The following is a 144179-nucleotide window of genomic DNA, read 5'->3' as shown; positions in this document are numbered from 1 at the left end:
TCTGTAGAAATCTGTGTCAGATACATAACTTGAAATAAAGATTTTAAGGGAGAGAAAAGTTCCATTCTTATTATGTTACAAAAATATTTTTCGTCTTCGCGGTACGTGTTTATTCAGAGTAAAATGAACTTCATCTTATTATGAAATGAGAATTATGTGAATCATAAATATGAGGAAACTTGAAGAAGGCTAGCAATATTAAATGCTTCGATAATTTTTAATGATGCCAAGTAAATTTGACCTCTTTGACATTCTCAAGGTTGCTTTTGACACAAAAAAAATTGCTGCAAACTGCCCGTAAAAACCGAAAAGAACTTTGAATAACTCTGTAAATTCCTGAAAGTTTGTAAAAAAATGGCATTAAACAAATTAAGTATCGACGCGCTCAACTTGTCTGGAAAACGTGTGTTAATGCGGTAAGATATATAAAGGAAACTTTAATAAATTGCTCTAAGAGTAATATACTTAAAATTTACCATATTTGCCTGATTTTAGAGTGGACTTCAACGTTCCGTTGAAAGAGGGCGTGATAACAAACAATCAACGCATTGTTGCGGCATTAGATTCCGTCAAGTATGCCCTTGACAAAGGTGCAAAGTCGGTGGTGCTCATGTCCCATTTGGGAAGACCAGACGGTCAAGCCAACCTGAAATATACACTAAAGCCAGTTGCCGAAGAATTAAAAAAACTCTTGAATAGGTAAGGAAATGTTAACGACATATTCCATGAGAAATTTTAAGTGTTATTAATTATTTCAAATATCATTTTTTCTAACTTATAGTTTCAAATCAAATGCCACTTTATTTCCACATGGATTATTACTAAGCATAAAATTATTTTATATCGTACTTTATTACTATAGTAATAGTTACTGGTATTAACTGCAATAGTTGCTACTTAATTATATACTGGTTTTCACCCACTAGTCATAATACAATTGCAATTCATAAATATGTTTTTTTTCACTCTTATATGTTATGTCTCTATATATTATGTTAATTGTGACAAATCTCACACTCCTCAGTGTGCACAATGTACTTAAAAATGTGTACAAAGATTTTTCTTCACATATTGTATAGATTTTTAAAAAAAATTATTAAAACCAAACCTCTTTTTTTCAGAGACATAACTTTCCTCCCAGACTGTGTAGATGCTGAAGTTGAAGCGGCATGTGCTGACCCTCCTGTAGGCTCTGTTATTCTGCTGGAGAACCTGCGTTTCCATGTCGAAGAAGAAGGCAAGGGTGTTGACGCCAGTGGCGCTAAAGTTAAGGCTGATCCAGAAAAAGTCAAAGCCTTCAGGGCCAGTCTGAGGAAATTGGGTGATGTGTACATTAATGATGCATTTGGTAAGTTCTTAAAAAATGTAAAATAAAATATATTACCTGATCATGGTATATGTAACACATTGGGTGCCGTATTGCTTTGCTAGAACATTAGATTTAGTTTAGTTCAACCTACATAATGTCCTTGGTATATCATTATCATATAAGTCATACAATACACCAATCACTATACTCAGTAAATATTATTATATCATGAATTAGGCTAATTTCACTAACATGTTGATTTTGGATACAGGCACAGCGCACAGAGCTCACAGCTCTATGATGGGTGAAGGGTTTGAGCAAAGGGCCAGTGGGTTCCTGCTCAAAAAGGAACTGCAGTACTTTGCCAAAGCTCTCCATGAACCAGAAAGGTATGTAGATTTATCTTATATGCTTTACACATATAAAAATATATGTCCGATTATCATTATAGTTATGTAAGTTTACAATGTGATTGCTGTTTTAAGCAATTGTGATTGCTTTTTCAGTAAGTTTTTTGACAAAATATGGAATGGGATTCAAACTTAAATGATGATGATATTGTCATATTGCATTAATATTTTAGGCCATTCCTTGCTATCCTTGGTGGAGCTAAAGTTGCAGACAAAATCTTACTGATTGAAAACTTGCTGGACAAGGTCAACGAGATGATCATTGGTGGTGGAATGGCTTATACATTCCTCAAGGAAACCAAGGGCATGCCTGTAAGTAAATATTTTAATAGTTATATAAGATCTCTCTAGTATATTTTGATCTTTTAGGTAAACTGTGTATTATCAAATGTTCTCTGCCGTCAAAATTATCTGCTCATATTGCATTCCATATAACAGATTGGTAACTCCCTGTATGACGCTGAAGGTGCGAAAATTGTTGCTAAGCTGTTGGAGAAGGCTGCTAAGAACAATGTGCAAGTCCATCTGCCTGTCGACTTTGTTACTGCTGACAAGTTTGATGAAAATGCTCAGGTAATTATTTCATTAGATTTAGCGTTACAGTTTTTTCTGTGTTAAAATCCTCCTTTTTGGATAAGTATTAAGTAATTATTGAATTATTTTTTTTTAAGTCTTAATGCCAAATTTCATGCAATTCCATTTTAGGCAGTTGCACACTTTTTTAACATACATCCAAACATTTGCACAAATCTTTGAATTTATATATTTTTCTTTTCGGTATTAACTACAATCTATAACCATTGAGATATTTAAATATATGTAGGACTTTAATTGGCTTGTTGGGGATCTGACTATTGTGATATCACATATCCTTAAATTTATTTTTATCTGGATCACATGTTGAATAAGTTTAAGAGTATTCTGCATCTAAAGCAGTAAATAAAATATTGTTCATCAGAATCTGATCTAGAGCATTAGGATGCTTTGTTAAAAAGATTGGTAATTATAAAACTGTTCACATTGCAGGTTGGTGCAGCCAGTGTAGAATCGGGCATCCCTGATGGCTGGATGGGCCTTGATGTAGGACCCAAATCGAGGGAACTGTTCGCCGAGCCTATTGCGAGGGCAAAGGTTATCGTTTGGAATGGGTGTGTACACTTTATCAAATATATTTTTTTGGTGTATGACAATTACATTGTGATAATTTTATTAAAATAGAAACTTATCATTACTTGAATAAGTAAATTTACGACAAATGTTTTCTTATACCAGCAATATAGAGTGTAGAAGAAAATTATATTAAATTTTTTTTGACCTCGACAAAACAAGGTTAAACTACAACATATAAATTCTGAATACATATAGAAAATGTATTATGTGTATTTCTAAATATTCTTCATTATCAGGCCCGCAGGTGTGTTCGAGTTTGAGAAGTTTGCGGGCGGCACTCGCGCGCTCATGGACGGCGTCGTGAAAGCCACTGCAAATGGAACAGTCACTATTATCGGTGAGTGATCTGGAACATTGTTATTATCACAGTCCTAACCAATCATGGAACTCTGATAGACTTAAGGCACATATACAGCTAATATTTCATGCTAAAGCCAGATTTACATCTGACTTTGTTATCTACATATTTTGGTATATTATACTAAGATTATACACAGACAATAATGATATATAATAATAATATTTATGCCGAGGCGTCATATAAAAAACATATGATATGTACTGTTATAATAATTCTTAATAAAAGTTTAATTATATGTTTATACCATGTTATTGTTATGCAGGCGGCGGCGACACGGCCACATGCTGCGCCAAGTGGGGAACGGAAGACAAAGTGTCTCATGTATCCACGGGTGGCGGCGCCTCTTTAGAACTCTTGGAGGGTGAGTACAACTATATTGGGCTAGTTTTAGTCTATACGAGATTCGAGAAAACGAAATTTTTAAAATTAAGAACCTCGAATATTCATAAATGCAATAAAATAAAAGGATTTTTTTTTGTTGTTGTAAATACTACTAAAATTGTGTTAATAACTGGCAACATTGAAGAGGACTGTCTGATGATCGCTATACAGGAAGTAAATTATTTATTCATAAAATTATCTTTTATATTTTTCCTAAACAGTAGGCTATTCCTAAACTGTGCAGTGATCAGCTTTAATAGAAATAGAGGACAGTTGCCATCCCTAAACGGCTAGAATAGGATACTTTTCGTATTACATTCGATTTTGTACATTATTTTATATGTAAAAATAACAATCATCATGAAAATTGGTTGAAAAATAAAGCAGTTATTTATAATATAATAATTATTATAAGCGAAATCGCAATCTCTTAGGTATACATGTCATTATGGCTGGCGACAATCGGTGACGTCACAGATTGCCCTTTTTGTTATTCGACAGCTACACTTTCCACAAAATTACAAACTTTTATTATTGTGTGAATCTTGAATTTTTCCGGTACATTTTCATGAAAACCTTTTTTTATAAATGTATTAAAAAAATAGTCAATTACCCGATTCCGTTTAAAAATATACCAAAACTGTATTACTTATAATTAATACTAGAGCCGGCCGTATAAAATAGAGCTTCGTATCCAATAGTTTTGCTTAGGTATTTGTTTGTATGGTGCCACTAAATGTAATTTTTATTTATAGGTAAAGTCCTTCCTGGTGTGGCTGCTCTCTCCGACGCTTGAGGTTTTAAGGCTAAGATATATATTTAATGGCTTTTTTAGAAGAATAATGTGAGAATAAATCAAGAAAAACTGATTTAGTTTTAAGTGAAAATGTACAACACCTTATATCTACGTTTAGGTATAAATGTTTCGTATAGAATTTTATTTGATGCAAATATAATTATGTTGATTTATATTGTCTTTCTTTAATTAAATACCATAATTTGTCCATAAGCATTTTTATGCTTTTTGATATTATTAGACATCGGAATATGTGCCCCATCGAAATGCCAAAATATGCACTATAAGGAGTCAAATATTATGCACAATGAAAATAATAGCTATTATTATTACCTTTAATATCACAATAACTTATTTTTATGACATGCAATTAAATATTTTTCTAGCCCAAAGTTGTGAAGTTTGTCAATATTAATTTGTAAACTGAAAATGATCTGAGTCAAATAACTAGACAAGTTTTTAAATTCGGCGGAATTTAAAACCTCATCAGGCAGAGTTAGACCAATGTTGTATGAAAATACGTTAACATCTTTATTAAATCATGGTCCGGGTTTTCATATTGAGAAGCATTTAATTTGGCACTGTTTCGCCATTTTGTTGCTCTGTTAAATATTTTTTTACATCTCATCTAACACATACACCTACAAAAATATTAATTATCAATGAAAAAGTACCGAAATATGAATAACAATATAAAAATTGCGTTTTTTGCAATGGCCGGTTCCAACAGGCCGGCATAATTGTGTCGACTGCCAAGGGGTAATCATCTCTTGTCAATCGACATGCTAGTAGACCCCGCTCCACTTACCATCAGGTGCAGTGGGTTCATTTTTCCGCGCACGTATTAAAAGAAATTGCATACCTAATTATAAAATTCTGGCGTATACCATTTTGTGACGCAAAAATATTTTATTAAATTGTACCATTCTGAAACGTGATCAATGGTTGAACCCTTTACAAGATAGAATAAGAATAATTCAATACTTATTGAAACAAACGTTATGTTTCCGTAATTTAATTACAAAAAAATATAAATTTATTCCTGTTCAGATGAAGCGTCTCGTGAGATGAGACTGTGCTCTTTAGCAATATTTGTGGGGCTTTTGTTCCCCAACTCTGCGCTTAAAGCAATGGCTGCCTTCAGAGAAGAATATGGTGGAAATATGGTGGATCGGATGATGCGAACTATGTTATGGGATTTTTATTGTTTGCGTAACCGAGAGAAAAGCTACTTAATAACTTGCCATCGGTTCTCAAAGTTTTTTTAGGTGGAGTCTATTTTGTTTATCCATTATTTTCTAGCACTCCTGATTTTTTTTTTAAATATACCTATTGTGTCATGAGTATCCTTATATCCTTTTCTGAGTTTAAACTTACATCTTTATTAATATTATAAATGTGAAAATATATTTGTTTGATTATTAGGTACGCTTTCACAACTGAACTATATCCCCCAAATTTCTATTACACCCTTTTATCGCCCTCCAAAAAACCTCCAGCGCCCGCGAGGGAGCCACTTTGGAAACCTTACTTCGCCCACTTTGAGAAAGACAGCTTTAAGTCAAATAATAAATGCATTCATAGATTGCAAGCGAATCTATAGGTGAGCTTGTTGTAGCTAATAATAATTGTAGTTCTTATGTTCGGTAGCATAGCGACTACTGTTTAAAATGGTGCAACATCTATTATAGTGATTGCGTGTGGACTTTGGCCGCAGTATGTATTCCTAATACTTTGTAGGCTCCGAGCTAGTTCACATCAAAATACCTATTGCATAATTTTACTAATATAACAAATATGAAAAGTTGTGAAATTTTTTGGAAGTTTATTAGAAGTAAACGCAGAAACTGCTGAACGCATTTAAAAGCACATAGGTTGACCACCTATTTGATATAACTACGCTACTTTTTATCCTGGGATAGTCCTTATTAGTGGTAGGTTTCTCGTGTATAAAGACCATCTGGGTAGGTATCACCGCAATGACTTCTACATCAGCCGTGTACATTCACTCTTGTGTTCCCATTTGAAGGATATAGTAGCCACCGTAATTACTGGGCATTATGAGACTTCTTATATCTCAGGATGTTGAACGTAGTGGAGCGACACGCAGTAACTACTTTGTATTTAAAAGTTCGTATAGCGTTGCTACTGTTTATGTGCGGTCGTATCACTTACTATCAGGCGAACAGCATGCTCGTCTCGTTATTTAACTGCAATATAGAAGTCACATTTAGAACCTCTAGCAACACCTTGTTCGAGAACACAAAACTAGAGAAGATATTTCGAACTTTATCGATCCTTTAAAGGTAGTCACCCATAAATTTTATTTATCTATTGCTCTTCGTACTCCACAAGTATTCGATCGGCAAAGTGAATTGGCCGTACCGTAACTCAATCATAAAGCTATAAGGCCTCCGTCGTTTATAATAAAATGAAGGTAAAGAAGTTAAGAAAATGAAAATTGTAAAAGGAATTTTCCGAAGATGAAAAATAGAAGTCAGTCTGTTTTTTATTTTTTTTTATATATTTCATTGACATCATTTTTTACTTTGTACCTATTTACCATCAAGTGACCTCTAGGTCACCTAATTGTTCGCCCTCTCTTTAATAAAAACATTATCAGGGTAGTTATTTTGCAAACTGGAGGAGCAATCTACAAACATAGGCTCAGTTACACTCCTTCAAAAAACCAATACCTCAATCTACAGCCTTAGAGTTATTTGTTACTTGGCTTTTGAGTAACCAATTTGTTCCAATGACTTCTTAATTATATTTTTATATACAAAATATTTAAATAAAAGTCTACACATTATTTAATAGTACAAGGTTAGCAAACGAGCAATGCCTTAGCATATATTCGTTCTCTAGTTTTATGTGAATTTATCCATTCTTGCCATTTTATTCCTGAATTTCATAAAAAAAATTATCCTTAACTTCACATATTCAAATGCTAGTCCACGCAATATTTAATGATCATCTCCATTATGGAAATGCAGGCGAAGTAATTTGCATTTCTAACAAGCTCACGATGGTACGGAGAGCATTATGAGATGATAAAGTGGTACTTTAGATGCGCTCAATGTGCGAAAATGTAATATACACGAAGAATGTACTGATATCAACTTTTAGGACTTAATCCTGATGATGAAACCCGGGGGAAAACTGCCAGATTTAGGCCTCGACAGGAAATATTATGTAGATGTAAAGATTTATATTATAAAATACTTTTCTATATGTACCTACTTACCTATTTATTTAAGTTCGTAACTTTAAAAGATTCAAGAGCTTTTGGCATTTTATACGGTAATTAATGAGGTCTAATGCAATAACATGACAACTGATAAGATTATGTACCTTAGTTAGATCTCTTAGCGAAATCAGAACCTGATGAAGGTACACGAGAACCTAAATTATAACAGATAAGCGGCGCTCTCTATCTTCTCAAGTGTGTAATGATCATACTACAAAATCCTCACAAAGAGCACGTCATTGTTGAATCTTCAAGTCGTAATTAATAAACATGCTGTGACACATTGCCAACGGGTCAATTCCCGCAGCGCGATATACGTATTCGACCTGTAACTACCGGCGATCGATAAAGTTGTTCCAGGGCTGGATTTATTGTGTCTGATGTTCATGACTTTCGTTTATTAGTAAATCCCTCATGAATTGATAGTAAATGCCTAAGATATATTATGGCTTATATTATCTGCTGGATAGAGGTCGCTTCTGACAGGTTGGTCTGGAAATATTTAGAAGAGACCTATGTTTAGCAGTGGAAGTCCACTCATAGGAAGTCCTCTGGCTGTTGATTATGATAATAATATAGCAGTATAAGTATTATAAGTACCTATAGTTACAGTTCTAATTGGAATTCATATGCCAAATAAATTTTGTAGCATTACGAAACAAAATCCAATTAAACCTTCACGAATCTATTCATTATACATAAGATAGCTTCGTATAAATATAGATGTCCATTCGTTTCAATCAGCCGGTAGGCGATGGATCCGAACGTGAAAGTAATTCTGTAGCGAGCGTTTCGCTGAACGCTTGCGGATTTTTAATGCTTCAATTTCCTCAAAATACTTGATAGTCATTTCATTCTACTTACATGTGTGTCCGGATTGGAATAACTTTGTGAATAATTTCCTTAGCCCTAGTGGTTGCGATTGATTTTTATAATTTACTATACTATATATAAATGTATCTAATTTATTTTTTTTCTTTTCCAGCGTGTCCGTCTGTGTATAAGTCCGATCTCGGGATAAAAAGTACCCAACTAACATCTGAAGACGATATATCTTCCTAATGACCAAATATATACGCAAGTAGTTTCAGGATTTGCGTGTTCAAACGAAACAAAACAATATCTATAAATGTTGTTAATTTTAGATATACATAGTTGACTAATTTATTTTGGACTTAATCTATCATTAAATATTCTTGATAAGCACACAAGGTACGCACACTATACAATAAGACACAAATCATCCCGTTTATATAGATGAAGAAAACTTTTTAAGTTGTTTTGTTTCTTCGCATATTTACAGCAATTGACAATAATTTTAGACTCTCAATCTTGATTTAGAATTTTATTTATGGATCCTTAATGCTGGGCACTTTTAAGATGCATTTACAAATTTAGAAAATACAGGTTAAAATATACTTCAGTACTGTTATTGAATTGGAAAAATTGTATGTAGGTTGAAGGTCGCCCACGGAACATCTAAGTATAGAGTTCTCTTACATGAGATAGATGGATGACTATTGACTGTATCGTTATGTTAGATAAAACTTTGACTTGATGTAGCTTGCCATTTAGAAGATAATATATACAACCTTATCTATCTATACATTTAACGTTATTCGACCGGCATGGCTTAATTATGCCAATAAACGTCGCTATGATAATAATAATAATAATTCTTTGGGATGTATTGTGCAAATATTTGATTAAGATGAGCAAATGTAAATTATATTCTGTTTGCAAACGCTTCTTATTACAAGGTTGGGTTTGAGCATCGTGTGGGCTTGGTACAAACATTTTCACGTAGTAACTAAATTACATTGTATGAAATATAACTCAGTTTACAAATAAAATCCAAATATATTTTTATTATATAATTTTATATTAAAATCTACTCTCACATCTCGTAGAAAATCTTTGAAACACCAATCACGTATCGTATTATCCTTATTGCAATAAGATTCGAACGAGGTCGAACAGCCATCAACATTCATTTTTATATGCAACGTATGAGACGTGACACGTGCTTTGCAAATGCTTGTGGAGCCTTGATCTTCTCTAAGATACCTGTTACCATGATGCTGTGAGACTCTACCCCGAACAATTTATGAGATGGCATCATCATTTCAGTATTATATATACTTAATTATTTAAATTATCATCAATAACTTACTCCTTGCACATAATTATGTATTCATATAATATCTATTGGCATTGTTGTGATCTAACAAACGATAATAATTTAATGGAATATTGCAATGTGCTAGTCGAACTATTACTTGAGCATCAAAAGAGGAAAATGTTGCCGTTCAGTTTTCACCAGTGACCAATAAATAGACAGTAAATGTCATAGTCTACTGTAAATACCAGCAACTGTTTGTAGTGTAGCAAAACCAATCTGAACTTTATTGACATTTATCTGCCGGGTAAACAATTTGTTTTGCTTTCATGAATGAACTTTTGCCATGTTATAAATTGGTGTATTCTATATCACACCCTCAGACCTTTCCTGAAGATTGGTATTTGTTTGCCTCATGCATAGTGGTTAGACCTACCTCATACCTGTGGAAAAAACACAGCGGTCTATTGATCGGAACGGCGCGCAGGCGTCCAGTATCGTAGGTGGAATACAAATTTCTAACTGATATTAATAAATTAGAATAAAATTCGAAACATAATGGGCTCCTTTTGTATGGGAAAGTTGGTATATACTGAGATCGAAGGGAAAGAAAATGTACTCAGACAATAATCGAGGAAATTGCAAAACAAAAGCGAGCTCCCTTACAATGCGTGTTTCTTTGAACCTGTGCTCACCAATACGTGAACTTTGGTCCAATTGGCGAGGGTTCGCGCATGCCCATTGAAAGTTCTAGATGTTTAATCAAAAATAATAATTTCTCTGCAAATTGTCAGTGATGTAAAGGACGGTGGACGCTGCCGGTATGCCGGCTGGCGAGGCAATGTTATTTAACTTTATCTCAGTAATCTCACTCAAAGACTAAATGCATACGATTAGTTAAGCTCGATGTTTTAATGTCAATTGTTCTAGTGTGTATCGATTGTAAGATTGTAGAATAATTCGTTGTCTAAAGGTGAGTCTGTTTGCATTGCATCTCAGCAGGTGAGTGTGGTGGCATTTTAAGTATAAACTGTTATTGTTTAGATTCAATTTTGTTTTTCACTTCATATTTATTTGCAAAATAAAATCGGGTTGCAAAGTGATGATAGATTAGTGCATGCCAATACTGTAAAATATGTTCGGCGTATAGCTTTCCATAAAAACTTTAATACGTAGCAACAATTAATGGAAATTGTAGTTTTCATTTCAACAGTATGATATGAAAAGTTTATTTATTAAATAATAACAAATTAAAAACCCGCTGGACCGCCACCGTTACTTTTAGTGAAAAAAAATATTTACATTTATATATATAACTGATAACTTCAATAATACTATATTTTCATATTCAAAAGCTTTTTGAATATGAATATCTTGTTTAAGATACGTAACCGCGCACTGGGATAGAAATATATTTCAAAATTTTCCACATGCGTTCTAACTTCCACCTCAATCGATCTTGATTCCCGAGCATCGAATCCCAAGGGACAGTATTCGATTACTGTTCGAGCCTTCAGTTACTACCTATGTACTTAAATAATTCTTATCGAATACTAGATAATGTAATGGTATTCTCAATAATTAATTTTCATTAATAATAATTCATTGTTGAAACTGGAAATTCTGTATCTGATGAAATTTATTTTATAATATTTGTTAAATGTATAAAAAGAACTAGCTTTTGCTTGCAGTTTTCCCAGTCTAAGAGTCCCGCTATATATTTTCCCGGGGTAAATGGAGCCTATATTTTAAGGTAGACAAGTAGAAATACAACAGTGAAAACGGCATTCAATTCCATGCAGTGGTTTTTGTTTGATGTGTGTATGCAACAAATACAAACATACATACAGACAGAGAGACAAGAATTCATGAATATATTTTGGCTTCTGTTGCTTTTAAAGCATGTTTATAACTAGGGGTCCTTATTAGGGGCCCTTATATTATAATAGTTTTCTTTAATGTCTATAATATACAGACATTGACCTGTTACTATTTTATAATATTATGTATCGGTATAAGAGATGTAACACTGTGGAATTATTCAATAACTTGCAACAAAATAATTTATTGGCACACCTTTATTAGTCGAGTAAATTAATGTAGCTAAATTATAACAGAGCAAATCCTTCGTAAGCAATAATTCATCCAATACTGTAATAACGTTGGGTATATCGGGTTAGAAAAAATATGGCTACATATATTACCGAATATCGTAAATTTGAGTTGTTGTTTGGCCTATGTCCAGCACTGGACAAAGATATAGGCTGATGATGATGATGATGATGAGTTGATGTTTTACAAATCCAAATTTTATCCATTTCAAATACATAAAAAATGGGTTATAAAAAAGACCAAAATAGTAGTTTTGTAGACCATTATACTGGCACAGTAAACTTTAATGCTCTTATGTGCAATATTTATGCAATCATCTCAAAATCAATTATAATAACATACATTCACATTTAGATTGCAATTTTTTTGCTGTTAAATAAAAGAAATGAGCATTTACCAACATTTCCCAATTGTTTTTGTTTTTGCTAAATAAAGATTGTTGTAGGACCAATGCCTTGAATCAACATTAGCTCAGCGTAAAATCTTGTAAATAGTTTTACACAAAATGTTTCAAGGCCCATAACTTACAAACGTGGAAGCAAACTAATTAAGCATTTTGTATTTAACATGTTTACTATGCCGAATGGAATTGTAAAGCCTCTAAACATTGTATACCTGACTCCCTCCTCTGCAATATTTGTTTTTACTGGGTCTTGATTTTAGCAGGGACGACAAGCGAGAAATTTCGTATTTGAGTAGTATTTCTAACAAAATGGAAACAAATAAGTAATTATTATGAAATAGTTCCTTATTATAATTGCTATCGAGTTTTTTCATTGTGCTTCACTTTATCATTAAATTCCTGTTGCAACAGTTATAGCTTAGACTTAAAGGCATTTTTGCCCTTTTCTAATTCTTGTCTTTATAGCTTTTTTATTTTCTATTCAGTACCCATATTTTTATCATTTTCGCGCAATCCCAAGGGTGTAATACAGGTCGCTTTTATCTGCCTGGGCTTGGCGCTGTAACTAATTCTCGCTTTGACTGTATTTACAACCGGAGTTTATGTAACAGGCAAAGCAACATTTTAGACTCTATGTTGAATTTTTCTATGGATATTCATGTCTAACAAAAATTTATCTTCATAACTTAAATGTTCTATACAAAATTTTCTTAACTTATTACCTCCTCGAAATGTTTGATATTGAATCCCGATAGTCGCATATTATTCATTCTCACCGATTCACCACTTCCTCCTCCAGACCAATTTTACATTAAAGCATGAAATCTTACATGAAGGCATAATTTAGTAATTTTTTCACAGATTTAAAAATGCCAGACTGGACGTGGTTGCTCTTCGCCGCTCTTTTCGGAGCAATATCTGCTCTAGCTATACCATTAGTCATACTTTTATATTTCATACGGCCGTTCGAGAAGAAGCCACCGATCCAAGATGATCTTTACTATCCAGTTACGTTACCACCAGTAAGTAAAGCTTTATTTTGTAAAATACGTTGCACTAATGATTTCACTTGATACACTTTTCTAAAAAACAGAATTTAAAAAGATTACAGGTCCTACTATAGTAAATATTCACTAAATAATATAGTTCCGTAAAATGTATATAAAATTCGAACAATCGACATCGATAATAAATCTTAAAGCTTTGTGATGAACCACAAAACTATCTACAAACAATGGGAGATAGAAATAAAGAACACGGCAATACCTCCTCCTTTGTGGTATCAAAATATAGCATAAATTGTTTCAAGCTACACATCTTTGTATTCACGCGTAAGTTTATTCATATACTCGTATATGTATAAATAATTAATGTAACTGAACCAATTTTACATTTCGCTTAAAAAGGTATTGAGAGAATTATGCCAACAATGACGTCAGATGTGAGCAGGTCTTAGACCAAAGTGTATATGGAAATATTATTTACTTTTTACATAAAAATCTTTGTTTTCTTGTAAAAAATAACGAATTCAATTATTTTAAATTACATTATTTTGTTTAACTGTGTTCTCAAAAATGTTTTGGTCAATTTAGTTAGGTATATTTTACGAGCTAATTCATTTGGATTACATTTATATGACTTCTCCCAAGAGATGGTCGTCTCGTCGAAATAGGAAGTCGCGTTACTTAATTAAGTAATCAAGGTTTTAGTTGATTAAATGATTGTTTCTGAACCCCCAACGCTTTCAACACCGAAACAGAGTTCAGGGTGGATTACTCTCTAGAGATTTTTCTGTTAGCCAAAATTCAGAAACGGTTTTAATTTGATTGTATAAAATGAGTAAACGGTCATGTTACTTCAGCCGACAACTGTAAATTATTGTAGAATTACCATCCTAAGTAGTAAGTACCAACTTTAAAAACATATTTGGAGAGGGGACATACTCAGAGTAAGCTTCAGGAAAAAACAGGTAAAGTTGAAAGAATATTCAATCTGATCATTTTCTGGCTGTTACGTCGCGTCGATATTGAATTTTTATTGCGTTGTAAAGTACAAGAACATAATTAAAATATTCATTTATTCTGTGATATTTTGCATAAACCCAGACCCTGTAATTCAATTATTAGCGTTGGAAAGTATACAATGTATACTTTTAAAAGAACCTAGATCAAATTGGTGCGTTTATTTACGTCACTGCTGTCGGGCGCCACATTGTTATTTTCATACACAATTGACAATCTGTGCTGTGTTGTTCAATCAAGCTCTATACAAAATACTATAGAATTGTATATTCTGTAACGTATATTCGTTATAAATTTGGAGGACCGTAACTAAGATTTATGACTACATCCTTAACACCACAAAAATCATGTAAACGAAATTTGATATTTATATTTATAAACATCTGTATAACACAGATATAAACTAAATATTATTGTGACTGTCTTAGGTTATTTATTATTTTACAAGGTAACTCATATCGTTTTAATAAAACGCGCATATGTTTAAAACAATAAAAAAAGGTTTGTAATTATATTTTTATCGATAACTCATGCTCATTTTTATTAATGTTTTCGTAATCGACTTATTTTACGTCACTCTCATTTTTATAATATTTCCTTTCCTTTACCAAATAACAATTCCAACTTAAAATATATCGTAATATTTGTTGTTGGCTGGAAAAAACTGAGCACTCTCCTTTAGCACATTTACGACTCCAATGGCAATTGCTCTGTATATGTAATAGCAATGTAAAGAGTTTCTTCAACAGCACCACTAGGAACATGACATATTAATTGTCCAAAACTTGCCTAAAATGGTTATCTAAATAACTCATGGTAATATGTAACTTTACATAATATTACACACATATCTTTTCCTTTAATAAAAATATATGTACCTACTATAACACGGCTGAAAAAAGTAACACAAATTACGTGTTACTCTGTTCACAACGTGTAATGTTCCTTTAACCGATGCACGTAAAAGCGTTTATTTCGGCCGGCTACCATCGTTAACGACCACCGACCTGCCCTAAATAAAGCCCTTTAATTACGCGTGTAGTCCCCGGTTCCGTCAAATAATTAAATATAACAAATAAAACAGAGGATGTTCTTTGAAAGTTGATACTTGTGTGTAAGAGCACGAGATCTCTAATTTTGTTTTCAGTGAAAAAAAAATGTAATTAAATTCAATATCATATTTCTTATCGCATGAGTTTTCAAAAGTTCCATCTCGAAGTTTTGATGAATCATAATTATGTTTGCTTTAATCCTAAAGATTAATTTTATTTTCATCAAACTCCAGATAATCTGCTTCTAAGTTTGACAAGCAATAATCTCGGGGCTCAAAATTTGTCAGAGACGTACGTGTCTTGAACTTGCTGTTGCGTTAATTATCGTGAAGGTTCCACAGGGCGACACGTGTTCTTACAAGGTCGTCAGCGAATTTCAATGATTCTTTTCGTATATTTTGACATATTGTGGGTATTTATGCGTGGAGAGAAAAAAAATCCTCAGTAGACACAAGCGAGGTAAACTGCCTGGTTTTATTACAAAAAAAATCACATTCCGTTTTCGCATTCGATAGGAAATCCTTACGGAACTAACACGCGGGGCCGGCAGTACTCCGGAAGGCGCATTGAACGCAATGTTGCAGTTCATATTCCAGCAAAGCACGGCAGACACGCGCTGGCTGCGTCGTCGCATGGCCAATGAACTGGCCGAGCTGCTCACCAAGACATCCTCGGGGAAGATATTTGAATCTCTTACAGTAAGTAACAAAAGGATATTCTTAGACATACTAGTTTCGTCATCACAAAGAATGCGATTTCTCTTCTTATCTCAAACCATTGAATCTCAAAAACCAGAACAAGACGTAGAGCTGGTGTACCTTTGTTTATATATTGACCGAAAATCAAATAAAATACATATAACGTAATGTATCATCAAATAATACAATACCAGGTAGCAAAACTATTGTAAAAACTAGTTTTACATTTTAGACCATAATATCGTAGGAAAAAAAACTTCAATTACTTCCATGGAACATTTAAATAATGACGGCATGTACTTAAAACAAGTAACAATTTGATGGGGGTGTTACTACCCCCTTTCACCCCAACCTCCATGTTGACTAACATTCAGCGGTTAACCACAACGCCAATCCTTGTAGTATGTGGGTGTTAATTAACCGTAACAGCAGTTTGGTAATAGCTAATTATATTTGTGTTTCTAGCTATACATATATACGTATTGTAAATTTTTATACCACCGTAGGTTAAATACATGATTATGGACATACAATGGTAAATAATGTCACTTTAAGCATCGAAAACTGAATAACTTGAAGTATCCTGGATCATAATGAATACTTAAAGTTATTTACTATGCCGCGCAATCACATTTTAAACCGCTATTAACATAAAGAAGGCATAATATTGTCACTTCTTATAGATCTACATTTATAACATCATTTACATCGTTCAAAATATAGATTGAATATGTCGAAAGCATCATAATTACTCAGCAAAAAGTAGAACTCAACACTACAAACTTTATGCACAATGCATATACTAGTAATCCATCGACCATATGAATAAATAATAAAAAAAAACATATTTATATTCAAGTGAGGTTTGGCGTTCATACATTTTAAAAATAAGGGTGAACTTCTCCGATACACCCTCTACACGTAAACAGCATGTTATGAAAACGGTAATCAATTAAATCTATTCAACGAATATGTAGGTCAACAGAGGTTTGCGCTATTTTCATTTCAGTGAGGTTATTTTTTGATTGAAGTTAATAGTGATGTAAATTTAATTAATAATCATTTTTGATGTATTAAATTTGCGCTGAAACTAATTAGATTTACTAGTTGCCTGGTCTTTGAGTGGAAGCATCGTAATGTAGCTCTCAGAAATAATAGCATTCGTTATGTAGTTCTTAGAATAGCATCTCAGAAAATGTTATTTTTTATATACAACAATCGAAATCAATAAAACGTAATTTGCTGTAAATAAGTTTATTGATGATCATGATAAAATCAAATTTATTGGTATGCTATAGACATTATGTGTTCCTTGCGAAGTATTTGCCTATATTTCAAAAGAAAGTTTTAAACTCAAGGTTCGTGTAAAACTTGTTTAACTAACACCGGATCGAAGTTATCCAGACAATTTGAAAACTTTTTAAATAAGTTTTATTGACGCTGGTCCTCGGGGGAATAATAAAAGTTGGACTAACGCTTGAATTTTTATTTTCTGTTTTCAGCTCCGTTCCTTAGAAGTGGGTACTGAGTTCCCGAGTATCACGAACCTTCGACTTTTATGTGGTGAATTGGAAGATGGCGGGGCTAGACTCCGGTCTCTCGACTTGAAATTCGACTTGGCGTACGATGGCAACTTCAGAATCGACGTTGATGCCGTGATGCTTCTCGGCAAGATTGCTAATATTTCCATTACAGGTGCTTTATTTAAACTATAATGTAAAAGCACTACTAGGAAATTCGGAAAATTAACTGTTTCGTGATGATGCTGATTAGTAAAACTGAGCGTAAAAATTAATAACAAACAAATACATACTTATATAATATTTTTTTAGTGGAAAGTATAAGCGGAATCGTTCGACTCATGTTTCGACGGACCCCATACACTCATTGGGCGTTGGCTTTTGAATCACCACCGAAGTTGGAGCTCCGCGTCCGCGGTCGATTCCAAGGAAGGCAACTGAAACCAAGACTAGCCTCCTTGGTGGCTGCTCATATTAGGAGAGCTGTTGCACAAAGGCATACTTTGCCAAATTATAAAATACGGTACGTGAAAATATAATGAAAAATTAGTAATATAAAAACAAAATATACCAACTGAACCTTAGAGAATTAATCTTATCTAGAAGGGCTCAATACGAGAAGTAATTCTATTTATGAAAAAAAAAAATACGAAATCTGACCAGTGAAATTAATATTCCTTTTTATTTACAAATTTTGGTGCAGTTACAAGCCATTCTTCCCGAAGTCAGAGCCAGGAAGCGGGGAAGGTGAAGACGGGCCTACACCACACGGTCGACTCACCGTGCGACTCGTAGAAGTAACGCGGTTGCAGTGGTTGGGTGGATCGGGTACAGTAAGAGCAGCCTTAGCCGTTGATTCACACGCCTGGGTAAATTTCGCCTTTAATAATGTTAAATTAGCCAATTTCATGACCAGGAAAAGCGATTTTAAATAATAGAATTCTGTGTAATTATGAAATTTTAAGACATCGACTTTAATACTAACCGCGGTTCTATAAACTATTTTATAAGACAAATTTACCTTGATAAGCTAATGAGTAACGACTTATTTCCCCAGAATAGCTAGGTAAATAATTACCTACGGCGTAACCTAAAGGATAAACTAATTTGTTCAATTGAGTCATAGCATATTTAATATAAAATGGTAAAAACTAGAAAATATCCCCCTAGATATTTCCAAAATGTATTTTTATAACCTTTTACATCAAACCCACCGTTATTCAGGTTTCGCTCCGTCGAGGTGTGCTGGTGCTTGACGTAGTGTTACCAGCTGTCTCAGGCCCCCTCGGTCTCGTGTGCTGTCAGGGCGTAGGTGCGGTGCTGGTGGACACCGTAGTGCCGATGTCGCCAGCCTACCGAGCTGATTTGAGGAGGGATGACGTTGTATTGGCTATAGACAACAAACCTATCAACAATGTTGCTCAGGTAAGCTACGTTTTTTTATGTTCAAGGGGCATATTGCACCTGGTGGTAAGTGTAATTAAAATCTTTTTTTGCCCAATTGCAGACATTATGTTGGTAACGGTAGCCAAAATGATGCTGTCTTGTCTTAGTTAATGCATGGTTGGGACGCAAATCATTCAAAGGGTTATTTACTGTAGATAATTTTTTAGGATGTTTCCAATAATAGCTATTCACACACACACACACACACACACACACAAAATCACGCATTTTATCCCCGAAGGGGTATGCAGAGGCGCAACCATGGCACCCACTTTTCGCCAAGTATGTTCCGTCCCATGATGTGATAGGGGGCGAGCCTATCGCCATATCGGGCACAAATTCCAGACTCCGGGCTGATACTGAGCAGAAAAACCCAAATATCACTTTGCCCGACCCGGGATTCGAACCCAGGACCTCAGAGCGCTGCCGTACCGCGCATGCAGTACAACTACGCCACTGAGGCGTATAGAAAATATATGTACTCTAATATATATTCTAATATAATAGCTATTAGTATAGAAAATATACTCTTTAGATACCTTCCCACCACATAGTTGATAACAAATTCACGAACTGTGATAACATTTGTTTCCTAAAAACAACCAACAGGGTTCTGGTGCCCAGTACGCACATTGTGCATTGTTTTATATAAATTTTTAGGTAGGGAAACTTCTGCGATCAGTGGAACGTCGCGCAGTAACGGTGCGCGTGCGACGCGGTGGTGGATACGGCACTGTCAGGAGAGATGACGCCTCAGGCGAGCCTAAGAGGATGAAGCCTAACTTCTCCTTCAGAAGAGTATCTGAGGTAATGGAGGGAGTGCGACTACAGAGTATGAGAGGTGTCGCAACCAAAAGCAATGTACAGGTAATATCGTAAAACGACAAAATTGTATTACAATAATATAAAATGATAAAACTCAATGTTTTTCTATATTGCGAAAACTATAATACATTATGTGAATATTCAAAACCATGTTGTTGTATTTAAAGGAATCAGAATCTCCAACAAAGACGTCAGAATCACAAAATGAAACAGAAGCACAAACTAAACCTAAAAGTGAACCAGTTCGTCAACTATCAAAGACCAGTCTGACTGAACCTGCGTGTCCTGGCACTAACTTTGGTCTACGCAAGAGACGTTGCTCTGTCGAAAACAAGTCTTCCGACAGCTCGGCCGGCAGCACACCCCCCGCCTCCGGCGCGAGCACTCCCCTTCGACAGTCCACGGCCGTCAATAAAATCGTTAAACACCCAGAAATACCAATCATCAAAATGGACTCCTCTGAATGCAAGGTCTCTGAGAAAGTCGACAACATTTTAGACGAAGAAGAACAATTATTTGAAACAGGAGGTCCACGACAAACCGAGCATGTGGAAATATGCCAGATGTTCTGGACTAAAAGTATTCAACTGAAGCCAATAATACCTTTCGATGAAGAAACTGAGTTCAAATTGAATGAAAATCATAAATATCTGAATATTAATGTGTGGGCGACTGTGCCTGGCGAGAAAGATGAAGTGTTGCTCGGTTACTTGAACATTCCGTTAGCGGCACTACTTAGCGAATGTCAGGACTCGACGGTGCCGCATCATATGAAAAGATACCAGTTCTTGCCGCCCGATGTCGATATTAAGTTCAGGTGATTGATTATTACAAATCTTTATCCTCATATGACTCATGAAACTAGTTTCAAACAGTTTTAAAAGTTGGTAAATGATGACAAATACACCAAAAATAATTGTTAATTTGTAAAATATTCCGGATACCACTTACAACATCCATGCTCTCATATACGAGAGGTCTACCAGCTAGTATAAGAGAATAACACATATTGGTTTGAGAAAGAAATAACGACTTGGCTTAGTAGTTGTAGAGCATCAGTTCTATCAGTCAGATATGTATGAAGGTTTATCGCTGATTTGCTGTTACTCTTTCCAGAGAAATTGTTATAGCAACATTTACTTCCAAGTACTTTTGTAACTAGTTTTAGTATACACCTTCTTCCATTACTTCTGGCATGACCCTTAGCTTGACTGGGAGAGCATGCCTTTGGCATTAAGTCCACCCTTATACCTTTTATATACTGTGCAATAAATTATCAAAAAAATACATAAATATGTACTCATTAACCTAAATCTAACCACTTATATTCCAGTAAAAGCCACAAGCTATCGTCGCACGCCGGTTTCGAGCCGTGTCTCTGTTTCGGCGATGCGTTAGTGTGGTGGGAGTGGGAGGGTGCTGGTACAGCCCGGTCTGTCCCGCGCCCAAATAGGGACTCGGTGCCACCTCGACTGCCTAAACCCACCAGAGCGACTCATGATTTCGTGCGGACACACTTCCATAGGTCAACTCAATGCGACTTCTGTAATAAAAAGGTCAGAAATTTTGAATTTCGAATTATTTATATATTTTATTGAATTAGTTAGAAAATTAAAGACACGTTAGTAATAAAATTAGCTTCCTAGAAGACATTATCTTTTTTATCTTTTCGCCTTCAAACAAGAGCGAGAAGAGCATTCACATTATAATTTTTATAGTTTTCTGGACAAATTTAGATTTGAGTAGATATAATAATGATGACAACTTTATTAATGAGGTTTTATTCTTTCAAAATTACATTTTAATAATCACAGATATGGTTGAAAGACGCCATGCAGTGCCGCAATTGTGGCCTGTGCTGTCACAAGAAGTGCGTTACAAAGTGCCAAGAGACGTCACCATGTATACCTAAACAGGACCGAGGTAAACTTATCTTATTTACTTATACGGTATACAATTATATAAGTTACGTAAGTTTAATCTTCACCGTGGGATTATTTAAATATGACTTTAACGAATTATTACAATGCACAAGTTGCGTTTCTGCCTAGCTGCTCAGAAATAAAGACGTGGACTGATTTTTTTATTATTTTGAGGTTATATTACAAAATATACAAATATTACTACTTAATAATAAAATACATAGTCGCTAACACAGAATAAAAATAAACTACCGTCATATTTAATGTGACAAGTTTCTGTATAATTAATGTTATGATTTATGAATTCGTGAACTAAAAGCCGACTTCGGTCGGTCATTCGTCTTCTGTTAATTACTCCACATTCGCCAAAACATGCACATTGAGACTGCATTTTCTCAAACAGGATAAAGTCATAACATGACCTCACTACAAATCTTGTTTCTACTCCAGCGTCCCTATAACGGTAGTCTCCTTGGTGATTCATGCCAAATGGCCAATTTTAAACAAGTTTAAAACAATGCAATTATACGAGTCATCTCTGACTTGCCCCGCAAGGTTATCATATATACATACACACACACAACTTCACACATTTATCGTATTAGGCACAAATTCCAGACTGCGGGCTGATACTGAGTAGAAAAACCCAAATATCACTTTGCCGACTCGGGATTCGAACCCAAGGACTCGCTGACTGCGCTGCCGTACCGCGCATGCAGTACAACTATGCCACCGAGGCAGTCTATACATACATACAATGTGTTATAACTATTATTCAGAAAACATAACTAATAACGAATTATTAGAGAATATTCAGGTACATAATAGTATCAAGAGGATCATAATAATTCTTTTATTTTAAATGTTCTCCGTTAATAAGTACGCAATTGTATTATTAAATCTTAATAATTAATATTTTGCTGATTTCGTACCACAAGATCTTCGGTGCGCAATCCAGTATAAATTTTAATCTGGGAAGATAAATTTAGCTTCTTCCAACAAACATATCGAAAAAACAAAACACTTTACGGCGGAAAAAAACTCATCAAACACAACGTGTATTTTTGAAGCGCGCTGAATTCCTTCTGTGTCTGAATTATTTATTTTATACTGCAAAAGGAGAGTAAGAATTTGCTTCTTTCTTAATGTTTGAAATCAAGCCAAATATATCGTCAATGTGCTTCAAAATGTGTCAATGACCAATACGGTCACCAACCTTGAAAATATTCTTGGGTGTAGGAAATATTATGTAGAAAAATATTCCAAGAAATGGTGATTGACTATCTTACAGAACGCTTTGTTCAAATTCCTTAATAACTCGCTGTTCATAAATAAGTCTAATGTAGTTGAACTAAAGAACAAGTGCGTGTTTACGTGATACATCATATATACGTCATCGAATGCTCGTACTATGATCATATGATTTTAGCACGCGATCACACACATTATTAAATATCTACACATGATTATGTTAGTCACGACTAATGCACCTTCTTTACTGTGCATTATTAGAACGGTATTATGTAATATTGAGACTATTGAATCCAAAGGCAAAAAAAATATTTAAAAGATTATACATATTTCTATATTAGTCATACGGTGATTATCCCACTTCAGCCTAAAGTTCCGAAGTTGGATGATTCATATTAAGGAAAATTCCTTTGCAAAGCGAAAGTAAAAAAAGGCGCCGAGCTATTCTACTCGAGTTAACGCAATGCAATAGTTTTCAAGTACGTAATAAAAATACAGAAACGCATGTGTACAGTACTCGGGGAACATTCCGACAATGCGGCAACTATAAAATTTAGAGGCTATTGCGTGCTCACTGTTATTGCTAATAGTGACGCGGAAGAATATGACTGCTCCACTTTGATACGGTCTTATAAACCTCACTATGTCCCGACTCTCAATGACTTCAAAAGCAATTATTTCTATAGATATATTTCTGTTACAATACGGAAGAATATCTTGACTATTAGAAGCATCATGCACAAGGCAAAATAAAATAAAAATATATTTTGCTATTCAAAGAATAAGAATCTTATGAACTGATGTAATGGAGGCCGTCGCGAATTATTGAAGACATTTTCAAATCTTGCTATTTTAGTAAATATTCATAGTAAAGTGGAATAGTATCAAAAACGAAGCTACATTTTTTTTTTAATTCACTCGGTATATAAACGACGTATTGTCGTTTATTAAACACAGGATGAAACGCTTAGGTAATCAACCTCCCTGTCTGTGGTATACCTTATTAGAAACGAAACTTTAGTCGGCTATATTATGTCGCCCCAGACCATTAATCAAAAGAAAAAAATATTTACTACCCCACCCTAGCCCTCTATTTGACTGATTTCAATGCGGATTAGACTAATTAGAGCTACCAGAGACTCGCTTAGCTTCACCGCTCAGTGTAATAAAATGCGTGCTACTGCCGATCCTGGCTAATAGGAATTGCAATAGTGGGGGTGAGGGCTACATAGTCTCTTAATTTATAATGAATCATGAGAAACACAAAAATCCAGAAAAGAAAACATTAATATAAAATCAACCGGGACTAATTCATAATCGATAAACGTAATAATTTAATGCCAGCTCTATCATTAATAGTTTATTATGAAGTAAACTGAGGAAATAAAATTGCACCTAAATAAGGACAAAACATGGCGACGGAATATTAGTACCTATATTAATAAAAGAATAAGCAGCAGTTACGGAAGTCCTTACTTCTTTACGTTGTCAATAATATTAGGAAGTAAGTTTATTTGCCTGTGTTCCTGTGGGTACAATGTATGTAAATAAGAATTTACGCTTAGGGTTTACGGTAGACAGCCTGCGCGGCTGGTTTTATAAAATGACGTCAAATCGTTTTTCATACATACGTAAAAATATGTGCCGCATGGTAATAAATGAAAAAAAAATAAAGTGCACCTTCATAAAATGAACGTTCTATAAACCTTTCAATGTATAAGACTTTAACTTGATTTATTTAAAAATGTGATCACCATTAGGAGAGTATTTTTTGGCTTCGGAATGTATTTTTATAATAAGAAATTTTATGTTGGAACACGTATTTTTAGTTCATTTTAAATGTATTCGATATCGGAATATGTTTTAGACACATCAACTGGTTTGACTTGTCCACCACCGGAGCTAATCATGACCGAGGCTGACGCCATCGCGGACCCGGATTCGGACGAAGAGACAGAAAGGAAAGATTCCCTTGATGTCCACGAAGAGGGTAAGCTAACCACAGGTAAAAAGGACTATGTTATTGTACTTTATCAAATAGGACGGACGATCCTATTTGATAAAGTATCGATAAAGATTCGATCGACGACGAAGGACGATCTAGTGTCAAGGTAAATTTCCAGTAGAGTAATGAAAAAATCGTTTTAGTTCAAATTTATTTTATTGCTGTATTCATACATAAGACATATGCAATATTTATTTATTATAATAGACGCATTGCAATCAACATTTATTATTATATTCATTATATTTTGGCGGTCATACACATCTTGGCGTCATAATGCATTTTTTTAAAGGATTCTCTTACAGTTTTACAATATGTACTTTTATTATTTGAATGTATTGCACATAATATTATTGTTTTATTATTTTTTATTTTGTTTGCACAGACGAATTACTAGAGTGCTGACGATCGAAGAGCTTTACGGTATATTAACACATCTGGACCCATCTCGATCCCACACAAATAATAACAGGTTCAATATATCTATATTTACACTATCTGTGTCATATACTATGTTGTTTGTCCCTGTAACTGTCTCTCCACACACTCATATTTTCCCATCGAAACATAAACCTTAGATTTATTTATTTATTTTTTATTTATTTAAATTTAAATTTACACAAATAGTTTAAAATTACACAAAATAAAATTACAAGAAGAGTAATTCAAAACCTAGAGATAAGCAGGGGTTCCCAAACTAGGCTAGGCCTGTATCTTGGGAAACCAACAATAGAATTAAACCATAAAAAGACAGATTAGGTGTAGAGATTATACAAATATTGACAAAAATAAAAAACAATAAACAATTGAATATTCAGCACGTGCCGATTAATGTAATTGGAGAGCTTATAATACTTTCCGTAGTATCATAATCAATACTTAGCAACCAACTCGTGAGTTTTTTCGAGCAAGCATACACTGAGCAATTCTTAATATCACATAATTTATTAACTTTGTTGTAAATTGAGCGGAATGCAAAGAATTTGAACTTCTTCACGAAATTCGATTTGGTAGATGGAAGTGAAAGGTTGAAGACCCTTTTAGTTAACAGTGCCTTGTGTTCATCAGAATTAATTATAGATTTATGTGTTGAAAGACAAGCTTTGTGTATATATAATTGACGAACTCTTAAAACACATGCTTCTTTATATAAAGAATCTGTGGAGAACCTAAAGTCTTTACGCATCATGACCTTCAATACTGCACGCTGTGCTCGTTCAAGGGGTAGCATAAAAGTTTTCCCAGCTCCTCCCCAAACACCAATGCAATAGGAAAGTAGTGATTGACAGATAGCAAAATACACTAATTTAAGAATGTGAATACTAGCGGAATTACGTAAAACTTTGATGATACCGATTACCTTTCGTATCCTACCAGCAAGAGTTTGTATGTGTGATGCAAAGTTCAGCTGTTCATCTAGAATCAGTCCCAAGTATTTTATTTCCTTGGTTCTTTGAATCTGATTACATTGGCATGTTGAGGATAGTGTGGAGTTGCATGTATGAATCCTGAGATCTGGCAAAGGTGGAGGCTGGGATTTTGCTGTCTTGTGGAAGCATAAATATTTAGTTTTTTCTGTGTTCAGAGTTAAGAGATTATTTTGAAGCCAATTATAGACTGATTGTATCCCTTTTTCTGCAACCTGCCTAGCGACATCCCAGTTTTGGCCATGAAACACAATTGCTGTGTCATCCGCATAACACACTATTTCAGCTGACTCCAGTTGAAGGTCATGTATGTCATTCATGTATATAATGAATAACAGTGGGCCCAGAATACTGCCTTGAGGAACTCCATAATACGTAGGTATCGTGGTACTCTTCCTACTTTCAATCCTCACTAGTTGGTCTCGTTTAGCTAGATAACTTTGAAACCAGTTAAGGGCAGTACCCCGGATACCCATCCGTTCTAGTTTTCTAAGTAGAATAGGTATAGACACTGTGTCGAAGGCTTTTGCAAGGTCAAGAAAAACTCCGAAACAGTGCCATCCTTTATCCAACTGGGTAGCTACGTGGGTAACGAGTTTGTGAACAGCATCTTCGGTTGACTTTAGTCTTCGGAAGCCGTACTGGTTTTCAGATAGTAAACCATTACTATCTAAGAAACTTGTCAAGCGTTTGTTGATTAGTTTTTCGAGCAGTTTAGAGAATACACTAAGAAGGGAAATAGGTCTGTAATTATTTGGAATGTTTTTCGGACCACCTTTATGGACAGGCGTTATTGAAGCAATTTTCCAGGCTTCAGGGAAAATGCCTACACTAAAACTGAGGTTAAAAATATGAGTTAATGGTGAAACTATGTATTTTTTGGCCATTTTTACAAAATTATTAGTAAAACCGTCTAATCCAGGGGCACTGTTGTTTTTTAAACTGGATATCAAGCTATCTACTTCAATTGAGTCAGTAGGAGAGAGAAAAAAAGAGTTAATTGGCCCATTAGCAATGTTCACCTCGGATGCTAGATTTTCTTCAGTTCCTTTAGTTTCAGTTAGAATTTTGTCGGCCAGATTCCTCCCTACAGATGCAAAGAAATCATTACAGATATGAAGAGACTCAGAGGAGTTTTCAGAGATTGTCAATAATTCTGTTGGTGGATCATGTTTTTGCTTGAAGTGACAGATTTCTTTTATTGTATTCCATAAAGCTTTTGTATTATTATGGTTTTTTTCAAGTTCATTACTCTCGTATTCAGATTTGAGCTTTCGCAACAAATCGTTACAGAAATTTCTGTATCTAGAATAGGATGTAGTAATTATCTTGTTTTTTGGCTGTTTTCTGGCTAATATGTGTAAACGATCTCGCTGACGAATACATCTAAGCAAGCCAAGTGTGATCCAGGGTTCGATGACTGCTTTAGACCTGCTGATTTTTACTTCTCGAGTGTGTTTCAGAAGTATGGAAGACAAAATATTTAAAAAGGAATTAGTAGCTTCATTTACTCCTTTTTCTTCTAATACAGATGTCCAATCCACTTCCTTCAATTCCTTCATGGCTTCCTCAATATTTATTTTGGTTTTTAGTCTCAGAGGTTTTTTTTGTTTATTTTATTTGCTAGGCCTAAAAGCACCATTTTGTGATCTGTAATATCCGTTTCACCTACTGCACTAATAGCCTGCAGGTTAGATTTAAGGAATATGTGATCTAGGCAAGAATCACGCCTGGTTGGGAGGGTGATAGCTGGAAGAAGACCGTGAGCAGCAGTTAGACATAAATATTCAGAAGGATCTAACTTTCTACAGTCTGTATTTAGTGTGTCTATATTAATGTCGCCGGCAAGAATAATATTAGATTTACTTTTTATTTAGATGTAAGAATATATTGTAACTTCTCTTTACATACCTTTACATATATAGCGGATTAGGTAATAAATAGCAAGTACGGTTGTAAACTGTTTATATTTGCATAAAACTGCAGATCTCCCGTTGGGATAATTTTTGATTTATTCATAAGCTCTCATTGTTATATGTTCCCAAAACGATTACCTTGATCTTAGTACATGTAATATATTTCTATGTATATAATTTAATGGAGGTTCATCATAATATTTTTATTAATTCTGTTTTGCAATTTCCTAATGTTTTTTCCACACACTAGAATTTTTCTTGCAACGAAGTCATTAAAACTTTATTAACACATTTGCTAATTAGTAGGCCAGTGAATGTAGGCTGAATGTTTCGGTTACATTTCTTCTTTCCTAGTAAAGAAACTTGCGGCCTTTAACGCTCTGTTTGTCATTATTTCCAAGGACCACAAATGCTGGTTCAATCCATTCCAAAAACAATTGCAATACGACACATCTCATTAAAATTTACAGCAATCATCATTATCTCATTAATTATTCAGAATTCATTATAATAAATGGTAAATTACCTTCTAATGCAACATGTCTGTCATAATTTACCTATTTGGATTTATAAAGATAATTATCTAGGTACCAGCGCTGTTTTTTTATGAGAATAATTCATTTATTACAGCAATATTTTCGAAATATTAAAGTATCTCTGAAAAAAAGCAAAAATGTCATGTTTTCCATATTTTTCATCAACCTCAATAATTGTTATAAATTCAATATACTTAAATATCCACAATCTGTTGAAAGTTTACATCTTTCCCTTTACAAAACCAATCCTCATCTAAATACGACACACCGACCTTTCTACTCCGCACTAATCTGTTTTATTTTAACGCTATAATTTATAAACTACTTGTGATTATTACCCCGACCATAACTTCATTCCCCGGTCATAGTGGCATGATGGTAGGGTATACATTATAATTAAGTATGGTACTATCAGGCGGAGGTGCAATGAGCGCTCTGGTGGCAGGGTTGCGGCGAGCGGGCTCCGCGCACTCGTTGGCGGCGCCACGGACCTGTGCCTCCTCGAGGTCCCTGCCGCCTTCCCCGAGCCACACGCCCAGGTATTATAAACCATACATATACTCTTAATATTGGAACAATTCGATGGTAAAACGATCATATTTATAATCGCACCAAGTTTATTCGATAGCATAAAATATTTAGAGAGATTTTTAGCATAGTCATTTGTTCAGGTGCCATAAAACTTAAAGTAGAAAATAGAAGAAAGTAGACGCACATTATATGATTCCATTGACATAGACTGCTCATCCTATTAATGGATGGGATGGATTATATTGAGTTCAAGAAGTTTTTAAAATTACATTACAATAGTTTACATTACCTTACATACATCTGAATGCCTAATGAGTAATGACGTGGATCTCATGGAATGAGATCCAAAAATACCATTTTATAACTTATTTAATTTATCAAAATCATGAAGAAATCTCAGCAAAACGAGGTAAATATCTTAAACGCATGCTTCAATGTCATTTTCAATTCTTAATGAAGTAGAAACTTGGTTAACTTTTCGAATATCATCTTAAATCGAAGCAATAATAGATACGATAGATAAACTACCAGTAACACACCTCCTACACAAAAATTATCTTAAGCACAAACTTCTTTTTATCAACCTAATGACCACATGAATGCGTAAACCTTTTAATATCTGACAATTTTTACCAAAGACACTAACAGCCTTAGACCACAAAAACCCCAGAACATAAAATAACTTCACCTCCAATTACTTATATGACTCGTGAAGTTTAGAACCTTCAAAATTGTAAAGCCGCATTAAAAATAAATACCTAATGCAATATAATTTGCCCTATTACTCTTTCAGGACAAATCGTTAGGTTTTAACGCTTCGTTTTTTATAAATACTTTATAAAACAATTCTGAACATTTGACATAATTTCTCCTTTATTAATGTAAGATTATTTTTTGTGAATAGTTTTCGTACATTAAATATTGAGTTGCACGGTAGATGTCTTTTATTGTTAACTAGCAATAGACGTATGCTCGACGCATGTCTTTAATTTATATTTTTTTTTGCAACTAACGTCGCGCCCGTATTCTACCAAAATTTGGTCTGAACTCAGGAAAGATGAACACCAATTGGCATCATTGGACAAATCAAAATATGCGCGCGTCGTGCGAAACAAGGGGCAGTAGCATTTTTCACGATAAGCTCTTGTGATGAAAAGGAAACAGTCTTTGGAGGCGGCGGGCAACCCGTTCGGCGGGTGCGGCGCGACGTGGCTGCAGAAGGGCGGCGTGAGCGCCATGCTGGCGCCGGCGCTACGCAGCGCGCTGCCGCCGGACGCGCTGCTCGCGGCCGCCAGGGACTCCGCGCCTGAACTCGCCGCTAAGCTCTCCGCGCAGCAGATACACGAAATGGTAATTTAGATTGATACAGCTCTTTTACTAAGAGAAAAGAAATCCGTATATTTGTATCTCTAATATCGTTGTTCATAAAACGTCGCTACAAAATTGCATAGCTACTATCTATATCTGATACTAGACAGCGCGACGCGGTATAAATCTAACATTATAAGACGCTATTAAGATAGTATAGGGATCAATATCCCTTCAAGAAACTAAAATTGATCTCAGGCTGATATTGGCATGAAAAATAACTGCCAGTAATTATAATCAACCTTTTTTTGAACGTTTCATTCCTTTGTTAGCCTGACAATGGTCGCCTTATACAAACGCACCGGAGTTTCGGTTGAGCGCTATAGGCCCTCGCAACTCTTTGAATTAAGTGAACATGCTGAGGGCAACCTATTAACTTATTACGAATCTCGGCTCAGGGCGGCCACCGGGAGAGGATGGAAACATTAACTATTATGGTATGAAACGAACTATATATCCGCTACCGTTCTTCGTCGGCACGCGGATGAGAACTATTAGAAGGGTCTGGAGGACGGGAATGCAGCAAGATCCTCGTTGGCGAGAATGGATCTGAGGTCTTGTGCAGTGTTAGAGTTTTAACAACTCGTTTATACAGCAAATAGCCAGGGTGATATCGACCTCTGGGTCAGTTTAAATTGAAAACGGCCGTCTCCATTTAGCACGGTAGAATGAAGCGATAATCAACATCCCTGTTGTCAGTTACTGGCAGTGCGCGAGGAGTTATCAGCGGAGGACGCGAGCGCGGCGGGCGACGCGGGAGGCGAGGGCCGCGCGTACGCCCTCACGGCGCTCATGCTGCACTGCTGCGCCGCCGCACAACTAGCCCAGCAGCGGACCGAACCCACGCCCACTTGATATTATAACAATCATTGTTCATTGTAACACGTCTTTTAATTTTCTACCCCTTTTGAGAATTAGTTACTTTACAGTGGTCATGATACCTATTTAATAATCTACAATTTTTAAGGATTATAACTAAGTAAGGCATTTAGCCTAGTTGGTTGTGAAACGGACTGCCAAGACGAATGTCCGAAGGTTCAAATCCCAAGGGCATACACATCTGACTTTTCTAAAAAATTATGTGTGTATTCTTTGCGAATTATCGCTTGCTTTAACGGTAAAGGAAAACATCGAGAGAAACTCTCTATAGGAATTTTCGAGGGTGTGTGAAGTCTACCAATCCGCACTAGGCCAGCGTGGTGAACTAAGGCCTAATCCCTCCCAGTAGTAGAGGAGGCCCGTGCCCAACTGTGGGACAGTATATAATACAGTGCTGATATTATTATATTATTAAGGCATTTAGTAGAAATCAATAGTCGAAACAAATGCTGCGTAATACAAAAAAAAACAGACGAAAAAAACTGTTATTCTAAATCAGAACAATAACAAGATTTCTATAAGTACAATCAAACCATCAAATATATAAATATTTAAACAACTAAAAATATTTATCTATGTCTTTACATTTGTCTAAGAAGGATTACAGAATATTATATTTACGCATTAAAAAAATATTTTCGATTTCTCAGAACATTATAAAAAGAACTTGTTTACATCGGATATTGCGTACAGAATGGCGACACATAACGATCAGGGAATACCCATGGTTATAGTGAAATAAGATTACATGCAATAAAATGCATCGATAATTTCGAGTATAAAGATAAAGAAAGGAAAATGACTCACAATTTCAATCATCCGTGCTACCTTACATTTACTAATATGTAACAGAAAATAATTAAGTAGGTAATTCGCGTACCTAGATTTGCATCTGCAAATCGTAATTTCACGGACATGGCGGGTTATATATCTACATAATTGGAAACATTTATTTTCTGTAACTATTTCTATTTTTATATGTAACTATATTAAGTATACATTATTTTCTATTCTGTACTTGTTTGTAATTGAACTTTAACAGTTTATATTTATTTCATACTTGCTGTATTTTCACCTTAGCTTAGTAATTAAAACAAAGAAACAAAATGGACTGGACACGAAAAATTGTAAACGCACAAAATGTCTACCAAATTTTAAGCTTTATCATGATGGATTACGAACGAATTTATTTTGAAAGGATACGAGGATCAAAGCACCAAAACACGCATGTATAACTGCGTCGAATATTCAGTCGCAACCTGGCTCGTGTCCAGCTTTTCCTGAAATAGCACAAAGGACCGACCTCTACTTTCACGGTGAAAAAAACTTCTGCGAAATGTCAGCGGTCGCCGCGCCGCGCCGCGTGGCGGAAAATTTGGTGCGTCATCGACCGCGTGGCGCATGCAACACGGCGCGGCGCGTGCGCATCGACCCGCTACCCACAATGAGGATACTATTTACACAGTGATATACTTATGTTTTTATTACGGTTTCTATTTAACGAACAGTTTGACCTTTTATAAAATATCTTGTTGCAACTTGTAATTCGGAGGCAGATGAGATTGATTTTGCTAATGTATACCTAGCTATATGTGGATATATTTGTATATTTTTTTACACACACACACATGTTTTTTTTTCAGCTAATCATCGAATCTTAAGTTCAATAATCATTGAAAATTTGTCTTAGAGATATCTTTTAGCATAATAGAACCGTATATTTAAATGGAAAAGTAAAAAGTGTAGGTACCTATATCAACGAAAAGTGTGTGACATAGGAACTAACAAAAAGTAGAACGAGGATTGTTGTTAATTATGGAAAAATCTGGATCGCTTTACTGCACCAAAAATCTCCAAATTAATAGCAATTAAACTTTGTAGGTCAATGTCAGCCTGCGACACGCATGTGATACACTTCCGGTGGTATTAATCACATTGTTTACTGCAAACGAATGACCAGTAATTGTGGAAATCATTGATCATAGACCATTATTGGACACAGAACTTCCTAGAATATACGAACTTTAACCATAAGATAGTTTGAACCACTCGCTTTCAAAATTTTTACGCCGATGTAGAATTTAACTTTAAGAAGAGTAGGTAAAACTGGATATTGGGGTAATATCAAAAACTATTGCTCTAATAGTGAAAATTCTTTCAATATACGCGGCTACATTCTGAATGGCTTTAGCTACTTTTAAAACCTGAACGGATTTTACTCTTACTAGTGTGATATAAAATACTCAAAACAGGAGCTGAGATAAAGCTGCTCAAGTCAATTATACCAATAAACTAGTCTTTGATTTCTGCAACCTTGAGATCAAAACTGGCTAACAGGTTAATGACCTGCACTCAGTCACATCATGATCGAATATTTGTATAAACAGAAATGGGTCAATTAACAGGGCTCTTCGTCATCAAGAACATCTTGAAGAAAGTTCATTACTTCATTGTCCATTTTTAACTCTGAATAAACTTGTTTTTGAGTTACAATCTTTGTTCCTTTGTATGAATCAGGGAATGGAGGGAACTGTAAACGCAACGCATAGTCATTTCATCAGTTTGGAAATTATTTACTCACATTCGGGGAAAAAGTAGGTGAACAAGAAATTTTCCGTTCTACACTAGTTTGTTATAGTAATAAATTACCTAACATACGCAGATGTTCTCAAAACCAGGTCATGATTCGAGAGGGAAATCGTAGACACGAGGCCGCCGAATTAAAATTAGCGAACATTAATTTAATAGCACATAAGTGTTCGATAAGTAACATGATTTTTTTGTGTTGAGAAATGTATATATAAAAGTCTTTCAAACTTTTATAACTTTTATTTTCAAAGCATAGATTATAATACGGCCAGCCGCACCCTCAGAGTCACACCTGTAATAACTAGATATCCTGAATTCATTACAGAATTCAAATTAAGTATCGATTCTGACAAAAACTACGTTGGACTTCCGCACACGCAAGGGTTGGACCAGTAAAGATGAGTATAGACGAGCATTTACTTGCAACAAAATGTCGAACATGGTTGTTTTTAAATTTTAACGACGCGCACTTCGAACACAACATTTAATGTTTTGTGACAACCTGATTTTAAAAACCAACAAGCGTAGTTGTGTAACAATTTAATAAGTAAACCACCGAGCACAGCTGACGCGGAGTGAGGTGAACTGTTATAGGTTAATGCGACTCGCCTTAACCATTACGTCAAATGTAGTAGACGTTCTAGTCTGTACTCACCTTAACAAATATATGGACATCACACCATAATTATATGGTTTAACTAGTTTCAGTGGTTGCAGCAAAAATGGCACCCTAATAAAAAGAAAAACAAAATATTATTCTTTAACTTCTCAATAATTTACCTAATAATATTTGGTCACAGAACTGATAATTATGGTCTCAATGTTTGTAAACAGACATTTACTATTTATACAAAACATCGCAATCGCATGATTGAATTTACTTCCTTACTAGTAAATAGCCGAAAGTTTGTAAAAAAAACATTGTTACGATGCTATTTTTCACGAATTTATATACTTTTGTACAAGAACTGTGAAACAAATTAGAACATTTCCCTTTCATTCTTTCAAATCCTATTGCTATACAATGTTTATAGTTTGTAGTGATTGCGAATTGATCTTGGAGTTCCTTGTTTATTTTCTCAAAATAAACATTTTGGTGCAAATATTAATCGGAGCACGGCGGGAAATATAGTTTTGGCATTCGTTCAAGGTTGTTATTTGTGATGAAAATTTGCGTCTCTCTTTGGCCAAAACAGCGGGCTAGTGCGTTGAACACAAGACATTCGCACGTCCAATTGACGCAATTTAGTTATGTAAAAAAACTACGTATATGTTATTTCAATTGTGTGTCGTAATATGGACTAATTACTGGGAGAAACCCATGTTTTAAGTTAAGTTTAAATCAGTTACAGTAAGCTTCAACAGTGTCGAACGTTATTATTGGGCGAATTTTTACAAATTAAGACAAGAATTAATTTTGAATATTAAATATTACGAATTAACTGATACTATTTACCTCATATAAATAATGAATACAGAACTTCGCAAGTAAACAAATACAAGTAGAGAATTTTAGGTGTATAAGACAACTCCGTCAGTTGTGCATAAGGAAATCCACTGAACCTTGAACTTTCCGTAACTAATTAATTATATCCATCTTAAACTTTCATGTCTCTTAGTTTCTTGAATCACGACCGTTAACGGTTTTGTACCAAGGCCATTATGAAACAACAGTATTATAGATATCAAGATTACAATTAAAAACGTTTGCAAAAGGTCGTAGTTACATCACAAAATAACTATTTTAACTAATAATGCCGGCTTTGTGTTACAAATGCCCGCATTACGTTACAACATGTGCGAATTGTGATGGCACATTGTGAATTAGGCTGGAAAATCGTGCTCGACCGCCAACTATCCGACCAAGCCTTTCACATTCAGCTGATTGCTGTTCAATACACATGTATTCAACTGGCAATTAAGTATGTAAAGACGAACAAAGCCAGTCTGATAACGAACTTCCGAACATCACAATGCCCATCTGAATCATAAGGCCACCACATAGGCAGTCAAGCAAAAACGGAATATCTGAATTGTTTATTGTATCATGGAAGTTATTAATTAGTTTGCGACAGGATCCATGACTGGTCTGTCTTTATATCCAACAATATTTTCCGCGTGTTTCCGCTGGCGGCCAACTTGCGTCAACTGCGCAGCAGACAGTGCGAGCGAGACGGACAATTGTTGTTGTTGCCGCCCCGCTCGCTCACCACGCTTCTTTGTTGTGCCAACGATATAAAGGCTGGCTGCGGACGCGGCGCTCGAATTTTACCAGAGTGCTGCCGTGGACCCAGGCGCATTGCGTTTAGCTGCGGTGGCAGATGATACGCGATTCTTTCCCGTGAAAGATTATTGTTAGCAGTGACCTCTAGGACTGAGGAGTTGTGCAGTGACTATTGATAATCAAGTGCAGTGATGAGGCCCCCTGCGGAATACGATGGTGGTGCGCGCCTGCCGGCTGAGGCCGAGGAGCATGATCCTCGGGCGCCGGCGATGATGATCTGCGCGCGGTTGGCTGGCCGGGCCATTATCAGGGTCGTGGGACGCTGTGAAGACGCGCAAGAGAACAGTCAACTCGGTACGTCTACATAATCACAAATTTGTTAATTATATTTCAAAACACAGTATCATCACAATTCGCGAGCAATAAAAGTAATTAATCACATTTGCAACGCAAATTTAAATGTTAAGCAGCTCCTACAATCTTTATCATTAATTAATATTCGCCTTTTAACTCATATAACACAAATTAAATCTAATAACTGGGTATCGTACAAAAAATGCATGAGTAATATTTTATTGACCTATACCAAAAACCTAATTGCATTCGCAAAGCTAATAGTATTCTAAACACTATAATTACTTCGCAGATACACGAACAACAGGTTTGTTTTTAATCTTATCATCGATATTGCGTTGTTTTGATAAAATAACAAGACAGTAGGTGAACTTTAAACAAAACTAGATCATCTATCAGATTAAAATGAGGATGTATTTATTTAATTGTAATAATTAAATAAACGATAAAGGACAGTATTATGTATTGTAAAGTCCTTGACCTACCTTTAGAGTAACTGCTATAATTTATAATGACAATAAACTACAGCTTCCGCAAATGGGACTGCTCGAACATTTTTCCGGTGACGGTTATCGAACCCGCAACCCCTTATTTCTCAAACAGCTGCTTGACCTATTATTACTTGGAACATAACGCTATTTGGTTGAGATTTAACACAATAAATAATTTTATATACATTCCCAGTACAATATGTGTGTAAACTTGCACAACCACAGTAGTTGAGTCATGTAGAGTTCGCTCTACATAAAATAAATAAACGTATATAATTATAAATGACTCGTATATTTTTCATAATAACTTCTTTACATTTTATTTTTAATTTCAACACTTCAACATCGAAACTAATATATTTCTTTGTTGTAGAGATTATATTTACCGTCCTTTACAAATAGGTATAAGAAAATACGTTTTATAAAATTCTTTGTCAATATACAACAAAATGAAGGGTATTATAAAACCATACCTTCCTAAGGCCATTTGGAAGAGGTCGCTACTCGTACTATATCATAATACTTTATAAATGCCGTAAAATAACTTACATCTATGTAAGAACAAACAGGATTTAAAAAAATCTTAAGTATCTTAGTTAAAAAATATTATATTATAATTTTTTCATACCATGGAATATTTTATTATTATACGATTGTTTTATATGTTATACGGATATAATATATTTCAGCCATAATTTGGTTCTAAACACTTTCAATTAAGATGAATGTGGAGCCTAGAGATATTTGATTTGTCAATGAACGTACGATGGCCGTGACCAATAAACGAGTTTGGTAATGCTGACCTACAGACTGATGAACTTTGATTTAATTGATAAACAACTTAAAAACTCGTTAAAATTCAGCACGTCTTTAATTTGGTCTAAAATTATATTGATGTATTATTTTAAAAATGACTTAAAAAGTCAAGAAATAAAAAATAGAATGATTTGGCCAAATTTATTTTAAAAGCATAGGTACTTCGAATGGCGTAAGGTGCACATATAATAAACTGTCATAACCCGCCATGTAGTACACATACGTACCTATTGCATAAAGATCGAAAAGTTTCTTAGTAAGTATATAGGTATAAACTACTCTACAATTCGCACATTTATGTTAATGATAATGATGAACAAAGCGTCATTGTTTACAAATAGAAATCGTTATCGATGAGTGGTTGATCGTAAGTTTTATTGATAAAAATATTTTTTACGCAGACCTTTTCATACATTATGTTTGTAATATCTAATCGGTTCAGTTTTATTTTCTTTTGTCATAATTTATGTAAGTTTTTGGACATAAAAAACATACTTAAGTCGACTCAAAATTCCGAAATGAAAATGAGAAAATAAATACAAATGTTATTTTTTTTATAATATCTACGTTTTAGATTATAATAAATACACAATATAGTGATTTTGCAATGAAATAATCATGGCAAACTGCCAAGTGCCATGAGCATTGACCAGGTGTCTGAGAATTATAAAAAACATAACTATGAGCAGAGTATAGGGCTCCGTTTAAAAAGCATAACAATGGGTCTGCTATATTAGAAGTAATTTTAGTTTATGGACTAGTTATTCCAAATTTTAATTTTAATATACCACAGTCAGTATGCAAATTATAATTTTATATAATATTAATATCTATATTATATAAAAATCACATTTTATATAATATAGATACTTTTTACTTTAAAATCACTTTTGACGCTATTTTTAAAATTGACCCACTTACTACCGTATGCGATCGTAACGTTTAGACACTTTTTCATACATAAAGATGGTTCTTCTTGCCTTAGAGGAATTGGAAGAGGTATATTTGTTAATCTTATTTACTGTAGAAATAAGTCTAGGCTCTACCAACCAAAATATCTATCGATCTTTTCGCCACATGTTACACATTAAAATTCTCCGTGCAATTATAACTACATATTAGATATATTTAATAGAGTCTAAACCGAATTAAGTACTTAAGGATAGTGTGTTGAACAAATCGGTATGAAACAGATAATTTTAACAACAACTTTAACGCTTTCATATCATCGATTATAAATGCGTAAGCAAAGTTGTACAAATTCCTACTATTTACCAGAACGTAAAGTTTAATTCTGCATTAGTTAAAACAACATGAACTAATAACGTTAAATCATCCCCACAGGAAACATTAATTACATCGATGCATTATAATTGTGGCCTCAGTTCACGCTTGGTTTGCACCTATAATGCCAACCATATGATTCAAGTAACATAAAATGTTAGAAAAAGTACAGTTAATATCAAGATACTTATATGTAGTTTAATTTATTAAACAATCAATCAAAGAATCCCCTCGTATTAGTTTTTTGTGTTCTTGCGGCTGTGCCATAGACATTAGAATAAAATTTTTGTTTATATAAAATTCTGAATTCATGGTTTAACCTCTGAAAATAAACCATACTTAATATCAATAGTCAACATTAGGTAATCATAATATCAATGAATCTTTTATTTAATACGCGATTGGAATCATACCAAATAAATGATGTAATCATTAGGAAACAGCTATAGAAACATTAAATTAAAAAGTAATTAGAGTTTCTTAACTTCTACTACGAATATCCGAGAGTATTATATCATTTAAATGCATATTATTTGCAACACGGAATATAGCACGAATGCCTTAGGTAACATTTATGACGACAACGACTACGCCAGTTTTACATAAATGTATTGAGAAATTTCCCTATGATAGAATATTAAATGTGTTTTCACAATATGCAATTAATGACTTATGACGTCCCGGATAACTGATATTTAGTAAGATCAAATATCTAAGAAGTAGGAGAGTTTAGAAGCAGCTATAAGTAACTTTTTATATTTTTTTCTAAAAAAAGCAAGGATTTATTTTAATTAATTAACTTTTTAAATTTTTTTAATCTAAAAATTATAACTTTAGGGTAGCCGTAATTAGTGATGGAAAAGGCGACGATATAATAAAAGATTTCAACGCATTAACAAATAAAAAATCAAACTAATAACAAATAAATCATCGAGTATTTGGATTAATTCTCGGAGTCAAGCATACAGATGAATATATGGAGATAGTCTAAAATAAAACTAAACTAAAAACTACTATTCAAAGATATACTGACTATGACGCTACCTAGAGTTGTTTGGTTCGCAAAAATGTTGCGTATATATAAATATGTAATAAACCGAATACAACGACTGACCAATGACCATGATAACTGATTATATAACATCAAATAAAATGAGCAGCCTCAGTGTAAGTGCCTGGTCTACACAAAGCGTCCAACAAAAGAGTACGCAGTGACTGACATTATCTCAGCTTTCCCTCGTAATTAGGTAAATTTTCAACTTGTCACAACTTTCCACTGGGTTTACTTTTTATCACACCATTACGTCGTATTATGCCTATCGCAATTCGAGGACACTAATGAGGAACCGTAAGAGTCACATTGCTTGCAATCCATCATACATAATGATCGTGAGAAATGCACCTTATATACTGTGTAATAACGATTCGAAACATCGTATGAGTAATTACGCGAAATATGACTTTACGTAACTAAGCCAGGTTTAAATGAGCGCTGTGTGTTGCATTCGTTTTTCGTAAACGAAGATATCGTGTAAAAATTGTGAAACGCACCGAGGCCAATCCGAGCTGGAGCAGTCTGGCCTTTGTTACGCGGATTAATTTCATGTGTTTAATTAATTCCTTATGTATGATATACAATCGCTTTATGCAATGTTATATGCCGATATATCACAAGTGCAATACGTGTATTTATTTATTGAAAGTAATAAATTAGGTGTTACAATCGAATAATGAGCCTGGTAATGAGTCCATGAAATAATTTATGTTAAAATCTTGTTTTGTAATTTTCGTCAGTAGTAGTATCAGCAACACGATAAAAGTCAGTTAGTAGTGTACACTCGCTCAAGTTTTCACTAATAGGTGGTATTATAACGATATTTATTTTCAACGATATTTTTTGTGTTATTATTATTAAAATAAAATAATACAAAAAATCTTAATGATTACTGAATTCAAATAATACTTTTTAAACTGGATATCAATCGCCTAACCCGTGAATCTTATCATACAGGTTCTCATAGATCTATCAGAGTAGATAAACTGCTACAGTAGGGTGCTATATTGGTATTTTTAGTAAAATAAATCAAAACGGTTTTAATGAATTGTTTTGCTTAACAATGTTTGGTCTTGAAGAGGCAACATCAGGATTGGACTAAGGCGCAATTTCTAATAATAGATTCTTATTTTGGAGTTGTATAATCTTTTACGCAGTTCGTATGATAAGTTGTTAGATCTTCACAAAACGAACCGTAAATCAGTTCCATATTCTTGAATGGCATTAAATTGTCGTTTCTTACAATTGTGTCACCTAGTTCTTCGTACATTTTTGTACAAGGTTACGCATTTAAATATTAGGAATAGTGTGAAATCACGAAATGGTTTCTTATTGCTTGGCACGGTGCGTGGTTAAGTATAAGTTTCTAGGTTCGATACCTCGTCGGACAACTAAGTATGTTGTGCGTTAATAAATCAAAATTCACCCTGGAATCGCTTTAGACTAAGACTTTTGGTCCAAGACGATGGGACAAGAGGTGCGAAATTGCATTTTTGTCTATGTATGTTATCGATATAAGTAGGTATCATAATCTAACTGCCACGCTTAAGATAAATAAATATTGCAATAAATAGGTAACACATAAAAGCAATATTTGATGCATGTCAGACATCGAGCACGGTTCAAGTAGCTGTAAAAACTTTCTATAAGTAACTATTCTCATTGTTAACTACATCCATATAGACTCCCGGAAGACGAGAATAACCACAATGAATGCGCTAACACGCGGAAGGCGCACGCACATGGATCTATTCCGTATTTAACGGGCGCATATCTATGCTTAAATTATTTTTTTATCTGACACAATGAGTTATCAATATATCCTTTTAATAGGGACTTAAACGTAATAAACATGGACAGCGCAAATTAAATACTATAAGTTGTAAAATATGTTTTCTCGATAAGCATTAAAATAAGTACCCTACTTTAAATGGAACAACCAAAAAGTACCTATAGTACCTATTCTCGAAACGAACAACTCTTGTAACAAAGAACTGTACTGACAAATTCAAAATATTACGTGCATAAGTTAGGTCACAGAAATAAGGATTGCATCTACCAAAATACATAATGTAAGAACATCAACTGTGAGAATAATGCATTATACGATGCAGAACGACAAGCCTAGAGCACACATGTTGACCTTACTAAACTAATTTATTCCATAAGTAGCGTACAGCCTGGTAGAGAAATCGTTAAATACACTTCCTTGTAAAGTTACTTATGATTCATTGTATCAATATTAAGGCTATAAGGTCAGATAAATATTACAAAAAATCTTCGTTTAAAAATATCTAATATTTGTAATAAAAGGATCGACCTCCAAAAATCATGGTATAGAAATGGAATACACAATATAAGTAGCGAAAAGTGTGTGCACTAGTTGCCCCTTTGTAGTGCATGCATGTGCGTAATACATAAGCGTTTCTAGGATCTACGATTTCAAATATCAGCTAAAAGAAATATTTTTCAATTGACTTAAAAAATTTCTTGTCCTTTTATATTTCACAGGTCAGAAAGTTGCAATTTCTTTATCGACATAATATTTTGTAATGAAACAAAATAACAGCTGTAAGTCAATGTCAAAATAAAATTGCTAAATGTCAAACACTGACGTTTAGGATCTTCGGTGCTTTAAACTATGATTAAACAGAAAAGAACACTATAACAACACTACTGGAAATCAATTTATATGAAATTTATAACAAATTTGAACCTGAATAATTGGTGGACTTTAAGATTATAATTTGGTATTTTATTACTAGTGAAATCCCTATACACCCACACAGTATTCGAATGTGAGAACTGTAACTCCGATAGATTTTACATGTTTATAAATAACTAGAATTACATGTTACGCTTTCGTGATCCAGTGCGGTGTGCGACTTTCTGAAATACGGGAACGTGAACTATAAAAAAATATAAATAATGGCCTTGGCTGTGACACGTGTTATTCTGAGATGTGAGGATGCACAGGAGACCCAGGTGTTAGGTACTGTCCTTTCATATTACTTAGATATTGTGGTCATAGATATGCTCGATGACGTAACGATAGCTCTACTATTCTTATACTCATGACTTATAAGAATTAGAGCCTAGATAGTATAAAAGCCTTTCAACTAAAAATACAGTCAATTTTCTGTATACCAAATAATTCTGACCAAACTGCTAGATTTATTGTAATTTTATTGATGTGCAAAAGCTATTTTATAACTAAATTTTTATAGGCTTTACATCTATTTTAAATACATGAATAATGGTCTATTTTAATTATGACAGAAACGCTTCAAGGGCTTCTTGTCTTGTATTGTTAACTATTTCATCATTCTGATGCAATAGATAGATACCTAATTAGTCATTTAGTACCTAGACAGATTTAAATAGAAAGTTAATATTTTAACTTTTTAATTAATATTACACTTTCTCTTTTTTCAGACTTGTCAGAGTGTCAGCTGATGCAAGTACCTGATGCAGTATACCACTTGATGCGACACACAGAACTGAAGAGCTGTGATCTCAGTGGAAATGTTATCACTAAGATACCACCAAAGTTTGCAGTTAAATTTAGTTTAATTACAGGTATTGTTCATATGCAATACTTTTTTTACCTATATAACTATTATAAGAAAAAAATTATACATCACTTGACTGTTGATTATTTCATTTTTTTCAGATTTAAACCTATCAAATAACCAAATGGCGAGACTGCCAGATGAGCTGTGCACACTGGCATGTCTGCAGAGGCTGGACATTTCACACAACACATTTGTTGCCCTTCCACACATCACGTTCCAGTGCCCCAGCCTGCACACATTGCTAGCCCACCACAATCAAATTATTGGTACTTGAATTTTTGTAATAATATATGTATAACAGGTAATTTAATGTAACTTTATAGACTTCCTGCAACTTGTAGGTTAAAACTTACATTCACTAATAATGCTTAACAGTTGTATGGTGATGCCATTTATCAATAAAAAGTAAAAATCTAATGTATTAACAGATTGACACTACGCATTTTCATGGACTATAGCCAAAAGATTCAACAATATTTAAATGGTTGACATTAGAATTTCCATAGTCTGAATACTTGATTAATTTTAAATCACCCATGCTTGAAGCCTTATAATGATTGACATTATTATGCAACCAGTTTATTTGTTTAGCATTGTTACTATTTGACTGTCATAAGCAGACAGTTGGTGACATAAATTATTTTGAAGTAAAATTTCTGGCATCCCTATTTGATAGAATTCTAGTTCAGTGCCAAAGCTATGGGATTCCTGGGTTCATATGTTATGACAATAACATTTAAATTTACTTATTACATTTGAATGATAATGTTCTTAAAGAACTACCTTTAAAAAAAAATTACACTTAAGAGAAATTTTATAGCATTTAGAATAGTTTAGTTATAGATATTAAAATAATACACTGATTAAAAAATGATCTAATGTGTACTTTAAAGCAGAGTTGCTGATACTGTCTAACAGTGTGATTTTTTAATATTTATGCTATACTGAAACTGTGTTGTAACTTAAAATAACTATTTAATACCTATATATGTATAATATGGTACTTTTAAAATAGTCACATATTCCAGTATTACAGTTTTGTCTATTTACATTTACAGAAGTAGACGTCGACCGGTTAGCCAGATCGCGTGCCCTCGAATATGTTGATCTCAGTGATAACCCAATACCAGCACGGACACATGACGAGCTGAAGCAGATTACGCGGCCTACAGTGTCCATATCTGAGAGAGAGAAAGAAGATTGGGAGGAAGATATGTTAATGTAGAAATACTAGCTCTCTATGGACTAAGCCTGTGAGGCCAAGTGATAATGTAAGGTCCCTATAGTGCAATTTTCAATGTGGTCCTAACATAGCTGTGATCTTTCTCTGTGAAATGAGGAGAATATCTATGAAGAGTGTGTGATTTTTTTTAAATATATATACTTATGAAGAGGATTCACAAGGAATCTAAAACATGCTTAAATGTATACTTAACTAGATGAGATTTGTATTGCTCTATTACAAATTAATATTACTTAATTCAAAAATATATATTTTGATATTGCATATTTTAATAGATATATTTTTGATATGTAATGGTTGGATGGTATTGTGTTGATGTATCTCATTGTATTTGAATACTAGTCCATCAATTAAATAAGTTAAGTAGTTTGAATTCCAACAGGTTTGGGATGTTATTTTAAGTGTCAAGTGACTGTATTATTAAGTACAGTTAAATAATTATTAACTTTTATGTACTTACTTAATTTTTTTAAATGATCATGGAGATATTATCAGGCTGAAATTTATATACTTGATTTACAGTTTTTAAAAAAATATTTCCATGCTGGCAACACCAAGATGAATTTTCTAACTAAAATTGAATAATGAATACTACTCATTGAATAAATACACTTACAAATTGTATAGTCATGTAATTTAATTACAATAATGAAATTAATTTTAAAATTATTATTATATTATATATAGTTATACCTTATGTATGCTTATACCATTTCTATTTTTAACCATCATGACAAATATTTTGCCCAAAGACATAATAATATTGTGATTTGTGACTGATCAAATTGTAGAAATCCCTAATCAATTAAATTAATGTTAAAACATGCTTAATTCATAAGTACTTTTGTGATTCGTTTTATAAGAAATATTACCTTAATATAAATTGGAAAAATTCTAAAAGCTCCTCTGAATTTTATTTATTTTAATTCTTATCCTCCCCTCTGCCAACCATCCAAAAGTCTACAACTCATGAAACATGCCTCTAGTTGGTGTTTTTTTACTGGGCCGGTATATTGTATAAGTAGTTAAATTATTGACTTGTAAAATATACAGCAGTTATCCCTTTTTTTTTATTCACGCAAATTGCAAATTCGCTCCGCACCGGCCTGTCACAATGTATGCTAAGCAATGTAACTAGAAACGGTTGAACAAACTTTGATGCAAATATCGCTATTATGATGAACAAAACGTGAGCAATAACATTTTCTCCTATTAAAAATAAAAAATGTTCTTATAAAAAAGTAATTACCTGATGGCGATGTAGTTAATACAAATATTCCAAAAAAAAGAAACAATTCGTAACTACATTAAGTCAGGCCACAGGCAACAGGTCATACGAAAAAGGTTTAATGTAGGTAATAAGAAAATACTACTGGCCTAAACAGTATTTAAAAAAACACACATAAAATGCCAATTACACATTTTTCCCAATTTTTGTTACACAACTCGTGTGGATATGCAATAATACCATATTTCGAAAACAAATTTTACAATAACGACATAATGGCAGGTCATGGAGTTGAAGATGACCCCAGTTTGAAAGGACTAAGCAGATATTTCAATAGCCAAACAAATCGAGGCAGAGCTAACGTAAGTAATGTCAAATTCTAAACATTTTGGTATGATCTACTATCGGCGATAAGTAGGTACATTCAATTTTATCCAACAAACTCTATATTAGGTGCTTATTTGTGTTGACTTGGGACTTGGGACTGTCAGTATATGAGTGGTATACCTCTACCAGTGCCCAGCTGTCGCACCTGATCGCTACAATTAAAGACGCCACCCTATAAAAATTGCCTAGGGCATTCGTTCCATACATTTACGGCGCAGAGTTACGGACGGGAACAATATAAAGATATGCGATTAATTGCAATAAAAACCAATTTTAGATCTTTTTGAAAATATTAAACTAAGCACCAAAATGTTTTAAATTGTTCATCTAATAGTGTTGGTTGCAATGACGTGTATTTAGGCGATACACGGAGTCCGAAAACAATATCCATATTAAGTACTTATATAAAAAATTATGGTCCAGTCCGGCGAAACAATATCCATATTATATAAAAATTTGGAAATAACCAAAGTGAAGAGGACCACATTGTCTCTTAAATATAACGTCATATCTCTATATGATGTTTTTTTTCCTTTAAGTATTATGCACTGCCCCGTTGGCGTAGTTGTATTATGCTCCGACTGCAGTGCCGAAGTCTCGGGTTCGACCCAGGTCAGGCAAAGTGGTATTGAATTTTTCTACTCAGTATGAAACTGCGCAATACATATGGCAGAAAATGGGTGCACTAATTGCGCCTGTGCCCACCCCTTCGGGGATAAAAGTCATGAGTCTGTGTGTATGCGTGTATATTATAAATGCCGATTAGATAGCTTCTAAAAATATGTTTACGGCGCCGTTTTGCTGGAGGCACCTCCTTAATGAATGTGGCATGGTATGTAGGTATATATATATAATATAAATAGAGCAAATTCTAAGGCAAGAGCCGTAGTAAAAGACTTTCATTGTTGCAGCAATTAGTGATGATGAAGGTACTTACCTAACTTCCTACGAAAAAGGAATAACATGCAAATACTTTCAATATGGTTCAAATTATAATTAATAGGCCCTAATATACCTTCCAAGTTACTTTATTTTTGTACTTAGTACTTAAGTAGTTAAAATTACTATCTACCCTCACTACTGAAATCATTGCTAGGTACGAACCAGGTTCGTAGCTAGACTTAAATTTAAGGTAGGGCAGCTGTTATTACAAGCAGGGCGGAAATAAAAATGTTACTAAATCTGATCTGCTCAATCGATTTTTGGTTTCCTTGACTCGTGAACGTGAGCAAAAAAAAAGTTTAATACTTAGGTAATTGTTAAGGTAATATACAGATTATAACAAAATTCCCATAAATCTTGAAAGAGAGTTATTTCACCCATCTATACGAATAATTCTTAATATGGGACCAACTTCCAAATAGTAAAATAAAAAACCCGCTGCTCCATATATTTTCATTGAATAGTAATGTACAATTTTGTTAATTATTAAGGTAGGGCATTGCCCCACAATGACCCCCCCCCCTACGGCCCTGGTACGAACAAAGAATATATAACCAGTTACGGTTACTGGGTACGAAATACTTACCTACTCGCTGCATTTAAAAATATTCCAAATTTCCAATAAACTTGTAAGTATATTTTGAGAGCATCACGAATTTTTTTTTCTCTTTTTCGCAGACGGCAAAAGTCACCATGTCTGTTGTCGCGTTGTATTACATATACCACAAGTTTTTCAAAGCGAAACCGAAATCAAAACACCACAAATAATTCTAAATATTTCTAATGGCTTTGGTGAGTATATCATTATGAAAATTAATAAAATTATTCATATTATGTAGGTATTTACTAAAAAAATAATAAAACGTTACGATTGACATACAACTCCATACATACGACGTACGTAATGTGCATATTTTTTTAAAACATCGGACGTAGATATTATGTAGCATGTATTGCATGTTGTCTTTTTCGCTCTAATAAGTAATTCGACAAGCTATCCTGCCGTCATAGTGAGTCGTGTAAACGCCGAGTTCCGTCTTCTCGAAGATCACAATTCTGATTTCTGCTCGCATTACATAAGGATCAATTTATTTCCTATCAGGTAGATTTTTTATTTTTTTAAGCAAATACAATTTTTTTACATCTCTGTTTAAATTTTAAACGATAAATTGTCACAAATTCTGCACCCGACAAGTAAGATAATAATATACTGCGTGAATTTATATTCCAGAATGGCCGGAGACTCTGTCGATGAATCCCAGTTCAAGGGGCTGTCCAAATACTTCAACAGCCACACAAACAGAGGCAGAGCAAACGTAAGTACACATTATATTTCTAATCACTCACAGTTAGATACTAAGAGGTTATGATCTCAAGAAGATAAGTATACTACATTTTGCATGCCATTAAAAAAACATGTTATGTTTTTGAATTCCTAAAGAAGAAAGACTAAGAACGTTTAAGAGCTTTCCCGAGATTCAAGCATTCGGGTTCAAACAAGTTTAATTTAGGCACTATTTTGTCGCATCTCTTTAGAAGAGTAGGAATCTCTAACCAAATTTTTTTAAAAATTATATCTGTATTAATAAAAATAATAAAATATGTGTGGCATGGATAAAAGGTTTTAACCACAAATTCATCCTCTGGTGTAATTTCATAGTAATGTTTGTATTGGTCGACTAGGCACATTGCCAGAAGCTGCAGACAGCCCTAATATGCTGAGCCGTAAAAGCCAGCAAATGGGTTTAGCTGGTATGATGGTGAAGGCTGGGTCTATTGCATTAGAGATACAGCCCAGCAATCGCCTGATATTTTTGACTATTATTCTAGAAGGCTTATTGCTGTATAGTAAATCAGTCACTCTTGAGGCTTGGTAGCGGTAATAGAATTTTCCCTGAGGAAACAATTATAAAGTGTAGATTTTTTTAAAAACATTCTTCAGGAATAGGTACATTTTACAATAAACTTAGCTCAGTTTTATATTTCTTGAGGTTTTGTGAGATGTAAAGGTGTAATAATTAACTTTTATGAACGTAAATTGCTAGCATTTATTTGCAGTTGCATCTGTTTTAGTCATTGCTAAGATAAAAATAGATCTATTAATACTGATATAATGTTTCATTATTAGTATGTGCCGGCATTTACAAGTTAAATGATCTGCTGAATCGACCATTGATTGGAAAAGAAAATTTTAATTTATATTTTTATACTTGATTGATATATAAAATAACCTGTTTTCAAATTTTTTTTTTCTCATTTTCAGACAGCCAAGGCAACCTATGCGTTCTTCGGTGCAATGATCCTATACTTCACACTTAAACCGAAATCCAAGAAGTAATAGACAATATTTGAGAAAAGCATCATGGTTACTTTAATTTACAGCAAATAAGTTATTTAGTGATTATATAAAATCATGTGAAAGATATTTTTTTTTTATTAACTACATTACCTTATAAAGAATTAAAAAAATATGTTAAATATAATGCATAAGGCATTTTTAACATATTTTTTTACTTATGTTATAACATAAAAGACCAACCAATACCAAAGAGATGTGGGAGTCCTCTTGTGGGACTTTTGTGTTACTTTTTTTTACTGAGTAGGCATAATTTTTTTTATGTTGTACATGATATAATTTTGAATGGTTGCATATTGTTTAACTTTTAGCGACTCGACAATAATCGAATTATAATTATTATGTGAATAATTTAATCATATGAGGAGAAAGCAAGTAGAAAGTAAAAATTGTTTGCAATAAATACTTTTATTCAGAATTATATACTTATAAATGATAAACATTTTAAATGGACAGATCAAATAAATAATAGGTTTACATCATTCAGATCTTTTACACAGAAAAAATGAAAACTTTTTATCTTAAAATAAACACTTTGGTGTAATATCAACAATAATATCTATTAATTGAAAATTATAAAAATGTGCTGATTTTGGTTGTATACTTTGTTAATAGGAATAAGTCATGTTTCCAAAAAAATGGAAGATAATATTTCTACATAGTCAATATGACATGAAAATTAATTCAGATATTTTATTGACATAGCCTTGATACAAATTAAATAATGGATATAAATACAACACAATAAATCATATTCAATTACAGCTAATAACCGTGTAGATGAAATATCATCACACATGGAAATAATTTTAATAGAAACACTGGTACATAATACAATGATCAAAATATTAAGATTGTGTCAAGTCAGTCACAAAGGTAGAGTATGAATTTTACTAATATGAACAAAAGAGAATTATTGATACATAAATAATGGGAATTTGTTTGTGCATTCTAATTCACCTCAGAACAAAAACGTATTATAATCGTGAAAGCACTAGCACCAAATGCCATACACTAGTAATACTAGCAAAGCGACTATAGCGTGAAAATATAATCATAGAATAATGTAAATACTATTATGCATCAATAAATACTTACTTCCTACCGAATGTATTTTTGTAACGAAAATACTAGTATTACATTACTATGCATTGCTCACGTATCTGACTGGCAGAAGACTGACAAGTTTGAAAATATACCTAACGCTCATCCTGTGTTAACATAATATAGATGAATGCACTAGTAATAATTTTAATACTTTGATTGCCCTCTGACTTATATCCTTGATAATACGGTCCTATATCGATTTACGTGAAACTCGGTGAAATAAATGAATAATCAACATCCATGACATTTCTCGATGAGCTTTGTACGAATGACGTATAATATTGAGCTGTGTATATAGCCTAGAGAGATGGAATTTAGAGCCGCCTCCACCCTGGCCCCTATTTGGTGGACGGATGATCAAGTTTATACTAGTGGTCAGTAATGTCAGAACTATGACTCATTTAAATCTTTAGAATACTACGTGAGCGTTTTCGTAAATGAATAACCACTTGTTTCACTCTTTTATGTCACAACTCAAGATCTTTAACGTATTTTCGTTATAAAAAGTAACACATGGCATACATCTGATACATAATAAATAGCACTTAAACATTGATATTCATAAAACCCAAGATCAATTATTTAGCAACTCGAAAAATGCACCATAAACTGTGTCTATTTGGATCACTGTTACTATACAATTTTAAAGTCGCATATTTAAAAAATCAATTATTATAATTGCAACTTCCTAGACTATAACTTCACAAAGTATTTAAGCCATAAGTCTTGTACTACAAGTGCTTTAAAATTTGTATCTTGGGTTTTTAAATCAATGCACTTATCTCGACAGTCCTTTAATAAAATACATGATATGATTAAGAGTTGCACGTTTGCACCATCACTGTCTGAAGAATAGGATACTGAGACGTTAATACTAGCTAAAGTTAATAACTATAGGATTTAAGTTCTAATTGATTTTATTGAAGGACTGTCGCACTAAAACTTCACAACTCTAAATAATATAGTTCCAGATCACGGCTTAGTTCGCTCGAGTATAAAAATAAGCAAGTATTCAATATACGAAGTTTATGAGTTATGAATAAATACGTATAAGAGTCTACATAACGTGCAACAATGACTAGCTCCTACTGTATCTCCACTCGTTCATAGTATGCTTAGTTACATCACAGCTGAAAACGCAAGCCTCAAGTCTAAATTACCTTACATCCATAGCACAAAGGTACAAACAAGACAAAGGTAGAAAGGTAGAAATAATGAAATTAATAATATAAAATTGAAATCTAAATAATTATCTTATTAATAGATAAAAATAGGTTTCAAGAAGAGTAAAAAAGATTTACTCGAGAAAACGAAAACGAAATAGATAAAAATAAATAGTAACATATTTGATCCTTTTTTATCCTGATTCTTGCAGTTATTTTCATAACTTTTCCAATGTATGTAAAATAATTTGTAATAAAATTTTATGGAAAATGGTACTCGTATTCAAATTAAGCAATCATGCAATTCATTACATTTGCGATCATTAGTGGAATGTGGCAGTATCGCCTCGTTGTATGTGTCTTAATCGAGAAACATCAAACACCGACAGTATACTTAAGATTTATAATATAAAATTGTTCGAGCAAAATGTCTAGCGCTATGGATGGAATGCTATAATTGAATTCAAGCTTTACCTTTACCAGTAACATTAACTTATATTGACAGAACAATATAAGGAAGTTCTATCTCCTAAAACCCGTTCCGAATCAACAAATACCGATACATTATTAGTAAGAATAAATATCATTCAATATTACAATGAGTACATAATGAGAGTATTCGAATTATTTTTATTGCGGATCAATTCGAATATTATAATAAAATACAATTCTAACGACATATCGCAAACTCCATTATTAAGCGAAGTATCGACGCTACAGCTAGTGACTTGTTTCCATTTGTAAACAATTTCGAGAAATAACTGATAAAACCTGACGTACAAATAAAATTGGTCCGTAAAATCCGAATGTGCAATTTTATCGACATAATACTGTCTTAAAATAACAAAAATCGGATGAAATATTCTGTCTGAAAATAAATGTTATATTTAGCATGGTATGTGGTAGTGTTTACAACCAAGTGGGCGCCCTGGTGAGCGAGTAGAGCGGCGGCGGGTGCGCATGCGCGGGCGGCGCGGGTGCGGCGTCGCCGTCCGAGTCCGATTCCTCGGACGACACGCGCTCCGCAGCGCTTAGGGCCACGCGCGCGTACTCGTCCGTGTCTATGCTCTTGCAGAAGTGAATCGCGTACCTATAACGTTACTTACTATTAATATTCATTCGACAGTTTTAATTATAATTAAGTGTAACTGTCAGTTCCGAAGATAATGTGCTTAGACGTTGAAATTAAAGACAATATTATTTTCTCCCTACGTTTTGAAGACTTTTCAGCATTCATGGTCACGGGACAGAGTGTGCTTAAACCGTTTGATGGTTTGTTGGTGTAACTTTGATTACCTCAATTTCTCTCGTAACACCGTCTTGCACGAGTACCGTGGCATCTTCAAAAGGAAAAAGCATGTGTAACTCTCCGGCAAGAAGTGGTCTGGAGGCTGGTACTTGTCCAGAACCTGTGAAATAACAATAAATTTATTCGTCGCATCTGAACTAATAACCTTCGCTATCTTCTTTAACGTCGATGTAAGCTGTATAAATTTATGCATTTCTACTTTTATGACGCATGCACCTGTAGGACAAAGTCCCTCTGCCTGGGATCCTGCGGGGCGCGCGGAAGACGCGTGCGACCCCACACGAAGCGCAGGAACAGCGCGCGCTCGCTGCCCGACAGCTCCTCCATCACTTCCCAGAACCATTGCACCAGGGGAGCGTTTGGTTCAATTCCTTCAAAATTATAAACATAACGTTTACTAGGATGTAGCGAAAATTCACTTCGACATTAGCGGAAAAAATATACACTGGCGTGATATGAGCGCAGTGCAATGCTGTTGCGTCATACTGTACATACAAAATGTGTTACGACAGACGGTGCAGTGCAGCGTACCTTTGTAAGTGGCGGAGGCGCGCAGCGTGTGCACGGGTATGTCGGGCGAGCCGCACACGAGCGCCTCGAGCTCGGCGGCGTTGAACAGCGCGAGCAGCGGCGCGGGGATGACGCGCGACATGCCGTCGCGCACCGCACGCACTTGCTCGTCGAACTCGTGCAGTCTGTGACAAATTTCAATACCTTATTTCTTTGTATTGTTTCGACTATCGATCTATAATCTTTTGTTCTATCACATTCGAAATAGAACAGGGCTTCTTGTAAATAAAATATCCCACCGTAATATAGTCTACTGACCTGTAGTGGAGAGCTAATTGCACATATTCATCCTTGTTATCTGGAGTCACTCTCTTATGCCGAGTAGAGAGAGGGACTTCATGGCCGGCGGCTGACGGAATGGAGAATGGAAGCTCTAGGTTCTGCAGTTCCTGTTATATGTATTTTAATATAAAAATTACTATAATATATACATTGTTAAATTACTATTACAGATTTATATCTACGAAAAAATATATATTGGCAAATCTAGAATAAAAGTATTAATTATAATTCAAATATTATTTTATTTTTTTGTTAAAATTCTAGACAATTGATTCACATGTTACATACGATATTGAGTAGATCATAAATTTACCTTATTGTGAGGCGTCATATCACGAATGCACAGCAACGCCGGTAGGAAATCTTTATCTACTTCAGCCAAGTCTTGTGGTCTGAGAGGTTGTCCGGCTAACTGACGCCACACGCCCTCAGCCAACGACAGTGAGAGAGGAGACCCGGTACGGATCGCGATGCCCATTAATACACCTAAAATGATACCGTTTACAGCAGGATTTTATCACCTTTATTCGTCCGTAAACCCATGAAAGACCCCAAACGCTACATTCGAATCCATCCCGAAATTAAACCAATCAAAATAATACAAGTTAACATGTCACACAAACTTTATTCCGCTTGGTAAATTTTCGATGCGATTGGCTATTGGTATTAGTTGTGGGCTCCTTTTTCCGCAATTAGCCCGTAAAATAGTCGGGTCATTATGCGTGAAGATGCGATCGGGATCGTTTATTGAAAGTCCATAAGTACTTACCGAGGAATCTGAAACAGTTCAGATGCAGCGGTGTGTTGGCAGTTGGGTTGAGGAGGAACGCGTCGCGAGATGCGCCGGCGTCGCCTCGTCCGTTGGGCGTCGCCATGAGTAGAGGCAAGGATCCGTTCTGCAGCTCTTCGCACATCTCCGCTATACTCTCGCTGTAACCACCGCCGCAGTCGTCCACGCTCTCGCCTTACGAGCAGAAAACAACACTACGTTTATACCGGTTTTGCTGCACCAACAACTAATGTTCAATAATATTACATTTGCATTAATTACAATCAATAAATTAAAATTTAGAACCTACGGAGACAATGTAGTATTTTCGAACTTTTTTTTAGCCCATGTCAATACTAATAATGACCTATACAAAAACTCACCAACGAACTTGACCTTCCACACTCGGTGCGGCAGAGCGAGCGCGTCCTGCGTGAGCGTGGGCAGGCGCGCCACCATCTGCCCGAACACGGAGCGCATGCCGGCCGGGCCCGCCAGCCCCGCGCCGCCGCGCCGCGACCGCCGCGCCGCCACGCGCGACAGCTCCACCACGGGCCCGTGCTGCCGCTCGCGGACCATCGTCGCCATTACCGCCTGACAAACAATTTACAGTAGAGGGGAAAACGAACAAGTCATCTGATAATTTGGCCATAGGTGCACCAATACAAAAAATATATCGTAGGAAAATAAATGTTATAGAACTATAATGCATTTGATGCGGCGATAGCCTAGTTGGGTGTGGAACGGTCTGCCAAGATGAATGTCCGCAGGTTCAAATCCCAGGGGGACAAACCTCTGACTTTAAAAAATCATGTGTGTATTCTTTGTGAATTTATCGTTCGCTTTAACGGTGAAGGAAAACATCGTGAGGAAACCTGCACATCTGAGAAGTTCTCTATAGGAATTTCGAAGGTGTGTGAAGTCTACCAATCCGCACTAGGCCAGCGTGGTGGACTAAGGCCTAATCCCTCTCAGTAGTAGAGGAGCCCCGTGCTCAGCAGTGGGCAAGTATATAATACAGGGCTGATATTATAATGCATTTGAACGGTTCAACTTACTTTTCTAAATGCGGCTTCTTTCACACTGTAGAATAAAAGCGTCCTCAACTGATCCAATGGTCCATCGAGAATCAGTAACGGAAGATTGGGGCAAATAAGTTCGGAAAACTGATGTAACAGCACCTGTAAAGATAACATCAGTGTATGGTTAATTTATTACTCCATGTGATATTCCGTAAGCTTCGGGTCGACCAGACACATGGGCGTCCCTTGCGAAAAACCTAATTGAATCAGTATCCCTTTAATTCCAGTACTAGGTAAGCTTAAATAATTTGTCCCATAATATTCAGTGTCAGGACAAAGTGTGACAATACATCGGTGGTAGCTGACCAGTCTATTGCAGATGAGTTGCGGCGTGAGGTCCCGCAGCAGATGGCACTCGAGCGGCGGCGCGGGCGGCGGGCGCGGCGCGCGCGGCGCCTCCACGCACAGCGCCACGGTGTGCGCGCTGCCGCACGCCACCTTCGTCACGCGCTTGCCCTGCATCACAAACAATACGTTGTATAGCTCCTCTACCTTGACCGTTGTATGTACTTATGGTTGTGCCTACTATAGATATAGCCATACGGACAACTTGTAAAAAAAAGGCTTATATGTCACTTGATGAATATTAAAGTGTGTAAGTGTGACAAACATGTCGACGCGGCATCCACTTTTTGTCGGTCTCACAACACACATCAAAGGATCTTGGCTGAATGATGGCCGTTGTGTTCACACGTTAGCCAAGCATAGGCACTCACACGTTGGCTAACGTGTAAGGAAGCCATTATATTATTTTCCATGCTAGAGATTGTACATAGGGCAGATTATACGTGATTTGAACCTAGCACGATAAATCTTTAAGATTCTGAACCAACACACTATGAAATTATCGATTGATAAGTATTGGGATTATTGTATTGTATTTAAATTACACACAGATTAAAATCCTATTCCAATCGAAAAAATAAAGGAATGTTCGTTTTTTACTTAATAATCTCTCGAACCTGTAAAGCTAAAAGAAGCCTTGGTCTCTGCGCAGCTAGTGTAGTGCCATCACCCAATTGTCCTTCGTCATTGTCACCCCATGTGTATACCTCGCCTGTATCAGTACATGCGACGCAATGAAGACTTCCTACAAATAAACATGATTTACAATTTGCAACATTATGTCCTCATACATAACAGCATAAATAGTGTTTTGCCAATGTACATTTCTCGTAAAAAAAATCTGCAATTTCCGTTAGTTTTATCACTTACCCGTTGCAATCGAAACAATCATCTTTCCTTGCATTCCCGTGACTCGCATAGGACGTCTTACATGTTCATAGCTGCCATGACCTAGTCTATGATAGTCACCTTTACCCCTAAAAATACAACATAATATTAATATAGGAGTATCGAATATCCAACAGGTCGACGTGGAGATCCTTGGGGGGGAGGCCTATGTTCAGCAGTGGACTTCCTGTGGCTGAGATGATGATGATCATTAAAATACAATATAATATCAATGTAGCAGTATAATAAAAAAATCAATAATTCTACAATAATAGAACATACCAAGTGTAAACGCTCCCGCATTGACATAAAGCGACAGAGAATTGCGATCCACATTCCACCTTGATAACGCGTAACCCTTTTAAGCAATCGATCCTCATCGGCAGCTTGCAGCCTTCTGATCCACCTCGACCTGGATTTATTTTAATTATTTGTGTATCGTGGCTATATACTTGTAAGGCGAACGTTAAATTTGAAAGCTTTACTTAAGGAAGTCACTTACGTAAATTGTACGTAACCTGTTAGTCAAGGTAGTTACGTCTGTTACTACATAAGTAAATAAAAAACATATTTACATTACTAAATTATTCCTAAAGAACTTGCGTAAGTCACTTATGTAAATAAAAGTTACAAACAAATCGCCCCCTACGAAGTAACATTACATGTTATATTTACCCAGTTTCCCATAGTCGCCGTCTCCCCATGACCAGACGTTGTCGTCGTCGGTGATGCAGAGCGTTTGCGCGTCGCCCGACCCGCACGCCACGTCAATCACACGATACGTGGTCAAAGCTTCCACCTTTATTAAAATTACGGTTTTTTTTTAACATTTGAAAACTTGGGTTATTTTTGTTGTAGGTTATTCATAAAAAAATATTTATAAATAAGACAAGTGTATTATTTTTCGAAGGAAATACAGTTGCAATCATTACGATGTTGATTGTAAAGCCTCTACGCATGTGGTGTTCACGTCTTCTTGAGTTCAATCTTACCGTTGGTCACATGTACTTAAGGCGATACCTCAAGGTCCATTTTCATACATTTTGTTTCACCTTTAATCTGGGTAACTAAACAAGTATTGGCAAGTAAAGAATTTAAATTCACGTCTAGTTAGTGATTAGTTCTCGCAGTTGAAAGAAAAATGTAAAAATAATTAATAATCATGGATATTTCAGCCTTTAAAATTTAATATGACGAAATTTTAAAGGCCGAAATATCCATGATTAATTATTTTTACATTTTTCTTTCAACTGCGAGAACTAATCACTAACTAGACGTGAATTTAAATTCTTTACTTGCCAATACTTGTTTAGTTACCCAGATTAAAGGTGAAACAAAATGTATGACAATGGACCTTGAGGTATCGCCTTAATATAAGAAATTTGTAAAATTGTGCCTAGTTTTGCGGACTTAAATAAAAAAATATACAATAAGAGGCATACTGTACAGCGGATGAAATAACTAATTTCATTTTGTATCATCTTCGAACCCATCTAAATAAAATCTACCCCATTGACACATATGGGTAATCCAACCCGCAGATCGTATGTTAACAGAACTTTCTCTCAGTCCACGTAAATGATTAGAATTGTGTAAAACTCACCAGTTTAGGCACCAGTTGGTCCTCAGAGTCTCCATGGCCAAGCCTCCCGTACCTGCCCTTCCCCCACGTGTAGATGCGCCCGCGCGCGGTGAGACACGCCGAGTGAGCGCCGCCGCACGCTATAGCTACCACTTCCAGCCCCGACAGTGCTGTTATAAGCTTCGGACGATCGTAACTCCTGTAAATAAACGCTAAATTATAGAGTTGGGATTTATCGATAAACACTTCAAATAGTTATTAGTAATACATTTAATTGTATTGTAGATTAAACACCTTATAAATAAATGTCAGTTTTATTTTTTATATTGTGTATTTTAGTTATAATTAATTAGGACCAGTTAGCGATACAAGGCACTGCTGCTACAATTGTATTTGCGGTTACTCGTAGGCTACTCACACTCGATTACCATGACCGAGCTTGCCGTCCTCGCCTTCGCCCCAGCTGTACACATCTCCGTCGACGGAGAGCGCCAAACAGTGTTTACCGCCTGAATTGCAAGCCACCTGTCAACAGACATGTTATACCTATATATACATGCAGTTTATAACGAATGTTAAGAGGGTAGTCAACATTTTTTACGTTCTTACATGAGTAGGATATAAAATGCAATATTGATAAAACTTTAAATATCGTGGACTTGAATAAAAAATTACCTTCGTTATAAACACGTGTTGAATGGATGCCAACAATGTAGGTTGAGAGACAGAGTCGATGCCGCCTATGCCCAGGCGACCTCCTGCGCCGTAACCTATCGCCAAGTAATTGCAAAATGTATTAGGATCTAGGACATATCTCAAAACTCGACCTGTTCTACTCAGCACAGTTTCAATAATTACCTTATTAAAAAGCTTTGTGATAGGTGTTTAAAAATCTTCCTCACCTAATTTAATCCTTTTTTAGGAGCGGAAGATTATGCCAGATTATGCCAGAAGAATCATATGTAATACAACGCTGGATTTTAAAGACATAAGACTTGTTTTGAAATGTCATAAAAGTTTATACTTATATGATAATTAATTTTTATTTTGTAATCGTAAGTCTTACCGGTAGCAAACACCTTCCCATCAGGCGTGACTGCGAACAGAGTCTGTTCACCGCCCACCAGTTGCACGGGGTTGAGCGTGGCCAGCGCGTGGCAGGGAGTCGGCGTGCGCACCTTCGCGCCCTCCACGCCGCCGAGCTGGCCGCGGTGGTTGTGTCCCCAGCCGTACACCGCGCACCCGCGCGAGCTACTGCCCCACCACCCGCACCAATCCTCTGGCCGTCTGGGAGGTGCATTGAATATCGATAAATAAGTTATGACTGAGCTACCTTTTTATATATTAATATATGTTTTTAATTTTAATCCACATCAGTCTTAAATTGGTATATCTTTTCCATTTAAACTTTAGCAAACATAGAATACTGTCAATATAAGTCATAGATTTTCGATAGTAAAAAGTCGATACTTACTTGTTAACCCAATGCAACAACTGTTCATCGTGCTGCTTAGTGAACTTGGTGTTGTCCTCCCAGGGGTACTGTGCGTCACTTCCCGTCTCTTCATTGTTGTACACTCCCAAATCCGTAAGCCTTTTCCTAACATCTGCTAAGAATGGAACCGGCATAGGTACTCGACGTATGAGAGCTTCAGCGGAGCGCACGCACAGACAGTAACGCTTGAACCACGCCCAGCGCGCGGCGTCCGTACCGTTACATAGACGAGTGTCTAATCGTAGACCACATGCTAGCCATGCTAATTCCTGCAAGAATAATATCATTCATAACAACAGCAGGTGTAAGTGTAAATAAATATTTGGTAATTTATAATAATATGTATATATTCTTTCAACTAGGCACAGTAACATTAATTTATCATGTAGCTATTAATAAGTCAAATTAATAAATAATTTTGGATAGATATCTTCAGAGGGGTCCTGGAATTGGACAAATAAGGATAAAGTTATTTTTAAGATCGATTTGAAGAAAGCGAACGGCAATTGTGTGTTAATTTCATAGGCAATTAGTGTATAACCTTCAGGTAGTGTGTATGCAGTAGATGCGTTCCGGTGCGCAGCGCGGGTTCCTCGTGGTCATACTGCGCGTGCAGCAGCTGCGGCAGATGCGCAAGCGCAGGCGGCGTGCCCGTGCCCGCCGCGCCCGCCGCCCCCACCACCACGCCGCGCAGGCGCCGCACGCACCACACGCGAGCGCGCCACGCTAAACATAACATAATTATTCATGCAGCTTAGCGGAATCAAATCATACAAGCCTCACTTTTTTATTTATTGAAGGCACCGCATCTGATGTTAAGTAAAGTGAAGCCTAAAGAAAATGTCGACCGGCAAGAGATAAATACATCTCCATATAGTCAAAAAATTATTGTTTCCTATTTATATTACTTACACAAAGTGGGCATCTGTGCGCATATGGCCAATGCTTGAGCCAACCGCGGCGCCAGTTGGTGATCGTTCGATATAGCTGTCAGCAGCGGCCCGTCTAGTAGACGCCACGCGAGTTCTACCGAGGGACACGATAAGACGTAGCGGTCGGAGCCATTATCCTGCGAAAAATGCAACCACCATGGTGATATGCGACATAACTAGAAAACCTTAATCTGAATGAATTCAAATTTGCATATAGAAGTGTGTGGTGGCACATAAACACAATAAGCATTAAAACACATTTAAAAATACTTAGTAAGGTTTTATTATATTGAAGAATGGCAAAAGATCAGACACTTACAGAAACAGCGTGTGATTGCATTACGGGGTGAGCAGTGAACCTCCAACCCCAACCATTAACTGAACCATCGCTCGTAAACCGCCAACGCAATTCGTCACCTAAACGCACAAAACTGTCATGAAATAAAAAAGTAAAGTAAAACACTTTTTTATGAAATTCAAGTTCTTATATAAAACATAGACTTTTATTCACTTTACACATTTTAAAACAACATTACAAATACAAAGCTAAAACGTTGACACAATCATTATTTAGGACTATGTAATGTAGTTAGATATAACCTCTTAAAACATGTCAGCTATTGCATAGGTAGATAGGAGTAATATACACAACAGATAAACAAAAAAAATATTTGACTGTATAGTGACGTCACAATACAGTACCATTGACAATGATCTCCTGTGCCCAATCAGAGGGCTCGCGTCCCGAGCGCGTGGCGAGCACGCGGCCCGTGCTGTCCGATATCGTCAGCGGGTCGTTGCGCCGCTCCGTCGAGCAGCCTTGTTCGAACACCACGCGCAGGGACGAAGCACCGGGGATCTTTACCACACCTAGTTTACATTCGATTTACATGTTTTGATATGCCTGTTGCTTTTAGATCATCTTGTGGCAAAAATGATTAAATTTACTATTAATTCGTAATTTTATTCGTATCTTTTGAGTATACACGAGGCATATCCTGACATTGAAATCTGAATTTTTAACTTGTTAATCATTAGGGTGTTGAAATAATAATGTGGTCGACTGCTGTAGGTCGGTTATTTTATCTATTCAGGTGAGTTACATAACATATAAAAAGGTTAAAATCAAGAGTTTGACAAGTAATAAGGAGTATTTACAAATTAAAAACTTGAACAACATGAATTAGACACACATTTAGTACCAAATTGATATTGCACGCTACAATGCCATATTCGATAGTTCGTTCATACCCGAGATGTCGGTATCATCGGCATAAGGATGTGGGCTGTCGACGGTGACGGGCTGCGGCGGCGCGCGCCCCCCGCCCGCCGCCGCCTCCTCGAGCTCACACACGCACACCTCCACCACCATGTCCGCCACAGCAGGCTTACTCGCGCAGAGAGCTGGTCACAACAGATTCATGTTATCAGAGTTTGAAATTAATTTTAAACGTACCAGTAACCTTATAGATTATTGGGTGTTTTATTGATAACGCTACTGTAAAGGCAGTGTTGTGTCATTTGTTTTTGAAAATTTCTATAAAGACAATTATAGTATGTCGGACGTAGCTGCTTACCCATTAAAACATCAGTGATAATTTTGACAGCATTGTTTGCATCTGGAATTCTTCCCGCAGCAGCTAATTTAAGCAGATCTACCAATGCTCTGGCATCCGACTCGCCGAGTTGCGACGTGAAGTCATCTAAAACCAACTGCAAAAAAAAGTAAATACGTAATCACATTCGTTAATAAATTCTACAAATTTTACATTGTATGGACTTTAAATTTAGTAACGCAATGTCAAAATGACCCTGCATATCGATTTTAAAATAATAAATTAATGCAATAAAGTGATACTTTTTATTACCTTGGGAGCTTCCGCTTGTTGTACGGTCATAGTAGCGGCCGCCACGGACACTGCACTCGACGACATGACCGCAGAGTGTCGGGACGATATCGAACCACTGAGCGGACTACTCGCTCCACTCTATAAACAAATTGAAATTGGTCAATATAACACAGCGCATTCATTTGCACCTGCAAGTGTAGGACAGAAAGCCTGAATATTTTATGTCACTAGGACTAGTAACTGTTCGTTTCAAGAAGTACCCAAAACCATCAGACCAATTTTACCTAAGCAACAAAAGTAGTACCTCAAAAATTACTATCAATCTTTAAGTTATCCATTCAGCACTCAAACAAAAATATATCTTATTTCCTTACAGGTAAAGTAGCTCTATCTGCCGGTGCTTCTCCTCCTCCAGTACGGGCGTCGCCTTCGCCATCTTCGTCCTCAGTGTCGATACCGGCAGACACGGGCGCAGCAGCAGAACACACTTCGTGAGCACGAAGAGCCTCCACTAATAAGCTGCGGGCCTGATACATATTTTTTGTATGCTTTTAAATACTATACTGACAATATTATGCAAATAAACATATTTTCATGTGCTTTGAGAACTGTGATATCGATGATCATCAGCTTTATCATTCATACAGCTTAAATTAATATTACAACGTATTTGTGTTACAAATTTAAACATGCGGTTAACGCTTCAACATTAATACTATATACGACTATAGTACGGTACGTATATGATAATAGCTTACTTGCGAAATGTGTAGCGCCAGCAGAATCAATGACAGCGCATGTTGGACCGCTACAGGTGGCTCTAGAGACAGAGTCGCAGCGGCTAACGATGGCCTGGGACTTTGAGGTTCTTCTACTGTAGTCTCTTCTGAATATAAACCTATTAAAAAGTAATATTTTTATGGGCGATAAATGTATCTGGTGTATCGATAAAATATTACCTCGACTTGACACTTTGCGGAGTTTTGCACTACCAGTTATGTTTTTGCCCACCGGCGCAGTGCCACAATATTAAAGGTAAATAGTCGTATTTATTTCGAATAATATGTGACAATGACATAAATTAAATCACAGATAACATTAACTTATATTTCACTCATTCTACTTCATGCTAAATTTAATGAGCTTCAAATTATAATGAGGCCATTATCTTACCCAAGCTCTGCGCTCCCAGCGGGTCCTTGAGCGTGGGGAAGGGCAGCGGCGAGGCGGCGGGCGCGGCGGCGCCGGGCGGCAGCGCGGGCGGGCGCAGCGCCCAGGCGGCGGAGTGCGAGGAGCCGGCCGCGGCGCGCTGCACGCCCTCCACGCCGGCCACCAGCGCCGGCCGCCGGTTCACGCACGTCGTGCCGTTTCCTTGCTGGCCGTGGTCGTTGTCGCCCCACGCCCATACCTTACAAAATGGTTGATCTGATAATGTTGGAAGCTAGTAATATAATCATACTACTAACAAGGTTTTATAGGTTTAATATGAAATCTCTGCTTTGGTCTTACTATAGAACAGTGGCGGCTCATCCGAAAGAGCGCTGGTGCAGTGCACTCCCACGAAAATTACGTACTTATATAATTTAATAATTTATATATATTTAAAATACATAAGATCCTTACATTACATTCTTTATATTTTACTATGCCTATAAAAAGTTTATTATATTACCTATATAGGTACATGTAGCGTCAATTTGTAACGAGTGGAGCGCCAGCGATTGTGCTCGTATGAAACGAAGTTTAGTACGACTCTTAGTACTGTATTCAATGAGTGCGAAAGAGAGAAATCGACTCGGGCTGACGCATGAAACAAAAAATATCGTATGAGAAATTAGCGTAATCTGGAGCGCCGCTCACGCGTCACTCAGTTGTCGGTCAGCCGCGCCGCGCGCCGAGTGGATATGCTACTTATGCGCAGTTGTCGTTCTTATGTATACAAACAACCTCAAGCAAGCTCGTCGACTTCGTCAGTTAATTCGCAGTTTTTTTTAAAATAAGTATTAAAAAATAGTTTGTGTGCGATATTTTGTGTTAAAATGGAACAATAAAGTATATCTTTTATAAAACAGTCTGAAAAGAAATGCGTCTAAATACAAATAAAATAAATAGTAAGCTCTAGTTTTTCAATTATTTTTTTGTGAACCCCCATCAAAAAATTTCACGAGCCGCCTCTGCTATAGAAATATAATAATAATAATGATAAGGTTTATAAATGTATTGCTAAAGTATGATGTTCCATCAAAATAATTCCCAAAGTATCTAATGAGTGCCAAAGAAATTTTGCATCAAAATACTTTATTTACATCACAGTTATTTAAACTATAACAGTAAACATAGTACACTAGCCTGGTTTTCACTCGTGACAGCAAGGCAGTGTAACGCGCCCACAGCAACATGTATGACGCGACGTCCCCGCAACGCTTCCACAATAGTCGGGCGTCGGACGTGGGCGTCACAACCATGGCCTAGACGGAAATAGTCACCTTTGCCCCATGTCCAAACCTACAATATTAAATCATTCTATAATAAAAAAAATAGTGTTAACTATAAATACAATTGTAAGTATTGTGTCAATTATTTTTTATATAATTTTAATTGCGTGATGGTGAAATAATGAAGACACAAGTTTTTACACTCTTTGTTTGATGATGAATATTACCTCTCCATCTCTCGTCAAAGCTAGACTAAATTGGGCACCACATTCTACTTGGATAACTCCAAGAGTATTCAATCTCTCTATATTCATCGGCACCGCACACCCGTCGGATCCACCGCGACCTGGTATGAAATACAAATTATAACTTATCACATCAATATTTATATAAAAAATAAAATAAATGGAATAGCAACTACCTAATTTTCCGAAATCCCCGTCGCCCCAAGAAAACACCTTCCCACATGCTGTTAAAGCCAACGTCTGTGCGTCTCGGGATCCGCACGCAACTTGTATAACTCGAAAACTGCTCAACGCTTCTACCTAAAGAAAAAAATACTTTCTTATTTATATTCCAGATTCTATGGATAAGTCGTGACCTGAACCGCACAGCTAGATTACATTATCCAATACTATTTGTTGTGAGAAACTTAGCACTAACATTTACTAACCATTTTCGGAGCCAGCTGCGTGGTATCATCTCCGTGTCCGAGCCTGCCGTACTCGCCGAGCCCCCAGGTGTAGAGGTGTCCGCGCGCAGTGACGCACGCGCTGTGCGCAGACCCGCACGCTATGCCCACGACGCGCTCGCCAGACAAAGCCTCTATGAGCCGCGGCATTTCTAGCGTTATTCGATTACCGTGGCCCAGTTTACCATCTTCACCTTCACCCCATGAGTAAACCTATAAATATGTATATAATATGAATTCTTAACAATGTGTTTCCATGTATCAGCTTATTTGCACCAATTTATAATATGAATATATTCAAAGATTTACTTTCACAGCATAGGTATACACGCGCTATGTAATACTTACCTTCCCATCAGCGGTGAGCGCAAGCGCATGCTTCCCGCCAGAGTGCACGGCGACGCGGCGCACGAGCACATGCGAGAGGTATGGGTTGGCACGCGGCGTCGACACGTTGTTGCTGTGACCGAGGCCTAGCCGACCGTTGGTGCCCTCACCGCAGGCATAAAGCTTAGGAATTTCAAAGTTTTAATAAAAATATATTTCATTATTACAACAATTCAAAGTTTGGTGTACTAGTAAAATTAAATTATTTATATTAGATTAAAAAACACAATTGTAATTTAAAAAAAAAATGTTGATTCTTACTTTTCCGTCATGGGAGACTATGAATAATGTTTTGGAGCCACCGGCTATGTGTACAGGTCGTAGTGAGCTGAGACCGGGAGAGAATACCGGCACCTTAACTTTAGAGCCTTTCACACCGCCTAGTTGATCCTTGTCGTTCAAACCCCATACATACACCTAGAATTTCAGTAACAATATGTGAATTCATGGTAAATTTCTTAAGTCGATGTCTATGCCAGTTACTTTTAAGTGGCTTACTTTGGGGCAATCAGTAGGTAACGTCGGAGGATTATTTTCAGTGGCTACTGAACCCGTTGCATTATCTTTCTCCATCCAATCTTCGGCGACAAAGTTCATACTCTGTAACATTATAATTCGTTAATTTCATAATTTATTCCAACAATGCTACTAAATTTAAGAACCCACAATCACTATAATGATAGAAAATATGTCAAAGTTGATGATTTTTTTTATACATTTCTGTATCATAAACTGTGCAATGAATTTATTGATAATTGAAATAATATGATTTTACCGAATTCTATTACGGAAACAGAACAGTGAGAAAAAACTGGTGTATCACTTACCTGTAAAACTTCTGTGTATAGCGGGTTTGGTCTAAAACCAGTTATGTATAAACCGTGGACACGGCAGTCCGCGTTCACGTTACGGTTTTGTTTTATGCTGATCTCTATGCATGGATAGTACTGTAAAATAAAACAATACTTTTAAGGACTTGTTTAAATAAAATGTTAATCGGTAGAACTACAGGCTTTGTAAAGCCAAGATTTCCTTAAGTCATAAAGTGATATCACAGAGACATACAAAAGGAAAATTTCATTTTACGTCTTTATCATAGCACATAATGGATTGTTAACATACCTGTTTGCAATCAGCGAGCAAATGTATCTGCGCGAGATGCGCTGGCGGGCGGTCTCGGGCGTGCGGCGCAGCGGGAGCGGCGGGCGCGGCGGCGAGCGGCGCCAGTGCGGCGTCATCGAAGCCGGCGCCCGCGCGCACCGACAGCGTGCCCGCCGCGTGCGCGCCGCCCGCCACGCCTAGTCCGAGCCGCCGCACGCGCACGCCGCTGCGCATCTCCAGCCGAATCCAATGCTGCCACAAATAATACCGACTTACATTTTGTCACAATTGACGTTTCATTTAAACCTATTTTTAGGAAACTCGCTATTAATACATAATTTATTTAGTTGAGATGTTAGTTAGTTTCCACAAGTTACCTGTCCAGAGCCACTAGCACTTTGCCAATAAGTATGCGGCTGCGAGTCCAACAAGCGCCTGGCGCCAGCACCAGGTCGACATGAGGACACACGAACAGCGCGCACCGCACCTCGCCATCCTACCACTGTCCCACCGGCACTCTCTCCCCATTCGGCTGTATAACAGTACTCGAGTAAGTATAAATATTATTACTGATTGTAAAAATAATTTTATATAGATCACTCAAACTACTTACATTGATCAGTGACTAGTTCCATTTCGCTAACTTGCCCAGTCCAACCAGGTTGTTGTGGGAAATCTACTGTCAAGTCGCGTCCATTGCTTGAAATCGCTGTAAATATTAGAAAGAACCCAATTATATATAAAGTTTTAGTGTTGTCGCTTCGAAATAATATTCTTTAACATATACGTGTACCAGTGACGGTGCCGACGCTGGTATGGTCGATGCAGCCCCACTTGTATCGCGGCTGTGTGACTGCGGCGCGCACGCGCACGCGGTCTCCGGGCGCGAAGGGCGGCGCGCCCGACACCACCTCCGCGTGCACGGCGCGCACGCCCGCCACGCGACCCAGCCCGCGCCACTCCACCTGCGAGATGGATATAAAATTCTAGCCTCGATTTTCAAATATATAAAAATAATGTTCATGAAACATATTTCAGAAACAGAATATGCAATCCATGCAGCTAAAATCTAATCATCGTAAAACAATACTACTTACGTGTAAAAATACATTCTGTTTGATATCTCGTTCTATCTTTTGCACTTGACCAACATCGCCTAGCGCCACCTGAAATTATACACACTAGTAAAATCACCCACTTTTTCTATTATCTACCTGTTAAACATAAGTGGTTAATTGCCATCGGAATCAAAATATATTCAATACGCTATAAAAAGAAAACCCTATATCTATTATTACACGAAAATCATAGACTTACGCCCTCATAAGCCTTGCAACACCGTACAGTCATCCCGGGGCTGATGACCTCTGATAAATACTGCGCGTATTCGTCTTCGGACGCGAAACAGCTGCGCCAACGGTACGGAGTCTGCTTCTTCTCTTGCTTAGAAGAGTGAGGTTTTATCTCGTACACGGTGTCGTCCATGCCTTGCTGAGGTAGTTCTAATAAATATGCGACTAGAGATTCCACGGACGGCAGACTGGTACCACCTGGTGGAATAAAGATTATGTTTTATTATTTGAAAGTAAAATCATGCAGCCAAAATATTGTGTTGTCCAACAATAACTCCTCTAAAGTCATACATATTTAGATCAGGCAATTAGTATACATATTCGTCAACCGTAGATCCAAAATAAAATCGTGAGGTAATAATCGCATTAAAAAAAAACTCCCGTGATTTCAATGTTTATTATAATTAAAATACCATTAGCGTACCCAACGCTTGTATAGCTCCATACACAGCGTGCCTGGAAAAACCCATCTCAATAACCTGTTGTACTTGTGAAGAATTCGCCCACGTATTGAGGTCTTTTCGAGCTAAAAAAAACAGAAAACAATTGTAGTACTCTATAGAAACTTCTAAATGCAATATTAATTATATAGAAAGAATTATTTTTATTGAATATCGATTTTTTTACTTACACAAAGAAGCTGTGCTTGTCGATGGTCCCATAGACATCTGCATGACATTGCTTTTGTCTATGCATATTGGTATGTCGGGTGGAGACTCATGTTCTTTTTCATCGCCTGAAAATTGTACAACTAATTTATATTTGTATATTCAAACACCTTCTTAATACCTTAAATTTTCTATTCGATGCTACCATTGGTAATCTAAAAAAAAGTTGTACGATACGATATAAGTAAACTTGTATCTTAATAGAATATACACAAACTATGACGTGTACAATATCTTATAATTTCAAGGAGACGGAGTATATTATTCTGTTCAATTGTAATTCTGGCGATAACTATAATTCAAACGACCTAAACGTAATGTGTCTGAAATGTCACATTGTTACGATTTTGAACTTAAAACCTGTAGTTTCGGTAGTTACAAGATACTGGCAGTACACCGTCGATATTACATCTTAGAATTATTCTAAATATATTAAAAAAAAAATACGTTACCATTAACATGTCCGGCCAATTGCTGTACAATAGTGAGGGCCGCTGCGGCGAGTTCTTTAGGACTGTGTGAAGCGGAGAGCGGGCTTGGTCGCGTGGCTAGAGCTAATAACCGACGGAACAACGTCCCTTCTGTGCCTAAACACGTCGCTGCCCTGTCGGTAGTGGCTGTCAAAAATATATAATAAGTAAATCTAAATTATCTTAAAATAATTACATATTTATTGCACAATAACACAGATGTTTCTCTTGATATGAAATATTACTGAGCGGTAAGAGTTAGTGTGTGAATGATTACTTAAGTTAGATATTTTGCTAACTCGCTATTACCAATGTTCTTTGTTATATTTTTTGCACTAATTAAATTATATTTATCACATATTTTTTTTAATAAACAACAACAATACAGGAAGATAAATAAAAGGCGAATCCATAATTTATTGTCTTTTAAAATTTTTACTAACATGAAAATTTTAAATCTTATTTTTAGCATATAAGTAAAAATTAATATAGGATCTTGTCATAATGAGCCAGAGATTTGTTAATTTTTCAATGAATGCAGTCATATTTAAATCATTCAGTTCACAAAATCGTTTTTAGGGAGGGTATAAACATCGATATAACTTATTTTTAAATAACAGTTATTTAAAATTGACACACAAACCTGTACCATCCGGAGGTTGCAACAGCACTTTTCTCAATCGTGTTCTAGTTGTCAGCAGTCCACGCACAGCGCACAGGGTTAACAATTCCATCTGTTGTTTCCTAAGTCCATACACATCGATTTCAGCTGCAAAAACAAAATTATAAATTAAAGTTAGCCCTAAAGGGATATTAGTTTTTTCTATTCTGTATCAACTCGGAAACTGGAATTTGTGCCCAATATGGCGATTGAGACGATAGGCTCGCTGCCTATCCCAACATGGGACGATAACAAACGGCGGAAATTGTATGCACCAGTTGCACCTCTCCCTACCGTTTTGGGGATAAAAGGCGTGTGTGACTGTGTTAATTTTCACCTCAAACCCTTTACCACTTTGGATACAAACCCACCACCCGAGCAATAGGCATTTTAAAGTTATGAATTCACACAAATATTATAATGGTGTTTTTGCGGATTGTAATTCACGGGAGGATCGGAGGACATCATATTCTAATACAGTACCGAGTGTGTAACATGTTACCGGGTAAGTGGTGCGGGTGCATGGGCGAGGCGTGCGGGCCGGCGCCGAGCAGCGCGGCGCACACTCGCAGCGCGCTCTCGCCGCCGCCCAGCGGCTGCGCGAGACGCTCGCATTCCGCGCTTTGTATGCCGCTTAGCTCAGTCTGCGGACACGACGTATACTTTATACTACCATCTATATACAATGCTTTACTTACCAAATAAATTTACTATGTAAAGGACATTTCATTTAGTTGTTTTAAAACATTGCCATAAAATTAAAAGATTTTAGAAAACTTAAAAAAAGAACGCTAATTTGTATAGATTAAAATACAGCACATATTTGTATAACTAAATATATTTAAGATAGTTCTTAATAAAATGATGTTATACTACCTTTGTAGTTGTGCCGTCTTCGTGTACTAGCGTTATTTTAGCTCTCGGTGACAACTGAGTGACGATCGCGTTCCGCGGCGGTGAGCCGGCGGTTACTTTCTGACCAATTCTTATGCGCCACTCTACACCACCCACCACTCCCAAAGCACCAGCTGAAGATAAAACAATATTTAATGGTCTAATGTGGGTATATGATAAATACTGATAGCGAGCGCAAGAAAAAATATAGATAAAAGGTAACCCAATTTCTTATAATACTTACGTTAACAGTCAACGAAAGTAAATGCAATTTACAGATACTTAAAAGTGGGTAGCTTATTTACAATCGAAAAATTCTGAAATTATTTATAAGTGCAAACAGCTAGATCTCCTATAATACCTATAAATATTTACCTATAAGACAAGTCTCCAACGAGGGTGGAGATGGTTTTATCGTCTGTGTTATATCCTGACTTGTGTGCGGCCACCAGTGCCAGTCGCTCGTAACCTAGTGGATAACAATCATAAATTATATTTATCATATAATATGGACATTACTCGACTAATTCTGTACTGCGAGAGTGGTACCAAACATGATGTAACTACGAAAATCATAACTGGCGTGAAATAACAGGTTCTAATAAGAAACATGAAGCAAAGACTTTAAACACAGATAAAACGTTTTACCATTTTCAATTCTAGGCTTACAATACTAAGACAAAGGAAGGGTAACACACCCACATTTGCACATGTCAGTCCCATGTAGAGTTTATAGAGTGCAAAAAGCAAGGTTACCAGCTGCGCCGCCAGCTGCAGCTTGTCGAGCAGCAGCGCGGTGATGGGCGCGTGCCACTGCGGCGCGGCGTGCAGCTGCCGCACCAGCTGCACCAGCGCGCCGCACGTCGCGCCCGTGTAGCTCGCCGTCGCCGGCGCGCGCCACCTGTTGTCTACGGACGTTGCAAACATTTCAGATCAACTATACCAACCACTCAAACAGTGACTAGTAATTTTGATATAAATTTTTCTTCTAAAATCTAGAAAATAGTCATACTAAAAATATTGAGTAACTTCTCACTTACCGATTTCCTCTTCGTCAGTACCGGGTGTGAGCACATTGTGATGCGGCCGCAGCGCCGGGTCCCACGGATGCGTCTCGAGCCACAAACGTCCGATCAACGCTAGGAGTTGCGCACCCACCGTCCTTCGCCACTCCACATGGCCACTGTGTTCTACGAGAACACGGCGAAGTAACCATAGTGACTGAATCTGTGGAACAGAAGTGTCGATTCATGCATTTTCGTTACTATTTGTAGATTTTTAAAATTTAAAACAAGGATCAGTAGGATTAAACTCTTAGGACTTACTTGCAAATAAATGAGATCTTGAGTGACTGGTTTTTCCGTAGCAGATATAATACTGTAGCAAAGTTCGAACCACGAGTCTGTACAGAGCGATATTCGCATCTCAGGGCTCTGGGCGCTCGCTACAAAAAAAAAAAAAATATTTACACAAGTACAAATTAAAGGCTTTTTAATTGTATTTCATAGAATACATTTTTATTTATTTGCTTTCTATGTAAATTCCATTATACAATGCATGCCCTATTGTACGTATAATAATCACCGCAATAAAGGGAAAAAATGTAGGTCAGAGAATATGGAACACTAACCTCTAAGCAAAGCGAGAGCAGTGTGATAGTTGGCGGAAAATGCGGTAGGCGGCGGCGTTGAGAGCGCATGCGCCAATGCCAGCAGGCGACGCTGCAGCGCGGCGACGTTGCGTCGTGCCACTGAGCCCGTCGCACTCGCCACGTTCGCGAACGTGAGCGCACCACCCGCGCCCCCCGCGCCGCCCGCGCCCGCACACAGCGCGCGGATAGCGCACGTGCACGCCGCGCGCACTTCGTTCACTGGCCAGCCCTCGATGCATATATCCGCTACCATGTGAAATACATTATCAAATATCGTACAATTATATTCAATTTTAGCAAACACTTTATAATATGTATATATATTTGTAAGTTATTATGAACTTCAATATATAATTTCATTAAAAATATAAATGTTTACATTACCAGGACCCTGCACTGTTTCGTCAACAGAAGGTGGTGGAGACGGAGAGCGTGCCAATTTGAGGTCATATTTCCCCTCCTTCCCCATGCGGTATGAGTTGGTCCCGCCCGCGTCCCACGCTACACGAACCCATCCGTCTTCTCCTAGTTCACCGATCACGCGACCTTCTCCGCCCGGTACTCCATCCTATCAAAGAAGTAAATATTTGCTATAAAAAAATTAAGCTAACTTATCGAATTTGAATAGTGTAGTAAAAGAAAACTATTTTGTTTCAACGGAATAAATATTGTACCAAATAATTATAACAAACGTACCTGATCCCCCCACTTCCAATCCTTTCCCCTAACCACACGTGTTCCAATCTTCATTAAAGAAGCCAGTTCAGGACCGGACAATGAAGCTCCTCGAGCGCGCGCTCCGAGTCGCTCGTCCTCATAAATGATAAGGCACTCCGCTACAAAGCAAATGAAAAACCAATCATACATATTTAAAGGTAAATTTTAAATCGAATTGAGTTATTTAACTTACGTTTGGACTTTAATCCACTGCAGATTAAAGATGAGTACTGTGACGTATCACCACCTATTTGCTTCAACAGTGTTAAACAAGTACTCAATGCTCCGCCATTTATTAGCTGCTCTAGCTCAGGGCCTTGACTTCCTTCCACTAACAGAGACAGCAAAGTTATCAGGAACCTAAAATAATACGTTGATCATTGTCAGGCTAATAGAATGATGAGTATTTTTTTTTTCATAAATCCCTCAAATATGATTGTTTATTCTGACTACAGTAGCACTTTTCACGCACAAAAAAGACCCTTCTTTTCTTTTATTCTATATAAAAAAAATATTATGTAAGTAGATATTACAAAAGTATACTAGCTAAAAGAAGTTAGTATTTTACCTCGCTCTAGAAGGTCTATTCAGCAACGCATGCGCACCATAGTTAGCACTCATCTTCGATGGCAGCGGTTGATGCTGCTCCCCTTCAGCGACTCTCGCTTTCAACTCGATTAGAACAAATTCCATCAACTGCGATCTTTCTAGAAGCACCATATATTTGGAGTAGGGTAACACTGACTCAATGCCCTTTAGAGGTAACGTTAATGGTATTGTAGGTTTAAGAGGTACTTGTGGAACGGATTCCGCCATGGAAGCTCCGAGCATACCGACCAGGGCAGCATACTTTATGCTCTCTGACATTGTTTGCGATGAATGTAGTATACAGTTTATCATGCTGTATCCGTTCTTTCTTATTTCTACTCTTTGCACCTGTAAATTAAATTTCAATGTTGTAATTGATCGTAAATGTATACCAGTAATAAAAAGTTACAATGTGATAGTGTTGTTTAAAATATTAGCTATACTAAAATTTTAAACTAATAAATAGATATTTAAATTAAACTATTTTACGAATTTTATCGCGGTTTTAATATTTTACTTTTATCCCGAAGTTTCGAAGACTTTGCAGCCTTCATGGTCACGGGGGGGACTGAGGTGTTGTTCATCCGTAAAGTCAGAGTAACAATATTTACTTACATTTTATGTATATTTACTTACATATAAAACTTTTTTAATTTTTTTAGCTGCTGGTGGTCCTATCATCGAAATAGTTTAATTTAAAGGTCTAACATTCGCGTAAACTTAAGAAATCATAATAAATAGATAGCATTAAGTAAAAACTATACCTGACAATACAAGGCTCTTCTTAAAATATCAATATCACAGGGTTCTTCAGTCATGACAAAGTCAATTATAGCTATTGTCAGGCCTTGCTGCTCCTGAGTCACTTCTTCAAGCAGCCAATATAAGTCTACAAGCAAAATCACCAAAAATCGAACAATGGTTAGATTCATTTGAAATACTGCAAGAACATATGATAATGTAACAATAATTTTATTACAAGAACCTATACTATGTCTGACAAAATAAAGAATATATTAGTGATAATAAAATAAATATGAATAGTATGAGTAATAATTACCTTTTTCCTCACACGCAAGTCGCGACACCCAAGCGTTGACAAACTTATTTCTTTCGGAATTGTCATCGTCTTTCTCCTCGTCCGCCATAATGAGATCATTCTTCAAATCATCCGCTAACAGAATCACTTGTTTCTCACTCTCCATCGATTCTTTCAATATCGAGTTGTCAGTCATATCGTTTATCGAGCTAATCGATATCTCGTTCGTAGGAGTTTTATCGTCATTCTCCTTGTCTATATCATCCCTTTCCATAACTCTCTCTGCGCGCCCTTCGTTCCGCATGTCGTCATAATTCGAAGCGTTTTTTAAGTCTTTGTCTAACGGTTTATCTTTGGTTTTCAGTTTCAGTTTAATCTGCAGCTCTCTGGGGTCGCCGGAGCCATCTATCTGTCCTCTAGATGGTTCGATCACAATACTGGGCGTGATGTCTTCCGGTGTCTTGCTGGATGTATTGGCGATGGATGACTTGATAAGAAGCGCATCACCCTGCAGAAGGCTTCCTGTCGCTTTGAGCATGCTTTTGCTGAGACTGTTTTGCCTGTTGCGTAAGTCTTTGGTCGTTTCGAAACTGTGAAATAATCGTGCACAATATGAGTATCCTTATTCGGTGATCAGAGATAAACACTGAAAGTGCCTCTAGTGCACTTACAATTATGAAAAGGAAAGTAAATTACCATTTATTAAAGCTAGGCGTCTTGGAAACCCGCATGACTTTTTGGAATATCTTCTTTGCGGTGGGAGGGCGGCGGGACGGTGGACGCGTCCGTAACGCAGACACTGCCGGAGAAATCGCCGCTCGGACTTCGTGTAAAAGGAACCTGGCACGTTCTAGCGGCGCTGCGCATACCTTTATATGGAAATAGGGTACAGCTATTATCTTGAAGGATGTGTTGGGGCTTAAGTAAAAAGTATAAATCAATATACGTTCAATCAAGATTAAGCCCGCTGAAAAAGTTTGATCCCGTAGTTGATAGTATCGTACACACCTCTTTATAACCACGAGAGAGTTGCTGCCTGGTTCTCATCAATGTCCACTTGCTTTGTTGAACTGCTTTGACGATCTCAGACATCGCAGGAGATAACTTCACTTCACCCTTTTGCATCTCTAGAATTATAAATAGATGCCACAATTTTAAATAGAAAACTTTATTCGGTTTCATAAAATTAAGAATCGACTACATCTTGGAAAGTTTTTTTGAACTCCAAGTTACTATCAGGTGAGCTCTTCATAGGTAAGTAAAGAAATAATGATTATAGAAATACATTTGTAATGTTTTCCGATACTTGCCAGCAGTGGCGGTGGCTAGGGCGTGTTCCTTCAACCCCGCGTGATACAATAGAGCTGCTAGTAACGCCCTTCTCAGTTCTTCTAGAGGATGCTCCGGTGGAAAGTGAGGGGCGCATCCCTCACGTCGCTCGCATGCCCACCACAAATGCAACGCTAGGGGATCCTAAAAACAAACAGCTAGATATTTTTGCGAAGGAAATAATATGATCTGACCTATATCTAAGTATTTTATGCGTTCGGAGTACAGTTTGATATCATAAGAATATAAGTATGTACAAAAGTAATTTTAATGTAGAAATTTAAATTTCATTTTATGGTTGTTTTAATAAAGATAATCATGCAGTTTTTATCATCCATTATTATTTTGGAAGTCCCGTTTCTCTGCGATGTTAAAATAGACCACATGAACGGAAAGACAGGATTCGATGATCGATCTAAGATCCTGTTCAAATTGAAAATATTTTCAATAGATGGCGCCACAACGAAAGTAAACCGCACTATGGTTTACACGACGCCGCAAAATACCAACATCAAGTGTAGACATGAAAATATTGTGTTTATGGGTTATCAAGGTGATCACTTACCATTAGGATTGTTTTTGAACCTTGCATGTCACGCGTGCATGAGGAACTGTATTATGGATCCTTTTAATGTTAATCAATACTTGTATGATGTGGGTGATTGAAGAGTGACTACCACATTTAACCTCATGAGGTTCCAACGTGGTGCGTTATCGCACATATGGATACAAAAAACTCATATAATAAAAACCATTCGCAAAACATTAATTTACATACGTGCAACTTGGCTCTGCGAGCGCGTGCAGCAGCGCATCGGCACGCGCATGCGCGGTGGCGTGTCGGGGCGGCGCGCGAGGGGCGCGGGTTGCACGCGACGGCTGCAGCGGAGCCTCGCTCGCAGGACTGTTACCGCCTGTCGAGGACCCGCTGCGAGCCTCGGCCTTCTCCTCCTCGAATGGGTTCGTTAATTGTGTCTCCTGCGAGTGCAAATATGTTATTACTAATTATATAACGAAGGTACCAAAATTATTTGCTTTTCAAATCTATTCGAGTAGATGCTAGCCTAGTTTCGGAATCTAGAAGCATTTAATTCTGTAGGTATTAAAAGTATAAAGGTAGTTGCGGGCCTTAAATAAATTGCATTACATTGATTATATCCTTGTATACAAACTATACAATACCTGTAATCCCCCTCGTAAGAACACAGCAGCTGCGTAGGGCGCGGCGTCTTTCTCCGCTTGTTGCACAGGGAGTGAGCGCGCAAGTCGGGTGCCACATTGCGACAACCCTAACGCCAATTGGAACGCGCTTGATGACAATATGTGGTACGCACGTAGACTAGATATACTCTCCTAGAATTATTAATAATGTTTCTATAAGTCTTCTGCAAGTATTCGTTATTCAAAAAAAATATATAAAAAAATACAAAACGTTATACAAACTAAATCTGCTGGTGGTAAGATATATTTTATATCCGCCCAGATGGTGACCACCAATGAACGTTTTACAAATAGACGCGTCATACACTAACAAAATTGCACATAAAAACAGCGCAGTATTCACTATAGTCATAGCCCTAGCGGCTCGCATTGCTACGGCCCGAGAGGGCCCGAGTTTGCCCGAGTGGGCCCGAGCGTTGACCTCCCCGTCGCTATGACAGTCGAATAAAATGCATTTATTAGTTAAAAAATAAGTTAAATAGTCTATACTTATTACTAACGTATAAAATGAAACGTTTTTTTCATTCACGGTTGGAGTATAATTTGTACATCGTCTAAAAACACACTAAGGCATTTTATTTATAGAAATACAAAAAGTTAGTAAGCCGACTAGCCGCGACAGTGGGTGGAGCTTGACTAAGTGAATGTCGGGCAATTACCTTGCTTTCGTCTTGCCAGTATTGAGCTCGGACAACGTATCTATGTAATAAAAACATCTTAGGCGACCACTGTAAAATCCGCTGTAAAGTGGCCCAGGTAAGTGTGTCGCGTTCCGGGATCAGCCTGTGTATATCTGGTTAAAACAGGCCGGCATAATTGTGTCGACTACCGAAGGGTAATCATCTCTTGTCAGTCGACATTCTATTGGGCCCACTCCACATACCATCAGGTGCAGTGGGGTTACTTTGCCGTGCACAAGTAGAAATAAAAAAAAATTGCCAACTCCATGATAGCGATTTAAACCTGCGAAACGGGACACATCCAGTTTGGAAAATAATAAAAACAAGTGTTGTACTAATTTAACCTCTGTTTACGAGCTTTACTATTGTATTTAGGCATAAGATTTAACATACCACATGCCCGAATTAGTACTTCTCCAAGTTTAGAATGTTAGTAAAATTACTCACTTTACACTTGTGGCTATATATCTGATCGGCGTACATCCCGACGCACTTCTCGGTGAGCTGCGACATGTACGCGGCGTGCGGCGCCACGCTCAGAGCGACCGTCGCGTCACAGCCTCGCATTTTGCGCACCAGCTCCGTGGTTGTCGCGTCGTCACACTCGAAATGTTCGACGTCAAAAACGTAACCAGCTATTATAATCCAGGAACCGCCTTCTTTTGTATGATTTTGAAGATCGCATCTAGCAAATTATGACTTATAGTTAGGTAAAAATTAAATAATTTCTCGTGCGATTTGTTTGAACATTTTTAGTGCATCGTCTTAATTCATAAAAGGCGACGTGAATAATGATTTAAATACACAGATAAGTTATTAGTAATAAGATTGCTTATCCATAGTAATAACTCACTTGCGTATGACAGTGTTGTTCAGTTGGTTCCGTTTGGAGACGAGTCCAGGCCAGCCCAGCATGTCCGCGTCGAGCCGGGCGGCGGAAGGCAGCGCGCGTGCTGCTCGTCGCAGGCGCGCGCCACGCGCACCAGCGCGGTCGTGCACTCCGCCAGCGCGTTCGGGGACCGCGCCGAGCACGCGCACACCCACGCGCTCAGCTCGCTTATTACACGACCTGGGTGAAAAGTGTGTCAGAAAATAGTTAACGGGTAGTTCCTTTCGTTGACAATTACAATCAAAGTTACTAACATTTTATCTTATTATTGACGTTTGTGTTGTAGTAACTCTTAAAGGTTTTTTAAATTTAGCGACCTTTGTGTTATAGTAATACTTATAGTCCTTTTATACGAAGTTACTTTCATGAAAAACTGTCAGTAAATGTTGAAGCAAGTTACTCGGATAATATAAATTCCGAACTGATCCGTCACCCATGACATATTCTCTTGTTTTTTGCTTTTCTCTATTAATAACGAATAATTTTGATAAATCATGTTACGAAAGTAAACATGCCCTGAAGATCGCATCCATAAAGCATACTATGCAGTAGAAAATGAAATCTAGGTTGAATTTATTAATTCGGTGCATGTACGATTGATGATACATACCAACAATATCCGTAGCTATAAGATCACAGAGCGTCACGAGCTGCGCGTCGTCCGCCCGGTGCAGCGCGCGGCAGAAGGCGCCGAGCGTGGAGTGCACGTGGTCGGCGAGCAGTTGCGCGTAGTGCGCGAGCAGTGCGCGCATCGCCGGTGCGCGTGCTGCGCCCGCCGCGACACCACATCGCCTCGCAGAATAGTAACCCGCAAACCAACATACCATCTCGCATAATAGTATAATTCAGAAAATTACAATTTTATTGTAAAAAGCTCTTTAATGTCTACTTTTTTCTGTGCATATTACTTCGATGTGATATCAATACACTACTTCAAGCATGTTGCAAAAAGGATTGGGCTTTGTTGTTATAATGCGCTGCATACGAGGTTAATGTACTGGAGATATCATCAAGGGATAGAAACTTATACCAAATATGTCCCTCTCTCCCAATTGCTCTATTTCCTTGACTCTCTTCCCGGAACATCAACAAAAAATTTCCTATTTACTCTATTGGCATATGAAAAAGATTACCTTTGGAAACGCGTCAGAAGATCACAGCTTGGGCTTACGGTGTCCTGTCCCTTAGGGTCGTCGGTTTTGCTTGTGTCGCCGTGGATTATTGCATTTATGTGCATTTGTGTTTGACAGCTCGTGTTTTGAATCAAATGTTTCACCTGTTTCACAAGAAATCTTTAAGTATTATAATAAAATCATACACAAATATAAAAAAAATAGATATCATATTTTGATTTAAATACGAAAATAAGTATCCTGATAGTAGATTAAAATATTAGCAAGAGAGTTTGTATTCTTACGCACCAGATGCATGAGAGGTACAGAAGCTCCCTTGTCCGTCGTTGTAGCGTTACTTAACTGATACTCTTCGGTGTAGGCTACAAGATAACAATATAATTAATGAAACGATAATATTAATGTGACATGGACTAATAATAACGAATAACTATCTTACCTGAAACCACATCCAAATCAGTTTCATCACCAGATTTCATAGGTGGAGGACCCCTTTGGCCCGTGATTATGTCAACTTGATCGTAATCACTGAAAATTATGTTTCAAAGTATTAGCGACGACAAATCATTTACTACCCTATGATGCCCCTATCTACGGTTTCTTGATGAATCGTACACTATTTGTGTGATAATTAAAATACTAATAAAACTTGTATTGTCCAAAACCTTGGTGAAATTAACTTGATGATACATAGCACATAGAGTGTCCCTGAGTCCTATATTTCCTGTAATCATGGTAACTGTTACACCAGTAGGCAGACGGCGCGATGAGCAAGAACTAGTGTGTATAAACAGAAGACTCACGCATCTAATAGTAAATGATTGTAAGCGTCCGTCGCGTGCGATTGCAATGCGTTACGTAGTGCGTCCCGCAGCCCGCCGCCGCCGAGCAGCGACCACACCAGGAGCTCGGTCATGAACCGCGCGCCAGTACTCGCGGGCACGGAACCTGGTGGGGAATACCATCTCAGTATATTACAGATCTAAAATTATGTTTGTAAATGTAGACGAAGGCACCCATTACACCATTTCTTTATTATAATTTATCTATTCTTTTTTGTTGTTTAATATTTTGTTCTCCACAGAACTAATGCTAATGTAAATTTTTATTTATTACATTTTCTTATCGTTTTATCTTTATTTTTTCATATATCATTAGGCCAAAAAATCTCTCATATAAGTGTGACTATGTTTGCCTATGTGGTTAATAAAGATTTTAATTTATTTAAGTTTATTAAATTTATATTATGATTTTGACTAATAGTTGTGTTACATTCCATGAAGCTACAATACATTGCGACCGTTCGTACAAGGCAACTTTAAATCCTAATTGCGTCAAAAGATGGCGCCACAACAATAATAGATCTCGTTATGGTTTACACGACGCCACGCTTACAGGGAATATCCAGCGTATCTGTCGTTGTAAAGCGAATCCCGCCTTTTTACATCAGGAATTTTTATAGTACCTCGCATGTAATGCATGTATGAGTGTGGTATTTATATAATAAGAAGTTATATAATTTTATGTTATAACCTTTTTGGTGTTTTGGTTCTTTATGAAAAAGAAATAGATTGTCAGTAGTTATGAAATTGGTTCTCAATAAAATGGCTTTTCCTTGCGTATTTTAATAATTTGTATTAAAAATATTACAATTGGCGACGAGGATACTTACCCTTTGCGTGATTTAAAAAAAGTAACAATTATGTCGAAAATTATTGGAAATTTAAATAGTTTTGATCACAAGGAAAATGACTGGAAGATTTTTTTTGGCAAATTGAATAATTTTATTAAGTTGAACTGTATTAAAATGAAAATTGGTGTGTTATTCTCTTAACTCATCTCTCGGATGAGTCATATCGGCTTGTACAAAACCTCGTTCATCCAAGACAAGTCGAAGAAGTATCGTGGGATGAGTTGATTAAGTTATTGGACGGCCATTTCACTCCAAAACGCTCAACGTTTGCTGATAGAGCAAAATTTTATGACGCAACCAGAAATGATGGTGAGAGTCTAGAAGATTGGGCAGCGCGCTTACGAGGACTAGCAATATACTGCGACTTTGGAACGGAGTTGGAGACGCTTTTGCGTGATAAATTTATTCTTGGGCTTAAAATGGGACCAGAAAGAAATCGTTTATTTGAACAAGATTTAAAATCGCTAACGCTCTCTAAAGCGTTAGAAATAGCTCAACAGGTTTCATGTGCTCGCGCTGCGCGTGCTTCTGTTGGTGTCATAGAGCAGCCGGTCAAGCAGGAGCATGTGTATCGAGCTGGTGAGCGTCAAGCATACAAGGTGCAAACTACGTCGCGGTCGTCAACAGACATTCGATGTTTTGTTTGCGGAATGAAGAATCATCTTGCAGACAAATGCCGTTTTAAAGACTACCGTTGTATTAGTTGTGGTGAAAAAGGTCACCTGAAGAAAATGTGTAGCGTTAGGAAGAATAAAGTTCTTCTAAACAATGTAGTTGCTATGGGAGACCACAATAACGTTTGTAAGGAATGCGATTTGTTTAATGTGAGGTACGTAAACTATGACCCTTTGAAAGTTGACATAATTATTAATTATAAAACGTTTTCAATGGAGCTAGATTGTGGTTCCGGTCGTAGTGTTATGTCTGAAGAATTTTATGTGCAAAATTTTAAAAATGTCGTTTATTACCGTCTGACATTGTATTTTGTCTGTACACTAAACACAAGGTCACACCTCTTGGACATTTTTCTTGCGAGGTTGAATACAATAATTTAATACGATTAATTACATTTTATGTAATCAAAGAAGGCGGTCCTCCTTTATTAGGTCGTGATTTTATGTCAATGTTTAATATGAGTTTAGTGTGTGTGTCGGATAATAATAATATTTTAAATGTTAAGCCAAATATTAATGAGGTGCAGCAGATTCTTGACGATTTTCCAGAGATTTGGAAGGATGAACTTGGGTGTTTTAATAAATTTGAAGTCGATTTACATTTGAAGGAAAATGCCGTGCCCAAATTTTTAAGGCACGCCCTATACCATTTGCCCTTAAGAATAAGGTGGAGGAGGAGTTGGATAGGCTAGTTAACGCAGGGATTTTAGTTCCAGTACAATTTTCTGAATTTGCAACTCCGATAGTACCGGTTTTGAAGGACAATGGGACGGTTAAAATAGCCGGTGATTTTTCTTGTACATTAAATAAGGTATTAAAATTGATAAATATCCATTGCCCTCATATACAAGAAGTTTTTGCTAAAATAGGAGGTGGGCAGCATTATTCTAAGCTTGACTTAAGCAACGCTTATAATCAGTTTTGTCTTTCTAAATCCTCTCAGGAGCTTACAACTATTAATACGCCCAAAGGTCTTTTTAAATACACGCGTCTAGTGTATGGTCTCGCTAACGCTCCGGCTATATTTCAACGAGCAATAGAAACGTTAGTTGCCGGCATTGACGGTGTTTCTTGTTGGTATGATGACATATGTTTAACTGCTCCCAATCGTAGTTTACATTTGGCTAGGCTCCGAGAGTTATTATACCGGTTGAACGAAGCCGGTTTGAAGCTTCGTAAAGATAAGTGCGCTCTGTTCCAGGAGAGTGTCACGTACCTAGGTTATGTCATAGATAAGAACGGTCTTAAAACTTGCCCGAAAAGGTGGAAGCGATTTTGAAAGCCCCTACACCCAGTAATACAACAGAATTAAGAAGATTTCTTGGCGTAGTTAATTACTATAGGAATTTCATTAAAAACGCGTCGTCATTGTTACACCCTCTTCACGAGCTATTGAAGGAAGGTGAAAAATGGTGCTGGGAGAATCGCCATAGTCGGGCGCTCGAAGCTATACGTATTGAGCTCACGTCGGACCGTGTGTTAGCTCATTTCGATCCTCAAGCACCACTGTTGCTCACAGTAGACGCTGGGCCGGCCGGGTTAGGCGCAGTTTTAGCACATTTAACTCCTGAAGGTTTTGAAAGGCCAATTGCATTTGGTTCTCGTTCATTAACATCTAGCGAAAAGAATTATAGCCAAATTCAGAAGGAGGCCACTGCGATTATTTATGGTGTAAAACATTTTCATCAATATTTGTACGGACGGCAAGTTCCTTTTATTCTTAAAACTGATCATAAACCTCTACTTTCAATTTTTGGACAGAAAAACGGCATTTCTGTAACGGCCGCCCTTAGACTTCAACGATATGCGATAATATTATCAGCGTATAATTATACAGTTCAATATATAAGTAACCAAAATAATTTAGTTGCAGATTATTTTTCTAGAGCACCGGTACCTCATAGTGGGACTGAATTTTCGAATAATATCGAGGAGTCCCATATTCCATTTTTATTTATGAATGCAACCACAGAGCCAGTTTCTTTTGAACGGATTAAGCACGCCACTGTGCACGATAAGGTTTTGCAAATCGTGATTAATTATATGAATCGTGGTTGGCCACGTAAAATAACGTGTACAAGACTTAAGCCTTATTTTATGCATAAGTCAGATTTAGAGGTTATTAAGGGTTGTCTTTTTCGAGGGCATAGGATTGTAATTCCTTGTATTTATCGCGAAACAATTCTTCAAGATTTGCATTCTGCACATTTTGGAATAGTGAAAACTAAAAATATTGCGCGTAGTAGGATGTGGTGGCCAGGTATAGACCGCGATATAGAGCGTCTCGTGGGGAGTTGCAGATCGTGCTGTGCGCTGCTGAGCGCACCGCCGCGAGCGCTGCCCGCGCCCTGGCCGCGTCCGTCGGCGCCCTGGCACCGTATACACATAGACTACATGACTGTAGGCCAAACGGTATATCTTGTTATTATAGACGCTTTTAGTAAATGGCTAGAATGCATTAATATGAACTGCGGCACCTCAACAAGCGCATTGATTGTGAAATTAAAGGATATATTTTCGATTTTGGAATTCCAAATGTTATTGTATCCGACAACGATATTAAGATATCTTCCTCCGAATTTCAGATTTTCTGTAAAAATAATGGCATTATATATTTAAACTCTCCTATATATCATCCTTCTAGCAATGGTCAAGCAGAAAACTCAGTTAGGACGTGTAAAAAGATGTTGAAATGCATTTTTAACATTAAGGAAAATATTTCTCAGCGCCAGATACATGATGAACTAATTGGTTTTTTATTTGAATATCGTAATACACCTCACTGTGCCACTGGAGTTACACCAGCTGAATTAATGTTTGGCCGAAAATTAAGATCTAGGTTAGATATGGTATTACCACAACAAAAGGAAAATTACCAGGAGTCTGTTAATAATGTAAACAGTCTTAACAAAGCGAGATGTTTTAGCATTGGTGAGACCGTGTGGGTGCAGTGGTTTTCTGGTCGAAGAGTTAAATGGGTTAAGGGAAGGATAACTGATAAAATAGGGAAGAGAATGTTTAAAATTTATTTTGATAAATTTAATACATGCTGTGTTAGGCATTTAGATCAAATTAGGAAGTGTATCCAAAATTGTAATAACACTAGTAATCTAGATGATGAAAACAGTTCAGTAGATTCATTGAGCATTCATTCTGATTTAGCACAAAAGCCTGTGACGACCATGCAGGACAATCCTGTGAATTCTGAAAGGGAAGGGGAAGAAGATGGTGACAAATGGGAGGAGGCTAGGGAAAATGTTGCAGATATGGATAGCGTAACATCTGATAAACCAGAGTCTAAGAGTCCTTCCAAAGTAGTTTTAGTGCCAGATGAATCAGTCTCCAAGAGTCCTTCTGAGAATATACATTCTGAACCGGATGATCAAATGGACGATAATATTGGGGCTCTTGGGCGGACACTTAGACCAAAGCGTAATGTAGATTACAAGAAATTTTATTTTATTACTTAATTATATTTGTGCTATTGTGATGTTACAGTTCTAAAATTAATGAGGAAGGAATGTGGTATTTATATAATAAGAAGTTATATAATTTTATGTTATAACCTTTTTGGTGTTTTGGTTCTTTATGAAAAAGAAATAGATTGTCAGTAGTTATGAAATTGGTTCTCAATAAAATGGCTTTTCCTTGCGTATTTTAATAATTTGTATTAAAAATATTACAATGAGGCACTTTGTTACGTAACATGAAAGCAAAAAAATTGTTTAATAGACATTAGAATCATAATGCAGCTATGAAGTCTGCAAGAATTTATTACTTACTCATGAAACTATTATTTTCAACTTATAATTATATTAGACTATCTGACCCGGGCCTCGACATATTGACATTAATATTTAAACGATACTAACGTCACTTAATTGTTTTGCCTTCCCGGAACCCCTCCATTAACACTTAAACTTTGTGGTATGGTATTAAAGTTCAAATTGACTTTTAAGTATTATTACGAATCTTTTGTATGGGAATATAGAAAAGTGTGGTTTTTAGACTTTTTCAGGCAATTTTTCTCTTCATGCGTACCATGCTCGTACTTCAAGGAATATTATAAAAAAAGAATTAGCGAAATCGGTTCAGCTGCTCTTGAAATTTGCGCTTAGCAACACATTCAGCTATTCATTTTTATATTATTACTAGCTTTTGCCCGCGGCTCCGCCCGCGTTATAAAGTTTTTCAGGTTAAAGTTTTCCGTTATAAAAGTAGTAGTTTCCGGGAGCCTATGTTCTTCCCAGGGTCTCAAACTGTCTCCATACCAAATTTCATCTTAATACGTTGGGTAGTTTTGAGTTTAACACGTTCAGACAGATGCATCGGGGACTTTGTTTTACAATATATTTTAGAACTTTTAAGTGGAACAATCCCGTCATACATGATTGTTGCATAACTTTAACCGTTTACGCAGCGCAGGCAACGGAAGCTCTCAAAACTAATAATTTTCTCCGTTTTTGCAAACATGTTTCATTACTGCTGTGCTCCTATTGGTCATAGCGTGATGATATATAGCCTATAGCACTCCAGGAACAAAGGGCTATGCAACACAAAAAGATTTTTTCAGTTCAAACCGGTAGTTCCTGAGATTAGCCATTACTGCTCCGCTCCTATTGGTCATAGCGTGATGATATATAGCTTATAGCGGTCCACAAATAAAGGGCTATCCAACACAAAACGAATTTTTCAGTTGAAACCGGTAGTTCCTGAGATTAGCCATTACTGCTCCGCTCCTATTGGTCATAGCGTGATGATATATGACTTTGAGCACTCCACAAACAAAGGAGTATTCAACACAAAAAGAATTTTTCACTTCGAATCGGTAGTTCGTGAGATTAGCCATTACTGCTCCGCTCCTATTGAATATAGCGTGATGATATATAGCCTATAGCACTCCACGAACAAAGGACTATCCAACGCAAAAAGATTTTTTAAGTTTGGACCGGTAGTTCCTGAGATAAGCCATTACTGCTCCGCTCCTATTGGGTATAGCGTGATGATATATAGCCTATAGCACTCCACGAACAAAGGGCTATCCAACGCAAAAAAAAAATTCAGTTTGGACCGGTAGTTCCTGAGATTAGCCATTACTGCTCCGCTCCTATTGGGCATAGCGTGATGATATATAGCCTATAGCACTCCACGAACAAAGGGCTATCCAACGCAAAAAGAATTTTTCGGTTTGGACCGGTAGTTCCTGAGATTAGCGCGTTCAAACAAACAAACAAACAAACAAACAAACTCTTCAGCTTTATATAATAGTATAGATTAGTCAAACATCGATAACAATGCAATTGAGAATACTTAACTGATTACTAGCATTTACAAAACTAGCGCAAGTGTGTATTGTATGATGCGCTTTATGGCGATAACGCAGTTCTCCTGTAGTGTTATTTCGTACAGTATGTCTTATATTCTACCCGAAAAACGAGCATCATAGATATACTCAAAGGATACTGAACACTATCGCAAACGTACCACGCAGGTGCAACTGTGCTCTTACCTTGTGGTAGCAAAGTGATGAGGTGATTAGCGCGCACGTGCGGCGTGGGCAGCAGCAGCGGCCAGGCGGCGGCGAGCGCGCGCCTCGCCGCAGCCGCCGCGCCCGCGCCTGCGCGTCCCTCCACCAACGCCACCAGCGCCGAGTGCACGCCCGCGCACCACGTCGCTTCCGCACCCTCCGCCGTCCCACCGCTGTCGACACCACGCGAGCACTGCCATGCATGCACCTACACATCAAAAATGCGTATATTTGAAAGTAGTACACCAAAAAAAACAACACAGGTAACAAATTATTTTTTTTATTCCTGAAGCATTAAGAGGTTTAGCTTTAAACCATCAAATAGTCCGTATATTACCACTTTTGAATAAACCGTACTTTTCATAGGTTTAATCCGAAGTTTTGAGTTAAACCGCGTTTAGTAATAAGACGGTTGCAGTTAGATGATGATAAGATGATGTACCGTAGGATTGTTTGTCTTAAGTAGTTCTAAATAAAAGTCCGCGACAGCATATACCTACCTTTTATGTGGACGCCACTAAGTCCAAAATAGTGAGCCATTAATATAATTGAATATGATACTTTTTTTAGCGGGACTTTAATCCCGGAATATTCCTTCACGCAGGCGCGTGCGACGAGCGGGCAAAAGCTAATGAAATGAAATTAAATGATTTATTTGAATCTGTAAAATGTTATACATTATTTAGATTCCGTCAATATTAACTCTACCACCAGTTCGGAAAGCAGTTTTCACCAGAGAAGAACGGGCAAGAAACTCTGGTGTTGCTCTTTTCTATCAGTTTAGGGTAAAGACTACAGTACATGATAAAGTATAAAAAAACAAAACAAAAAACAAAAAGTATAAGTAGTAGTATATTATAAATCTAATTTTGTTAATTGCTATTTCTTTAATTTTCTTATATCTTATTTTTTTAAGTAGACCAAGTGCCTCATACACGCTTAGCGTGCGAGGTACTCACAAAAATTCCTGATGGTAAGTAGGTGTAAACACCTTAACTACCCATAAACAAATTACAGCGGGCAATGCAGTACTATTAGTATCCGCATCGTCGTGTAAACCATAGCGCGATCTATATTTGTCGTGGCGCCATCTATTGACCTAATAAGCAGTAAAAAAATGGCTTGCAACATAACAAAGCAATCGTAAGCAAAATAGTATCAAATAATATATTTAAAATATATTTAATAACGTTAATCGGGGTAACTTTACCGCTGAAAAATGCGACAATTACGCGCGGTAACTTTAAGGACGTTTTTGGCATTAAATTCATTTGACAAATTATGTTTTTCGAAGAGAGTTTGCTTACTAAGTTCTTTATGTACCCAAATTGTTTAAATTCAGTGGTTTTGCACTAAATATTGCCACGCAAAAAAGCGACCTCCCTGCACCTGATGGTAAGTGGAGTGGAGTCCACTAGAATGTCGACTGACGAAATATGATTATTGATTTCCCCTCGGCAGTCGACACAATTATGCCAGCCTGATGGGGCCGAATATGCACAGGCTGATCCTGGAATGCGGCACACTTACGAGGGTCACTATGCCGGATTTATAATACCGTGTGTAAAATGGTCGCTATCCAGGCATATATTAAATATATCTTACCACCAGCAAGCAATCATACACTAGACGGAGCTTTCTTTATTTATTCCCTGGGAATCATGTAGCATTTTTGAAATTATGCAATCTTATCGCAATGTCTTTCATGGCATTATAGTGCTTCGAACAATTAAAAGCTATTGGCGAAGCCAGTATCTTGAATTCTTTCTCTCCTAAAAAATAAGAATAAATTATCGTCTGTTCCGGTGCTGTAATAATGTCTTGTGGCAGCGGTATATGGCTTTCTAGATCATTGTTCAGTCGATGACGATAAAGAATGGCCTGATATGATTTATGAAGTTATTTACCAATTTTGTCGAATCGCTATTTAAGTCGAATATTCGATCCTAATTCCTATAATATACTAATTTACCACGTACGAACGATGAAAAAACATACACAACCCAGTCTTCGGTTAGATGTTCCGATTTAGAATATAAATTATAAAGCGTCTCATACATGCTTTGCATGCGAGTCACTTGCAAAAATACCTGATGGTAAGCAGGTGTAAACACCTTCACCGCCCATAAACAGTTTTGAAAGAAATACTCAAGACATCTATATTCGCGGTGTCGTGTAAACCATAGCGCGATCTGTTTTTGTTGTGGCGCCATCTGTTGACATAGTTAGGAACTGAAAATTAACTGCCTCGGAATGATTTTTCATTCAACTAATAAGAGTTTGATGGATAATTTTAATAAATTATGAATAAAATAATCATAAAACGACCTTTATTTCAAATTAATTAATTTACAATTTCGATAATATATTTAAACTTATTCTATCTTTAACCCTATTGTCTTAAATAATAATTAATAACTAATAAGAACGCCTCGGTTTTATACGAAGGTGAAGTCCTCTACTAAGGTTTTTAATTTGTCTCTACCTTTGGTTATGTTCAAAAAATGTTACCCGCCACCTGCACTACTACTGCCCATTAGACCATCGGTCTTCTGCTCTTTCTAGTGCCCAGAGGTCCGATACAATAAATTACTCTTTGTAATTATCATAATAATATAATATATTTATTAACATTCTTTGTAATTAACGTTAGTTATTTATTATAATCTCTTGATGGGCAATTGTGTAGACAATGCCCTTCATTCCTGCCATTGCAACCACTGTGACAGCCATGTTATGATACCGAGCTTCACCGTCTTAACGCAACGAAGTTAATCAAATAGAAATATAATAAGTAGTTGGAAATATTATTTTTCCAATTCCCTCCTTATAACAAATTGGGAGACAAAATATTAGAAACTGAACGGATACCAGTGCCTGCACGTCTAAATCTAGAATTCTCGTGTTACAAAGATAAACATACCGTATTTTTACCTTGAATCCGTAAAACCTACACGTGATTAGGCGGGTGCAACAAAAAAAATCCTCAATTTGTCATTTTAATTCAGTTATAGGGGATTTCCGGCAACGAAATGCAAATTATACATTGCTTATAAGGTGAAATAAGACACGGTTAATGTAATATCTTCTAAGTTGACGATACATTAGGGACAGATTACGGTACATCTACCATATTAAGATCACAGCATCATTTTTTTTTTATTGCTTTGAATGACGAGACGAACTTGCCGTTCGCCAAATAATAAGCGACACGACCTCCCATAAACAGTAAAAACACCATCTAACATTTTGAATTACAAAGAAATGTTTGGTTGCGCTCGCCATCGCGAAACGTGAGATATTAAGGCGATACCTCAAGGTCCATTTTCATACATTTTGTTTCACCTTTAATCTGGGTAACTAAACAAGTATTGGCAAATTCACGTCTAGTTAGTGATTAGTTCTCGCAGTTGAAGAAAAACGTAAAAATAATTAATAATCATGGATATTTCGGCCTTTAAAATTTAATATGACGAAATTTTAAAGGCAGAAATATCCATGATTATTAATTATTTTTACGTTTTTCTTTCAACTGCGAGAACTGATCACTAACTAGACGTGAATTTAAATTCTTTACTTGCCAATACTTGTTTAGTTACCCAGATTAAAGGTGAAACAAAATGTATGAAAATGGACCTTGAGGTATCGCCTTAACTCTTATTACGTCCAGTAGTTACGCTGGGTTACAATGTCCTTCAAACCGGAACATAACAGTGACTACATACTGCTGCTTGTCGGCAGAAATAAATATTGCGGTGGTACCTACCAAAGCGGAACATATGAGAGACCTACCACTATTAATCTTATCATCTATACACGTACCAAATGATTGTTCTAAACATACTCGCCCAGGTTCTAAATCCAACAGCAACGCTGACGCAGTCTTCGCTGTGTTGAATACTCTTACAGTTTTATGTTAAAATGACAAACTTGTTTTGATTTTGCAATGGAACAGCAGTATAATTATAATAAGTCCGAATAAAATACTACTGGGTGAATAGCTCAAATGGGCCTTAAGGAGAAATACCTAAATCTATACTATTATATAAAGCTGAAGAGTTTGTTTGTTTGTTTGAACGCGCTAATCTCAGGAACTACCGGTCCAAACAGAAAAATTCTTTTTGCGTTGGATAGCCCTTTGTTCGTGGAGTGCTATAGGCTATATATCATCACGCTATACCCAAAAGGAGCGGGGCAGTAATGGCTAATCTCAGGAACTACCGGTCCAAACTGAAAAATTCTTTTTGCGTTGGATAGCCCTTTGTTCGTGGAGTGCTATAGGCTATATATCATCACGCTATACCCAAAAGGAGCGGGGCAGTAATGGCTAATCTCAGGAACTACCGGTCCAAACTGAAAAATTCTTTTTGCGTTGGATAGCCCTTTGTTCGTGGAGTGCTATAGGCTATATATCATCACGCTATACCCAATAGGAGCGGAGCAGTAATGGCTAATCTCAGGAACTACCGGTCCAAACTGAAAAATTCTTTTTGCGTTGGATAGCCCTTTGTTCGTGGAGTGCTATAGGCTATATATCATCACGCTATACCCAAAAGGAGCGGGGCAGTAATGGCTAATCTCAGGAACTACCGGTCCAAACTGAAAAATTCTTTTTGCGTTGGATAGCCCTTTGTTCGTGGAGTGCTATAGGCTATATATCATCACGCTATACCCAATAGGAGCGTAGCAGTAATGGCTAATCTCAGGAACTACCGGTCCAAACTGAAAAATTCTTTTTGCGTTGGATAGCCCTTTGTTCGTGGAGTGCTATAGGCTATATATCATCGCGCTATACCCAATAGGAGCGGGGCAGTAATGGCTAATCTCAGGAACTACCGGTCCAAACTGAAAAATTCTTTTTGCGTTGGATAGCCCTTTGTTCGTGGAGTGCTATAGGCTATATAGCATCACGCTATGCCTAATAGGAGCGGAGCAGTAATGGCTAATCTCAGGAACTACCGGTTTTTAACTAAAAAAATATTTTTGTGTTGGATAGCTCTTTTGTTCGTGGAGTGCTATAGACTATATATCATCACGCTATGACCAATAGGAACGGAGCAGTAATGAGACATGTTGCGAAAACGGGGAAAATTTATTAGTTTTGAGAGCTTCCGTTGCGTGCGCTGCGTAAACGGTTAAAGTTATGCAACAATGATGTATGACGGGATTGTTCATCTTAAAAAGTTCTATAAAAATATGTTATAAAACAAAGTCCCCCGCTGCATCTGTCTGCCTGAACGTGTTAAACTCAAAAACTGCTCAACGTATTCAGATGAAATTTGGTATGGAGACAGTTTGAGACCCTGGGAAGAATATAGGCTCCCGGGAAAATATATAGCGTGACTTTTATAACGGAAAACTTTAGCCCGGAAAAATTAATAACGCGGGCAGAGCCGCGGGCAAAAGCTAGTATTCTGTATATACATCCGCCAGTATCCGTCCACTGCAGAATATATCCTATAGGCTTTTACTAGGTTGCGCCACCCCCTTATATTGGAGTTAGGGGAAATAGCATACTCTATATTATGGTATCTGTCAAACAGGTACATCATAAGGTTCAATTTTTTCTAGTAAATATAGAACCCTTATAATAAAAACATGCCGATTTTCTTAGATTTAAACGCTATAATTATTATAGAGATGTAATTTGTTTGCATCACCATTACACAAGAACACATGTAACATCACAAGTACCATGCTTAACTTCGTTAAAGGATTGAACGAAAAAACGTATTTAGTGCTCACTTACCTTTTGAAAACAATCTGCCATTATTCGCTTTCGTGGAACGACCGGTATGCACGCGTCGTGTGTCAGCGTAAAGCATTATACCAAACAGATAGTTTTATTACTTCTAATAATAATACTGAAAGCTTACCTGAAGTCTTAGCAGATTCAAACAGGCTATTGCTAAACATTCGTTATCTTTCATTGGACACGAGCTGCTTTGCTCTACTGCTAATCTGAGAAGCCTTTCTAAAAACCTGCATAGAACAAAAATGACAAAATATTCAGTTTATATTTTTAATGAACGTTGTTTTTAAATTTTTACTTTATCACGCCGAAAGACAATGTTCTGGACAATGTATGATATATTTCTAGTGCTGGAGACAACAAGACTATAAATGTAAGACAGAGCGTACAAATAAATATTACGTACATAACTATTAACTTACTTAAATGTATTGTCGGAAAGGTCGATAACGAAAGGCATTGAAGACGGTAGATCTCTTGGACTTTCTTCACTCCATACAAATATATGTGTTGACCCGCTGGATACACCTGTGAAATGCGTGATACGTAAAGCAAATTCAATTGGAAATGCAAATGTATAATGACTTTACCGATATTAAGTCATTTATATAGCACAAAAAATATATACAATTTTTAATACCATTAGCTTTAAAAGAAGTATTGAACACTTGTACGGGTTGCGGCACGGGTCTCAGTATTTGCGCACGCTCGTGCGTCCCCCACGCGTACAACGTACCGTCCGCAGCCAACGCTAGACCGTGCGATGCGCCAAGTGACACATCGACGATTTTTACACCTGTAAATACAATTTATTATATAAATAAATTATACTTTTGCATAGACCAGGTAGAAAATGACAGTAAAATTACCAATTATGAAACAGAAACTTCAAAAATACATTTTTGACTTCTTACCTTGAAAAGCTTCTATTTGTTTCGGTACTTTCAAACTCTCCAAGTTGCCGTGGCCGAGACGATAGCCATCTCCATTACCCCAGGTATACACTTGTCCACTGAAAATTTCATACTTATAACAATGGTACTAAGACTAAAATGGTACATTCAACCTCAAATTAATGTATGCATTGACAGAAAGTTATTCCAGAGTATATACTTTGATATTAATCCACATGCGCAAGTATTTAGTCTCCTTAATCATAGATATTCATTCGGGGATGATTGTACATAAGTTAAGAATAAAATACTAGAATATTACCCATCCGTAAGTACCGCATGGAAATGTTCGCCGGTATAAACCCGCGTTACTCGCAGCACAGAGAGTGATGTTAGAGTTCGAGGCGCGCCGCCTTCTGTATCGCCAAACACTTGCACTGCACCTTCCCACGTACAACAAAGTGTCTGACTTTCACCCCATCCTGTACATAAAAAATATGGTTAAATTTTTATACTCGCGGGCTATTTACTAGGTAATAACTAATCAACAAAAAATCCGAATGCAATGCACATGAGAAGATTTAAAGTTAACATCATACTTCAAACAACCATATACCATAACCAAAAATATAAAACATACTTACCCAAAGCAATATCAATGATTCGTTCAATGTTATGTGCGTTGAAAGAGACCGGCTGAGGCGTGAGGCAGTTCTCGATGGTGCCGTGGCCAAGTCGGCCGTGAGTGCCGCGACCCCATGTGTACAGAGCACCTCGGGACGTTATTACCGCACTATCAACAATTAACACACAATATAAGCACAACACAAGACATACATGTACAATCATGAAGTTGAAGAAAGGCGCGCCTATAGTCAAATCTGGCACATTTCCGGACTCAGGGCAGATACCAAGCGGTAAATCCGATATCACTTTATACGATTCGAGGATTTTCCCAAGACCTCAGCGCAGCAGTCTTCACCATACCACCAAGGCATGGAATTTAATATAATTTTTTCATTATTCTATGCCTACAAGATTTTCTGTTCATAACTGTCCGGTAACAGTCCACATACCTGCTGGCGGCCCCCGCGAACACTCTCTGCACCTCGTGGTGCGCGAGGTGGTGTATAGCGGCGGGCGCCTCTCGGTGCGCGGTGTCGCCGTGCCCGAGGCGGCCGTCGTCGCCCGCGCCCCACGCCCACACGCCGCCGCACGACGAACAGCACAAGAAGTGCCGCCCCGCCGGGTGACACGATACTTGGATTATTGTCTTGTTCTCTAGACCTGTACACAAATTATTTTAAATACATTGACATAAATCGACTTTTTGGAATTAGCAAAAATAGTGGCGTACTTGGCAGTAGCAAAAATAAAAACGAGATTCACATTCTGTACCATAGTGCACGACGTGTGCCGTATGTCAAATCTATTATTCAACATAATATTTTTATTTATCTGTTGCAATCTGAGTTATGAAAAAAGATATTAATATTTATATGAATAATAGTTCAATCGGAGAAAATATAAATGAGTATAAACTGTCAACTTTATTATATAATAATATACGACTCTTACCAGGAACGATTTGCGGCGTCATGGTGTCGTAGGGCAGTGTGTAGACCACGCCATCGTGTGTCAAGAGTAAAGCCAACTTTTCAGCGCAAGAGATCTGCTGAACTCTGAGTGTCCCCAATGATATAGAACCGGTGCCGATTGAAACTACTTCTTGAGCTGATTCCGTGCACTTAAAATATTGTATCAGTTGTAAATCTCAATAAATAAATCATCATCATCATCATCTCAGCCACAGGAAGTCCACTGCTGAACATAGGCCTCCCCCAAGGATCTCCACGTCGACCTGTTGGAAGCGGCCTGCATCCAGCGACTTCCTGCGACCTTAGCCAGGTCGTCCGTCCAAGTGGACGCAATAAATAAATATGCACAATTGAATTAAGTATTTTTTTGCTAAAAGTATATTGGGTAATAATATTATATTGCTATTGCCCAAATGTGTTGCCACATCTCATAGTGGAGTGGGATAAAGAAAGATCACAGAAGAATAATTACTTATAGATTTGACAAACAATTTGATTGTATTAGAAAACTATTTTGGTCTATGACAAAGGTACCTCATACTTACTGTAACAAAACCTTTCAAGGGAGGCAAGAGAGGCGCGCCGAGCCGGTCCAAATGGCAGAGTAACGCTATACCAGCTTTTCTCACGCTCATCAATCCATCGCCGCTAGGAATATTCAGTTCTCTAATAACGAGAAGGAAGATCAAGACATAGAATTAAGAATTAAACCTAACATTGTTTAATATTATAACACAGATATAATAACTATAAACATTTCGCATAATATAATCATAAATAGTTTAGCATAAACTTTCGTACTCCTAAATAATTTACTTACTTGAGATAAACTTCAGTGGGATTGTCTTCAACTGCGGGTTCGTTGTTGATTATCGGCGAAGGGGCTGCCACTTTGGCCATCCGTTTTAAAAATGGACCCAATGGTGCTGTACATTCTTCTAATGTTATCCTAAAAGGATAATAAAACGTACAGTAACTTTACCAAACATTTTAGTCGTCTATCAGAATTTGATTCTAACATACATATTAACATAAAAAATATTTTATTACTTTCTTTCAATCCAGTAAAATTGTGTTTAATTCTTTGTTATGTAAAGGCAAAGCTTAGCATACGGCCGGCAGTATTCATTTATATAGATATTCAATAATTGTTTAAGATGTTACCTGTTGTCTGGTTGTCGTTTCTGCTTGGGCGGCAGCGTGACGAGCACGTCAGCCGCCTTCAACAGCGCCGGCAGCTCCGCTCGCCGCGCGCACAGCTCCACCCACACGCACAGCGACGTTCGCCAGTCACCTAGCGGCACGTTGCACCCCACTTCACTGGAATCACAACAAACCTTCACCTCTCCATTCGTCTCATGTGTCAGAGTGCAGACTGGCTCCATCAGGCAATGATGTTTATCATTTCATTACTATCAGTGTCACTTATTTAAAATAATGGCTACTATAAAGTTATACAAAAGGCCAATTTTATTGTTTGTGTTGCTGTGCAAATAGAAAAAATAAATTTAGGCTCTCATTCCAATGTATGTCCTTAATATCTATCATTACTTGTATTGGTTATTGACCAAATAGTAAAATTTTACTGCTGGCAATATAAACTTACCCAACCACAACTTGATGCAAGAACTTGGCAGCGCTGTCGACAACCTCGGCCCATATTTTCTGTGACCGCGGTGCTTGTGCAGCAACTCCGCCTGCGCCGGCAAAAGTGCGGCATCGGGCAACGCACGGACGGCGTCTAACGCATCTTTGAGTAAAGCTGAGCATACATCTGCGTCTTCACCACAGCGCCATGCTCTACGGACTAATGAGAGAGCCAAACGGAGAGCGGCTCGAGCACCCACGCGAGCTAATCCGAGAGCACTGTCAATATAAATACCACACCAATTACTTTTTCTCTTTTAATTTCCTCTTATAATTTTTAATTTATTTTGTGTTCTTTTCCACAACTCAACGGTCCTTGCATAATGGTGACTGATGATAAAAATAAATATTTAAAATAATAATTTTGGTTTTACTTATATATAAATAAGTATATGATATTCCTACATGCATATATGTTTAATTCGACAGTAAAATACAAAATAGAAAAAAATTCAAATACCTTTCAGAATCGTCATTATGCTCCTCAGTATCTTCTTGGCTTTCAGTGTTTATATCTACAGAATTATTCAGTGCACTCACAACATTACTAAGAGCTCTATTACTAACTCCATGTGGTGGCTTTTTCTCCAATCGTACTCTCTTAACTTCTTTATTTTGACTTTGATCTCTGAAAGTTTTATATTATGTATAGAAAATTTTAATTCAATCTGGGAAACTTCATGATAAGATGGAGCATTACTCTAAAATTACCTTATAACTGCTACAAGGTGTCTGTTGCACAACAGTATTAAACGGCGTATTTGAGATATAAATGGACAGCTGACAGCTGTATTAATAGCTCGTACCCGCTGCTCCCAAATCAGAGATTCCATAAGGCTTTGAAGACATTCTGGTCCTGCATAAAACTCATTTTCAATAATCCACTCTAAATCAGATATTTTTATAGGTTGTAGCATTGCTTGGAAAAATTTAATGACATACAAACATAAATGTATCAGTGATAAAACAATAGGCTACAATTTAATAATTAAATTGTAACTCTCCCATAAAAAATATTTGCCTTTGTAATTTAATCTGTGGGGGCAAGCAGGTCTAGTAAAGAAAACTTATAATCTGAATAGGACTGATTGATGACAGCAACTCACCAGGATCTTGCTTCCATTTTAGATCATCAACCACATGAAGAGACGGTGGTGGGGTGACCAACTTGGACTGAATTGCAATACGGTGCTCCTCTTCCAACGAGAGTGCGGTGCAGGGAACACATGCACATCCAGAATGTGGGCCACACAACCCATCACAACAAGTACATGTTAATATCTGAAACATAAGAAACATATTTTGTAATGTTGTTTACCATTACAAGGGCATTAAATTCAACAAAAGTTCTGCACCATGTGATGCTCTGGTAACACAAAGCTTCTTCTAGCAAAGGAAAATATATATTTCTAGGATGGGCCTTATTGGCCCCCTTAATTATATATGTTAATTTAGAAATATAATATGATACATATTAATATCATTGGCCTGAAAATGTGTAAAAAAAATACCATTTTTTATACTGTAATATACAGCCTTCCTGAACAAACAATAATATTTTTTTATTTATAAACTACCACTAAATTGAACTAAAATTAAAATTATTGTGCCAGATAATGTGTACAGGTGAATGATTTTTTTCCTTACTTAGTTCCATACACAACATAAACTTTTTATTCAGAAAGAAAGTCATTTTATTTCTTATTTTTATATGTGGTTAGGGTTATTAAAAATAATACATTAATAAACTATAATGTCAAAACTTTTAAGTAAGTATATAATAAAATTTATCGACTTTAAAAAAAAATTATCCAATTAATTAAAATTAAATATAATAGTCACACCTCTACTTCCACTTCTTTACTAACTATAATTTAAAAAACATAAATTTGGACTGGTTTTATTCGTAGCATATATTAATATCGTACCCGGAGTCCACAATAATATTTTCCACTGTCGCCAAGTTTCGCTGTTACACCTGCACCATTCACGAGGCCAGTTGACAAGTCAAAATATATTTCTCTGTCCTGTAATAGGCTGTTGAATAAACTACACAGAACATCTGGATTCTGAAGTGCTTCTTGCAAGTCAGGATTTAACCACTTAGCGTCCAAGTGTTGTTGCGGACGAAATATGAAATCCTCCGGATCGTCAGGGACAGACATTTTCGCAACCGGCCCTTTCTACACACCTAAAAATGCATTGTAAAAAATACGGATTCTTTGTCCTAGCTTAAAACCAAATCACAAAGCTGTTCACGAATATTCATTTCGAAATAGCGCCAAAAAAACATTTAAAAATAATTCATCGGCAAATCACAAATACAAATCGACAAATCAATCAGCTCAACTCTCAAGTCAAAAAAATGTGTTGTCAAATTCATCACGTTTCTCTACACGAAAATATTTCTGCAAAGATTTATCTCCAATAATTTAAAATTGGATTTAAATAATATTAATATGCGTCACGTATCATCATTTTGGTATATCTTACTCTAAAAATATCCAAATAAAGTTATATATAATTGGTAAAATATTATAAATTACAGTATGAATTTTTGATCTGAATTCAATATGCTCGCCAATGTCATTCATTCAGATCAATTTAACATAATAAGAATCATTTACATAATTAATGAATGAGTGCTTATTCGTGAAGTGCTTCTTCTTCTTGAGTCGTATTCCTTAATATCGAGGGTCGTGACCTTCCCTCTGTATTACTTTATCTCGAACGAGGTTTCTCCATCCTCTCCATCTGTTTCTGTCTGGCGGTGTGGAAGACGCTGTAAACTGTATGGTAAAAAGCGATGCGGATCTCCATGATTATCTTCACGAGGTTGTCACCGTATTTTCTTGCAATGTGACCGAAGTATTATAAGATTCTGCGAAAACAGTTGGATGACAGTCGCGAGGAGATTTTGAATTTTGAATTTTGCTTAGCTAGCACAAAATTTTAATTTGTATGGGATTGGAAGCGTCTGAATTCAGAAACGGAACTCTAATCAGAATTCAGATTACCATTTCGGATGTATAAGCGACCCCTTATGATCTTTATACCAGAAAGGCCCGTGAAACAAAATATTGTATAATAATATATTTCACTTATGTCGAAATGCTTTAGCATAGTAGGGATTACTGCTTTCATTATTATGGTATTTGTCTTTAGTTTTATTTTTTACAAAAGATCAAGTTATTTTTTATTTCGACTTTGGTTGAAACTTGACACTTGACTGTAGGGCTTCAAACTGAAGGGATTTCCCCCAAATTGCTGTAATTAAACGCCACTGAGGGAACCTTAAATTATTTTAATTCAAATTTAAAAACTAACAAAACAAAAAACAATTCTTAAAAAACGTTTTTGTATATAGAAATTAGAAAATTCTTGCATTCTTTGAACATTATTTTTTCTTGGAAACCTTATGTATTGGGGATTTCTTCATCCACTTTGCGCATATTTCAAAAAACATATCGGGCATTACTTAGTTGTCGGTAGACAGCTGACTGCAGCTGACACCATGAAAGGTTTCTGTCAGTAGTATGGATTTTATGTAGTATTCTTTGAGTTTGTCTTTGGTATTCTGTGTAAAAGTTCTCTGAGTGCAGTTCAATTCAAAGTTGAAACACGATTTTTTGTTATAATAATAAGTGCCGGGAGATTATCATAGATCACGTCTTTTGTTTTTATTATACAAACGTTATAAAGTACAAAATATATACGCATGCTCTTTATTATTATCAAAAAGCATTGACTAACGTTTGTATTTCTATCAGGTGTTTTAAGCTCTTTAAACAAACAAAGAAAATGTTATTCAGAACGATATATGGTTGCGTATATTTGGTGTTGTTTTTGTGTGTAAACTACGCATGCAGCGAGTTCACTACGATATTGTTGGGCTCTACCATGGTAGCAGGTGTCGCCGGCGGCTGGTTCGATTCGATAAAGGAAAACACTTACTGTCGGTACGCTGAGTGCTGTACCGACCACTACATTCCTTACGACGTAGATAGTAAGTAATAGTATTATTTTAAAGCGCATATTAATTTGACTAATTTGCATAATAATAGAGCACTGCCATATAACACAACTATTGCCTTTCATTCATTGTTCTAATATTTTAATTGAAGATTAATCATTTTGTTAGAACTATTAAATAGTTAAAAGGGTAGTCGTTAGTTTTAGATTGTTTATAATATACGTCATTACTTGGTGATTCTCTGGATCAGTACTTATTCTTTTACATTTTAAATTGTGTACAAATGTTCTCCTTGTTATAGTATATAATAGGAAAGTTTTTATTCATTTATTTATTTATTAATTAAATATAATGTTACAGGAGTTACACCCAATGCAATTATATTTATATTGTCATATTATAGCCAATTCAGATACAGATAGTTATGTATAGTTATTTCATATAGTTGATACATTATTAGTCTAGAGTTTCTATAGCTACCCTTATGAATTCCGCCAGTGTACTTTTTTCCTATTCTGTAACATAAAGTATTTTGAATATCCATAATATTATAATTTATTACTATGTTAGCAGAGGTCTAAATCATTATGTAATGTGTATAAATCAAATAATCAAATTAAAAGAGGAAATTTCATGGCTAGTATCTTATTTTCAAACATTTCATTGAGGGATGGTGATATCCATCCAAATCTGTGGTTCATATTCTGCATACATTTAAAGTTTATTATCCATTCAGCTATTTATTTGGATATACAAATTTATGTCCAATGAAACAGTTCAGTTCCTAAATGCATCTTCTGTGATTTCCCAAAAACATTTTTTTTTTTTAATTCAGTCACTTTAATTGTAAGTGTGAGAAAGAAATTTTTGGCTGATAAAATTAAAGTTATAATGATAATCAGTATTATAAAATGTAATGTCAGACAGGAGATAGGCTGATCATAAATACCACTATAAATATATCATTAACAATGATAAGGACTGAGACATCTTTATCAGTAATGCAATAATATTCTTTACTGTTCTATAGTAAAGAATGAATATAGTGCATATTATAACTATTCACTTATTGGATAATCCAGCAAAAGAACAAACAAGCAGGTTTAAATAAAAACTTGCATAACAAGTTTCATTCATTTTTGACAAAGAAAACCATCTCACCAAATTAAGCAAAATTTAATTGAACGGCATAGAATGGGAAGGGACTAGCCATTCTTCATTAAATAATTTAAGTTTTGAGTAAACAGTACAGTTACTTAATCTATATATATAAAAATGAATTGCTGTTCGTTAGTCTCGCTAAAACTCGAGAACGGCTGAACGGATTTATCTTATCTTGGTCTTGAATTATTCGTGGAGGTCTAGGGAAGTTTTAAAAGGTGAGAAAAATTCGAATAATTGCCGGAAAAATCCTCAAAACAGCATTTTTCTATTTCCCATACAAACGTTTTCTAACTAATACGTAGTGTCAATTTGAGCTTTATTGCTATTGTATAAAGTTCACTGTTGTCTAAGCAATGTAGGTGTGTTCCTAACATCAAAGCAGTGTGCGTTGGAGCACAGAATATAATAATGTAATGTCGCGTTCTGAAACTCAACAAAAGTGATATCGCGGACCCGACTAAATTGAACGGTCACAAAATTTAATATATCATTAGTTATTTGGTTGGCTTCACGATATTATTTCTTTTGTTTTACTTTAAAATGCATGTTTTCGTTATGGACAATTTTTGAGCTACTTTTGCATATCTATACTTATAATAAATCTGTAGAGAGGTCAATTCTGTACATGAAATATATTTCCAAAATAAATGGGGGTGATTAGGGATCGATACTGATGCCAAAAATGCAATTAGTAAAATTTTTGTCTGTCTGTGTGTATAACCGTTATAGAAACAAAAACTACTCGACGGATTTTAACTTAACTTGGTACAATTATTTTTCATACTCCTGAGCTGGTTATAGTATACTTTTCATCACGCTACAATTAATAGGAGCATAGCAGTGATGGAAAATGTTGGGAAAACGGGAGAAGTTACTCCATTTTTAAGCTTCCGTCATTTCGTGTGCAACCTTAATGGTTAAAAGTTCCTTCGATTTCACCAGGATCCCATCATCAGACCCTGACCGGACAATCGGACCACCTGCATACCACCATAAATTAAAAAAACATCCCGACAAATTGAGCACCTTCTCCATTTTTGAAACCCGAAATCCACGCGGGCGAAGCTGCGGGCGGAAGCTAGTGTTCAATATAAATCTGGTCACACTGCATATGTTACAAATTATATTGGTCACTTTGACTTCGAGTACACATATTTAATTCATTGATCATGAAATGATTTAAAACTTTCTTTATTTTTCTATTTTTCAGAATTAAATCAGTCCTTGACTGAAAAAATGTTTGGTCAGCCACTAGTGAAAGAGTTAGTGAACATTCTCACTGCACATAAAAAGGCAGTAAAGAAAACTACTGGCTTCAACGAAAAGGCTTTGGTTATCAGTCTGCATGGCTGGACTGGTGTGGGAAAAAATTATGCAGCTACCATGGTAGCTGATGCTCTCTATAAAAATGGCATGAAAAGTAAATACGTGAAATTCTTCATGGGTGAAAAAGATTTTGGATGTAGTAATTTAGATGTTAAGAAGGTAAATACAGAGCATTATAAATAAATTCATGCATTGCATAGTGACCTCACTAAACCTGATGTTAAGCCAACTGATGAAAAATGCTTACCAGTCAACACAACCATGCCAGCCTGTTTGAAAATAAAAATTCTTTATATTTTCTTTTTGTGTTTTTTTTTTAAATATATAAAGTTTTTTTTTTATATATGTATAGATACATGTTAAAATTAACTATTATATAGAAACTCAAACTAAATTGGTTAAAGTTCATGCACAGTGTACTAACCTTATAATTTCCGCTTGTTATCATACTAGACCTGTCTGACGTCTTCCCTCCTTTCTAAAGGGTAAATTCTTTAAATTATATTCTATGTTCAAATTTTATAGTTAAAAATATTCTCATTCCCTAAATCAAATTTTAAATATGGAAGCACTGAAATGAATAAAATATGTTTGAAAATCTTTTACTTTTTCTCTGGTAAAAATTTAAGAGTTCTTATTGTTGCAGAAACATTTAATCAGCATATTGAATGAAACTGTGGAAAAATGTCCTAAGTCTTTAATTATATTTGATGAAATAGAAAAGATGTGTCCAACTATATTGGATATTATAAGACCTATGCTTGATCATCATCAGACTGTCGATGGAATTGATTACAGGTAACAAATTTGTTTTCATAATTCTCATAAAGTCATTTTCTCAAATATTAGTTCTCATTTTAACTTCATCTTGCTCTATTGCTCTGTGTAGGATAGAAATTTTAATAATTAATAAACCCATTTACCTGTAAGTAAGCACTACCAATGTTCATAAATAGTAGCAACGCACCTTAGCCTTGATTTATTAAATTATATTTAAATATGAATATGGCAAAGAGACTCCAATGCATCCGGTGATAGAGACAAGTTCATATAGAGCATCAATAGAGGAGCGAAGAATATCCTGCGACAGTTGACGCAATTCCATCAATCAGTTTGAAACCGCACATACTTTTTCCCGAAACGCCACATGTATACTAACATGGGCACTGTGGCAGTTTTTAGACTTCCACCATCACCACAAAATTGTAATGATTTATATTAAAAAACATTTTCAGAGATAGTATTTTTATTTTTATATCGAACATTGGAGGATTAGACATAGCAAACAATCTCTTGAAACTTATTGAAGATGGCATCAAAAGAAATGAAGTTGATTTTCATGACTTTGAACCCATTATACGGAAAAGATCATATTTTGAAGGTAATTTTCCTAATTTTCCCATTCAATTTTTATTCCTTCAACTTTGTATGCTGTAATTTTTATGACTACAAAAAAATTATGGTTTACGGGGATAAAACGGCGTCCTGTCACTGATGGTTTTATTGAAAAACAAATGTGGATATCAATTGTATAACTACACTATCTTAAAATATATTAACAATAAAATGCGAAACTTGTAATTATTGTAGTCGTTTTTAGTAAGTGCCTATTCACATTGATGCACAATCCAAGTGTCATATTTATACATTTTATAGTTAGTAACTATATTGAAGTCTATGTCCATTAAAGTTACACACAAATTTGCATTTGTGCAGTGGGGAGTTGCTAAATTAAAGTTTTGTAAATATATGTATTTTGCAATAAACAAAAATAAGAAAGCCACCGAGATTATTATCAAAAATATTAAAAAATTATACTCACATATTCTTTTATAACTGTAAGGTTGATTTATTATAAATGTTCATACTTAATTCCTTATTTTACAGGTGGTTTCAAAGAGTCCACAATAATTACACAACACTTAATTGACCACTATGTGCCTTTTTTACCTCTTGAGCAGCATCACGTGGAAATGTGCGCATTACAAATTTTCCGAGAAAATGGCATAGAAGACCCCAGTGCAGAAATGTTGAGGTAAGTTAAATTCTGTTTTAAATTTATACTATACTTAACCGAAAAAAATCCGCTGTTAATATCCCCTGTTTTAGTCAAGCGAGTGTTGTTACACTATGTAAACTGTACATGTGCTAATCGCAACTTTCCATGAAAAAATCTTGCTGGGAAAAAGAGTTGCCTATATCTAGAACATGATTTACCCATGTGTCAAATTTCTTCAAAATGCATTCCGCGGTTTCTGCATTCACTTCTACCAAACATCTAAACATTTTCGTGAACTTGAGCATTTATAATATTGATAAGAAGTAAGATGAAGCACTCACAAATTATTGAATAAAATATTATGATTTCTATAGATGTCTGCATTAAAAGGTTTTGATACTTCCACTGCCCTAACTGCTGTGTATTTCTATTTGTAGCGACGCTATGAGCGTGATAACGTACGGACCTACAGAAGATAAAGCTATATTTGCCAACAGCGGCTGCAAGAGGCTGACGAGGAAAGTTCCATATGTCGTAGAAAAGTTTAAACCTAAGGAGGATCTTTAGTTTGTAGATCGCAAAAAGTAATGAGGTTTTAATTTTTAATCCATTTCAAGAAAAATATTACTAGAACTATACCGGCTATGTTAATGTCTTTTTTTTTACTTATTTTTGTTAATCAATTCAATTATTTATATGCATAAAGTAATGTGTAAAATAATGTTTAAAAAGTTGTGTAGGTATTACTACAAGCTGTGATAGGTCAAGGTGATAAACTTAGCCTGACAGATTTGAAAAGGCCAAATAAGTGTCTTTCAGATCGGAGCGCAGTTATTGTTTAACCTTCGACCAACATTGTTATCTACTTGTAAATACTCGATTTTAATTTTATGGTGTACAAATTAATGTATAAAATACGTAGATATACTTACATAATATAAAACTGCAATTGTGTTTAAAAAATGTCCACTGTTTTAAAATATTATTGTCTTCCTTTTCTTCCGTTTCTTTAAAGGTGAACTGATCTATTACGCAATACCCACCTTTATTAGTAAATGATGCATTCCACATACATCATTATTAAATATTAATCATAGGAAGTGTTTTATCTTCATATTTATGTGCCATCAATATAGTCAGAAGAAGCAAACCAATCATTGCATAATTGAAAGTAACTTAAAAATGGTAATTAGTAAGGTTCTAAATGAAACAGACAAAATAATCATAGTAGATACTGATTAGAAAGGTTATTTTAGGGGATTAAATTGCCCAGGATAATAAATGATGATAACATTTGTAAATCCAAATTATAGCTTAGTACATAATTTGCTTCAACAATTCCCACACTAGTATAATTTTATGTATTTCAATAATCTTAAATACAATTAATTACTATGTTCTTATTAGTTCAATTAAAACTATATATCTGTATTAAAATTATGACTGTAAGTGAGAGGGGAATCTTTGAACTGGATAAGCTTTGAAAAATCTTTTAAATTTGTTTAAACGCCGTTTTATCACCCAAAAATTATTTTAGCATTGCGGCAATAAGCCACATAACAACTACTCATATGAAAAATATTGTATAACCTTGTACTTATTGCTACATAAGAGAACTTTATTTGAATTATTTCATAAACAAAACAAAAAATTAAGTGTTCAAAAATGCCCTACTCTCTACATAAAACATTCAATTCATTTTAAAAATTAACGCTCTCTACGAATTCGCAGCTGTTGTATATTTATCACATCAATGAAATAAACAAAATGCTTTGAAGAATGCTGTTTTTATCATTTAAATTTTGTCAATTGTATTTTGTGTCAGGGTGTACCCTGTAAAACTTTTTGAGATTGTTTCTATACATCAAAGAGCATTATAATACTAATTTACATCGAACAGGCGGTCTCATACTTCATACCTACTGCACATTGCACAATAGACGACGTAGGGTATCAATAGGTAGGTTTCTACACAAATTAAGAAGTCGGCAGGACGATTCACAGGACCGACGCAACATAAGTTCTATCCTCAGATTTTATGCTATCTTTGTAGATTTGCGGTTATTTTCAATAAAAAATCCCAGTCTTAATCTTCGATCCGATCCTGAGAAAATTCAAAAATATTAAATAAAACTTTGATTTGATTGGTCCAATTTCGTGATTGGTGCGAAGCGATTGGTGCAATATCTATAGCTTGCACCAAAGAGAATTTTATAATATATATGGAAAGCTTGCCCTCTCAGACTTGCACACATCCTACAGGCAACAAAAAATGGCTTTGCTTCATCTTACTTAAAAAGTTGGCGGGCAACACTAATAGTAACTGTCGTGTTGACAATTGACGTTTGTCATTTCACATTTGTCAAATTTGTGGATAGAGGTAGTTTGTGTATGTTGTAAATGGATTTTTATATGAATATTATATTTAGCGGCCTTTTATATTGACTGCGTAAAAACCTATCTACTGTTGTTCAGATGGACGAAGACATTTTGATCGACACTAAAGACTGCTTTTACGGTAAGTACAATTTTATTGGCGTATTACTCAAATTTTCGGTTAACAATAACAATGAAGTGTGCGAGGTTTCACATGTTATTCACCTGCCGACAATAATGATTTGCACGTGTCCTTGAGTAAACTTTCAGTTTTGTATTCTAGATAATCAATATAATAATTAAATACTAAGTCGTGCTATGTATACTAAGCCAATGTTATCTTATTTTTATGTATACATACATCCTTATTAAGCTTTCATTGGCAAATTTTATAATTTTTTGTGTATTAATTTAGTAATATGTTTGTCTTCTTTGAGGATTAATTTAATAATCTTTGGTAATTGTACCTAAAGTGTTTCATTGTATTTTTTAATATTCAGCCTATCACAGAAATAAAGTTATGATAGTTTTTAGGTTAATTACATATTATTTTTTTTTAGTTTAAGTATTAAATAATTTGCTATAGAATTGTCAGTGGCAATAAGATCCCATTTTCATAAAATCATGTAATGTAACAAATATTTTTTTTAAACCAAACTAAATTTAGTCTAGGTTCTCTAAACTAGTAATCAACACAATAAAAGAGAATTGTAATAATCCCATTATAAGCAAATACAACCAAGAAATTATACAAATAAATAAAATATAAATTTATTAAAAAAAAATAAAATTACTAATTGAAAAATATATAGAAATTTAAATTATGATACCAAATATTATCTACACTCTTTGGGTTCAAGAGAATTGACTGTTAATTAAGAATCTTATGTTTTAGCTGAGGACTTTTTAGATGAGCTTCTGTCAAAGGATTACAAATGGTCATCACTGTTAGATGCAACTGATGCATCACCAAGTCAGATACTGGCTGATGCGGCACCAGCACTGGTGCCACCAATATCTCCTGGATGCAGCCTCAAATCATCACACAGTAGCAGTAATTCTGATTCAGGCAGTGACGATGATTCTAAAAAGTCAGTATATTCGAATTTCTGATTATGTTAAAGCATACCTTCACCTAGGTCTAATTTAAAGGTGGTTGGGTGAATTATTCTACTTTCTACAATACACACACATACACTTAAGCTTACCTCATTCTAGAAATGGTGCTAGCATATTTTGTTTTTCAAATCCTTTTTTTTTTATTAAACATTAAAGGTACTACTTTAAAACAAGTATAAACGTTTTAAGTGATGCACATTTTGTTACTTAAATTCTATTTAAGTTATGAAAAATAATTTTCAACCTTCTATAATTTGCACAACTTATCCAAAATAAATTTCATATTTTTTTTTGTTTATTTATTCAGTGTTTGTATTAGGTGACTTTCAAACCATTGTCTATATTGCTTTACGAAAGTTTGTTTTAGCTTTATGATTACTGTTATTTAGATATTTATGATATTGTATTAATGTTATTTTTTGATTTAGCAGTTCAAGTTGTGCTTCGGCAAGACAATCATCCCAGTCACCATGTGACTGGTTGTCAAATTTTGAAGATCAACCTCCCAATAACTTGAACCTTGCAGATATTGAATTGTTCCTCCAAAAATCAGGTAAGAGGTTTACAAGTATAACTTCAACCTCATTTCCATTTAGGCAGTAAAATAAAACAAGTGCACACTCTAAGTGCCTATATAGATGGCATATTTTATTTATTATAGCGCGTTTTTTATACACGGACACTCTGCGTGTCTTCACATGTGCACCTTTATGTGTAAAGAGGTAACTGGCGTGTAGAAATCCAGCGTCAACTCTACGACGCCAGCATTATGTATTTTAATATATCCCATTATTTGCCTTGGGATCAAATTATCAGGATTAACAGTCTGTGTATATTAACACATCGGTTACTCATCTAAAGGGATACAAAGTAGCACACATCCATGTGCCCAATTTCAATTAATTCTGTAATGATTTCTTATGTTTATGCAAATGTTAGACATTTAAATTAAACTATTTTACGAATTTTGTCGCGGTTTTAATATTTTGATAAGCGGATGAACAACACCTCAGTCCCCCCCCGTGACCATGAAGGCTGCAAAATCTTCGAAACGTCGGGAAAAAAGTAAAATATTAAAACCGCGATAAAATTCGTAAAATAGTTTAATTTAAATATCAATTAATTCTGTTTAGCGATTACTGTGTTTACTTTTAACAAACATCCAAACATCAGAATATTTTACAAACTTTTAAAAAACTAACTATGATAAGATTATTGTGGGTGGCGCACAAGGGTGTAAGCGAAAAAAATATCTGGCGATATTATTAATAATTTCATTTTCCATGTCAACAGTTCCAATCCAATCACCCCCGCCAACAGAAATTGTGCCAAGTACTAGACCAATAGGAAGAAATAGGCCTGTTGTGGCCATTGAAAATGGTATTATTAAGGTTTGTTTTTCAAAATTATTAAAATAATTTTATTTACCAATTATGAAATAATGAATTAAGTCTTTCCTTCTAGGGAATTGAAACAGAACCAGAAAGTGTTGATACTAATGTTAGCTCTTCTCAAACACATAAAGGTAGTATTATATCACAAGTAAAGTGTATTTATATTTTGAATTGCAAAAAATTCACAATGGTCTATTTATTTGCTCATGGAATTGTAGATTTTAAATGCACCTCTGAGCTTAATTACATAAGTCTTTATAAAGCTGGTTAGTTTATGAATGTTATCAGCAATAAAACCAGTTATGGTAAGCTGTTTCAAAACCAACAATATCAATAATGTTACAAAGTTAAATATGATTTATGATAATATCAATATTCTGAATAATAAAAGATGTTTATTGACAAATTATGATATAAATGGTTGCTTTTTTTAGGAAATGGTTACCTTCAAAACTTCTATTTTAAAGTAGTTAATGAGAATTCACCAACAAACATTGATATGGAAGCAAAATTGAATGGAAAGATGCAGCTGGTAGTGGACCAGAAAACAGTTCCCAGTATATTGAAAAGGTCCACAAATATAAAACCACCAAATGTGATACCGCCTGAAAGTGCAAAAGATAGTAACATGGCCATGTCAGCTTCACTGTTAAACAAAAGAGTTTGTGTCAAGAATGAAAATCATGTGAGTATATATATTTAATTATTATTTATTAACCTGGAAGAGGTTTATTATGTTAATAAAGGATGTTGACACAGCCAGGGACCACCTGATTAATGGCAAGTGGCAATGAAACAAATGTTTGTGTTGTATGCTCAAATATTGTTTTCTCCTCTTATTTGATATTAGATTTTGCCTACGGCTCCGTCGCGTTTAAAAGTTTCTTCGGGATTAATTTCCCAAGATAAAAAATAGCCCATATCACTCAGGAGTAATGTACTTTCTTATAAATGTACTGCTCCAAACAATACAAAAGATTTAATTATTTCTCTGTATCATGCACAGTAGTTTATACCTTAAATTGATTTTGAAAATAGTAATAACAGAGTTACTTCTCCTTCTTCTCTGATGAGAATGCTTTCCGAACTGGTGCTGAGTTAATATTGACGTATTCTAAATATTGTACATAATTTTACAGGTTCAAAAAATTTATTTCATTTCATTACATATTCCTTAAAATTTTTCAAAATCGGTTTAGTAGTTTCTGAGATAAGTGCAAGTACACAAACAAACTCTTCAGACTTATATATTATTATAGATTTATTTCACTTCCATACTTGCATATTGTTAATTTTAATTTTACTTAATTTGAAAATCATTAACAATACAGTTAAAATATATAATTCAAAGATGTTTATTATTCCACTGCTCAAGATGTTAAATTACTTTCTCCAGCAAAACACAATTTCATATTTGTTATATTTATTTACCTATTTAAAGCACATTTCCTTTCAGATAAATACAGCTACAAATAATGTGATAGTAAATGCCAATGAAGTTATAGTTAAACGTGAGACGACCCCGCCGATAGTACAAAATGGTACAATATCTTCAACAGAGTATGACTTTCTGGTCGATCCTAATCTAGATATGTCTAAATTTACCGAAGCTGAAATAAGAGCACTAAAGAAACGACAAAGAATGATTAAAAACCGGTAGTTAATAATTTATTTTACGTAAATGCATAAAATTATTAAACTATTGTTTATTATAATTTGTAAATTATTTATTTTATTGTAGTGAATCAGCGTGCCAATCCCGCCAAAAGAAAAAAGCTTATGTGACAGCATTAGAACAACAGTTGTTAGAGGCGCAACAAGAGATTGCCAGGTTGCAACTTGAAAACAAAATATTACGAAGTCAACTTGAAAACGGGGAACGAATGCGTAAGGTAAAGACTTTAGACATATTTTATTTAAAGACTTTAGCTGTGGAATTGTCCTTAGACATAAAAAAATCCGGCATATTGCAATATCCCGTAAATGATAAAAAGAAAATCAGTGATAGGGCAATATCACATGACAAAAAAAAATTTTTTTTTGTATTTTTTTTTATAATCTAATCTTATTTGTGACGTTTTCATTACCTATGCGGTATTTTCATTGCTAATTATACGGTATTGCACTATGTCCGACGAAAAGTATTATATAGAAACAAAGCATTAAACATCTTTCCGATAAGAATAAGTATGGTTATAAAAGTAAAGTGTACACGTAAATGTGTTTAAATAGCTCTTATCTATTTGCAGATACCTAGGCTAGACGCGTCATTGCTGATACCTAAGAAGAACATCGCAGTTCTTTTTGCTATGGTTTTTATGGTATCGTTAAACTGGAATATTTTAGGGTAAGTTTACAAATCAACATTTTTATTGGGTACTAAAATTATGATAAGATAAAATATCGTAGTTTTAGTAACAACTTTATATTATGTATAGCTACTACTACTATACTCAATGAAAATATTATTTAAAATGTTGCAGGTGGAATGCTAAACCTTTTGTGGGACCCACTGCTCCTCATGCAGGCACGAGACATTTGTTATGGACTGATGAAAATTCTTCAGATGTGTCATCCGGTTTGTATTGAAGCTGTTAATCTAAAAATATCATATTGTATAAATGAAATTAATAAAGACGAAAAACGGTGTTAACTAAACATGTATGAGAATGATGCACCTAGTCGATTTAGGGTGAGAAAGGGCCTAAAGTATGATTGACTGCATCCACCCTGTGTTTGGGCTTACTTCAGTATTTTTTAACAAATTGTTTATGGGTCTAAATATCTTTGGATGTACACCACGCAATGCTATAATTACGATGACAACAAATATTCTATATACCTTGTAGTGTTTTGTTATTATTATAGTTTATGTGTGTATATGAGTTTTACGTAGTAAAATAAATAATGTTTGACAAACGTTATTATTTAGAAACATAAACGTCCGTGTAAAGCATAAATGCGCGAGAGCTCGTGGGTGACCGTTGATATTTTAATAAATGACCTTTATTTTATTAGAAGCATCCGGTTACAAGGCCAAATGCATCAGGTTTTTAACTCAAATGTCTAGCATGATGTTCTGTATTATGTCATAGTATATTTAATTAATAGATACAACTATTTTATTCAATACACATATACAATATCATTCACATTATGTTGACATGTCATTATGTTGTCGAACGTCTCTTAATGTTTATAAGTTAATCTTATACGTATTGCACCATAGGTCCTGTCGATACTGACATTTGTATCCATGCATCGATCGAAGACTTTCATATCTATATATAAAATATATAGGAAAAAATTTAATCAGGTGCGCGAAGAATAAGACATAGAACGTCATACAATTCCCTACAATGTTGGTCTGTTTACTCAAATGTTCGTTGGGGTATCACGATAAAGCTAGCTGGGGAGTTGTACCGGGCTGCGATAGATCTAAGATCGCGCAGACGAAGCTGTGTGCATGGCTATTTTTTTTATATTTTGTTTTTTTTTTTGTTTACAGAGAATGATGTATTATCCAATGGTACTTATGGACCCGATTGCCAAAATATGACATTGAACACAAATAATTTTATAAATATTAATCAGACAGAAAGTTTAAGGATAGCTGGTGACCTTAGCAGATGGATCGGCGGTGGAACGACTCTCAATTGGACCTACGACCAACCACGGAAAAAACGAAATGCGTTTGTTAATGAGGACAGATTGCATGGTATGTTGTCTTTGAATGTTTTCTCTTTAAAGATTTCACTTCTAAGGTTAGATTCTACAGCAGCGAATTTATTTCATCATAAACTGATACTACTAGGGACAATGTATGTCAATGGGTTTATTTCCCAGATATTTCTTTAATACACATAAGTCATTGGCTATAATGTTTCAGGTGGATTACTGGAAACATATAAACTATACAACAAACTAAATTTAGATAATGGTCTCATGGAATTCTTAACCACTAAACACAGCGCGAGGAATGTTCGGGATAAGGCACGGCTTCGGCGTATCAGACGCCACAAGGAGGTTGAATTCGCGGATAATGCAGTACTCGACTATGAAACTTTGTATAGAAAGCCTATGAGGAAAACTGTTGATGATTATATGGATGATTTTGGAGAATGGAATGCTTTATTACAAGCGTTGCAGAGGAGGGACGATACATTTTACGTGGTCGGTGTGGGGAAAGGCGAACATCTATTATTGCCAGCAGTTTCGCATAATGTCACCAGGCCGCCGAAAATGGCACTGATTTTACCTGCAAAGACAGGCAACGGTACGTATATAATAATACTAATATTAGCCCTCTGTTATTTACTGCACACAGCTGGACACAGGTCTCCTTAGCTCTTGAAAGTGATTAGCCCTTAGTCCACCACGCGGTCTAGCGCTAATTAGCAAATTTACATACTCTTAAAATTCCTATAGAAAACCTCCCAAGTATGCAGGTGGTTTCTTTTCTATGATTTTCGTTCCCGTTAAAACAAGCGAATATTCGCATAAAATGCACTCATTACAGTAGAAAAGTTAAGTTGCAACGCCCTTGCGATTTAATCCTGCAGAAATTCGTGTCGGCAGTCCGTTCCACTGCCAACCAGGTTATCGCTGCTCATTCGGTATGATGATAATTTAAATAAAAAGTCTTATTATTTTTATGATTTTATTATGGTTTCAGCGCATCGCGGGATTAACAGCTATTCACTATTTAACGAATCTCCCTGTACATTATTTAACCATATGTATAATTGTTTGTTCATGTCGTACACCATAGCATCGAAATGCAATTATGAAATAAAAATGTTCACAGTGTCAGCGTATAAATTAAGAGTAAAAAAATCTTTTGTTTTTCAGATTCTGTCATGAATGATCACGTAACGCTTATGCAAATCGATTGTTCTGTCGTCAACACAACTCTAGTCAAATTAAAATCAGATGCACTTCCTGAGAGTCTAAGGAAACCAAGTAACAAAAGTGGCAGAACCTTTAACAGTACCTCTAACACTGGTAACAGTAAAAGCAAAGATACCATTGATTCTAGTCTTGTTGATGTATTGAAAAATTCAAGCAATAATATATCAAACTATCCTTTGAATAAGGATAAGTTACAAAACAATGGCAAAGATATATATTCCAATAATTTCTTATTTTCTAAACTAGATGTTAAGGACAAGAATAATTTATTTATGAAACCAGGGCGCAAGCCAAATTGAAAACACAAGTAATAAATAGGAATATATAAGATTAGAACTTCAAGGCAATTGGTAATCAAGTTATAAATTCATTGCAATGCTAAAGCATTCAAACTTTAAATTTTATTTTATAGAACTATTTGATGTGGACGCTGGTGTCGAATGAAACATAATTATTCATCTAAATTAAACTATTTTACGAATTTTATCGCGGTTTTAATATTTTACTTTCTCCCGACGTTTCCCCCGTGACCATGAAGGCTGCAAAGTCTTTGAAACGTTGGGAGAAAAGTAAAATATTAAAACCGCGATAAAATTCGTAAAATAGTTTAATTAAATGTGTAAAATTCGCGTAAACTTAAGAAATTTATTCATCTATTAATTGTTTGTTCATCTACTTTTGTTTGTTGAAATACAAATATATTTTTATGAAACTATTTTAGTCTAAATACTGTTCTTTAAATAATTTCAAAAGAGATCTCAATTGAGTAATTATTTTACTTCCAATGAATAATCAATAAGTATCAGTGACCTAGCAATGTTTATTTTTTACTTGAGTGAAATTGAAATATTATTATGAAAAAAAAATATGAATAATTAATGCAAATTGAAATAAAACTACTTTTTATTATTAAAATAAACGAAAACAAAAGTAATAATATAGACATTTTGTATGCATACGGTAGTTTGACGCATTTTGATCGTCTCGATTTTATTTCGATTAATCGAAATGATGAATCATACAGATTTTGGTGCCCTTTAGATAAGTGCAATAATTAATTTAGCCTTAGGTTCACAACATTCCCATTGTTACCTTGAAAAAGAAAGAAAATGTGCTTTTTTCATATTAAATTTGTGGTACTAAATTTATTTTTCTAATTTCTTTCAATGTCTATATGTTATCCTAGTTAGTTGTTAAACCTAGCTAAAGTATTTATGTACATAATTGTAAAATATAATGTTATGCAATGCATTTTAAATATTCGTTCTTTTGCTAGAAATTATCTAGAGACATAAGACAGGTACTGATTATGTTTTATAGTATAATTTAAAAGCTGTCTAACATTTGTTTCATTATAGTTAATTTAATATTTTTTTATTTACTTAAGCGCATTAGGATGGAGAAGCTGTCAAGAAAGAAATATTAAATAATAAAAATTGTTAGTCTCTTATTATATTACATATTGTTTTCTATACTTAATTGGAAATTATTATTGTTAATATTATATTTAAGTTTAATGGAAAGCACTTACTGATGTATTATTTTCATATTCACAAAATAAATGTTTTTGTATGTGGTTTTATGTAAAATTTTGAAAACATGATTTTTTTATGACAAATAATGTTATTATTTAAGGATTGGTCAGGTATGTCCTATGAAATTACTAGGAAACTTCCTCATTATGTGTGTAATGGCCATAAAAAAGTGGCTGGTGACGGCTGGGTTACGTGCTAAATATGGGTTTGCCGCTAGGAGGTACAAGTAGTACCTATTAAATCTTTGAAATATGCAAAAGGCTAGATAAAAAAAAAAGACAGATGATGCTAATACAAAATTGTTGAGACAATTTTAATAAAAGTTGCCTCAGACCTCTGAAATATACAAACCGGTCTAGTGAAAACCGAGACAAATAGCGAAGGTATAAACTGTAAGAAGTTGTAACATAGTAGAAATTTCTGTGGTAGGTGTGTAGATAATAGCTATTCTTTGATTACAGAACGCCAAAAGTATTTAGTTACGTGGTTAGATGTGGTTTTTGTTTGAAAAAAAACTGTTACAACCTTGGTTAGTTTCCGTTGACTTCAATCTTGACAATTGAACAGATAGGTGTTTATGAGCAATAGGGTACCGGACTCATTTTTGTTCTTTACTGTTATGAAATATTTACATAATATAAATTATAACACAGAAAGAATTATTAAAATCCGGTAAAAAATCAACAAGTTATAAGTCTTTGAATTTCGGTGGAAAGGGTAATTTATAAGAAACAGAAAAGAGACGAAATACCCACACGTGACGTCATCGGGAATTCCGACGCGGGCTAAAGAAAGAGATGAAGCGATATCCCCACATCGCGCCCACTTCTGTACATTACAATATTTTAAATATGAATTGCTCGCTCATTTTTTAACCAGTTTTTATGCAGTTTTCGCAGCAGTGCTTCTTTTTCGTATTATTAACCATTACATATAGAATAATGTACAAAATCAAGCATAGGCCGGTCCCCTATTGCAAATGATACATATATAAACACATCTGGCAACTGTACTGCCCAAGCATTGCATCTTCGCTGTTCACGTTGGTACACGGTAGTGGTGGGACGACAGGCTTGAGTTTGATGTTTTATAATACTTTTACCAACAAAAAGAGTAAACATAATGATTGAGTAATTCGCTATCAGCTAAGTTAATCGATATAACAACACAATTCATATGACACATCACTAGGCGGTTAATGTCAATTGTATTTATGTAAGATAACCTAAAAGTCTCGAAACTACATTAAAAATACTAAAATACAAAAAAAGTATGGCAAAATAAGTATATGGGTCGGAATTTCATTTCGATATCACTGAAATATATGTAACTGTTGCAAAAATAGTCAATGAACAAAAAGAAACATGAACTGTATACGTTTGCTCAAATTAGCCGAACGGCAATCTTTACAGTGTTTCAAGACCTCTCCTGTAAGATGTATTGGTTATCATCCAATTAAGTTTCTGGAGACACAAGAGAAATGGAGAGAAACTGATAATGTATCGAAAAGATGGCAGTTAATATACAAGGCACCAATGGACTTGGCAATCAAATGCATATCCACATATGTAACATTTTCCACAACAACAATAGCAATAGGTGGTGTGTATTATGCAGGATTTGTATTCAATATTGAAGAGATGAATAATCCAGTTATGTTAGGGGACGAAGTAGTACTTGCTAACAGTGCTACTGAGTGTTTGGTATACCTTGGTGCTTTTTTTGCTTTTCATGTAGCATTAAAAGTATTGATGTCAAAATATGTGATACGTTTATACCAAGACGGTGATGAGTACTTGGCGATATTTAGAGGGAATATGTACAACTCAATAAAAAAACATAAATTTCGTTTAGATGAATTCCATAAGTTAAAGCCAACATTTGTGGTGTCTTGGGGTGATGCAAGGTTTGGATTGGGCAAGAAACATGCCATATTGTTAGAAAACTATTTTAAAACTCCAGAGCATTTTAACTATTTGTTATATAAGAGGAAAAAGCACAAACCAGAAGATGAAGAATAAATAGAATTATAAGTTTGTCAGTAGTTCATTTGTATTGTATGTAGGTTCATAAATAATTATCCAACATTAAAGATGAAATAACAAATGTGTAACAATTATTTTATATTCTGATTATTTAATGCTAATATTAAACTAATTTTCTGTACTTACTATAAATAAAAAATAATAAAGATATAAAAATAGTGCAGTACTGTAAATGCTCCGCAGAATAAAAATCCTTCAGCACTTATTACAAACACCAAATTCAAGGGTATTGGAACAATGGTGCTAAATATTATCAACATCTAGACTCAAGTGTTCATATTTATGATCTTTGTAATATAAATATCCATAAGAATAAATACAACATTCACCACTTATTTAATATATTTATTCTACTATTAATAGCTACTATACAACAAAATTAAAATCCTCCATTAAATGCATTGTTCCATTTGTGTCTTGAATCTCTTTTTATAGTTGTGGAGTCCATTTTTTTCTTATCATTATCAAACTCCTCCAGAGCTTGGATTTGGCTCTGTTGGGGCTCTAACTTCTTGGTTACAATGCATTGTCCATTTTCCTTGAGAACTGTGTAGTTGATGTCATCCTTAGTTGGCTCTCCATAAGGAAATTCTATGGGTGTTATTTTGATCAAATGTTTAATCCTCCAAAGTTTTGCATTTACCTCTGGTATGTTTTTTACAATAGCTACCCTGGTCTGAAAACAGGCAAAAGTATCTTGAAACTTATAGAAATATATATGATTTGCCAGACATTATGTATAAACTTTTAATAAATTATTAGTTAGTTTATTCTATAATAGCTATTTAGATTAATGTGACAAAAAATATACATACATCAATCTGGATTGAATTGTCATACTAGGTATAGAATGATTTTAATTATGTTTTATGGGTTTAATAGGAAGCATGTTTATGACGACAACTTACATCTTCATGGATTTTAAGTTCATCTAATATTGCCTTTTGCCAATAGGGATAATGTTTTGAAGATTTAATTCTTTCCACTCTAAACAATTTGGTTGGTGTGTATTCTGGATCTTTATGGTCTGGAAATCTACAATTTTATTGGGTATTTGAATTAATGGGTAATTCATACTTAATTAAAAATATACATTTATGTTGTTATTTTATGATCATACCTTGGATAATAAATAATGCCTCCTGGGTAACGAATGCCTCCTTCGTAGCGAATTCCTCCAGGACGTTTAAGACCCTTCGACCTGAAGAATACGGTCAAAGGACTAAAAGTTTTAAGTAAAGATTTATTCATTTTTAGATGTTAATTTTGGTCTCATAAAATATAACCTATTAATTTGCGGACCCTATCATTTGACCAGAGACCAATTTGACTTTTGACAATGTCGGTGTTGCCAAGTGTCTTCTTTTAAAACTTTTTTTTTAATTTGCTTATAGCCGTGGATACATATCCTTTAGCCAAACCTTCATAAAACACAAGCATAGCTGCCGGATTATTCCAATAAAATACCTCTAAAACTGCTTGAAGTAAATATCTTGAACAGATTGAATTGGGGATGGAGGATAGAGGAGGAAGTGAGTTTTCCCATCAATTCCCTTCGCCGGAACTGGTAGTTTTTTTTTATTATTGTTCAATCCAACTTAATTCTGTTACGGAAAGCGTTTCTTGTTTGGTAACAAGATTCAGTCAAATGCGAGTAGGACTCGCGCATATAGGGGTCCATACAAACTTGTAGATAAGGCATCCATGAATATAAATAACAAGTTGACAAATTTGATTTTGCTGTTCGATCCTTAGCCACGGTTATTGCACCAATTGCAAATAATACGTTTGTAGTAGTACCTAAATTAGTTTTTTCTTAGTATTAAAGTATGGTTAGAGATTATTCATTTACATGTGCTGTAAGACATTGCTTCTTGGCTTTTATGATTCTAGGTCAACGGGAAGTATATACTACCTTGTGGGTTTTGATTCCTTTTGCCCAATCGCAAAATATGCAAAAATATGCGGTATAAGAATATTTATTAGTCATATTAGAAGTTCGATTTTTTCACGAAGGATAATATAAAAATGGCCCTTTGGAAATTTCAGGTCAATTTGTTCATTTTATGAATGTTTTCGTTATACCTAATTTATTCTATAACAATTTACTTTTAAAGCAGATACTACGTGCCTGAGCTATGTAAAAATAATGTAGCATTATTCCTCTGCGATTCACGATTATTATGCACTAGCAACACCACTACCCGCATTTTGTAACTTTCAAACACTTTCAAAATACTTTTGAATTTTATTTTGAAGCGTTAGTTGAAAATGTTTTGTTGATTGCATGTACTTTTTGTAATATGAATTTAGGAGATTAAATTTATAAGTATTTACGAACTGTTTGTTTAGTGTAAAAATAACAAACTTCATGAAGAAAGTGCGATTTGAGACTCCTGACAAAGGTTTTATATTTACTAAAATGAGTGATTCGGAATGCCATTCTCCTCGGCCTTTCTTAGAAAAACACGTACCGTCTAAGCCACCAGAAATATATCAATGTACCAGAATATTACCGTATAGTGACGATCCAGTACAAAGATACGAATGTAGCAATAGCTCTCCATATCCGTTGGCGAATAAGACTTGTTTACCAGTAGTTGGCGAACGTAGAGCGAACTACTTACCTTCAAATGATCTAGAGCTAAGTATGCTTGATGTTCATCATCATGCTTCACGACAGCCACCTTGCAAACCGATTTTAAAAGCTACAGAAAATATCATTAGTGATTTGAATTTAAAAAAAGATACTATTATCCATGACTTTCAGCCAGCTATATCAGCCGTTGAAAATAAAAATAACAATCCACCTAACGTGTTGAATAGAGATAATGATTTCTTTTTTAGAAGGGAAAATTTAAACAAGTTTTGTGTTGACTCCATCCCACTAGTGAACCAATTTAATCGGTTGAGTTTAGATAAAGAGAATGACCCAAAAGCAATAAAATCTGATAGGGTGAGACACTCGACTACACCACCTTTTAAAAAAGAAAATATAAAACAGATATCTGTAAGTGCCGATCAGGCATTGACAACAATAAATCAAGATTGTTTCTGTCATCATTGTGTAAAAACTATACAGAATATGCATTATCTGAGGCAACAGAATCACCACCAACATCCTGTGGTTTTCAGAGGACACAATCAATGTCCTTATATCCCATCACCTACTCATGCTTGCTGTGAGCCCACGAAGCCAGCTTGTAACTGTAACAGTCAATCGTCCAGTCCCAGGCCAATGAACACACTTGAAAGGAAATATAAAATGATGGAAATGTATGAACAGAGCACAGAATGCACAGATATTGAGAAGCAAAAAAATATTGTGAAAGAGAAAAGGGAACCTACTGTTTCAGATCTGTTCAAAATAATTAAGCTCCAAAATGAGCAGTTACAGCTTCTCCAAGAAAAGGTAGACAAGTTTTTAACTGGACCACAAAATGTTCAATCAATGCAAAATAACATAGAACATAGAGCTTTACAAAATGAACATAAAATATCAATAGGTGTGATGACAAGTTTTGAAATGGTCAGGACTTCAACAATTATCAATAAGGAAGTAGTGAAACAAACTAATGAGAACTCCCAAATACAATGTAATAGATCACAGGTTAGTATAAAGGAAGTTGTTTCAAAATCGCAACCTATCAATCTGAACTTCCTAGATGGTATTATGCCAATGGAGAAAAAAAATTATTGTCATGACTCTAATGAGTCTAGTGGGGACGATCATGAACAAGATGAAATTATAAATGATGAAAAAACCCTGAATGAGCTCAGTTTGCATAATGTGCATGTGGACAATGCAACAACACCATTGATGTCACCAGATCAGAGCATGTATTTGGACGTACAAGACTATAGCGAGTGAGGATTATTTTATTTATATATTTTATAATTTAAAGCAAGCAAGTGGGTCACTATGGTATGGTGATAAGTAAATGTAAATTATCACCATTGTCTTAAAACAAATTTAAATATTTAAAGATATTCATTCTGTTTTTACAGCTCAGAAGGCAGCTGTGTTGATCAATCCAATGTTGGATGGACCTATTACAATAAAATTATGGTAAATATTATATCCTTTTATATGAGTAGTTTTAAAAATAAATTATGTAATACTTAATTTGTGATTGCAGACCCATGTGAATGGCATGTTACAAGACTCAGACATGCCATCATCAGCAAGTGCTTTGTACAGGAATACAAGGCAGCAATGTGTTCAAATGCAAATAGACAAAGCTAACTTTAGTGTGGGAAAAAGGTAATCAAAGATTATGCTCTCTTGTACTTAATTATTCTGCCATTTAAGAGTAAGTGTTGCTCATTATATTAAATATTATATAACATACATATTCAACATTAACATGCATACAAATTCAAAAGTTGTACTTTTAATTATGTTCCTAAATAAATAGCAATAAAATGAGTCTTATTTAGCTTATCTGTTGAATGTGATTAATTAACAAATATTTACCAAGAAATTGACACTTCCAATACAATATAATAGTTATCATCTTTACTATCATTGCCAAATCTGCATTTATCACTATTAAATATCATCCAAAACTATCTTCTTATGTTTGGTACAGTACAGAAAAATAATGGTATTGATAAAATTTATTTCCAGAGTAAAATTTGGTGATGATCCTGCGGGTATTCACCAGCCTCATATATACGCGGCTTCTACTGACACAAGTTTAAAGATGAATCAACTGGCAGCCAAGTACTTGAAAGGCAGTCAGCCACAACTTCCACAAAGGCCCACCATCAAGACGTCTGCTACTCCATTTGATATGTCTTTTGCAACCAAGAATTACATGGAGAGGCATAAGTTGTTACAAGGTTAGTATAATTTTACTATATTAGAACTAGCATGAGGTGCAGCACTAAACCTATTCAACACTATAAGCATGATACCTATATGTTGTTGCAAGGGACCATCTTTAGGAATTCCTAGCAGATTAAGTGTTGCAGACAAGCCCTAAAGTTGGTCAAACAGTAACAGTCTTACTTATAAAAAATTCGCAAGGCTAAGCTTAGTTAAAACACAAATTTACTTGATCAGCTGTAAGTCAAAACCCACCATCTTGCCTATTAATAAGGTTTAACTAGGAAACTAGTGATGTTTTGACAGGTATATAAGCAATTCTTAAACACCTCTTAACGCTAAAACAGGTTTATAAGTAAGACTGTATTTAATTGGACACACTGTCGTATTCGCATTTATTTTATATGTTTATACCTTCTTAAAAAATTTATACTAAAATTAAGACCAATAATGTTGTTTTAGGAACACCTTTGTCATCAAAATCGCCACCACCCGCAGAGTTACCCAGGTTTTTAGACATAACTGCTTTAAAGCAGCAACCCAAGTTAATTTAGTTTTTTAAATACTAAGGTTTAGCTACCATATAATCGGTTTTGTATTTAATGAAATATATATTATACTATTGTTTTATAATAATTTAAGTGACTTGTTAGATATACATTTAGCAATACATATTTTGTAGTATATTGATAGTTATAACTGTTTTATTATTAGCAGATAAATAAAATACATTGATTTTCGAACAGACATTTATTTAAACTTCAGAGAAAATAACAGAGTAAAATCCTACACAATAGTAAGTAGTCATAATCATTCTGAAGTAGCTAGTTTTGATAAATTTTATAATTATATTAAATTTTATTTGGTATAATATTTCAGGTATTTATAATATAATTTCAACTACACACACATTAATATCTTTATTTGAAACATATATTTATAATGTATTCTATACAATATTATCACATCTCTGTGGGATTTAATCAGAATATGACAACAGCGCGCAGTTCTAAACAATTTACAATACTTACTTAATTTGGTGAGCGTGCGCTGACGAGGCATATTTACTAATTATGAATTGTGTTCAATAATATTTATTAAGGATCCAAGCCGTTCAAGTCTTACGATTATCAATAATATTATCGCATATAGGATTTCGTCAGATATAACCATTTCTGAAATTTTATGTTATTGATCAAGATCTCAGACGGAAATAGGCAAGTTTAATAAAAAAAAAAAAAAAATATCGTAATAATTAAATCAAATTACAGGATCCTGTAGAGATATTTTGGGGAAAAACCTCGATATGTTACAATAATTAAATTAAGCTCGTGAATCTTGGGTAGTACCTTTGATTTTTAGCTACGTATCCAGGAGCACCCAATTTTCACTCTTACCAACTTGTCCCATTAAAGGAGTAAAATGTGCGTTACCATATTAAGTTCCGTCAGCAAAACAACTTGAATTTTGTATATCAAGTAAAAATTCAATTTATATACCATAAAAGATGTCGATCGTTTCTAATATATATGTATATCCTTTATAAGCTAACCGACTTACCGCCGTTTTCAATAAACGGTCCATCTTGAAAATAGACCAATCAGAGCAAAAATATTTTGACATACTTACAAATGACTTGTCTTGATTGGTTTATTCCCAAAACGAATCGAAGATTAAGATTGGGATCGATTATTGAAAATTGCTGTTAATTACTTGGAAATTAATAAAAATTATTGAGTAATTTATTGATGATCATTTTCATGGTTCAAATGTTACGATAGCTCAATGCCTTGACCAGTGCGAGGGTTTGGTGTCGCCTACATTCGTAATGATGCATTTAAGAGATAGATTACAACGGTAAATAAGCCGCGAGGACGTGAATTCGAAATAGATCGGCATGGCTAGGGAATAAACGTGAGCCCCGCGGTTCAGGATACGCTTTCAATTATTTTTATCTGAATTATATTAATATGGATATATCGTACCTGGTCTATGCTTTTTAATGTAAAACACCAACTACACGTAGGTAAGTTGTTCTTAAATATACATATTATATTTTAATTTTGTTGGAGGTATTTAGTCTTAAGAATTGTACTTCCCAAATATTGATAATTTTAGTTAAAATTATATTGATAAGTATGAGAGAAAAGTTTATATGTTAATGCTCAAATACAGTATTCATAGGTAGATAGACCATTGGAAAGGCTTGTGTTAATAACAGTCTTATTATCTATGCATTAGTCTGATTTCTTCATAAATACTTACTACTTAATATTTATAGGAAATATTTTCTAAGATGACATACATATCCATTTATAATAGTCAATAAGGAGAATGCAAGTATTAGATACCCACATGTATAAACTCAAATGTGTACTTTAGTTTTAAACAATTCCGTAGCAAATTTAAGTTTAGTTTATTCATAAAAGGTTAAGTAGGATTTCAGATCTGGTAATATTGTTACAAGTTAGTTTGAAAGGTTGCTATATATATATTTTTATAATTACCGTAACGTTATTAACATTTTTTATATTTCTATACACTTATGTTTATAATCTTACTATCTATCAGTTTGGTTCTTTTTTTCTTTGGTAATTTTATTAAAAATTTCATCACATAACATCAAAATACATTCAAATTTGAATTAGTAACGCTGATATTTTTTCATATCTACCATACATGGGATTCTATGTTGTTGTTGATGCCATTATCTTTTAGGAATGGGATGGGTTACATTAATGGGGTGAAATTTAATTTTGCCTCCATCGTCAAATATACATCAATTTTGGGCTGTATAGTTCTAACAACAGACTATGAACAGTGGTTTATTATTATCACGCAAATACACGTGGTATTGAAAACATCAAATTCCGGTGCTGCAATCAAAGTTTATGAAGATGAAGTTATTAAAACAATTGCTTCACTACGACCGCTCAAAAACATCCCTGTTTATCCATTATGTCACGCTACAACAAATAGAAGTACACAATACTTTTATTTAAAGTTACAATACCAACATCGACACAATCATAAAAATATCAGCGTTTTCATCTAATATTTATGTCTGCTATAATTATTCCTAGTATATATCCATTTATTTAATACATCTGAATACGCTTAATACTAAGAATATATTATTATTTACATCAAGAATGTGTACTAACACTTAAATAAGATTTCAATTCTCTTGCATCGCAAAATATTACAGTTTTTTTTTATATTAGTCTAGATAGATAACCAAATAATTGGATGGCACTTCTTTTCTGTTGTAGAATAGATTTAAGAGATAGTAATGTTATCATAGTTATCCATTAAATGTGAACGAAACTTCAAACTATTTAATTAATTATGTGAAGAAAAACATTACACTACTTTCTTGAAAAAGTATGAGATAAGTTTAAAACAAAATAGTATTTAATACAGATGTCTTAAAATTTGCAGTACTTATTATAATAATTACTATGACATTGTATCTGTATTTAGAAAAATTAAAATGAATGCCTCTGGTTTTGGCGAAACATGCTATTTTACACACGGAACGTATTAGAATACCAATACCAATTATAAACTATACGTGGGTACTAACTTAGTATCTCCATTATTATTATGACATGATTTAGCTTGCGACTTTGGCAGCGTGATAGAATTATCCAGGGTGAAGGCCCCAAAATACATTTTCCCGAAATAGAAAGTAGTCTATGACCTCCTCGGGTGTGCAAACTATCTCCATAACAAATTTCTTTAAATATGTATAAGGATTGAAAATTTAAAAAACAACAGTGTTTATGGTATACCAGTTGGGGTGCTGTGGTATACGATATTAAATGGTAGCACATCTTGCGCATTCAACCAATTTTGCAAAATAGAGGCGTATAATCATAAACCGTAATGTATTTAGGAATAAGTTTCTACAAGACTAATTATAACAATCTCTCAGTTCAGACTGACAAGCATGACTGATTAGAAAGGAATTATGGTAATGCTAAGTAGCACAGTGAGGATATTGTGTTTGCCTACTTTATCATTGTATGAAGTTTCGTCCACACGAAGGCGTAGTCTAGTGTAATAGTAATTTAACCTTATACAGAACTATTATACATCACTTTATGTCTTACATGTTGCACAAGTCGTGTGACTAGAATAAGAGTACGATTAGGTAATATGAGATTCTTTGATAATCTTAGTACATATTAAATAGACGTCAATACATACACTGTACATGCTATATAGTTATTTATAAATATATAGTGTCGTAAAATTCCTTATCATATTTCTTAATTTGTTTTACAAACATCGAACGACCCAGTTATTATTAAATATATTCATGAAAGTTAAAATTTTATTCCGCCAATATGTTTGAGCATTTTTTGTGCACATTCAATCTGTATATATATCCAACTTTACTAGCAACACATATATTTTAAAATATGTGATTTATTTAGCTTATGTAAATATTATATCTGTTTATATTCTGAATTTGTAACAGTAATAAAATATGTTATTAGCCAACGTAAAATAGATATTTGATCTACGCGTAGGTGCTACTTTATTATACGTATTATATATCTGATGACTACGTTTCACACATATCAGTATATCACATTCTTTTCATTCAAAGTTTTGTTCACAAAATCTACTTTCTACGAGAACATGCGACATGTAATTTCACTACGGGAATACAAATGAATCTATCGTACACTATACAGGGTTAAATGTGAATTGCCGCTAATCTCTATCTACTTGAACTACATCAGTACAATTTGTTTTTTCAATAACATGTTTATATTTCGAACAAAATTATATCAATATAAGAACAATGTAACATGGTTTCCTTGTTTTCTACCATCCAACCCAAGAGAACCTTAATTATTTTCTTATAAAAAAAATAGATGCATTACTTTATAACGTTGTACTGAACTTCAGGATTGTAGTGCTTTACAATTAACCCTGTACATATTAAGTTGAACAACAACAACTTTTAAAATTCATAATAGTATGTATAATAAGTTTTCTTTTTGTATATTCTAAACATACTTTAAAATTGTGCACCTGTTTCCGTATTCAATACCTAACTACGGCAAAAACTTGATGAGTCAGCGTTTATAATGTCTCTTCGTCGCCTCCACCCCTTGACTTGCTGTCCAGTCTTAGCTCGGCTAGTCGCTGTCGCATACTGTTCGGCCTGGAAATATTGAGTTTTGTTTTAATCCCTATTTAAATATGATATGACGTGTGAGTGCAGTTCATTCGTACTACGCTGAGTCCGTCGGTAGAAGCACGGTGTGTTTTCAATGGTCCTTTTTGCTGCGCACGTGCAAACTTTGGAATGAACTTCCTGCATTAGTGTTCCCTGAGCGCTATGACTTTAAACGCGGTTTAAAAAGACTGCTCACCTCGCGGTAGGTAACGGTTTGGCTGTGCCTCTGGCATTGCTTTAGTCGGCGGACCGCTTTCTCGTTTGCTTACCAAGGTGTTAAAAATTTATGAGAGATGCAAGTTACCTGAGCGTCACGGTAGCTTGTGAATTTAATATCAACGGTACAGCGTGACGGTACAGCACTAAAGTTGAAATATTGTAAGACGTGAGATGCCATAATATGTACTTTTTAATGTCATGCAAACATGGTGGCAAAATATAATTTACCTGTCAGAAAAATACGAAGTAACGACTTGGTCAGCAGACACAGATTGCCGTTGGTATGTGCCGGCGCTGAGGTTGCTTTGGGGGATTTTGTAGATTCGAACGCATCGACCACTGTTCTCCGGAAGCACTGCAATAGGAACAATTTAACATATTATAAGATGCTTGTAAAATGTATTAAGTCATTCTGGTTTGATTACAAAGTTCGTTTTCCTATTTGATTGGTTTTATGCTTGGAAATTGAAATTTAACGTCCCTCATAGCAAAATTTTATATTTCATGCGTTTTTTTGATACGTGTTGTACAACCACTAATCTGTACGGACTACTCGTGGGAGTTTCTGTAGTTCTTCATTAATGCTATAAAACAACGCAGAAGTTTTAACTTTCAGAAAAAGATCTTGTGTTTACAATCAAAAGGCATTTAGTGATCTAGCTATATCAGGCCATAAACCTTGCGGCGACGTGGGCGGTGACACGGGCGCCATGCGCTGCAACGGCGGTCTGATGTTCTCCTGGTCGGACGATATCGAACTGCTTCTGCTTGACGCTGAATTGTCCTCTGATGTACGGTTATTGGGGGCGCATGCTTCTCCTCTGATAAGAGAAAAATATAATTAATTCTACATATACTGAAATCTCTTATCTATAAGCATACCTATGTTTTGGCCGTCGGAAGGGTGGGAGGGAGAAGTCCTAACTTTGTCTAAAGGGGGACGGGGGCGCAAGGAACATGAAGTCTACGGCCATTATGCACAAAGTCCGCAAAGTTATAAAACTTATTGGATGGAACCCCAAAAAATAAATTTACCTATTGTCATGGGTCTCGTCTTCGTCGACTGAGTATGGGCTGGCCTTGCTCATCTGCTTGACGAGCTCGTAGTCGTGCAAGCCGAGGCACGGGTCGATCTCGCGACTCAACGGCACGTACTCCGGGGCGCACGCCACGTAGAAAATATCCTGGAAAAATAAATAATAATTTTCCCTGTTTTATATTTTTTCCACTGCTAGGGATTGGTAAGGCTCCCGGATGGCCGTCCTTCCAGGATTTTATAACAGTCACAATTGCATCAAAATTCCTATGCGTTATGCGATTACAACCATCCTAATATAATTTTCTACCTTATATTAGTGAGATCTATAACTACTAACCCTTCGGCCGCATAACAGCTTCAGCCCAGGTATGCACGCTGCATGGACTAAGGACCCATTCGCCACAAGTCTGATTTCTAATAAGTCTTCAGCAAACGCCATGATGTATGGGAAAGCGCATACTGAAACAAAAGTGCAATATATAGAATGCAATATATAGAATTTTTAGATAATTTAAAATATATTTTCCTTACCAACTGCAGCAGGAACGGTTGTCCAATGGAAATCGTATTCACCGTCATTTTCCAGTCCTTTACTAGTGAACCGTTCGAAATGGCATGTATCTGGAATGGGATATTTCATTGAGCATATTGTAGTTTCTAATAATTATAGATTATAGGATAGAATCGGCTTACGATTGTAGCATAGCACAATCTGTCCATCTCTCTCGTCGCCAATACGCAAAGCATTCACTAAGGTCCCGCGTCGAGGGCCGCTGTCTTCGGAATTTTCGGCTCGTTTCAGGGCCTAAAACCCAATAACCATATTAATATTATATCAAGTGTGAAGAAACTAATAATTATTATGACATTTTTTTAACCTGTCCGGTATTCAGTTCCAAAAGTTCCCAATGATGCTTATATCCGACCACCATTACGCCTACTTCCCCGTCCATAAGTTTGATCAAACATGGCGATTCACTGAGTTGGATATCCTGAAAAGAGTATAAAATTTGAGTCGGGTTTATGGAATTTACATATAGGAATAGGTGAAAATATAGAACTCGGTATATTAAAATTTTTGTAATCACCTTACAGTACGTAGACAAAAATTATACTCAAATCAGAAAATAACGGCCAAATAAATTGCAAGATAGAGGTAGAAAAATTATTTTAATATTATTTGACGCACAATTTAATAATTTTCGATATTACCTTGATATGTGTGTATTCGAATCCCATCTCGCAATCAGTCTTGGATTCTTCGAGCATGAGCATTACTCTTCTCCCGATTGCTACGGCTAATGTTGTTTTACCGCCTTCACCTACATTAGATATTCCTTTCGTCAGTTTTGTACAACTTTTTATAACAGAAACTTAACAAATTTTATAAGACTTAATAGGTTAGGTTAGACCTGATGGCAATAATAGACCAACACCGTCCATGGGAAGTGCGGGCAGTGTAGAAAGAAGAGAAATACTTATAAGTGGACTGACCAGTTTCTAGTAGATCGAAATAATGCGCCGTCTTGGTTCTTGGTAGTCTTGCATGCTTGCAGTCTTGTAAAGGTCGCATGGCCCACGCGCCTGCGCACAGCTCTTGCAAAGGCAGCGCGTAAAGTCCCGCACCGCCTGCTCCTCCTGTTGTGGACCCTCCTCCGACCGTCACTCTTGCGCCGACGCGGAACAGACCGACGCGTTCGCTCACCCGAGCCGCTCGGACGCAACCCTCCCATCGTAGTACAACTCGTGTTGTTCCACTTTCTGAATGTGAAGATATTTTTGTCATATTACTGTGTTACACATTTTTAACATTGAAATTGACATGGGCGAATGGAAAAACCGAGTGGTATATATCCTGAGTGGGCTGTAAGGTGCGAATGAGATCAGTGCGTTACGTTTTAAAGTAGCAGCACGCGGATCAAAATTCACGTACTACATTCAAGCAGTATTTATTCAATAGTAATTGATACTATACCTTCCAAAATGTACGTGTTGGAAGTAGTGGATAGCAACAGTCGTCCTTCCGAGAGTTGTTCTGCGCAGACGGGTGTCGCTGGAAGAGGTGCTGATCTCCATACTCTGCCCTCCCATGGCGCGCGACGGGAACCACCGCATCCTATGCAGTAAAAATCATAAGAAATGTAGGGTGTATCTGCCTACCAAATTGCAGAAATTACGTCTTGCAGAAATTATCCATGAGGCTTCTTGTGCATACGTGAAGGCATCGGGAATTATGATGCATACGAAAGAATAAGATGGAGCGACTACCCCACTACTGCATATTGCGATATTTGAAAATGAATTGCTGCCATTTCATTTTTTATAGGTTGAAATCATCAATTTAATTTTGAGTAATTAGTCGGTTATGTCATTATGTACAACACGGTCCGAATAAAAGAACAAACATATTTTAATGTTGTTACCTGTAGACACTAAGCTGGTCGGAGCATCGCCGCGGAGCACGGCGTCGAGTTTGAGCGCTTGTCCCACGTGTAGAAAGCGTTCAGTGCGCGCGGCCCCCGCACCGCCCGCGCCCGCCCCGCCAGACCATACGTCTGATAGCGCTCGACGAGATAGCATTGGCTGGAAGCATCATCACCTTTAAGTCCACTGCTGAATATAGGCATCTCCCAAAAAAATTCAGTTAACTTAGAAACGGCTAGCGTACAGTGGGTTCCTGACACCTTTATTAGGTCGTCTGTCTACCTTGTGGAAAGCATACTTTACTTGTAACCATTCTTATAAGTATTAAATGCCTTTCGGCTTTTCAAAAACGGAAAGTTGGCGTGATACTGTATTTTCATAATGTGAAAAGGATTGATTGCTTTTAATTACGCAAGAAAAGGTGCTGCAAAGTACCTGTGGCTTGACTAGGATATCGCATCTAAGATCGGTTCATAGTCAAATCATGTCACAAGGTTAAGAAAGCAATTGTGCGACTTAGACTTACGAAGTATATCAAACATATAACCTAAAAGAAGTAAATAAAGCGTCTCGGAATGAGACTCACCACCTTGTGATCGGCGCAGTGCTCAGCGTATATGTCCCTTATGAGAGTGTCGAGGGTTCGCTGACGCTTCAAAGCAAACGTTGGAGTCTGGAACGCCGCTTTTTCTCCGTTCATTAATTTCACCTTGAATAGAAAGTAATCAAGAACATAAAATTAATTATAATTACTTCAAAGCCAATAAATTCGATCAATTAGTCTCTTAATTTTCCGATGAAAAATATGTCAAAAATTTTATTAGGCGTAAATCACATTAAGCAAGTGATTGAAACGAACTTACCAACAAAAACTCCCTAAAGAGTTGTGGGTCGTTGAAGACTGGCGGGCAGGGTAGTGACGGTCCAAATGGAGGTACCGTGTCGTCGCTGTACACGCTGAGCCTGTAACCTTCGCCTTCAACTTCCGACACCACTGCGAAGATATCTATTTTGTTGGTTTTAAGGAAATATTATTGGAAAACTGACCATGTCACAGCAAAAAAAAATGGTTTGAACAATTTGCTCCGTAATATAAAGTATCAAGTTCGGAACTGAAGACAAGTTAGATTTCACCAGTACCAGCTTCAAGATGCCGGTAAATTGGCTTTGATGTACGTGTAACCCGACCAGGAAAAATAAACACCTCGCCATGTTCTGGTGAAAATTATATATATTTTTTTGGATTGATAGCACTAAAATTGAATCGAAAAATCTAAAGTGGATTTATATTTTCCTGTTTAGGCTGTATCTACCTATTATGCAAAATTTTGCTAAAGTATTTTATAGGTCAGTTGACCTCATTTGCCAATTTCCAAGAAATAAGAATTATTTTCCTAATATAATTCATTCAAAGTTTAAAACAAACGGTATTAAGGTAATTAAATTTGTTATTATTCCGAGGAAGTTACATTTCTGGCAGGAAATGATTGATCTTAATTCTAAGTAAAACGGATAAATTTGATATTGTTTAAAACTATTTAGCAGAGTTAATGCCACGACGTCGCGATGCGAGGTGTGAAAAGGATACGTGTGAAATGGCTCTTGACACACTGCGGATTAAAAGTATTATGAACGGTGTCGTCCGTAAACACGATGTTCACAATGTCGTTGCCGATGTGACGCTTTCTTTCCAGCTGTAAACAGAAGTTTATTGTTGCATAAAGTCATCCTGACCAATTCTACATTATTGAAATGAACCCAGTCTTTCACTACCGCGCCCGTTAAAAAAGATTTTTTTTTCTTACCCTTAAAGTAAAGAAGCGAATTTTCAAGACATTTTGTTTTAAAGCTAAACAGAACAACTTTGATAATTTCTTCGAACACTAGTCAAATTTCGTCATTCGTTTAAAGAAGTTTGTTTTTGGTTGTTTCGTACAAACAGACTCACCTGTTGCTTATTATCTTTGGAGAACGGTAGCATGGTGGAAACGTGGAACATGATTTCGTGTCCCTGATGCATGGTGTAGATAGAATGGCTGCCGGTCATATCACCTGAACAAAACATTGATCAGGACGCACCTTAATATTATTACTATTTGGGAGGCAATTGGGACAAGCAATTAACTCTTAGGTAAATACTATATTTATTATACTAAATGTATACATAATTGTACATTTTTAAAAGGTTATCACGTTTAAAAAGTGTATTACGAATGGATATTACCTTTAACGTCGAGGCCACCTCGAAAGCGGTTCCAGCCACGTAATCGAATTTTATCTCCCAAAAGTGAAATAAATCGTTCCCATTTCTCGTCGCCCCTCTCTGAAAGATTTCAAGACATTTAAATGACCCTTCATAACAACGTTTTTTAGCTTTTAATATTTTACTGCCATCTTGCTTACCGTTTGATAGCATTTCATCGTCAGTCTTTTGGCCTGGTTTCATTAGCATCACTCCAATTTTAAAATTAACTGATCCTTCTTGCTCTTCAAGTAAAAGCACGTCTTTCTGAATTTCGGCACATGTAACCTATATATAATTATAATTAGTTAAACAAAAAATATCCAAAACTGTATAACATAAAATTTATGTGCAGATATTTTCTTACTTCTCTTGGTACTTTGTCAACACGTTCCATGGCAGGAAACTGTGATAAAATCTGCTTGACTGTCGGCCGGGTTGGTGTCTGTCCGCCTCCTCCACTCCAAGCACTAGGAGGCAGGTATATCTTGTGGGCACCCTATAACATATTTAGAATTACTATAAAGTATTTATTCAGATTAGTTGTTGACTACGCCGTGGAACGTTTAAGGCCACAGCATAAGCAGCATTTAAGTTTTATGGTATACCTTTAAAATCTAGGAGACGAAGTAGCTCGTAAAACTGTGTCTTCTACGAATATTGTCATAAAATGTCGTCCTCCAAAGCTTAGAACGGTTTGAAGAAAAATAACAAAAATAAAACTCCTACCTTCTAAACGGAGTTGAGTAAGGTCACTGATAAAAATGTTTAGCAGTACCAATTTTCAGAGAGGTATATAATTTTATTTGGCAATTTACGTATAACTAGAGGAAAATAATTAAAACACTTGAAGCAACGTGTGACAATTAGATAAGATGTCGCTACCAACCATTTTGTTGAAGAGTATTGCTCGTAAAAGTCCCGCCCCGCCTTCTTGTACTATACTTAGTAGATACGGTTCTCTCGATCCATCCACTCCTATGTAGTTTTGATGCACTGTAAAACACATCATATTTATGAGTTTTTTCTCGTAACAGTCAACAGTCAACAGCTACAAAGATTACTCTTGGTAATACATAAGTATAAAGGTATATTCTGCCTTTATAATTATATTATTCAACAATCAGACTTGTTGCGGAAGTTCTAGTGTTTAAAATTCCTGTTTAAGTTACAATTTTTTATTTCCTATTTAGTCCATTGAAATGTTACATTTTTTAGGCCTTACCTTGCAACGTCATCAGAACGTGTGTTTATAAGGTTCATAATACGTACAACACAAACCCGCGGTTGTCGGCTTGTACGCGAATTACTTGGATCCTGAAACGCTTTGGGACAGATGAAGCAATTGCTTAACATTTTTGCTTATAACTTTTTTATTTATAGTTCTACGACAAAAGTTACTGGACCAAAGTTGTAGAGAATTTAATTTGCAACAAAAATGTTTATAATTTTTTTTTGTCAGATTAATAGTTTAAGAGATACATCGTAAAAACCATTTCAACCCAAGATGGCGGCCGTGGGACAAGGGTGGCGACCCCACAAACTTGGCTGTAGCTTTACACTGACCCCCCCCACACTTCTAAAAAATAAAATTGCGTCCTCTAAAAAACGCAACCCCAAATGTAACTTTTCAATGGACTAATTAACAAATTTCTATACAGCGAAGGATGGTTCATTGAACTTATCATACATAAGTGAATTGCTTTCTTTTTATTTATGGCGTGTCAATCTTCCTTTATATAATCATAACTTATAAGTAACAACGATAGAATAATAAAATTGAAGCAGTTAGTAGTACGTATTACGTAGTAAGTACGTATTTCCAAATTAATATTTTCATGAACAGCGATTATTACAAATAAGTAAGTCGACATATTAGATTATATTAAGAGTGCAGAATTATTGAACATTTCATACATTAGGTCAATATTAAACGTTTCAAGTTCTATCCTTCTAACACCTTAACCGGATACATGCTAAAGTTTGTTCAACTGTAGTTCAAGATCTAGAACACCCGATATACATACAAAGTAAGGCACGGAAGCGTGTGGATTCACTTTAATTAAACTACATAATGCTTGCTAATCGTTCTTGTTTGCTTTTGTGAATTGATAAAGATGTTTCCTACCATGATTTTCAAGAAGGTTTATGTAACAAAAATCAAAAGCTATTAATAATCATTTAATATTTTATGAATCCCAAGAGTTTTTTGATAATAGTGTATCCTGCAGATAAAAATAAAGTAATGGCGTCCTACCAGATCTAAGCGGTCCATATAAGCTTAAAGGGATACTGTTGCTGTTCAATTTTTTTTTCATTAAATATATAATATAGTGTAGACAGCCAGGCACGTTAGCGAAAATGTGTTTCGATAAGCTATTCCCGTTGTCCTTCACGTTTTGTCTACCATTGGCAGATATTATATATATAGTAAAGACATTCAACTATATAGTTAGACAGGACGGGACATCATGGCCAAATTTTTGCTCTAATAGTTATTACAAATTGGTAATAAGTCGCTGTCTTATTTGAAATGTCCGTATGACAAGATGTCACAGCGTACTTAGATATTAATACAAAAATAATATGATTACAGAAAATATGCTAATATTCGCATTCAAAATCTACAAATCATGATATCGAAAAAATATGAAGTATTTACCAATGATGTTTTGCTATTTCACAGTTGATTGAGGAACCATAGCATTTGCGCAAAATTTGTGTACGACAATCTTTCCAAGGTCCGCTTTATAATGTGATCTTAGAACTCTTTGATTTGTCGATTAAGCGACTCGTTTGTAGTTGATGTACAGGATTGCATTGTCTCCCACTGGGGGACAACTTGAAAGATTTCGTTGCATTATTCCTCAGTGGTGGACAAAACGTGGGGATATCGGGAATAGCGGTTTTCAGTCTTTGTGTTATTTATAGTAAGTAGATAATAACGGCTTATACGGGTACAAATAAACGTTTAGTCAGTCCTTTCAATAAACTATAAACAAATTTAATAGCATGTATGCGTTCGCCTCCTAATAGCTTAACTTCGACTTGCTGCAGCTAATACACTTTGAGTGCTTTATCTTAAATTTCGCTCATTTTAATAGAGCCTAATAATATTATGAAATAAATGAAATTTATTGTCTACTGAGATATTCGCGATGATTCAATGATTACGCGAATGCTTTTGCACCGCCAGTCACTTTATCTATCTATATATATAAAAATGAATTGCTGTTCGTTAGTCTCGCTAAAACTCGAGAACGGCTGAACGGATTTATCTTATCTTGGTCTTGAATTATTCGTGGAGGTCTAGGGAAGGTTTAAAAGGTGAGAAAAATTCGAATAATTGCCGGGAAAATCCTCAAAACAGCATTTTTCTATTTCCCATACAAACGTTTTCTAAATAAAATGGAGAGTCAATTTGTAATTTATTACCGCTGCATAAAGTTCAAATTCGCGTGCGCGTTGGAGGATCTAATATCGCGTTCTGAAACTCAACAAAAGTGAAAGTGAATCGCGAACGCGACAAAATTGCATAGTCTCAAAATACATAGTACATAAATAGTGGTCGGCTTCGAGAAACTCAATTTTAGCTAACTTCAGTTGTTAATATAATATATAACTCAAAGGTGACTGACAGTGATATATCAAGGAACAGCCCAAACCATTGGACGGATCGGGCTAAGACTTTACATGCATAAAGCTACTATGACGTAGGCATCCCCCTAAGAAAGGATTTTGATAAATTCTACCCTTAAGGGGATAAAATAGGGGATGAAAGTTTGTATAAATGTTCTTAGATTTTCGACTGATTGAACTGAAATTATATATTGGGGATAAAATTAGTTTGAACCTATAAGTACCGGGAAAATATGTAGCAAGACTTTTATCAAACAGTGGAATTTTATCCTGGAAAACACCTTCACGCGGGCGAAGCCGCGAGCAAAAGCTAGTTGTTCAATATATCTGTTGCAAACGTTGTCAACAACTAAACTATTACCCAACGTTATATCAGCACTGATTATATAACTTAATAAACGGGACCTAGCTGTAGGGGTGTTCGTGGAAATTTCATATAAGTTGTATTTCCCGGGAAGACACGAGTTTATTAATTGACGGCGCTTTCGCCAATTATGCCAGTTTAAGGTAGTTTTATTAAAACTGCAATTATTTTAGTTAATATGAAGACTACTTTAGTGGTATATTGTGCTTTCATATAAGTTGTATTTCCCGGGAAGACACGAGTTTATTAATTGACGGCGCTTTTGCCAATTATGCCAGTTTAAGGTAGTTTTATTAAAACTGCAATTATGTTAGTTAATATGAAGACTACTTTAGTGGTATATTGTGCTTTCATATAAGTTGTATTTCCCGGGAAGACACGAGTTTATTAATTGACGGCGCTTTCGCCAATTATGCCAGTTTAAGGTAGTTTTATTAAAACTGCAATTATATTAGTTAATATGAAGAATACTTTAGTGGTATATTGTGCTATGCTGTTCTGTTTTGTACAGAAGCGAATTCAAATTAAATTAAAATGCTTGCAAGAGCTCAAGAAGTTTATAGACGATAATTACTTCAAATTGGTTTAGTTTTATAAATCGCAGGATGTGATACTCATTATTACCTACATAACTTCACAAAATATACCTACCTATATATTTAGGAAACCAATTCAATTTAAAACATTTAAAAGTTTGTACGAGGTTGTTCCATGATAATCAATAATCAAGCATTACAGTTTAGGTCATAGTTATAGGAATACAAAATATAACTATAGATCACGAAGCAAATATTTGTTTTCCCTTTCGCTAGGCGTGGATAATAAAGCAATAAAGTGCGGCGAACGTCTCAAACTAAGCACGGCCGATGATCGCGTCACGCACGATCCATAAAGGTGTCCTATCGGATTCCTCGTAAACGTCGACGGTAATGAAAATTGAAGCATTTCAATTCTATCCTCTTCAGTTTTCAACATAAATATCTGGGGCTACAAGAAATCTATTAGAGACTGTTTGATATCAGAAGTAAGTTTTGAAAATACAAAGTTCCTATAAAAGATGACTTACATCAATCTGGATTCACAATTCTCATAATTTTACTATGTACAAAGACTTGTAGTAGCACTAAATAACACTTAATTTCCATACAGTTTCCATAAAGCAATCGTAAATCTAGCCAAGAATATTGCAGTGCAAGCAATACGTTTTCGAATTATAATTTAACTTGTTATATAATTGAATCTTATGTTAAGTAAAATTTATACTTACTGACATGTATAAAGGGTTTTGTTTCAAACTACTCTTGCTTGTAATTTCTCGCGTAGGAACTACGTAATTTATCATTCAAATTCTTAATAAAGCCTCGAAACAGGAGACTGGCATGTACAATAAAGAACTTCAGACAGACAATAGGAGTAGTTCTAACATAATAATTTATCTTGATGTCTGGAATATTTGAAAACGTAATTTTACCAACTATCTACTTACTTGACAGAGGCCATAAAGTAATCGTGATGAATAATTTGATTGAAGAGCATTTACCGTGAGACCTATTATGTTTTCTTTATTAGAAAAATATAATTGACTAGAAGAAAACATTATTAGAGCACGTCAACTCGAATTCTTAAATGTATCGATATTATAAATGCACAATTCATTTTGCTTGCTAAGACAATCAAAATCAGTATGGTAAAGTGAGTGAAGAGGCGTAAGGTTACACTTAAGAAACATAACACACTGGTAATGATTTAATATTAGACTGAGTTCTGTATTAACGATTTTGTGCCGGGTACATGCGTGATTTAAGACTTTAAGTCACTTTGTAGCGTCCTCTAGAGAGTTTCGCATTGTTGTGTTCGTCGAAGCATCACTCCGAAGTCTCGGCGTCAGTACCTACACCGTTTCCTATTAATTTGCTTGAACTAGTTAACTTATGCAGATTTCAAGTGAAACTCGATATAAGCCGAAGCTTTGTATAGTCATGTTAAGTATGAAAATGTATGCGTCAAGGAGACCACGCTTTCGCAGATTCTGTAGGCACAGTATTATGAGTAAACTGTTTATTTTGCGAGTTGTGATTTGTAAAGATAAATACCTATAAGTCACAAAATTTATCGTTAAAATTTTATGTTTGCTTTGTTATAATCTCTATTTCTTTAAAAATTTTACTTACAGTACATGTACTTCAATTTGTATACTAAATGATTTTGACGTTGTAAGATTTTGGTCACAATGCTTTTAACCAATTTAGAAACTCCAAATATTGCAACCGCCGATTATTATCAAAGTCGAGGAAAAAAATTACGGGCGCGTAATGGAGCTTTCTAAGCTTCCCTTAAAGCTTTAAATTCGGGTCAATAGATATTATACCTCTAACTTGAGTCTAAAAGATCATTTTTTAGTATGTTTAATATTTTACGAACTCTTGGTACAATAGATACAAGTTATGTAGTTAAAATGTGTTTGACCTAGTCTGTGTGACATAACATGTTTATGTATTTCGTAATTATTTAAATCAAGTTTATATAAATGAAATTTGGGACACGTGTAGACCATGTCTTGGATTAACATTAGGCTATTCTTTATCTAGGTAATTTGCTCTTTTAGAAAATAGGGGAATATTTAGTCAGTTTTTTGAAATAGATAACGCTGGCGTCGTTGACGCTGAGCTATGAATGTCGTAATATTTATTTACAGTAAGTACTAAGTAGTAATATTTTTTCCTATCTTTCACATTTTCTACGAGTCGCACGTTATTAATGAATGTAATATTGATACTAGCTTAAAATAAAAATTATTAAGTTCAATTATTAAACCACTTTACGTCAATACATGACGTATATATAAAATTCTAAGATGAGGCGTAAGCCAGTGATTTGCTTATTACCTAAATGTAATTTCCTTCAGTCGGTAGACGGGAAATTGGAATTGTTTTCTTGTTCGTTCCTTATCCCAGTGGAGCAGATGACATTATGAAAAAGCCTCCGGAAATTTAAATGGCTAACACATGCTCACTCTGCTTGTGTCCACCAGTTTTATAAGTAAAAGTCTACAAGATACATTGTATTG

General features: G+C 35.5%; 10 protein-coding genes, 1 long non-coding RNA gene and 1 pseudogene across 14 annotated transcripts in view; 9 read left to right on the top strand and 3 right to left on the bottom strand.

The window, feature by feature from the left end:
- The first annotated feature begins 354 nt into the window (after window positions 1–354).
- On the top strand, window positions 355–4600 carry LOC115447934 (phosphoglycerate kinase). The gene is made up of 10 exons (XM_030175239.1): window positions 355–416; window positions 496–699; window positions 1122–1348; window positions 1581–1698; window positions 1893–2031; window positions 2158–2292; window positions 2746–2867; window positions 3126–3226; window positions 3513–3611; window positions 4387–4600. The coding sequence occupies exons 1-10, from the start codon at window positions 355–357 to the stop codon at window positions 4425–4427; spliced, it is 1248 nt and encodes a 415-aa protein (XP_030031099.1). The 3' UTR covers window positions 4428–4600.
- Window positions 4601–10392: 5792 nt separating this feature from the next.
- On the top strand, window positions 10393–31711 carry LOC115450968 (PDZ domain-containing protein 8). Of its 2 annotated transcripts, XM_037444839.1 has the most exons (15): window positions 10393–10769; window positions 13173–13333; window positions 15900–16082; window positions 17585–17777; window positions 17915–18125; window positions 18306–18471; window positions 18827–19027; window positions 19709–19915; window positions 20041–20690; window positions 21207–21429; window positions 21688–21796; window positions 24914–25036; window positions 29346–29469; window positions 30619–30811; window positions 31529–31711. In XM_037444839.1, exons 2-15 carry the CDS (start codon window positions 13181–13183, stop codon window positions 31682–31684), a joined length of 2892 nt encoding a protein of 963 aa, XP_037300736.1. In that variant the 5' UTR covers window positions 10393–10769; window positions 13173–13180; the 3' UTR covers window positions 31685–31711. The 2 variants fall into 2 exon arrangements, with proteins under 2 accessions (XP_037300736.1, XP_037300737.1); XM_037444840.1 differs by lacking the exons at window positions 29346–29469; window positions 30619–30811; window positions 31529–31711 and adding an exon at window positions 25437–25511.
- Window positions 31712–36550: 4839 nt separating this feature from the next.
- Window positions 36551–46242, top strand: LOC115453098 (leucine-rich repeat-containing protein 40). 2 transcript variants are annotated; one of them, XM_030181740.2, is made up of 4 exons: window positions 36551–36875; window positions 43956–44099; window positions 44194–44361; window positions 45154–46242. In XM_030181740.2, exons 1-4 carry the CDS (start codon window positions 36713–36715, stop codon window positions 45318–45320), a joined length of 642 nt encoding a protein of 213 aa, XP_030037600.1. In that variant the 5' UTR covers window positions 36551–36712; the 3' UTR covers window positions 45321–46242. The 2 variants fall into 2 exon arrangements, with proteins under 2 accessions (XP_030037600.1, XP_037300121.1); XM_037444224.1 differs by lacking the exon at window positions 36551–36875 and adding an exon at window positions 43128–43512.
- Window positions 46243–50648: 4406 nt separating this feature from the next.
- Window positions 50649–101687, bottom strand: LOC115453099 (probable E3 ubiquitin-protein ligase HERC2). The gene is given in 92 exon segments (XM_037444225.1): window positions 50649–53611; window positions 53818–53930; window positions 54047–54201; window positions 54362–54525; window positions 54659–54789; window positions 54996–55168; window positions 55452–55646; window positions 55835–56045; window positions 56510–56632; window positions 56840–56989; window positions 57496–57623; window positions 57749–57855; window positions 58049–58178; window positions 58442–58565; window positions 59370–59547; window positions 59767–59873; window positions 60024–60118; window positions 60415–60635; window positions 60823–61112; window positions 61385–61569; window positions 61756–61912; window positions 62095–62192; window positions 62478–62645; window positions 63027–63179; window positions 63353–63488; window positions 63644–63763; window positions 64000–64152; window positions 64384–64523; window positions 64799–65033; window positions 65975–66130; window positions 66288–66406; window positions 66482–66605; window positions 66734–66964; window positions 67100–67261; window positions 67400–67555; window positions 67637–67738; window positions 67966–68085; window positions 68261–68491; window positions 68617–68771; window positions 68853–68948; window positions 69033–69204; window positions 69337–69405; window positions 69557–69789; window positions 70016–70117; window positions 70223–70327; window positions 70712–70876; window positions 71373–71498; window positions 71893–72034; window positions 72267–72418; window positions 72660–72753; window positions 73041–73192; window positions 73325–73511; window positions 73610–73728; window positions 73915–74181; window positions 74320–74503; window positions 74632–74771; window positions 74846–75012; window positions 75221–75588; window positions 76005–76129; window positions 76301–76869; window positions 76976–77148; window positions 77288–77406; window positions 77590–77766; window positions 78394–78586; window positions 78791–78961; window positions 79957–80194; window positions 80363–80465; window positions 80468–80578; window positions 81009–81150; window positions 81152–81207; window positions 81533–81674; window positions 81820–81893; window positions 81971–82059; window positions 82335–82479; window positions 89408–89633; window positions 95302–95407; window positions 95600–95705; window positions 95818–95973; window positions 96092–96189; window positions 96393–96552; window positions 96715–96863; window positions 97147–97357; window positions 97649–97817; window positions 98214–98334; window positions 98489–98617; window positions 98833–98988; window positions 99275–99377; window positions 99380–99534; window positions 99776–99943; window positions 100027–100171; window positions 100422–100596; window positions 101244–101687. Coding segments are annotated over 92 exon segments (14514 nt in total). The 5' UTR covers window positions 101481–101687; the 3' UTR covers window positions 50649–53430.
- Window positions 83178–87171, top strand: LOC119190912 (annotated as a pseudogene).
- On the top strand, window positions 89541–100867 carry LOC119190913. Its single transcript, XR_005113271.1, has 2 exons — window positions 89541–89688; window positions 100444–100867. It is a non-coding gene; the product is annotated as an uncharacterized LOC119190913 (long non-coding RNA).
- Window positions 101688–102808: 1121 nt separating the features above from the next.
- LOC115450971 (torsin-like protein) lies at window positions 102809–109558 on the top strand. Its single transcript, XM_030179150.2, has 6 exons — window positions 102809–103321; window positions 105663–105937; window positions 106425–106576; window positions 107014–107159; window positions 107666–107813; window positions 108215–109558. Exons 1-6 carry the CDS (start codon window positions 103117–103119, stop codon window positions 108342–108344), a joined length of 1056 nt encoding a protein of 351 aa, XP_030035010.1. The 5' UTR covers window positions 102809–103116; the 3' UTR covers window positions 108345–109558.
- A 556-nt stretch (window positions 109559–110114) lies between these two features.
- Window positions 110115–119028, top strand: LOC115450972 (cyclic AMP-dependent transcription factor ATF-6 alpha). Of its 2 annotated transcripts, none has more exons than XM_037444487.1 (13): window positions 110115–110295; window positions 111049–111244; window positions 111704–111825; window positions 112566–112663; window positions 112737–112797; window positions 113101–113351; window positions 114123–114322; window positions 114408–114558; window positions 114916–115013; window positions 115150–115244; window positions 116175–116384; window positions 116556–116942; window positions 117518–119028. In XM_037444487.1, the coding sequence occupies exons 1-13, from the start codon at window positions 110253–110255 to the stop codon at window positions 117874–117876; spliced, it is 2271 nt and encodes a 756-aa protein (XP_037300384.1). In that variant the 5' UTR covers window positions 110115–110252; the 3' UTR covers window positions 117877–119028. The 2 variants fall into 2 exon arrangements, with proteins under 2 accessions (XP_037300384.1, XP_037300383.1); XM_037444486.1 differs by having other exon boundaries at window positions 111701–111825.
- Window positions 119029–120287: 1259 nt separating this feature from the next.
- On the top strand, window positions 120288–121231 carry LOC115454710. Its single transcript, XM_030183428.2, has one exon. The coding sequence runs from the start codon at window positions 120477–120479 to the stop codon at window positions 121131–121133; it is 657 nt and encodes a 218-aa protein (XP_030039288.1). The 5' UTR covers window positions 120288–120476; the 3' UTR covers window positions 121134–121231.
- A 250-nt stretch (window positions 121232–121481) lies between these two features.
- LOC115454711 (39S ribosomal protein L30, mitochondrial) lies at window positions 121482–122511 on the bottom strand. Its single transcript, XM_030183430.2, has 3 exons — window positions 122278–122511; window positions 122066–122192; window positions 121482–121833 (listed from the first exon to the last, which is right to left on the bottom strand). Exons 1-3 carry the CDS (start codon window positions 122406–122408, stop codon window positions 121537–121539), a joined length of 555 nt encoding a protein of 184 aa, XP_030039290.1. The 5' UTR covers window positions 122409–122511; the 3' UTR covers window positions 121482–121536.
- Window positions 122512–123329: 818 nt separating this feature from the next.
- Window positions 123330–127232, top strand: LOC115455088. Its single transcript, XM_037444485.1, has 5 exons — window positions 123330–125024; window positions 125166–125226; window positions 125297–125421; window positions 125788–126002; window positions 126451–127232. Exons 1-5 carry the CDS (start codon window positions 123529–123531, stop codon window positions 126540–126542), a joined length of 1989 nt encoding a protein of 662 aa, XP_037300382.1. The 5' UTR covers window positions 123330–123528; the 3' UTR covers window positions 126543–127232.
- Window positions 127233–127274: 42 nt separating this feature from the next.
- LOC115452042 (GTPase-activating Rap/Ran-GAP domain-like protein 3) overlaps window positions 127275–144179 on the bottom strand; it is a 99626-nt gene continuing 82721 nt past the window's right edge. Inside the window, 20 exon segments of the mRNA XM_037444484.1 lie at window positions 127275–131170; window positions 131633–131759; window positions 132083–132225; window positions 132440–132588; window positions 132781–132902; window positions 132975–133064; window positions 133137–133248; window positions 133322–133435; window positions 133656–133765; window positions 133938–134204; window positions 134419–134559; window positions 134867–135026; window positions 135454–135576; window positions 135731–135873; window positions 136456–136561; window positions 136816–136919; window positions 137092–137190; window positions 137271–137397; window positions 137477–137608; window positions 137999–138105. Of these exon segments, the coding sequence (XP_037300381.1) occupies window positions 131089–131170; window positions 131633–131759; window positions 132083–132225; window positions 132440–132588; window positions 132781–132902; window positions 132975–133064; window positions 133137–133248; window positions 133322–133435; window positions 133656–133765; window positions 133938–134204; window positions 134419–134559; window positions 134867–135026; window positions 135454–135576; window positions 135731–135873; window positions 136456–136561; window positions 136816–136919; window positions 137092–137190; window positions 137271–137397; window positions 137477–137608; window positions 137999–138105 (2558 nt within the window). The 3' untranslated portion in view covers window positions 127275–131088.

The sequence above is a fragment of the Manduca sexta genome, chromosome 28, assembly GCF_014839805.1.
Source record: "Manduca sexta isolate Smith_Timp_Sample1 chromosome 28, JHU_Msex_v1.0, whole genome shotgun sequence".
In the NCBI taxonomy this organism is placed as follows: domain Eukaryota; kingdom Metazoa; phylum Arthropoda; class Insecta; order Lepidoptera; family Sphingidae; genus Manduca; species Manduca sexta.
Note: the sequence above shows the minus strand (reverse complement) of the source record. Positions and strands in the feature narration are given on the sequence as shown.

What these genes read in the sequence shown, in the direction of transcription:
- LOC115447934 (XM_030175239.1), top strand. Translation starts at nt 355, where the DNA reads ATGGCATTAAACAAATTAAGTATCGACGCGCTCAACTTGTCTGGAAAA. An exon ending in TTAAAAAAACTCTTGAATAG is followed by an intron (nt 700 to 1,121) that starts GTAAGGAAATGT and finishes TCTTTTTTTCAG; the next exon opens with AGACATAACTTTCCTCCCAG. An exon ending in TGGAACAGTCACTATTATCG is followed by an intron (nt 3,227 to 3,512) that starts GTGAGTGATCTG and finishes ATTGTTATGCAG; the next exon opens with GCGGCGGCGACACGGCCACA.
- LOC115450968 (XM_037444839.1), top strand. Translation starts at nt 13,181, where the DNA reads ATGCCAGACTGGACGTGGTTGCTCTTCGCCGCTCTTTTCGGAGCAATA. An exon ending in CTATCAACAATGTTGCTCAG is followed by an intron (nt 19,028 to 19,708) that starts GTAAGCTACGTT and finishes ATAAATTTTTAG; the next exon opens with GTAGGGAAACTTCTGCGATC. An exon ending in GATGTCGATATTAAGTTCAG is followed by an intron (nt 20,691 to 21,206) that starts GTGATTGATTAT and finishes CTTATATTCCAG; the next exon opens with TAAAAGCCACAAGCTATCGT.
- LOC115453098 (XM_030181740.2), top strand. Translation starts at nt 36,713, where the DNA reads ATGAGGCCCCCTGCGGAATACGATGGTGGTGCGCGCCTGCCGGCTGAG. An exon ending in GCAAGAGAACAGTCAACTCG is followed by an intron (nt 36,876 to 43,955) that starts GTACGTCTACAT and finishes CTCTTTTTTCAG; the next exon opens with ACTTGTCAGAGTGTCAGCTG. An exon ending in CCACCACAATCAAATTATTG is followed by an intron (nt 44,362 to 45,153) that starts GTACTTGAATTT and finishes TTACATTTACAG; the next exon opens with AAGTAGACGTCGACCGGTTA.
- LOC115450971 (XM_030179150.2), top strand. Translation starts at nt 103,117, where the DNA reads ATGTTATTCAGAACGATATATGGTTGCGTATATTTGGTGTTGTTTTTG. An exon ending in GTAATTTAGATGTTAAGAAG is followed by an intron (nt 105,938 to 106,424) that starts GTAAATACAGAG and finishes TTATTGTTGCAG; the next exon opens with AAACATTTAATCAGCATATT. An exon ending in GTCGATGGAATTGATTACAG is followed by an intron (nt 106,577 to 107,013) that starts GTAACAAATTTG and finishes AAACATTTTCAG; the next exon opens with AGATAGTATTTTTATTTTTA.
- LOC115450972 (XM_037444486.1), top strand. Translation starts at nt 110,253, where the DNA reads ATGGACGAAGACATTTTGATCGACACTAAAGACTGCTTTTACG. An exon ending in CACTAAAGACTGCTTTTACG is followed by an intron (nt 110,296 to 111,048) that starts GTAAGTACAATT and finishes CTTATGTTTTAG; the next exon opens with CTGAGGACTTTTTAGATGAG. An exon ending in TTAAACTGGAATATTTTAGG is followed by an intron (nt 115,014 to 115,149) that starts GTAAGTTTACAA and finishes AAAATGTTGCAG; the next exon opens with GTGGAATGCTAAACCTTTTG.
- LOC115454710 (XM_030183428.2), top strand. Translation starts at nt 120,477, where the DNA reads ATGAACTGTATACGTTTGCTCAAATTAGCCGAACGGCAATCTTTACAG.
- LOC115454711 (XM_030183430.2), bottom strand. Translation starts at nt 122,408, where the DNA reads ATGAATAAATCTTTACTTAAAACTTTTAGTCCTTTGACCGTATTCTTC. An exon ending in GGCATTATTTATTATCCAAG is followed by an intron (nt 122,193 to 122,277) that starts GTATGATCATAA and finishes ATAAAATTGTAG; the next exon opens with ATTTCCAGACCATAAAGATC. An exon ending in AACTTAAAATCCATGAAGAT is followed by an intron (nt 121,834 to 122,065) that starts GTAAGTTGTCGT and finishes GCCTGTTTTCAG; the next exon opens with ACCAGGGTAGCTATTGTAAA.
- LOC115455088 (XM_037444485.1), top strand. Translation starts at nt 123,529, where the DNA reads ATGAAGAAAGTGCGATTTGAGACTCCTGACAAAGGTTTTATATTTACT. An exon ending in GACGTACAAGACTATAGCGA is followed by an intron (nt 125,025 to 125,165) that starts GTGAGGATTATT and finishes CTGTTTTTACAG; the next exon opens with CTCAGAAGGCAGCTGTGTTG. An exon ending in GAGGCATAAGTTGTTACAAG is followed by an intron (nt 126,003 to 126,450) that starts GTTAGTATAATT and finishes ATGTTGTTTTAG; the next exon opens with GAACACCTTTGTCATCAAAA.